The 133,497-nt window shown below is 45.5% G+C and overlaps 1 protein-coding gene across 5 annotated transcripts; it reads right to left on the bottom strand.

Moving 5' to 3' along the window:
- Positions 1 to 24,664: 24,664 nt before the first annotated feature.
- Positions 24,665 to 132,465, bottom strand: LOC129385417 (japanin-like). Of its 5 annotated transcripts, XM_072284032.1 has the most exons (10): positions 132,329 to 132,465; positions 127,094 to 127,242; positions 123,437 to 123,477; positions 110,113 to 110,256; positions 105,813 to 105,838; positions 100,280 to 100,347; positions 83,480 to 83,578; positions 48,780 to 48,850; positions 32,057 to 32,155; positions 24,665 to 24,838 (listed from the first exon to the last, which is right to left on the bottom strand). In XM_072284032.1, the coding sequence occupies exons 2-9, from the start codon at positions 127,149 to 127,151 to the stop codon at positions 32,138 to 32,140; spliced, it is 525 nt and encodes a 174-aa protein (XP_072140133.1). In that variant the 5' UTR covers positions 127,152 to 127,242; positions 132,329 to 132,465; the 3' UTR covers positions 24,665 to 24,838; positions 32,057 to 32,137. The 5 variants fall into 5 exon arrangements, with proteins under 5 accessions (XP_072140133.1, XP_072140134.1, XP_072140132.1 ...); XM_072284033.1 differs by lacking the exon at positions 48,780 to 48,850; XM_072284031.1 differs by lacking the exons at positions 24,665 to 24,838; positions 32,057 to 32,155; positions 48,780 to 48,850 and adding an exon at positions 61,211 to 61,393.
- Between the last annotated feature and the right edge of the window lie 1,032 nt (positions 132,466 to 133,497).

Raw genomic sequence — 133,497 nt, 5'->3', positions numbered from 1 at the left:
TCGCAAGCACACGTTCTATATTAAAATACACGTTCCACCGCAGGCATTATTGTATTTCAATAGAACTGCCACGATTACGGAACAATTGGAACAACCGTATAACGAGATTTACTGGGCACTTGAAAAGCGAACCCAAAAATCAGCCGGACAGATTTAGAAATTGGCTGTAGGCGGCTAGTTTCCATCGAGTTCGCTGTAGTGGCAACTTTGGGGAATACCCGCCGTGGTTGCTCAGAGGCTATGGTGTTGGGCTGCTGAGCACGAGGTCGCGGGATCGAATCCCGGCCATGGCGGCCGCATTTCGATGGAGGCGAAAATGCGAAAAACACCCGTGTACTTAGATATAGGGGCACGTTAAAGATCCCCAGGTGGTCGAAATTTCTGGAGTCCTCCACTACGGCGTGCCTCATAATCAGAAAGTGGTTTTGGCACGTAAAACCCCATAATTTTTTTAACTTTGGGGAATACAAAAAAAAAACGTGGCCCCAGCGCCAGCTTTCCCCGCACTGCACAGTTGCTCGGAAACCACGTGATGGCGTTCTGTCAATGTAGGCCCGAGCGGAGTTTTGAAATCAGATGCCCAACTCTTCTGCTTCGGTTGGATATACAGTAACACTTTTTCCCATGACTGACTTGCGCTGTGTTTTTCTACCGCAACACAGGCCTTTCTGACTCTGACCTGAGCTGTTATAACATGAACAAAAAAATCCTCAGGAATCCTTTTAAGCCGATGCTGGACCCTGAGTACATGGGGTAGCACTGGCATTTCATTCAGAGTATATGTCAGACCTTCGTGGATCCATGTCGCAATAAAACGAACTGCAACATTTTTTACAGTCTAATGGACACACGTGATGATTTGAAGTACGAGAAGCCTACATTTTTCAGTGAGGATCTTTGTGCGGGAAATCTGTGCCCAAATCCCTAATGCGTGGATATGATTGCATGGTGTAATATTCAGACATTGTTTTGCAGTATGCAGGTGCCACGGCACGTTGTATGTCACGTGCATGTTATGCATGTGCAAATATTCCTTCAGTGTAAGCTGTTGACTAGAATGAATTAACATAATATCGTTATTACTTAAGTAACTAAATATAACCAATGTTTTCCATTCGAATACATCCATAGCAGCAGCCCCTTTCGACACACCCTAAATACTGAGAAGCAGTTCATTTCGTGGTCGAAACAGATTCACATATACTGAGATGTGCTAGACGTATCACTTAGCATTATCGTGTCTGCTTCCCTTGCCAAGACATTATCGATAGCACTTCCCCATCTGCCGTTCGATGAATATCCTTTAGAGGTGGCATTAAAACATACGAACGCCATTTGTGAAGAATAAGCCTGCGCTAGTACGCAGGCGCCAATTTTTCAGGCTCTCTACACTAATAGCAAAGATGCTCTTCGTGGAAGCGCTTACTACGCAGTTTCTTCCATTTACACATTGCTCTTCCTAGAGCCAAGCACATTTGCCTCTCCCCGCGACTATAACGCAAGCCCGACATCTGTCTGATAGCCCCCCGCTGCGTCTACTCCACGAAATTTCAGCGCCGAGGTCGTGAAAAGGAGCCAAGAAAAGCTAGGTGTAGATGCTTTGCGTGACTGACACAAACGTGACTGTATTTTCCCGTTATACAGGTTAATGCCTCTAATTTTAGGGCTTCCATGACCGCCTCCCATAGGAAATAATATTGTTACATGTGGAAAAACACAGAACAAAGAGGCTATAAACAGGGTATTTACGCTGGAGCCAGATCATCAGGCCGACACTCGCCCGCTCCAAGGGCACAGACCCACTTCGTCGTCGTTCTCGCGGTGGCTCGTCCCTTGAGCATCACTCGATGATACCGTAATACTACCCCCCGGCGGCAAAAGCGCCGTCACGGTGCTGTTAAATATCCATGGCGCGTGGAAAGTTGTAGGGTTTGAGTCGGGCGACGTGGACAATGTCACTGGTTGTCACAGATGATGACGTAGTGGGCGTGGCTAGAGCGATTTTGTATGTGACATCGGTTACTTGGCGAAGCACACGATATGGGCCTGTGTAGCAGGAAAGCAGTTTTTCACAAAGGCCAACTTTACGCGATGGTGACCAAAGCAACACGAGGGTGCCGGGCACAAAATGGACATCATGGTGACGGAGGTCGTAGCGTTGCTTTTGTTGCCTTGAGAGACTTATAGACGAGTGCGCGCAAGTTGGCCAGTATGGTCAGCATGGGCGATAGCATCACGGGCATAAGCGCTAGTTAGCGCTGTGGTGGACGGAAGCACAGTGTCCAGTGGTAGCGTCGGTTCACGGCCATACAAGAGGTAAAAAGGCGAAAAGTCAGCAGTTTCGAGACGGGAAGAGTTATACGCAAATGTAATGTAAGGTAGAGCCTGGTCCCAGTCACGGTGGTCGTCTGAAAGAGGCGTAGAGTGCCATCAGCCGGTGTGTGTTCAAAACGGTCGATAAGTGCTCTGATGTAGGCGTCACGACGTTGCTCATCGGCGAAATGAAGCAGCTGCGACGCAGAGAACACACAAGCAGCACTGGTAATATTGGAAGAGTCAGCGTCGTCAACAGCGTAACGCGACAAGCTGTCAGCGTCTTGGTGCAGGCGGCCAGACTTGTAGACCACGGAATGCGAAAATTTTTGTAGTCTCAAAGCCCATCGATAAGCAGGCCTGTAGTATCTTTCAGGGATGAGAGCCAACAGAGAGCATGATGGTCATTGACTACGGAAAAAGGGCGACCGTAGAGGTAAGGACGGAATTTCGCAACCGCCCAGACTACAGCTACGCATTCTCGTTCCGTAATGGAATAGTTGCGCTCCGATGGTATGAGGAGGCGGCTCGCATAAGCAATAACGAGATCCTGGCCACGCTGACGCTGGGCTAAGACGGCACCTACGCCATGACCGCTGGCATCTGTGCACAATTCTGTAGGGGCCTCAGGGTCGAAGTGGGTGAGAATGGGTGGTGAGGAGAGAAGAGTGGCGAGACGAGAGAACGCGGCTGCTTCTGCAGTGCCCCACGAGAATTGTACGCGTTTCTTCAAAAGATTAGCGAGGGGTCTAGCAATTGCCGTAAGATCTTGAAAAAAAACGACGAAAGTACAAGCATAGCCCGACAAAACTTCGAACGTCTGCGGCTGTCTCCGGAACCGGAAAGTCTCGGACAGCGCGAGTTTTGTCGGCATCAGGCTGTACTCCGGAAGCGTCAACGAGGTGGCCCAGAACAGTAATTTGGCGGCGGACGAAATTACATTTCGACGGGTTAAGTTGCAGCTTCGCCTATCGAAATACATCAAGTATAGCTGTTGGACGCTCAAGGTGAGTGTCGAACGTGGGCGAGAAGACGATGACGTCGTCGAGGTAGCAGAGACATGTGGACCATTTGAAACCACGGAGCAAGAAGTCCATCATACGCTCAAAGATGGCAGGAGCGTTGCATAATCCAAACGGCATTACTTTAAATTGATATAGGCCATCAGGTGTGATTAACGCAGTTTTTTCTCTGTCCATATCGTCAACAGCAATCTGCCAGCACCCAGAACGAAGATCAATATAATAGAAATAGCTGGAAACGTGGAGACAGTCAAGGGCGTCGTCTATACGTGGTAGCGGGTAGACGTCCTTCTTAGTAATGTTGTTCAGATGTCTACACAGAAGCGCCACGTGCCATCCTTCTTCTTAACCAACACTACAGGTGATGCCCAGGGACTCGAAGAAGTCTCAATGATGTTATGGCCTAGCATTTTGTTGACTTCACTTTGAATTACTCGGCGTTCCGACGCAGAAACTCGATACGGTCGTCTGTGAATAGGAGTAGCATCGCCAGTAAGAATCCTATGCTTGACCGCGAGCGCCTGGCTCAAAGGGTGATCGTCCAAGTCGAAAATATCTCTGTAGGACGATAATACTTGGTAAAGGTCTTCAGCCTGCGCAGAAGACAGGTCCGTCGCAACCATTTTGTGTATCTTGGGATCGGCGGCTGAGGCTGGCACAATGGCCCTGCTAAGCTCGCAAGAAGCATCGGTCGATAAAGTTGCCACGTGATGGTCGCCGATACAATCAACGTTGGCCAGGCAAATACCTTGCGGTAGAATTTGCTTTGCCAATCCGAAGTTAAAGATAGGCATGGAAGTGCGGTTCGCAGTAATAGTAAGTATACTGTGAGGCACGGTAACATCATACTGTACTGGAATGTCGGGCAGAGGTGTGACGAGGTACTCGCCATCAGGGACATGTGGGGAGGACAAGAGTTCAATATAGGCTATTGATTTTGGCGGCCAGCGAATAAAGCCGGTGGGGCGTAGGCGGCACTGGGGTGTGTCAGAAGGTTCTGTGAGAATCGGCAACACAAGGCGAAGGGTACTTGAACAGCAGTCAGTGAGAGCAGAATGCGCGGAGAGAAAATCGAGGCCGAGAATGAGGTCGTGGGGGCAATGAGCAATCACGGGGAAGAGGACAGGAATGTGGCGGCCGGCGATGCTGACACGTGCCGTACACATGCCGATGGTAGGCACAGTACCGCCATGCGCAATGCGGACGACGCGTGCCGACGCTGGGGTGAGGAGCTTGTTCAGTCCGGAAGGTAGCACTCATAATAGAAAGATGCCCACCTTTATCGAGGAGTGCCGTTACAGGATGGCCATCAACGTCAACGTCAAGAAGATTTTTCGTTCGTGTGTAACGTGAGGAGAGGATTTGAGGGCAAGGTGGACAACGCAGCTTCACCTATAGAAGCTGCAGTGCCTAGTTTTCCGGCTGGATCCGGGAGGTGGTAGGAGGCGGAGAGAAGCGACGGGGTTGTGGGAACGAGACTGATGGCGTCGAGGTGAGGCAGAGCGGCTGTAGCGAAGGTTCGGGGCAGGAGCATCAGCGGCAATGGGTTCATGGTAGATGGCAAAGGGAACAGAAGGTCCAAAGGGGCGGGAATGAGCGGCGGTGTATATCTGAGGAGGTCGTGGCAATCGGTTGCGGCAGCGACGAGCGACGTGGCCGATGCGACAGCAGTGGAAGCAGATCGGCCTGTCATCAGGGGTACGCCATTCGGATGGGTTGCGGAGAGATGTGGCAGAAAAGGACTGCCGGGGACGAGGAGGGATGCTAGCGAACCGTGGGTGGATACGATGAACACACGGAGTTGAGACCCATGTTCTCAAATTCCTGTCGTACGACAGCCTGAATCAGCGCAATCGTGGTTGCTGGTGGATCGGGAGGCGTCGTGGAGAAAGCTGGCAAACAGTCGGCCTCGAGCTCGCAGCGAACAATACGGGTTACATCGTCACAGGGGGTGGCCTGACGCGGTTGACCCTCACATGTCGACGTAGCAGCAGTGTTGTGTAGCCATGTGGTGTTATGTGTGATACGGCGGCTCTTAGCTTCATCAAGGCGACGGCATTCTTTGATGATGGCGTCGATAGTCGAGACGTTACCGAAAACAAGCAAATTGAAAGCCTCGTCGGCGATGCCTTTTCATCATCATCATCATCATCAGCCTGATTACGCCCACTGCAGGGCAAAGGCCTCTCCCATACTTCTCCAACTACCCCGGTCATGTACTAATTGTGGCCATGTTGACCCTCCAAACTTCCTAATCTCATCTGCCCACCTAACTTTCTGTCGCCCCCTGCTACGCTTCCCTTCCCTCGGAATCCAGTCCGTAACCCTTAATGACCATCGGTTATCTTCCCTCCTCATTACATGTCCTGCCCATGCCCATTTCTTTTTCTTGATTTCAACTAAGATGTCATTCCCGCGCGTTTGTGTCCTCACCCAATCTGCTCTTTTCTTATCCCTTAACGTTACACCTATCATTCTTCTTTCCATAGCTCGTTGCGTCGTCCTCAATTTAAGTAGAACCCTTTTCGTAAGCCTCCAGGTTTCTGCCCCGTACGTGAGTACTGGTAAGACACAGCTGTTATACACTTTTCTCTTGAGGGATAATGGCAACCTGCTGTTCATGATCTGCGAATGCCTGCCAAACGCACCCCAGCCCATTCTTATTCTTCTGATTATTTCACTCTCATGATCTGGATCAGCAGTCACTACCTGTCCTAAGTAGATGTATTCTCTTACCACTTCCAGTGCCTCGCTACCTATCGTAAACTGCTGTTCCCTTCCGAGACTGTTAAACATTACTTTAGTTTTCTGCAGATTCATTTTTAGTCCCACCCTTCTGCTCTGACTCTCCAGATCAGTGAGCATGCATTGCAGTTGGTCCCCTGAGTTACTAAGCAAGGCAATATCATCAGCGAAGCGCAAGTTACTAAGGTATTCTCCATTTACTCTTATCCCCAATTCTTCCCAATCCAGATGCCTTTTAGCACATGCGATACTTCATCTGCTTCAGACATCGTATCGTGAGCTTTGCGACAGAGTCAAGACGTCGAGGATGTATGAAACGAACGGCTCTGTAGATGTCTGAACACGAGACGCAAGAGCCTTTCTCGTGGCAGCTTTGTGCCCAATGGGGTCGCCGAACAGTTCCCTGAGCTTTTCTTTGAAACTGTCCCAAATGTTTATCTCGTCGTCATGCGTTTGCTGCTACAAGCGTGGGGTGCCGCCGAGATAAAAGATGACGTTGGCGAGCATGATCATTAGATCCCACCTGTTATTAGCACTGGTGTGTTCATAGAGCTTAATCCATTCGTCAACGTCCTCTCATTCCAGGCCAGAGAACACACCAGGGTCGCGATGTTGGGCAACCGTGATGATTGCAGCAGTCGGACAAGCCGAAGCCATTGCAGAGGCTGTCTCGTCACCGGGAGGTATGGTGACAAGCTCGATGTACCGATCACTCCGGAGTTCCATGGTGAGGACAGGGATCGCTGACCTCCACCAGAATGTTACGTGTGGAAAAACACACATGAAAGAGGCTATATACAGGGTATTTACACTGGAACCAGACCACCAGGCCGACACTCGCCCGCGCCAAGGGCACAGACCCACTTCGTCGCCGTTCTCGCGTCGGCTCATCCCTTGAGCATCGCTCGATGATATCGTAATAATATTAAAACCGTCGCGGTAGCCCATATCGCGCATTGCTACTAGTATCAGCACGATTAGTGTCCCCTTCTTATTACAGTGTCTCCGTGATCTGTGAAGATTTATTTATTCGTTCGTCGGAATTGGCCCGATTTTTCCCAGTGAGATACTGTGAAGAACAACCGTGTGAAGGTGCAATGGGATGGATCCGTTTTAAATAATGGTACTCCTCGGCTGCGGGCTGAGGCCGCTGTAATGCTCTTCGGTTTAGATCCAGTGCGGTGCATTAGAAACTAAAACAGTTACTGAATCGGCTGGACACAATGCACTTCGTCTTCGGTATCACCTGTAACAAGACACGATGCAGATTTATATAAGCGACTAGACTATTTGCGCAAGTTTTTATGTTGATGAATCAGATACGAACTCGCTCATACACGGGTAACCAAACTTTAACATGTGCGTGGTTTGAGCTTGTAAATCTATATTTACGTAGCTATATTGAATGCATGCCATGCCTTTCAGCGAAGAGTGGTTTAATTTGTCGTAATCTCCGAATCTGAGAAAGAATGGTAGTCTTTCCTGGCTGAGGTCCGAAACAAAAGAGGAAAAATAATAGTAATTTGTAAATGAATAAGTGGTGATTGATTCGCGTCCGCTTGTCTCAAACAGAGTTTTGCTTGTGTTTTTTAAAAGTAATATTTGCTCGAAGACGAACATCGTCATCCAATTTGGGACGAGGACAACAGATTTTCAGCGGATTAATTGCCTACGACCGCGGCTGGTGGTGGGATCTTTAGTCGTTCCTCACCCAGTCTTCCAAACGTGTGACTTGATCATCAGGGGCATTGATTTAAGAATCGTAGCTATTTATTGCCAGATGGCACTAAATGGCACACTAGATGGCACTATGATGTTTCCGGCACTGCCAGATGGCTGAAACACTGGAGCACATACTGTGCGATAGCCCAGCATATATGCTGCAGCAAATCACGTCAGTAAGTTTTCTAGCCAGCGTTGGCAGGCAACCAGTGTCGGAGGAAGCTATCCTCCGCCAATGGCCTGGCACTGCAACTTCAATGCGTGCAACTAAAGTGTTGTTGAAGGTTATGCAGCACGCATAAGCACTCAATACTTATCTTATCATCATCATCCGTCCCAGTACTTTCACTCCCTTTTCTTCTTCCCCAGAATAGAGAAGCAGACTAGAGCGCACTAGCTCAGGTCCACCTCTCTGTCTTTCATGTCAATATATTCTATTTATCTCTGTGATGTCTTGTTCTAAAAGTGCGCATTATATTTTTACTAACTGATTGGCACAAGTCTTTTTGCAAACCAAAAACATTCAACACACGGTTGCAGGCATGAAAACAGACTAAGGATCAGATGACTATTGCTATCTTTTCTTCCAGTTCATTTCATTATGCGGACAAAAATGACAAGGCTCTTGTATTTGCAGCCAGTAACATTTTGCATAGGCTTGCGATAATAATAAAAAATTCGCACCTTATCACGATTCTATTACACAGTGCAAAGTCGGGTAAAAGAAAAAAATGACAAAACAATATATATAATATTTCGCCGCCATGCACGTGAGAAAAGAATAGAAAACAGGGTCATAAGACTGGCGTTTCCTCTCCCACAACACAGGCAAGCTGATCGTGGTGAAACACCGAGGAAGCTCGTTTTGAGCAATGACGTATGGAGCGCGTTAGCACAGCATGCAGACGCTGACGCTTCAGATTATGAAGACGCGCCAGCAAATAACGCGTCTTATCAACACTGTCATGTGAATACGCATAAGCAACGGAGCGTTTCCCGTGACAGCTGCAAGTCAGATGTAATGATGCGCACCAGTTTGTGAATACTTCAGAGAGGAGAACCTTGGAAGCATCGGAGAATTTTATTGAGAGTATAATTACAGAACTTAGGATGTTTGTTTCACATCAGTCGCAAAACTAGATGACACTGGCTGGAATACAATACTCACTATGTTGTGTGCCTATCAGTTTCTAAACAAGCTTGTGTAATATATACCTTGTGCAAACGAAGACAGGCTGTCGTTGACAGGGCAATGCCTTGCTTACTCTAAGTTGATCCGCTGTCTATGGCTTTTTTACGGCGTAAGCTGCGATGGGCTCATTACAGCAGCCGGTTTGGGTGGCAATGGTGTCCGCCGCCTCCACGGCCGTTGTCCGGGGTCCGTAGCAGCTATTGCCGGAAATAAAAAAAAAAGACCCAGTTCCCGCCGGGGTTGAACCCAGGCCCACAGCATGGGAGTCAGCTACTCTACCATCGAACGATACCAGCGCTTTCTTTTATTACATCGATACACAACTGAACATGAACTAGAAAGAAAACACAGCTACAGACTCAAGACTCAGGCAAACACACACATGCGTCCAAGAGGTACATCCCGTATGGTTGAAGTTCCTGCGCAGTATATACACTTCTCACATAAGCAGCTGTTTTGCGAAAGAAAGATTTTGTAGATCGGGGGCTTATGGCATGGCGATTACACAATCTACATCTCCATAGGCTGTATAAACCAAGTATTATGAACATGTCATCGGGAGGACGACCCGAAACCTTAAACGGGCAGTTGAAAAAATACCACATAAACGCATCATAGTGCACGAGAAGACATGCGATGTGACATGCGCGCTGCGTAGCTTCGATACGTGAATGTATTGCATTGCACTTGCATATTATTACACCCGGTAGAACGCCATCTAGCAGATGCACATGTAGCGGCCCCAGGCAGTTAAGGACGTTTTTGGGGAGAAAAAGAAGTTTAAGGAGGTGTATACAAGAATGCAAGAAAATTATACATTTTGTGCCTGTTTAGATCAAGCTGGCTAGGTGACTATGTAACCACCGCGTTCCAAAGGGCATGCCAAGAAATCATCATCATCATTAGCATCACATCGGGCCACTTTCCTTGCAATGTGAAATTCGCGCCACGTAGCACCTATAATTTCGCTCTTTGCATTGCAGTTGCGCATTATTACACCGGGGTGCACGCTATGCAGCAGCTGCATAAGTAGTTTTTAAGGTAGATAGAGAAGTCTTAAGAAAGGAAAAGATAATGAATAAGTATAAATATACATTTACTTACGAACTAGTATGATATATCTGATTATTTCAAGCAGGCTGGGCGACTGTTTTCACTGTCCCGTTTCAAAGGGAATGCCATTAAATCATCATAATCCTCAGTACCATCCTATTGTGCCATTTGACATGTGCACCACGTAGTATCGATACGTAGAAACTCTGCTTTGCAGTTCCATTATATTCCACAAGGTGTTCCGACATGTAGTAGTTGCATGCTGCGTATAGTTGACCCTGGATGTAGTAGTCTAGGTGACTATTTGTGACCATGCCATTGCAAATGAATGTCAGCATTATCATCCCCGTCATCAATGGCAACGTACCGTGGTGCGGGTCAAGGTAAGTGACATGTCCGCCACGCCGTCTGGATACCTGTGTTTATTCTTCGGTACGCATTATGGCGCCTTTGTAGATTCGTAGAGCTACGCGCGCGGCTGCAACCAGGACACATCGCGCACAGCAGACCGTTGTGCAGAGAGCAGGAGAAGCGCAGCTCCTTGTCGACGCCAGGCGGGCAGTTCAGACAGTTATCGGGCAAAGGACACGAAGATGCTTCGCCGCGAGGACCTGTAGTGCGTGATGCCGAAAGCAGAGCTCCTATGCAGCCGCTCCTCCAGCTTACGCTGTGACTGTGCTGCGCGTGCCGTGCAGGTCTGTTACTTTTTTTCTTGACCAAAAGGCGGCTCTTAATGTTTCGTGGAGCATTGTAGACATGGTGCTTGCAGCCGATGCTTTTGGTGTGTTCGGTAAAATTAAGTTGTGAATAATGTTACATATGCTTCATGCTGAAGACATGCAGTCTTAAATGCAAATTAGTCGTCAGGATTTTGTCAGCACCCGGCGTTCCTTGGTTGGGCATTTCCAGGGAATGGGACAGTGTTTTCTAACTAAACTGCAACTGCAATAATTGAGGAGTATTTATCGGAATCGGTAATGTCTAAGTGGTGGAAATGAGGAACTGTAAATGAGCGAGCCATTTCGCTCTGGGAAGGTTCATGACCAGCGAAGCGGTAGTACATCACAGAGGGTTAGAGAAGGATACATGTATTTATTTTCATCATTCGGTAAGTACTGACGATAGCTTTGTGATTACTGATATACACTGATTAATTTGGTTGCAAGCTTAGAAAAATGCTTGGCCAAAGGCAAATCTATACACGAATGTTTTGAGTAGTTGAGGAACTTCGATGGGTGTGATGCTTCAAACCACATTCTTTTAGCACAAACTGAGTCAGTGATTCTTGTATGGTTTATAAATGCGTACATTGAAGTTTCCAACGTTGATCACTGGGGTAGTACCATCACGGCTAACTTATGCAAAGTGCGAGGTCATGAACTTATCCATACCACGGTACGGTTTGTACGGTACAGACATACCCACATTCGGTGGCATTGTACTCTTTCCAGTCAAAGGCGTATGGTTGTACATACATTTTGTCCTTTGCCTATATGGCAACGCCTCGTGCTTATGCGCCCGTCTGCTAAACAAAAGCTATTCCACTACACTCATGGACTCAACACCACGCATCTTGATTTATTACATGTAATATTAATAACTAATTACTAGGGCTGGAGTGCGTCACCTCTAACGCGAGTCGGCCTGGCATTGGACTATCTCAGGGTTCCGCTAACGGCCACGTTTTTATTGTTAACCTACAACCCCTAAACAACCATGGGAATCTTGACTGATTTACTTCATTTATTATTATTCATTACTATAAATAATATGGCCGGATTGCTTGAAGCCTGCTTCACTTCTGCCGTGGGTCGGCAGAAATATCAGCCGGTATCCGGTATCAGCCTAGGTTCCCTTTTTTACGCAAATTCGTAAATGACTAGGCGCACCGTAGGCCGTCGGGTTGTAGTGTGAAGCGGCGAAGGAAGGGGCAGAAATAAGGCACGTGGAGGTGGAGAAGGGAATCACGTACCAGGAAAAACACGGACGAGGATGAATTGATGAATGGATGTTATGAGCGTCCCCTTTGGAACGGGGCGCTGTGTTGCGCCACCAAGCTCTTGCTATTATACTGCCTCATATCCTACCTCGGATAACAAGAACAAAAAGAAAAAGTAAAAACCACGATGGACTCCTACAACCATATTTTCGGACCACATATTGTGAACTTTGCTTTTGAACGTATCCGTTTTTTGTCGTTTCCCTACTTCCACCAATTTTCCAATCGTCTCTTGCTAATCTCAGTTGCGGACATGTTTACTTTTCCCCTGCTCTCGTTGAAACCAACGGCTTCGAGGATGCCTGTGGTGCCTAAATCGACCGCTGGGCAGAAGTCTTCACATTCCAATGAAACATGCTTTTCCATTGCTGCCACTCATGAGAATATTGCAGCCTTTCCGGCTTTCCTCTTGACGTTCTTTGTTGCTGTGTTGCCCACCCTACAGCCCGCATACTTTCTAGTAAGCTTGCAAGTTCTTTTCCTCCACTGTGAACCAATGTTCTTCCTGTCCAGATACCTCAACACTCTGCCAGCCCATTTGCCTTCTTCCATATTCCTCAGTCGTTCTTCATAATCGATTTTACTGCGAGCTTCTCTCACTTCAAAATTTGTGCTGGCCATATCACCCTGCACAGCTTCATTTGTAGTCTTCCCGAGCACCCAATGCTAGGCTTCCCACTGACTTTGGTTCCTATCGAGCCCTGATTGTACCCCCGATTGAAAGCAAACAACCCCATTTCCAAAAATAAGTCCGGCAACCACTACACCTTTTCACATACCCGGGGCACCTTGTACCTATTTTATTCTCATAGCACTATGTGCTTCATTATGGCTGCTTATCTCCGCAGCGATGGCCTAGAGGGAGAGCATCCGCCTCACGTACAAGGAGACCGGAGTTCGAATCCCCATGCCGCGCACTCTTCCACCGGATAAAATGAGAATAATAATCCGCGGTGCTGGCAAAATTGCATAAGCAGGTCTGCAGTGCGGCCTGATCCCGGTAACCAGAACTGGTAACGCGCACTCCCTCACCAGAGCAGGATTGGAGACCCTGGTGCAGTACTTGGCCACAACCTCCTATATGACTAAAACAATCAAACCCCGGCCCCCAGTCCCCAGTAGCTGCGAAGCAACTGACCACGGCGGTTGTCAGACCTGTGAGGCAGCAGAGGGTGCTAAAAATCTCTGGGTCCGGACAGGCCACCATTCGAATCTGATCCTGGCAACGTTTAACGCTAGAACGTCATCTGGTGAGGCGAGTCTAGCAGTGCTATTGAAGGAACTAGCAGGCAAGAAATGGGACATAATACGGCTCAGTGAGGTTAGACGCAAAAATGCGTCTAACCAGTGCGTAAGACAGTGCTAAAAAGCGGGCATGTGCTGTGTTACCGGGGCTTAGCGTAGAGACAAGAAGTAGGAGTCGGATTCCTGATTAATAAGGATATAGCTGGTAACATACAGGTACTCTATAGCATTAACGAGAGGGTGGAAGGTCTTGTTGTGAAACTTAATAAGAGGTAAAAATTAAAGGTTGTACAGGTCTACGCGCCAACATCCAGTCATGATGACCAGCAAGTCGAAAGCTTCTATGAAGGCGTGTAGTCGGCGATAGCTAAAGTCAAAACAAAATACACTATTGACACGTGTACTTATATTTAACGGGCGACCGCGTTTCGCCGCCTAACAAATGTTATCGCACAGCGCGGGACGCGTCTGCATGTATCCGAAGTTTCTGGATAGTTATCGATGCTTCTATCCGCTGTCTGTTGTCGCCGAACCTTGTGTTATCTGATTTCATCGCGTGACTCGAATGTTGTAGAACTTTGTGGAAGGCATGCGGGTCCAAACGATTAGTCTGGAACATTCGATGACTGCTGTATAAAAGCCGACGCACTTGACCCGCTGATCAGATTTTCGACGATCGCCGACTGTGTTCGCCGCTATCGTTGTGCTTTAAGTGTAGCCTGTTTTGTGGGTACAGGTTCGCCCAATAAAAGCTAGTTTTGTCTTTCACAGTACTGCGACTGTGCTCTTTAACGTCACTACCACGTGACATCTGGTGGGGGTGCTTGTGCGTTCATGTACCGAACGCCCCCGCAAAGCCGCGATCCAAGCCCGAAGCCCGAGGACAAAACCAACGTCACCCAAGACCAGCGTGCTAGCCGCCGACTGCAAGGACTGCCCCCAGAGCACGGACTTCTACCTGAGACGAGCAGAAAGATTGCCACCAAGTCCACCCCAATGGCAGCCCCAGCATCCCCCGTCGTGCTGCAGCAGCCCAGGGAGCCCCCCACGTTCCGCGGTTCAACATTCGAGGACCCGGACACCTGGCTCGAGACGTACGAGAGGGTCGCTGCATTTAACAGCTGGAACAGCGACGACAAACTGCGACATGTCTTCTTCGCATTGGAAGACGCTGCCAGGACGTGGTTCGAGAACAGAGAAGCCACCTTAACGACCTGGACCTTTTCCGAAGCGGCTTCCTGCAGACATTCACAAGCGTCGTACGCCGAGAACGAGCCCAAGCACTACTAGAAACCCGAGTGCAGCTGCCTAACGAGACCACCGCGATTTTTACAGAAGAAATGAACCGCCTATTCCGCCACGCCGACCCGGAAATGTCCGAGGAAAAGAAAGTCCGGCTGCTAATGCGTGGCGTAAAGGAGGAACTTTTCGCCGGTATGGTACGAAGCCCACCGAAGACCGTCGACGAGTTTCTTCGCGAGGCCACTAGCATCGAGAAGACTCGAGATGCGAAACCGGCAATCCGACCGCCGCACCAACTCTACAAACTCTGCCGGAGTTCAATCACTGGCCTCCGACGACCTGCGCGAGGCTATTAGGGCAGTCGTACGAGAGGAGCTTCAGAAGATCTTCCCGTCGTCGCAGCCTCAAGTGGCCTCGATCGCTGACATCGTCAAAGATGAGGTTCAGCGGTCGCTTGGAGTTCCGGACGTGCAACCTAAATTACCGCAACCCCAGCCCGAAGCGATGACCTACGCCGCCGTCGTACGCCGTCAAGGTCCTCCTCCGCGACCGCGCCAGGGCCCTGTAATGCCGCAATTCCGTCGACCACCGCCGCCAGCACGCCCACCCGTCGCCCAGCGCAGCTACCCGAGGAAGACCGACGTTTGGCGCGCTCCTGATCACCGCCCGCTCTGCTACCACTGCGGAGAAGCCGGCCATGTGTATCGCCGATGCCCATACCGGGAGATGGGACTGCGAGGTTTCGCCGTCAACGCACAGCGCCCGAGGGAAGGTGAACGCCCTCGTGACATCGCCGACTACCTCGCCGCTACTCAGTGGAGCCCTCGACGACCGTCCCGTTCGCCGTCACCAGGCCGCTACCTGTCGCCCCAGCGCCGACCATACACTGGCCCAGCCCGGGGCCGGTCCGTCAGCCCATATGCGGAAAACTAAAAGCAGCAACCGATGGAGGTGCGGTTGCTGTTCGTCGAACTGACGAAGATCCTCCGCCGCCGACGAAGACGACAAAGCAACCATCTCGACGACCTAATGACGACACGCCGCCATCCCGACGAAGTCAGGAAGCCAAGACTACACCGACGAAAGACGACTTGACGACGCGACGTTCCAGCTTCAGTTCAACACGACGCAGCCGTGATCTGACGCCAAGACCCAACTGCAACGCCAGACAAAGAACCACCGACCTCGACGTGCTTCTCGACGGCCACGCAGTCACTGCCTTAGTCGACACAGGGGCCGATCACTCCGTAATGAGTGGACACATCGCCGCCCAGTTGAAGAAGGTTAAGACTGCATGGGAGGGCCCCCAAATTCGTACCGCTGGAGGACACCTCATTACGCCGACTGGAATCTGCACGGCAAGAATTACCGTTCATGACCGGACTTACCCTGCCACCTTCGTTATCCTCCAACAGTGTTCGCGAGACGTCATCCTCGGCATGGACTTCCTGAACCATCACGGCGCAATCATAGACCTGAAGTCAAAATCGATAACGCTGTCGGAAGATCAAGCGATACCGCCGGAGAGCTTTCGCAGTCACCACGCCTTGAGTGTTCTAGAAGATCAAGTGAGCATCCCGCCTCGCTCGAGCATTGTTATTTCGGTCGGCACCGAAACACCCGCTGACGTAGAAGGCGTCATCGAAGGCGACCAAGGTCTACTGCTCGACCGTGAAATTTGCGTCGCAAGAGGGATCGCTCGACTCCACGGAGGGCAAGTGGAAGTTATGCTAACCAACTTCAGCCAAGAGTTCAAGCACATCAACAAGGGCACGACAATCGCATACATCGAGGAAATTGTGGAAACCAACAATGCCTTTGTCCTCTCGGATTCAGCCGCATCTACCCCGATGGGCATTGTCCCCGAACCAGACTTCGACGTGAATCCAAGTCTTCCTATGAGTAAGCAGCAACAGATCAGAAGTCTTCTCCGACGATACAAAGGCTGCTTTTCGACGTCATCGAGGATTCGACAAACACCGGTCGCCAAGCATCGCATAATCACCGAGGAGTGCGCTCGACCACTCCGCCAGAGCCCTTACCGAGTTTCACCGCGAGAACGTGCAGCTATAAGAGAACAAGTCGACGAAATGCTGCGCAACGACATCATCCAGCCGTCGAAAAGCCCGTGGGCATCCCCTGTTGTCCTGGTAAAGAAAAAGGACGGAACCCTACGTTTCTGCGTCGACTATCGTCGTCTGAACAAGATCACGAAGAAGGACGTATACCCCCTCCCACGAATAGACGACGCATTGGATCGACTCTGCAACGCTAAATACTTCTCGTCGATGGACCTCAAGTCTGGCTATTGGCAAATAGAAGTCGACGAAAGAGATCGCGAAAAGACGGCCTTCATCACCCCAGACGGCCTCTACGAGTTCAAGGTTATGCCATTCGGACTGTGTTCGGCGCCTGCAACGTTCCAGCGCGTCATGGACACGGTGTTAGCAGGATTGAAGTGGCAGACCTGTCTCATTTATTTGGATGACGTCGTCGTCTTCGCCGAAAATTTCGACGATCACCTCAGGCGGCTTGCGACAGTACTAGAGGCCATCAAGTCGTCAGGGCTTACTCTAAAGCCGGAAAAATGCCGCTTCGCTTACGATGAGCTTCTGTTCCTAGGCCACGTAATCAGCAAATCTGGTGTCCGTCCAGACCCGCAAAAGACAGCTGCCATCGCACAGTTCCCGCAGCCCATCAACAAGAAGGCAGTGCGTAGATTCCTTGGCATGTGTGCCTACTACAGGCGCTTTGTCAAGGACTTTTCACGCATCGCCGAGCCGTTGACACGTCTAACTAAATGTGATGTTGAGTTCAAGTGGGAAACGCCCCAGGCCGACGCATTTGATGAACTCAAACGACGCATGCAGTCGCCGCCGGTACTTGCGCACTTCGACGAGTACGCCGATACAGAAATTCATACTGACGCCAGTAGCCTAGGCCTTGGTGCCGTTCTAGTCCAGAGAAGAAACGGAGTCGAACAGGTGATAGCTTACGCTAGCCGGTCGCTGTCAAAAGCGGAAGGCAACTATTCTATGACTGAAAAGGAATGCCTCGCCATCGTTTGGGCTATAGCTAAATTTCGCCCTTATCTTTATGGCAGGCCATTCAAAGTCGTCAGTGACCATCACGCGTTGTGTTGGCTAGCGAATATAAAGGATCCTTCAGGACGACTGGCGCGCTGGAGCCTCAGACTACAAGAATACGACATCACTGTAACCTACAAGTCCGGGCGAAAACACTCCGATGCCGATTGCTTATCACGCGCCCCCATTGACCCGCCGCCGCAAGACGACGAGAATGACGACGCCTTCCTTGGAATGATACGCGCGGAAGACTTCGCTGAACAGCAACGGGCAGACCCGGAGCTAAAAGGCCTCGTAGAATACTTGGAAGGGCACACCGACGTTGTCCCCAGGGCATTTAAGCGCGGATTATCTTCCTTCACGCTTCAAAACAATCTACTCGTGAAGAAGAACTTCTCGCCAGTCCGCGCCAATTACCTTCTTGTTGTCCCGTCAGGACTTCGTCCAGAAGTATTGCACGCTCTACATGACGATCCGACCGCTGGACACCTCGGATTTTCCCGGACACTATCGAGGATACAAGAAAAGTATTATTGGCCGCGCCTGACCACCCACGTCTCCCACTATGTCAGAACATGCCGAGACTTTCAGCGACGCAAGACACCGCCGACAAGGCCAGCCGGATTACTACAGCCAATCGAGCCGCCTTACCGACCATTCCAGCAGATCGGGATGGACTTGCTGGGACCCTTTCCGACGTCAATAACCGGAAATAAGTGGATCGTCGTGGCGACGGACTACCTCACCCGCTTCGCTGAAACAAAAGCACTGCCGAAAGGTAGCGCAGCTGAAGTGGCGAAATTCTTTGTCGAAAACATCCTGCTGCAACATGGCGCCCCAGAAGTCCTCATCACCGACAGAGGGACGGCCTTTACAGCGGAGCTCACCCAAGCCATTCTGAAATGCAGTCAGACAAGGCACAGGAGGACAACGGCCTACCACCCGCAGACGAATGGTCTTACGGAGCGGCTGAATAAGACCCTCGCCGACATGCTAGCGATGTACGTCGACGTCGAACACAAGACCTGGGATGCCGTCCTGCCGTACGTAACATTCGCTTACAACACGGTGGTGCAAGAAACAACACAGATCACGCCGTTCAAGCTGGTCTACGGCAGGAACCCGACGACGACGCTCGACGCCATGCTGCCGCACGTCACTGACGAGGAGAATCTTGACGTCGCTAGCTATCTCCAGCGCGCCGAAGAAGCCCGACAGCTCGCCCGCCTGCGGATCAAGAACCAGCAGAGGACCGACAGCCGACACTACAATTCCGACGACGCTTCGTCGAGTACCAGCCCGGCGACCGTGTTTGGGTGTGGACCCCGATACGCCGACGAGGACTGAGTGAAAAACTACTGCGACAATATTTCGGTCCCTACAAGGTCATCCGACGTATTGGCGCACTGGACTATGAGATCGTGCCAGACGGCAATTCGCATTCACAGCGACGCCGCGCACGATCTGAAGTGGTCCACGTGGTGCGTCTTAAACCCTTTTATGGACGCTGACGAACTTCCTTATGTTGTTTTGTTTGATATAGGAGTGCTTTTCTTTTATTACTTTCGTTTGTTTGCAGCATCGGGTCGATGCTTTTTAAGAGGGGGTATTGACACGTGTACTTATATTTAACGGGCGACCGCGTTTCGCCGCCTAACAAATGTTATCGCACAGCGCGGGACGCGTCTGCATGTATCCGAAGTTTCTGGATAGTTATCGATGCTTCTATCCGCTGTCTGTTGTCGCCGAACCTTGTGTTATCTGATTTCATCGCGTGACTCGAATGTTGTAGAACTTTGTGGAAGGCATGCGGGTCCAAACGATTAGTCTGGAACATTCGATGACTGCTGTATAAAAGCCGACGCACTTGACCCGCTGATCAGATTTTCGACGATCGCCGACTGTGTTCGCCGCTATCGTTGTGCTTTAAGTGTAGCCTGTTTTGTTGGCACAGGTTCGCCCAATAAAAGCTAGTTTTTGTCTTTCACAGTACTGCGACTGTGTTCTTTAACGTCACTCCCACGTGACACTATACTGATGTGCGACTTCAACGTTAGGGTAGGCAAGAAGCAGGCTGGAGACAAGTCAGTGGGGGAATATGGCACAGATTATACGAATAGCAGGGGAGAGTTATTAGTAGACTCTGCAGAACGGTATAATTTGCGGATAATGAACACCTTCTTCCGCAAGCGGGATAACCGAATGTGGACGTGGAGGAGCCTGAATGGCGAGACTGGAAATGAAATAGACTTCATACTCTAGGCGCTAACCCTGGCCTCTTAGAAGATGTGGACGTGCTCAGCAAGGTGCGCCGCAGTGACGATAGCATGGTAAGATCTCGAATTAGCCTAGACTTGAGGGGGTAACGGAAGAAACTGGTACATAAGAAGCCGGTGAATGAGACAGCGGTAAAAGGGAAAATAGAGGAATTGCGGTTCAAGCTACAGAACAGGTCTTCAACTTTAACTTAGGAAGAGGCTACTCAACAATATACCACATTCACAGTATCAATAAGGTGGTAGAGAAATGTGCGGAATATAATGAAACCCTATATAAAGCTTTCATTGATTTCGAGAAAGCGTTTGATTCAGTCGAAACCTCAACCGTCATGCAGGAATTACGGAATCATGGTGTAGACGAGCCATACGTAAAAGCACTAAAATATATCTATAGCGACTCCACACGCGTAGTCCTCCGTAAAGAAAGCAACAAAATCCATTAAAGAAGAACGTCAGGCAGGGAAATACGACCGCTCCAATGCCATTCACAGCACGCTTACAGGAAGTATTCAGAGACCTCGATTGGGAAGAATTGGGGATAAGAGTTAATGGAGAATACCTTGGTAACTTGCGATTCGCTGATGATGTTACCTTGCTTAATAACTCAGCGGACCAATTGCAATGGATGCTCACTGGCCTGGACAGGCCAAGCAAAAGTTTGGGTTTGAAACTTAATCTGCAGAAAACTAAAGTAATGTTTAACAGACTCGGAAGACAACAGCACTTTACGGTAAGTAGCGAGGCACTGAAAGTGGTAAGGAAATACATCTACTGAGGGCACGTAGTGACCGCGGATCCGGATCATGAGACTTAAATAGTCCGTGGAATAAGAATGGGCTTGGATGCGTTTGGCAGGCATTCTCAAATCATGAACAGGAGGATGCCATTATTCCTCAAGAGAAAAGTTTATAACAGATATGTCTCACCAGTACTGACCTACAGGGTAGAAACCTGGAGGCTTACGAAAAGGGTTCTATTTAAATTGAGGACGAAGGAACCAGTTATGGAAAGAAGAATGATGGGTGTAACGTAAAGGCGGGGGGAGGGATCAGAAGAGAGAAGTTTGGGTGAGGGAACAAATGCGAGTTAATGACATCTTGGTTGATATGATGAAACAGAAATGGGGATGGGCAGGGCATGTAATGAGGAGGGAAGGTAACCGCTGGTCATTAAGGGTTACGGAATGGATTCCAAGAGAAGGCAAGCGTAGCAGGGGGCGGCATAAAGTTAGGCGGGCGGATGAAATTAAGGAGTTTGCAGGGACATGACCACAATTAGCACATGACCAGGGTAGTTGGAGAAGTATGGGAGAGGCCGTTGCTCTGCTTTGGGCATAGACAGAATGATGATGATGATGACGATGACCACGACGATGATGATGATGATCTCTTCTCATTTCGTGGTATTTTTTCCTGTGTTTCCCTATATCTATTGCCTTCATTTATCCATACAGCAAGGTATTTATAGTCTTTTGCCTGAGGTATTTCCTGACCCTGTATTGCCACTGCCTCTTCACTGTTTTACACAACACCTGATATTCTAACATTAATTCCGACCCTAAATGCTCGACTTCCTGTCGACAGATATTATTAGCCAGATGTTGCAAACCACTGTGCTTGTTAGCTAGCAACACAATGTTGTCCGCATAAATTAAACCTGTAAGCTGCGGCTCTACTAGTGTAACCGCCTGTTTGTATGAAATTAAACCCCATATTACGTCGTTCTAGCCCCCCCCCCCCCCGCCCCCCCACATCGTCCTCACCATGTACATCATAAACAGCAATCGGGATAAATGGCAGCCCTGCCTTAGTTCCTTTTTGACATCAACTTTCTCCTCGCTCCTCATCCTTTCCCATTCAGCGGAAACGGTATTTCCTAGCTAAATGCCTTTCCAAAGCTGTGAACTATCGTCGCGTAAGACTTCCACATCCTGAATATGCCAAAGAATGTTGCAGTCTATGCAGTCATATGCTCTTGTAATGTCTAAAAAGGCCACAGATAACGGTGTGATTTTTACTCTTGATAGTTCAATACACTGAGTAAGGACAAATAAGTTATTATTCATATGTCTACGTATTCTGAAGCCATTCTGAAGGTCTTCCAACATTCCAATATTCTCTATCCATGCTTGCAGTTTAGTTTGATTGCATGCATTGCTAGCCAGTATATTACCTATGTAATGGCCAACGGTCTGTACGAGTGAATTCTATGTTTCTCCACCTTACCTTTATAAATTAAATTCATTCTACTTTGTCGCTAACTGCCTGGTATTCGTCTTTCTTTCAAAGTTTTTTTTCACTGCTTTCAGCAGAGCTTCCTTCCTTTTTGGTCGTTGTTGATTAGTCAGCCTAGCGGGCACCTGGCCCGGCCCTGAGGCTGTGCGCTTAGGAATTATCTCTTCGGCTTTCTACCAGTTGAAATTTGTCAGCACCAGCTTCTTTTCCACCTGGTTCTCTTTCATGCTCTATTTTTTTCAAATACAACCTCGTCATTGCCTTGCGAAAGTTAGGCTGTTATTTAAGTATGTAATTTAATCCCGCTTCCCCTTCCAATTTATTTCCAACTTCGTCTAGCATTTTTGTATGTAACCTAATGCCGCTTTCCCTTCCAGTTTGTTTCCAACTTCGTCTAGCCTATGTGGTTGTATTGCTTTTGGCTTAATTTCTAATAATTTAATATGGTTCCGAAGTACTCTATGTGAAGCGTTATTTCTGACAGCCAATGTTCACTTTTAGCTTTGCTTGCACTGGTATTTGAACCATACACATTTTCTCCCGGTATATTTCCCAATTACTTTCCGTTTCATCCTACGGCAACTGCACCTTCTTTGCCTGCCTGTACTCTCGGGATGCTTTCTGTCGTTCGGTAGTTCGGCGATCGCTTCTCGTATCTCCCTGTTCCTCCAGCTTTTCGGCTTCTTTCTTTCTTTTCTAACGAACACGTTCTTTCTTTATCCGTACTTCTGTCGTTATTACACTTAGAAGCTCACTCTATTCCCACTCCTTACTTGGCCATTTGCCATGTTCTTCCTCAACTCTAATGACTATATATTTTTATTTGTTAAGCGTTCAAATTTGAACTGGCGATTTTGCACTTCTTGCTCGCTTTCCCAACTACATATGCCATTTTCAAAATCATGCGTTTATGGTGCCTCCCTATGCTGCTTACCCTTCCTCGTCAATGACCCTTTCGCTTAAATGATCATGAATTTCTTCTCTCATCAGACAGTAATCAATGGTTGATTGCCGGTTTCCTACTGCCCACATGATCGTTCCTTCACACTTAGACATTGCACTCACGATAACGAGGTTATGCTGCTTAGAAAAGTCTAGCATTGACTTCCCGTTGTTGTTGGTATAGCCATCTAAATCCTGTTGGCGGGCATTCATGTCACCTTGTAGGATAATTTCCGCATCATTGCCGAAACCCTTATTATCAGCACTTGTCCATTCCACTAACTCTTGATTCTCCTCTCTGCAATTCTTAGTGGTGCACAAATACGTTACAGCCAGTCAATTTTTTTTTTCACTCATTGTACTTTGACAATGCGCTTGACATTTTAAATTTACTCTTTTTCATCTGGCTCCCTGATGGATAAGCATTCCCACTCCCCCTGCCTTTTCTTCCGACTTAGTTCTGTTGCACGGGGCAAACCAACGCCATCTAGAGGAAAGTCTGGTAGGCTCTGAGCGAAGCGTGGAAGAAGAAAAGAGGCGAAGCTTCGCAAAGGAGCAAAGTAGGCGGAGCCACGGTGGGTTGACTTCCTCTGGCAATTGATGCGGCTGCTGTTCGCAGTATAAGCGTACTGGGCTTGTTTCGTGATCCCGCTGTATGCTGCATGTGAGATGAAAGCGGGCGACGGTGAGCCTACTATGGCTGCTCAATCTCTCGAACGCAAGGAAGGAAAGATGGGATGAAACACGCGGTCTTCCCACCGGCGGTAGAGGGGGGGGGGGCGGTTTCTTTTCCTTCAGTGGCTCATGGTGATGACGCGGTCACGCAAGTCCTATCTTGAAAGCTGTCTCTGATGCAGTCTAAAGTTGTCTTGGCGAAGCGAGGGACGGTAGCTTATTGTGTGCCATAGCACCAATAAGCTTTCGCGTAACCCGCATTCAGGAACTGAAACATCACTGTATTACAGCGAAGCTGTTTACCTCTAGTCCCGTAAAGGAGGAATGGAGAGGGGTAAAGAGAGCAGCTATAGCGCTACAGCAACGGAGACAGGTAGGGGAGAGGGGCAAATAGTGTGGCGATGGCGCCTGTGCCCGTGGCCGGTGCTTCTGTGGTTATAATGCATGCCGTGTCTGAGGTGCCGGCGCGGCTGCAGCAAATGTGGCAGCAGATGCATGGGAGGTACAATGTCCGCGGCGGTGCTTTGGTCAGCGGTCTGTCTTGTCGTATGAAACAAAATATAGGATTCCATATTATATGGAGCCCGTGAATGCACCCCACTTTGTGCAGCCTAGATAGCTTCTTGGGTAATCCATCCCCATATGAATGTTGCAGCTGCACAGTTTCTTTATTATTGACGCACGGACACAAAAAATACCCATGGCCACATACAGCTTTGATGTAAAAAAATTCTGAGAACGACGTTCTTTGCTCACACCTGGTAACTAGTAACGTACGCAATGCCAGAGCCACTGGTTAAGGAGTGCTGACAGAGCTATTTTGTCCATATCCAACATTGGTGCATGAATCACTGTATATATTTGCAGAGTAATTTATGCATCAAAACAGGACACAAGGGCAGCACTGAATATTTGAAACAATAGTTTTATTATTCTTTATCAACAGGCTTTACCAACATTCTTCAGGAAATGGAACGTATTTCGGATCTTTGCAGTTCGACTTGTAATATTCTTTTGTTACAACAGGAAAGTAGCTTTCATTTGTCCTATAAAATTTTTTGGTCGTCCAGAGTGAACATAATGCTCATTCTGCAAGTACAACCAATAAAATGATGGTAAGCACATAATCGTACAATGTTAATGCAGTGTACCTTAAATTACTCCGGTATTAATGCATTCATTCAAGGCTGTACTAAATGTATGGCAACGAATGGATTCTTGGCGAAGTTGGAACACAAATTCATTCTCGGGAGAATTAGAAATAGAGTTACGAATTTTACGAGGTAATATGGGCACGTCAACGCGATGAATTGAAAATGTTTGACTGCATTTCCGACTGCGTGGAATACTTGTGATTTCTTTAAGTTGTAGAAAAGCGCTCTTGAGGTACTGGTCAGAGTATTAATTAGTTCAGCGAATAATGATAGGTAGTAGTATTGTGTATGTTCTAGAGAACATGCGGCACCATACATAATATTGGCATTGTTTTTCCAGAAGCGCATTCAATATTTCCCAATTTCAGTAATTTTCTATGGTTTCGCTTCTTTAAAAGTAATTGCGATATAAGGATTCATAGCCACAAGGATATGAATATTGTTTAGATGTTAGAGTCGGTTGTTGCTGCGACGATATCACAGTTTATGCCAACTTTGTCAAACAGATATTCATACAGAGCTCAAGTACGTCGTGACCCCCTGTGAACTGTGTCAGCTATTTTAGTGTGTTGGTTTATTGGTCCTGTACCAGTTTTTAGAATTCACTCAAGTATATTTGTATACAATTTGTTGCATTTCCAGTTATTCCCAAATCAAGATATTTAACAAAATCGTTTGCTACCTGCGTTCTTTTCAGAGAAGCCATTTGTCTACCGTGAACACGCCTCAAACTCTGTGCTATACTTTACTTGCATCTATACACATTGCACCATAATAATTGAAACAGGATTCAGAAGTACTACGCTAGAGATATTTAGAAGTTTTGGATAGCTTTAGTGATATTGTTGACTGAAAGAACATTTCTTCGGGCCTTGCAGAATTCGGAACTAATATTTATTTTTTAGTTTTCAATAATTTCTTTATACAAGTATTTATTTATACGTGCGCTTATTTATTTTTGCGTATAATCTTAGGTGCTCATCGCCGTACAGAACAGAGTGGTATTTTATACAAAACACATTAGGGAAAGTAATAAGTCTAGGTAACTTCCACAAAAGGGCTCCTAAGTGCAAAACGTTAACTAAAACGTCATCAAGCTTGAAATGATCTATGATCGAGAACGTCAGCAAAAAAAAAAAAAAAAAAAAAAAGATCCGTTCGGCTGGTTTGATGTACGAGCTATAAATTACTGAACATAATAGTTTTAGAATACCGGAAACGTTATTTCTGAGGATGTTCAACTCGATTAGATTTGTAATATACCCGAAGGAGGAGTGGGTTGCTAGTAAAGAATGACGATACAATTTAGAGAATTGCGTTATACGATAATTCTGTCGGCAATAAGCTAGACGTACGTGGAATCACGAGGGAAGCCCTTATGCAATTGACTGTCGCAGTTCTGCTCTAACTTGAGAATATAAAAAGAACGGCGCTATTTAACACACGGTTAATAACTGTCACTGTCCTGTCCGGAGGGGTGACCCCTACGGCTGAGACAAGCAATGGTTTAGAACGCGTTGGTGTCTTTTAAAGTACGAATAAGTATCAGCAAGCAACGACGTAATAGTCATAATGAATATTTATGCAAGGTGGCGCACCTAACTTCAGCCAGAGTTTAAAGAAATATGCCAATGCCACGTAACTGGAAAGAACCAAGGTAATGGCGTCTGCCGTCGCTTAGACATACTCGAATGATGTTTTTCTTTTCGCCTGACTAGGTAATTAGTATTAATAAATAATCAAGTTCTCAAATAGTATAATTAGAATTAAAGTGTTAATGAGAAACTATTAGAGCGACATGAAAAGCTCCCGATACAGTTTTCAGTTCCTGAATGTGCGCTACAATATGCATTTTTGTTAGGGTGAAAGAAGCCCACCAACACACGTAAAGTGTCTCCAGCGGCCAGTCACGTGGCAAAATTTTGAAGCAATGCAATTTTTCGCTTATTAATCTCGACACCATCACAGCTGCCCCACAATCCCAACACTAAACCAGGCGTATACAGAATGTAAGACGACAAAAGGAGGTTAATTTATCGACAATGACAACAACGACCGTTCAGCAACGACCGTATTACCACGTCAATATGACTAAGACGAAATCACGTGACTACTTGTTAGTTTTAGAGCTCACATAGGTGCTTACGTACACCTGCGTCCATGAGCCACCCGTGTTTGCATTTTATCTGGTGCCGGCTTGTATTACGTCTGGTACTGGCTAATGGTGCACTATACCACCCTTCGAATATATATCTACAAATAAATCCGAAGAGATATCTACCAAACAAACTAGCTAGCCATAAGTAGGCTGGCAAAAGTAGGCTCGCCTAAACGATTCAGGATCCAAGCAGCTGTGGCAATAGGTTTAAGTGACTACATCACGGATGCTTGTGAAGAACGCTGTTTTGCTTAGGGATCACAGTAGAAAACAAATTTTTGTGTTGACAAACTACTTTGACAAACTACAGAACGTCTCGCAAAACAACCTACAGCCGTTTTTAAAACGGCTACAAGGTGTGTTGCGAAACGTCTTATATTCCTTATTTGGTGGTGCATTAGACGGTCTTCATGACGGTTACAAAACGTTTTACGACATCCGACAAAGTTTGGGTAAGACTTCTTCAAGGTGGATTAAGTATCTTGGCAAGACGTCTTGAACATGTCTTGTAAACGTTTATAACAATTTTCAAGACGACTTAGTGATTTTGTCAAGACGTCTTGTAGATGGTAAATAGACCAATGTGTGTTAAGTGATATAGATAGATGGTCCCTGTAACGTGCGGGATATACCTGAAGAATGATAGCGCATTGGAAGACTGTTACAAAAGAGAGTTTGCAAGAATGTGAGTGCATCGCTGTGCAATAATGACTACGTCAAACAGGTCAGTACAAGGGCCTGCGGGGTAATATGCACATGCGACGGTATCACGATGAAGCTAGGACCGAAATGCACCACGGCGACTGTATGACAAAGATGGCATCAAGACGCGTGATTGATGCTGACTGAACAATAACGATGACGTGATAATATTCGTATGACGACTTTGAAATAATGACGTTGCATTACTCACTATAGAATACATGATGATCACAGCAGGGCGAAATTATAGTTAATACGATCAAATCACAACGCAGAAACAACGACCAAATTAAGACGGCGGAACGATGCTGATGGCACGACTCTAAAGGAAGCACATTTGCCATGTAGTAAGGGGGATCACATGACGACAAGAAAATGATCACGACTACGCGTTTCAGTTACAGCTCTGGTTCTTGCTTACGTATTCCACCTGCTGCTTGTGATAAGTAATGTTCCGCAAACAAAGGGGCAGCGTTGTTGAAAACAATAGGTAAATGACAACGAAGAGTGCTCTGAGACGTGAATGAACTGGTGTGAAAAACTAAGGTGCCGTCGAAGTTAGCACAAGGGTACACTGCTCGAACTGCGCATAAAAGAGAAGAAAACGAACCGTGGCATTCTAAGCAGCTCTAAAAACAAGTCGTTAGAACTCATCTAGTCCGGCTGAATCTGCGGAAAACCACGGCCCTCGGAGAAGGAGAAAATAGCGAAGCACCTGGCACACCAACACTTAACGAGACTAGTTTCTGGAATCCTAAGCTCGTGGCCAGAAGACAGGGGGTCATGCTGCAGGTTCAAGCTGCTTGAAAGTGGCCTGGCGAGGACGTGACTTTCCCCTGCCGCTTCGACTTCACGATTTCGGTGCTGCACCGGCGCTGGTCAACCGGCTGTGCACAATCGCGTACCTCTCATCATACTCAACCGTTTTAACCCCTTCAATGTCTATGTGACATGGTTGTCGCACATTATAGCCTCGTATGCCGTCGTTATATGGTGAAGCATCGCGTCGACAGCAACATATGCTGCCGCTAGCTATGTTGCCATAGCGCTACTTTGCACTAGTCGCGTGAATGTGAGGCGTAAAATTGTCCTGCATTTAAGTGTTTCATTAGGTGTCTATTTAGTTTATTGAGGCGTTCTAAGACAATGCAAATTCAAATGAATTGGGCGTTATTACGATTGGTGACCTTAATATTGATAGAAGGGTTAGAGCGTCTGTTCAAGTGGCCTTAATTGAAATGATGCTTGTACGTGGCTCTGCTAATATCAATGAGGCGCCTACACGAGTAAACAAATCGTCTCCAACAACACTAGATCTCTGTTACACAAAGTTGCCTTGTGACGCGGTCCTTGCTGGAGCGTTTTCCTCGCGTCTATGTGACCCCTTACCGGTATTTTTATTTTTTCTTTCAGTCAAAAGCCGAACCACTCCCTTTTACTCACGTAGAACCAATTATCCTGATAATATCGCTATCGTCTGCGAATTTATCATAAAAAATTGAGCTGATGTTTACGGTTTAACTGACACAAGTGAAGCCTACGATAATTTCATAAAAAAGTTATTAACCATTATAATGTCGCTTTCCTGTGGTTGCGTGTAGAAAGCAAAGAAAGGCTCAAACATATTGGGTAACTAAGGCTGCTTTCGTAAGAATAAAACAAAAAACTTAATGTTGTCTGGTTTTCTCAACATAAGCAGTTCCGACATGTTATCTGAGTACAAAGAGTTTCGTTATACACTAAACACACATTCAAATAAAGCAATGTCATACTTTTACACAAATAAGTTCTCGCACGTGGGGAACAACCCTAACCAGATCTGGGAAGAAATTGAAACTATCTTACATAACAAAGCTAGCACAACACATCTTGAAATGCTGATAAAAGATTCTCTTTATGCTAGAGTTGCGTTAGCAAAGTAATTTAATGAATTTTTTTGGAAGCGGGCAAATATACAGCCTCAAATGTCATGCCAAATGATAGCTTCATTACGTCATACCTGCAGACATCTAATTCTGACTAGGTATTTCTGACACCAACAAGAGAAGCAGAAATGACAACGATTATTGGTTTTCTAAGAATCACCTGTGCTCCTGAGGATGATGACCTTTTACCATTGCCAATTCAACATTCTATTGAATGCTTCATAGGAGCGTTGACTCCGATGTAGGCTATTGGATTCTTTTCGCATAGACTAATGGTAGCCCGTGTTACAGAATTTGCCAATTACCGGCCAGTTTCAGTTTGCCAGTTTTTTCAAATGGTTGCTGATAAAATAATTTAGATGCGTCTTTTTAATTTCTTTTCCTCCAGGAATGTAATAAGTGAATTTCACTGAGACCGCATTAATTTTATAAAATTTGTCTTAATTCGTAACACTGAAATTTAACTCATTGCTATTGGTCTCTTTCATGACTTCAGCAAAGCGTTTGATTCAGTCCAACCTAATATTCAACTAACAAAATTAAAGATTTACGGAATTCATGGCATCGCTAAAACCTAAAGCGAAGCTGCCTGACTGGAACATTACGGTACACAAGGCTGTATAACACTTGCCCTGACCATGGAACATTAAAATATGGTGTACCTCAGGAATCCAAATTGCGACCTCTCCTATTCACTTCGCATATAAATGACATTGTAAACATTTCTTCAACTTTGAACGTTATCCTATACGCTGATGATACGAACATATATGCAGGCTTAGACCTAATAGAACTTGAGCAGCAAGCGAATATCTGGTTTGACATATTAGGTGCTTGGTTGATTGTAAATCAATTGACATTAACCTTTAAAAAAACTAATTTCACGCTATCGCGTGCAGAAAAAGAAAGCAATAAAGCACAACCCAAAGCTCTATTTCCACTATTCAGAAATAACACGTAATAATAGTTGCAAGTTTCTGGGTGTACACCTCCGCAACGATATGAGCGCGTCTGATCATGTCACTCTTGTCAAAATTAAAATGACCGTATAAATAGGTGTTATCAGCCGCATTAATTCTCTTGTTCCATGCTCTGTAAGAAAGCAGTTATACTGCTCACTTGTTCCATCGAACCTCATATACTGTAACTTAGTTTGGGGCACGTGTAATAAGACCAATGCAAAAAAATGATAATCATGAAACAAGACGCATTGAAACTATAAGGACAAAGCAGGGTAGCCAAAAAAGAAGGACTCAGTGCCCTTCCGCTCACTATGTAAAGAAGGATGACCAGGGAAGCTGTGTATGTGGGGCTCTTAATGGTGAATTGCACCTCTACCGCGGGTCGTGTCGGCATCGCAGTGTCTGCGGGACCGGCCTAGTATGGGGAATGCTCAACGCCGGCTTCACGTTCACCACGGGTCGGTCCTATTTCAGGATCAGCCCACGTACGGGGTTTTTTTGCTAAGCAGGCCAACAACGACACAATACTTTCCTTGGATGGTAGAGGTATACAGCTTCGCTGTTACAACTTATGCTCTGTTTTTCACGTAATAGGTTTTCATGAGTGCTATAAATTTAACCTAGTGGTCCCAATCCATCATATTATTCAAAAAGACTTTTTCATTCTGCAATACGTACCTCAGCCGCGCTTATCGCTATGACTTCCCAACAATCTCACTTGTTTCAATCAGACTCAGGACAACTCACTCGTTAGATCATCAAATAATAGAAGTGTGCAATCGTTTCCCTTCTTATTGTAAATTCAACAATTGAGCATATCTCTATGCAGTTTTAAGAAGAATGATTATTTTTTGACCCAGATTGCAGCGTTTTTTTTTTTGTTTATGCCTCAGGGGGTTTTCCTGCGTGTGCTCTTATCTGATCACCTCAGATTTCTACGTCTGTTTGCATAAGCGTACTTCATTACACTCCACATGTGACGTAACGCACATCGTTTATTATTACTTGAAATTTCGCTTGAAGTATTTTCCTTTTAATTTGCTTATTATATTGTTAACACAAGAAGGAATTGTTTATATGTGATTACATTTATTGCGAAGGTTTGCGTCTAATTCGTCAATGTTCTTGATGAATTTATAAATGCAATATATTTTAAATGAGCTGTTATTGAAGGTTTCTCTGATGACGTCACTGCTGACCCATATTTTTACAAACCGGGATGTAGGTGCAGTCAGGAAACATGCTGTGTCGGTTTCATTTTGTTTCATCTCGTTGGCATGATACATTTTTCATATGTACACACGTCAGATGTATTTATTATAACCTACTTACCGCTTCCGTGTCCGCTACTAAAGTTTCAAAACTATTTTATATAACAGCTAAATTAGGACATAAATTTCACTCACCCCACATGCCTGGGACTCTATCAGCCGGTATCATGGCGTCGTTATCCTAATGGATTACTCGGTACCCCGACTGTGCACCGGTCAGATTCGCCAATTCGCCTGCACATACATAATTCGATATCTTTTTTTATCACTGATGAAAATAGACGTTTTTTGATGATTTCTTTCAGTGAGAAATATTGAATGGTGTTTGTGGTTTTTGAACAAAAGAAAAAAGAATGCATAAGAAGCATCTAGCAGGATGAATATTTATTCTCTCTGAGCACTCAGCATAGTTTAACCTTCTCAGTTGTGTCATTCCTAATAGTATTTTCTGTGTTACCATTTCCCATCCTGTAAATAGCCTTGCCGCGTGATTACCAATAACATTGGATTGCACATGCACACATTGTACTGTTTCTGTGCTTATCAAGATTTTTTGTAATATCATAAAACCAGCATTGACCTTTCTTTTTTTCCCTCTTATATGCCATGTGTTTGACTTTCTTTGGTATATTTTCTGAGCGCACATTATCTATAGAGCATCATAGAGTGCCCCCATTCGAGCTACAACTTATGCAATGGTTAGAAGAGTATGTTTAAATAAGTGTAAATGACAGACAAGGTGTTGGTAAGAAATACAATAAGCATTTAACGCTTCGTATATAGGTAATTGGACGACTAGGCCCTGAATGCGATATACCTTTAAATTGTATAGGATTATTCATGTACTTATGAACTATGTTGTGGACGCTCTGACCGGTAGGTTTCTTTGACTTTGATGTGGAAGCATTATATGCCCCATTACACGAAAATGCGTCCGTCTAGTCGGCGTGACCAAAAGATGGTACCAGAAAAGGCGGATGGCGATGAAGTGTAAACACACGTAACAAAATGCTCGGATTGAGGTCAGATTTCTCACGGAGGTTCCTGTAAACAAAGTAAATTAATGTATTTCAATGGAAAACATGGTAAATCTTGGTCTGGGTGCTAATTCAACCAGGGCCTTCGGAGTTCGAGACGAGCATGCTTCCCACGCCACTGCAGCCCCACGGTTCTTTTTGACTAAAGGTCTGCCTAGGGCGCGCGTCATTGTACACGGGACAGTGCAGCAAATTTCAAAAAGGTGGTACCACGTCACGAGTGTATATAATGAGTGTATTTATTACAAATCAACAATATCCGCTTGAAAGGAGCTAAGCGGTCCACCAAGTTGAGAACTCTTCGTGGGCAAACGCCCGCGTTGAGACGTTTGGGGGTGTTTTGATTTGGCCTTACTGAGGCGCAGGTAGAACGCAAGCGAGAGCATGCGCAGACAAGGAGCGTGCGAAAGAAGACATTTCACTTATGGACTATAATGATTTCGCATTCTGACACGTAAGATGTGTCTGACGTCATAATTTTATTTGGAATCCGGCGATTGGGAGGCCCGGGCCTGGGGCCGCCTAGATGGCCACTGGGAGATGCTGCTCCCGTGCGCCCTCCATGGCTCGCTGGACGGCCCAAAGTTGGTCTTGGAGTTCTGAGCTGAGCAGAGCGGCCGGCCACCGCGCCCGTATATTTTAAGGGGAGACTGCCATTCTTGCTTGATATTTGACACCTCCACAACATGTGTTGAAGGGTGGCTCTAAGAGAATTGCATAGCTTGCACATATCGCTCTCGTATATATCGTGGTAGAAAGTCTTTAGTTGCACGGGACTCGCATAGGTTTCTGTTTGCAGTCAGCCCTGTTCACTTTATTGTGAGGTGCTGGTAATACACCCCTCCGATTGTGATAGAATTTGGTAATATCGCTAAATCTTGTTAATCTGTCTTTTTCTCTCCTGATCTCCGCGTTCTCCTGATCTATGGAAGTGACTATTTGCTCAGGTCAGCGAGTAAGACCTCGGGCTTCGCAGTGTGCTACCTCGTTGAGGTTGATTGAGGGAATGCCTGCAGTCGTATGCGCTGGAAACCAGAGCACCTGCTTACCGTTCTTCTCTGCGCTGGAGAATATTGCTTAATTGACTCTGACGATTTGGCATGCCTCAATGAGAGATCTTCCCTTTTGCATAATTTCTAATGGCCTCTTGAAAATTGCTAACGATGTACTGAGCATTCGTGAAGACCAATGCTAGTGCAATGGCTACCTCCTCTGCTGTATCGAAATGTTTGGTATTAACTGATACGATTGCAAGGGGCTTTTGCGTGTGATCTACGATTACTGCTACGTAGATATTTCTGTGTGGGTATTCAGCCGCGTCTACGAAGGTTGCTCTATAGTCTGACCCAAAGCTTTGGATCATTTTCTCTGCTCTACTCTGGCGTCTGCCGTCGTTGTAACCTGGATGCATGTGCTTGGGTATATTTGGTACTAGGAGTTTGTCACGAATTTCTCTCGTTATCATCCTCTTTTCCCCGTATAGATGGGGGTATTTCACGGCCACAAAAGGACACAATGCCGCAATGCCTCGTGACTTCAAGCGTACTGGAATCTTGGAAGAATGATAATATAATCCTAATCCATAAGGAAGGGGACGCCAAAGACTTGAAAAATTATAGACCGATCAGCTTACTGTCCGTTGCCTAGAAAGTATTTACTAAGGTAATCGCAAATAGAATCTGCAACACCTTAGACTTCTGTCAACCAAAGGACCAGGCAGGATTCCGTAAAGGCTACTCAACCGTAGACCATATTCACACTATCAATCAGGTGATAGAGAAATGTGCGAAATATAAGCTACCGTTATATATAGCTTTCATTCATTACGAGAAAGCGTTTGATTCAGTCGAAACCTCAGCCGTCATGGAGGCATTACGGAATCAGGGTGTAGACGAGCCGTATGTAAAAATACTGAAAGATATCTGTACCGGCTCCACAGCCACCATAGTCCTCCATAAAGAAAGAAACAAAATCTCAATAAAGAAAGGCGTCAGGCAGCGAGATATGATCTCTACAATGCTATTAACGGTGTGTTTACAGGAGGTATTCCGAGACCTGGATTGGGAAGAATTGGGCATAAGAGTCAATGGAGTACCGGTAAGACAAATCTGTTATGAACTTTTCTCTTGAGGGATAATGGCAACTTGTTGTTCATGATCTGAGAATGCCTGCCGAATGCACTCAAGCCCATTCTTATTCTTCTGATTATTTATGTCTCATGATCCGAATACGAAAAGGGCACCACGCCGCAATGCCTCATAACTTCGAGCGTACCGGAATATTGGAGGAACGCTAACATAATCCTAATCCATAAGAAAGGGGACGCCAAAGACTTGAAAAATTAGAGACAGATCAGCTTACTGTCCGTTGCCTACAAAGTATTTACTAAGGTAATGGCAAAGAGAATCAGAAACATCTTAGACATCTGTCAACCAAAAGACCAGGCAGGATGAATTTAAATTGACGACGACGGAACGAGCTATGGAAAGAAGACTGATGGGTGTAACGTTAAGGGGCGATCAGAAGAGGGCAGATTGAGTGAGGGAACAAACGCGACTTAATGACAGCTTAGTTGAAATCAAGAAAAATAAATGAGCATGGGCAGGACATGTAATGAGGAGGGAAGATAACCGATGGTGATTAAGGGTTACGGACTGGATTGCAAGAGAAGGGAAGCGTAGGAGGGACTGGCAGAAAGTTAGGTGGGCGGATGAGATTAAGAAGTTTGCAGGGACAACATGACCACAATTAGTACATGACCGGGGTAGTTGGAGAAGTATGGGAGATGCCTTTTCCCTGCAGTGGGCGTAACCAGGCTGATGATGATCGCATTTTTATGGGCAGTCTCCCCGCCAGCCCCCGGGCGCACGCCAACGACCACGTCTGCCCAGCTCACCGTGGTTGTCTGGCTGGCTGAAGAGGATGGCCTAGTTCTGGCCCTATATCTGGATCCGGGTCATGTCCCCGGTGTCCTGGAGCCCGACCTAGCGGCGCTGGTAGATGGAGACCTTGTCCTCGATCTGGAGCGTCGTTCCCTGGCGTTTGGGAGGCCAGGTGTTCCACGAGACACTGCCCTGTCTTCTCTTGAAGCAGCCTCTTCGTGTTCTTCTTGTCGTTCTCGTTGCAGTATATGCCAATGTCTTGTTTAACGATGAAGGACTTCATGAATTTGGGTTTTCACAGCTTGTCTGTGGTCGAATGGTCCTCGCGGCGTAAATGACATTCAGGATTTCGCCTATGATGCTTATCTGGGTTTGGTGTTCCACAACGCACACAAATCTTGTTGTGCGGTTGGGACATACATCTCCTCTGTTTCCAAATCTGTTGCATTTGTGACAGAAATCCACTTGTTTACTGTACGGGGAACAAGGGAGTAGCGCTGCCCTGTATCGGAGGTACGTGGGCACTTTGTATCCTCCGAAGAGCACAATCACTGTGGTAGTATAACTGAGTCTTTTTTCAGCTATGGCCGTTGAGTTTTTGCTCGTAACCACCGCTGCTGTGATGTATATTGGGCGCTCGTCGAATGGGATTCCTCTGATGACTCCTTTGGCCATCATATCAGGCGCTGTCTCATAAGCATTGGTCTCGTAAAACGTGTCTTGAATCTTGATGAGTGCTCCTTAGTGATATTTGTTTGCACGCTGTTGATCCGATGTCTAGGCAATCAGAATATTTTTATAATTGTTGGGGCAGACAATGTCCTCCTCCATTTTGTCTCTAGGGATGCCTGTCGCATCTTGTACCGACCCTGTGAGATGAACTATACCGTGCTCGGATATTTTGAGTCCTCCACGCGGTCTGATCACAATCTTGTAGTCCCCTCTTGGCAAATGTGGCAGTCTGCTTGTCTTGAGTAATTGCTCTAGCCTGCCTTTCCATGACTTATTGTTGCGGTTGTCGAGCCGCGTCGACGACAAAGTGCTCTCGAGATGTTGGAAGGTTTGCCGGTCTGATCTTCTGTGTCTCACCTCCTTCCATCACTTATATTCATTTCTTCCTGTGATATGCTGGGCCACTCTACGGTGACTTCCATTGTTGAGAAAATGATCGGCAATTGTTGAAGAAGCCGGCTCGGAGCGTGGCCTCGCGGCTCTCCTGCCACGAGGTCCGGCCAAAATATTGTCGTAGAGGCTTAAAAAATAGCAATTCCACATGGTTTGCTGTGTGCTCTTTTTCTTGGAAACGAGCTGAGTCCGTTCGTGTGCAATAGCGTGCATCTTTTTGGCGATTTGCGCTACAAAAGAATTCGGGGATTACGGAGCCGACGTGATCTTCATCCGCTCCCTCCGGCTTCTGCTTCCCCACATGTAAGTTGTCTTAAGTTTTAAAGTGAAAGCTTTAGTGAAAGCTTTAGCTCGTCCTTGTGTTGCCCCTATTCTTCGTCCCTGTTTGTTTGCGCACAAAAAGTTTTAAGATGGATCTGTTCCAACTAGGCCGACTTGCAGTTATGCTTCAGTTAAACTTTAGTGGTCGCGAACTTGCGATTTCGCCGTGGCGGTGCTCCGAGCAGGGACATGACGTTACAGCGCCCGCCTCACCGCGGATACTTCTCTCTCTCTCGCTTCGTAGTCACTACTGCGCATCCGCCACTAGTAGCACCGAGCCACAGGTGTACCGCTGCTGCGCAGCTCCGCGCAATTTCACCGCCGCCGTTTGGTATGACGTCAACCGCGTTCCTCGTCGTTGCGCTCGCCTCCACTCGCTTCGCCAGCTGCGTCGCATGTCTGATAACATGTTGGAGGATTGAAAAGGAGAGCTCGCGTGCGCCGCAACCACAGTTGAGGCGGCAGTATGGAGGACGAGAATTCTGATAAGCGGGAGGAGGTCTGGAATCGACATGGGAATTAGACGAATAGGAAATGAATCGCCAAGGAAACAGACGAACAGTGCGCCGAAAGACTGGCTAAACGCCGCAACATAGCTAGACAACCAGACTAACCTGGAGTTGCAATCAAGATTAACCAAGGCTAACCATGCTATGCATTAGCTTTCGCTACGTATATCCTGGCATAGCCGAGCTAAGCCACTGCCAATTTTTTTACCGAATCTCTGTTGTATAACTGAACCACATGGTCAGCTATACTATTTCACCTCCAAACTGAAACGCAAAACATTCAAGATGGCTGAAATATTATACACGCCGTTCCCATATTTACCTAGTTTGTGGATTGTGAACTTCAGTTACGTACGTCACCTTTATCACCCTCGCACGCTTTAACTCGCATATACAGCATAAGGCACCCTGCCACGATTTTATTGCCCATGGATTTGACAGGGAACATCACCGCAACGACGAGGGCAGAAATGCGCCTGGAGGGTCCATATAATTGCTATCGCAATCGAGCATACTTTCTTTTTTTTTGCTGTGTTCTTCATTTTGCTTTCATTTCAAGGACCCCTACATTCAGGCATCAGCTGCACCACGCGCGTGTAGTCGCCTGCTTCAGCGATGAGCGTATTCTGCGCCGGATATGTGCACTTGAGGCCAATACTGGCGCTTCCACAATTGATAATGACACAATTGTTTTATTTTTTCCCGTTAAAACTTATCCAACAAAGAAATTGGAAAAATGTATACGGCGTATTCTCATACCATCTAAGAGGGGGTATCCTTAAATGTTATTTCAAGTTATTGGTGTACGATTTAGTACGCGCATGTAATGACATTGATGTTTCGCACTCATGCTGGAGCTGTGGAGCTCAGAACAGCGTATCTGCCTAACGAAACAAGTATGTAAGGTCTAAAAAGCACTTTAGTCTAGGAAAGAAAAGTGTGGAATACGTCAAGGAACAACAAACGAAAAAAAGCATCCTATCACTGTTGGTTGTGCTCAAGGTTATTCCCAATGCTCAGTAAAGGATGGTAACTCTTTCGTTATTACGCCAATCAATATTGATCAATTTGATCAGCAGTTCTGGTACACTTTGGTAAACATTTGCGCAATAATATTTCTACTAGCGACATCATAAACCATTTCAAAAGATGAACGACTAAAATTTAAATATTTCTCAGATATAATTTTGTCAGAATGCAGAGTACAAAAGTGAAACTTCAACTGTCTGTACCGTCAAAACTACCGACCCCTGTTCCTTGAGTGTCTTCAATATAAAGAGGGCAAATAAGGTGCTTGGTAGACTCGGCAACCTAATTTTTGAATCTCAGCAGTAGTGATGAGACAAGATTGTCTAAGGCTGCGAATTTTCCGATCCGAAATATAAGCTGTGGTAGCGAAGTCTAAAACAACGATACATGCTCATCAGTGAGTGTTAATTTGATAATCGGGCTCAACAAATACCAAGTGAAACTTTATTTTAACGATGACGGCTTGCTTTATCTATCCGCGCATCGATAACGCTTGTACATATTAATACGACCAGTTCTTCTGTTGTATTGGGTTTTCGCTAGCACAAGATCACGGAGCCAATGACAAATAAACCATTGACCGAAGCTATGCTTGAACAGAACCACTATGCTTGCCCAGAAAATCGGATCGATCACAATACACAAGCATGAGGAAGCTTCGGTATGTTTCTTGACCTGAGTCTTTTGCGAGCCAAAAGAAATGGACTAAAAGAAAGCAAACCAGGCGCCTGCCGCAATGAGTAAAAGCACAGCTTAGATCTTTTCACATTCGCGACTCATGTGCTTACCCACATAGCATGGGCATCACTATGGCTAGCATTGACCCGAACAAACCTTCACATATATTTTGTGTCTTTTTACTAGCAAAAAGGTAGGGAACGGGGAAAAGGTGCGTATATTGTAAATTTCACATTTTTTACTATTAGTAGTTATACTAATATTATCAAATTATGATTTCATTCGTATTCCTTGATATAATTTAGTGAATTTTCACATATAAATTTCGGAAATGTATTCAGAAATTATTACTGGTATGCACCCATAGAAAACGCAGGGTCCTGGCCTCAATTTTATCTATCGGAGTAGTCGTTACGAGTCTACGTCTTGAAATGAAATGTTCAAACATAAAGGCGTCAAAAATGAGCACATTTCGAGCGATAAGCAGCGTTCAGAACATTGATGTTCCTGTTTTTTACGCTCCGGATAAGGTGACACTCATGTAGCCAGCTGTCAATCCTGCTGTTGGCAAAATTATGTAAAAAAACAATGACACGCGTTTTGTCAAGGTAAAAATTATGTCCTACTGTTTACCGCCTTCTCAAGTAATACTTTAGCATATCTACAGTGCTCGCCATATTACTAAGTAAAGAAAAAAATTACGGACGCTACGCACTGTGAGAATCCATGTGCGCAAAGCTTTCATGAGCCATCAAGACAAAGTTTCACATTAGTATAGAAGTCGCGCTGCAGATTTCACTGATGCCTTCGTCTCTAGGACACCATGGTGCCTCTCGGAGTGAACGCGGAAGTTTTATTCAGCATTAAAACTTCTCGAATAACCAGGTTTCACGTGGATAACTTTGAAATACGCCCCCGCGCCGCAGTATCCTAAAATAGGCGCAGCAAACTTTAGTGATAAACGCGTTCCTTAACTTCGTACTTCACTTTGAACTAGAAGATGCCCGCGCTTATGTTTTACGGGCAAATCGCTATGCAAGATACTTAAGACGACAAGCGCTTCAAAGCACTGCCTTTCACGAGGAAAATTCGCAAAGTTGTTTTACATAGCCTTTTTAGACGTGCAACTGTGGCTTAATGGCTAGAATATCGAGCCTATCCGCTGAGGGGACCTGCCTCAGAAGGAACCTTCGAAAACACACACACGCACACATACACACACACGCACACACACACACACACATATATATATATATATATATATATATTCAAAAGATCACAACTGCTCGGACATTTCGAACTGCTCAGCTCGCGCTCAAAAAAGAAATTCTTGAACTATTCGACCGCCGTCTCTGCTCCCGAATAGCATAGCAAAAATCATTTCCAGTGAGATGAGATGATACAGATAACGTGACCACTAAGACCCCAATGCGGTGCTCAGTATCTAACGCCACACCTGGAATGCCTAGCATCGAGGTAGAGACGCCTTCTACATTTGTAAATCAGTCGAGACACTACTCCACTAGTCCAACCAGGCGAAGATGAGCCGTCTTATTCAGACACCGTTATTGTCACAGATATGGAACTTGACATTCGAGCTCCCAAACGCATGAAATACCCAATTTCTACAATAATCAAACCAAAATCAATAAAGAGCCACTCATCTCTATGAATAAAGAAAATATCCTAAAGGCGCCAGTAGCCGCCGCTGTGCGATCAACACCATTTGATAGCTTAAACTACTGAAGTGCAACTGGAACCTTAAGAGATTTATCTTGCCTGTCTATTCAACCTTATCCAGATGGCATACTTCTTCAAGGAACTTGGATTTCACAGGAGAAATATTTTGCTTTGCAAGGTTTTCGGTCTTTGCGTTAATGCCGGCACTCGCGAGGTGGCGAATTACTGATACATGCTTCCTGTAAAATTTGTAACAAACCAAAAACTTCTTTCTAAAACATGGACTCCACTGCAAACTTTCGGCAATATATTCTCCCAGGGTGGCATCCATATTGAATTATAGGAGCTTATTTCCCCCCCCTGTGTGCTAAGTACGCATCAACTTGATAGGGCTGAGGCTGGCTGGCGAAAAGAAACTTTGTGTGCAGGGGGTTTGAATTCGCACCAGGTGTGGGACCTAAAAACAGATTTTTTTTGGTAAGCGACTACGGGAATGGAGTATTGATAGTCACCTTTCATGTTAGAATGCAGGACAATTAACGTCTACTAGAGGTCACTTTCGCTCGGTGTTAGATTAACATTTTGTAGCGCTGGCATAAAGGTTTCATGCTTAGTAGCGGTTGACTCAGCAACCAACAGTGATCATCTTCCTGTATAATTTGAAATTATTTATCCAATAACAGTTTAGAGCACCAGCAAGGCATATAAGGGAATCTGAATAAATTTAAGACTTTCTTGAGTTCAGCCATTTCGAAACTTGCCAATACCAAGGATAAGGAAATCGCTTCAGCCATTTGCTCAGTTCTAGAGCGTTCCCGAAACCAGCCTGAGTTTGTCATCTCTTCAGCTAAAGGCATCGCTTGTCGTTGGTGGAATGTTGAGTGTACGCGGGACCATAGAAAAAGAAAGGGCGCTTGGAAAATGCTTTTGCATAATCACTGCCCGACAAATCACAAAAATTATCAGTGTCGCACTAGTGTATTTAAGCGTACTGTTATACGACCCAAAGATATATATGATATTAGGTATTACGATTATCTGTCAAATTAAAAAGTCAACGTGCTTTTTCTTCTTCGTGTTAGGAAGGTGCTCCCAACGCCCTTAGCGTTAGACTCCATCGTTCTGACCGCGCAAAAATTATGTGCCTCCATTGAAGAAATTGCGAAAGGCTTAGAAAAACGCTTTACCGCCCGGTTTCTGGCTATTCATTCTGCATTAGATCCTTCGAATGGCTTCACTCCGATTTCCCTATCTGAGCTAAATGAGACTGCACTATGCTTTACAAATACAACTCCTTGCCCTGACGCTGTCACTGATGCAATGTTAAAAATATTCTTGCAGGAATCGCCGAAGGTTCTTTTACACCTGGTAAATTGTTCAAATAAATATGATTGGAATCTGTTGCAATGGAAGCTTGCCAAAATAATGATGATGCTTAAGAAACAAGAGGATAGTTAAGTATTGGAGAACAGTAAGCCCATTGCAGTTACATCAAACACAGTAAAATCAATTGAGAGGTTTCTTCACCTACCTATCATGAAATTTAATAACGATAATTGCATTATTAGGCCCCGTCAGATTAACTTAAGGGCTGGCTGCTCTATCTGGCATGCCCACGTCCACTTAGAAAGCCGGATACAACTCGCTCGACGTCATAAGCAATACGCTGCCTTAGTGACACTCGATATTGCTAAAGCATAAGACACCATGGAGCATATTGATAAATCGCTTAACATCCTGTGGTAATTCTGGGTGTATAGTAGCGTGGATTCTGTGATTTCTAAGTGAAAGAGAATTCTATGGCTACAAAACGGCTTTCTTCTTCTAGGTAAAAACAAACGAGAGGCGTACCGCCATGTTCAGTTCTTTCCTTGGTGCTTTTTATTATTCTCATGAGCACACTGCCCTTTCATAAAGAGCTAACTACTTATGTTTATGCAGACAAAATTGCGTTTTACACATCTGCGAACGTCATCCACACACTATACCAACGACTGCAAACTTACGTTTGTGTTCTGGAGAGGTGGGTAAGCGTTATTAACTTTGTACTTAGTGCCAGCAAACGCGGTATTCTCGTTTTTCCGATACATGACGCAGTGCACATTCTCATTGCCTTACAATTTTCAAGACAAACTACAGGTAGAGTACTTGAAATACTGCAGATTTAATTATAATGCCTCTCTCAACGGGCGCCCAGATAAATATCATGTGACTGGAAAGGGTACCCGTCCAATTGGCGTATTGCGTAGGCTGAGCAATCGTCTATGGCCTACGAGCCTGCAATTCCCGTCCTCTAATCCTCTTAGATAGAGAAGCATTAAGTTTGTGTTAGGTCCTCCTAAGTTTATTTCAAATTTTGTTCTTTCTCTTGAATCCCGTGTTCCTCCTCTTTCATGCAGGTTTTTGCTTTTGACAGTGCAGACGTTCTTGAGAATTTATGAATCACCGCTGCGACATCTCCAAAAAATGATGATCTCACAGCCTGCATTGTTTTTTGATATCAACTGACCATGATTACATACTCCGCAAATGGCATTGGTGCGAAAATTACTTGATTCTTTGGACTTGCGCATATGCGATGTATTTTCTATTCCTGACAAAGCTGTTACCATGGATAATAAATTCGATGCCATTTTTCCTAAGAATGTAAAATTACTTCCACATCCTATCCTAGACGGTATACTACAAGATCATCTGAAGAACCTTGAAACAAACATTGTAATTCCTACAGATGTTTCACAATGCGAAGAAAAGTTATGTGTAAGAATATTTTCCCTGTTCTTTAAGTGGACGTTTTCTCTTTGGCTGCCAGATTTCATACCGGTATTTTTAGCCGAATTCATGGAAGCGGTGCTGGCATTACGCCAATTAAGACCATCAATTACGTCAGCCATGATAATAACTGATTAATTATCATCGTGCTCATCCCTTAATGCTCCTCGTGATTCTCGCGTAATGAGGCCGTTTCATTCAATGGTACCGGGGTTATTGAATAGCTTGTGCTTGATTTGGATGCCTGGCCAAAAAGTACCGATTCATATTAAATTGCAGATCATCTAGCCAAAAGCATCAAAAAGTGGCCCGATTCGCCCTGATTGTCTTTTGACTACTTATGTTACTGCTACTAGATTTCACAGGAGTGTCATTAGGCAGGCAGTATCAGACTACGCAATTACCAACTCTGGGGATTAGCGAGATCTCCTATGCGCTTGGTACAGGTATTTCGCTAAACACAACAAACTGAATTGCCCATCACGAAGCTGCGCTGCCGTATACCTACGTTGAACTTCTAGTTACACAGGTCTGGTCTGCTCCCCTCACCATTATGCTCATTCTGTGCTGAAGCGGAGACAATAGACCATTTCCTCTTGTCTTGCAGGCGTTTTTCTGTTATAAGAAAACAACTGCTTTAAAGCCCGCTTCGCAATATTGACCAAAGTATTTCAGTACCTGTGATATTACCTATTGGTGCCTCCATTATTGTGTTCAGTCACAGAAATATTTGCTTGGCAATCGAAAATTACCTAATTGATACAAATCGTTTACCATGTTGAACTGATTGTTCCCAGTGCCACCAGATCTTTCTTTTACTTATTGTCTATTATTAGATTTTTGATACACATTTTTCTTCTGATTGTTTTTTCCCACACACAATAGCCTTACTCTTTAAGCTGCAACAATCAAATTGTTAACTCCCTTGTTTTTTATACACATCATTTAACCACCCGATTAATGGCCATTCCCGCACTGGGGTATGTGCAACAGCAACTCTGAACAACAGCAACAATAACTTTGGCTGGCGCTCAAGGCGGTCGGTTTCAGCGTGTTTCAATAAAGCGTCTCATCACAGAGAGTAACTCGCCACCGAGTGGTGGATGTGCTGAGTACACAACGTCGATGTACTGCGGAGCTGCGACCACTTGCACTTCGCCAGAGCCGCAGCCTTGCCATTCTCTCGCCGACAACATTTTTGATGCCCGAGAACGGAGGTTATGTCAGTTGCAGCCGCCAGTTGCAACCGCGCAAAGGACGACACCAGCTGCATCCACACACCATTACATGGTACCGCGCTCGTTCGCGGGAAGATGCGCAGAATACGTGGATGAGTGACTTACGCACTACAACTGGGTGAGCAGGTATAAGCATTGTAACTCGGTCCCGAAGCTTGACAGCGTCGTATTGTTTTTGAGAGAAGCCGCATTCACGTGGTTTGAGAATCACGAAGAGTCCTCATGAACGTGGGATCTCTTTTTTGAGGAAATATGACAACGTTTTGGTGACTCTGATGCCAAAAAGAAATGGGCGGAGAGAACACTTGCATAAAGAGCTCAAACTCCGGGAAAAACATGCACTACCTTTATAAAGGAAGTGTGGCGGTTTACCACGCCACGCGATACGTCGAAACTGCCGCCCTCCCGGCGGCTAGAGTGCACGAAGTTGCCTCTTTCCTGCGTCAGCGATTCATCCTGCGTCATGAACTACTTGAGGAACTGCTTAGTGATCGCGGACGTCTCATTATAACCGAAGTAGTTGAACCAATTCCTAATGAGTGCCCCGTTGTTCACCGCACAACTACGGCGAACCATCCTCAAACCAACGACCTTACAGAACTCTTCAAACGTACGCTCGCCAACATGCTTGCAATGTACTTCGCCTCCGACTACGCACATTGCGACGTCACTCTGCCCGTCGTAACCTATGCGTACAACACCGCTACTTAGAGAACCACCAGCTTTTCACCTTTTTTCTTACTGTACGGTAGGCACTCGTCGCACATAATCGACAGAATTCTAAAATTTCTGTCGAATGCATCTGAATGTGCGCCCGTTTATGCCATGGCAAGACATGCTGAGAAGACTACGGAATGCAAGCATTAATTTTTCAAATAACCAATGCTCTAAGCAGAAAGGATATGCAGGTAGACGTTAATAAACGTGTGCATATATTTTAAAAAATACTGTAGGAAGTTTTTTGTGAAGAGCGACGTTATGTTTTCATTATTGTAAATTACATCCAAAAGTACGCTTTGTTCTCCCTTGCCATGCTCTTCTCAGCTACTGCAATTTTGATGCACGGCTGTGAAATTGTGCTTGGTTTCTATGCCTTGGTTTTTGTGATGATTGCCATGGCTATGAATGAAGGTGTTGAACGTGCTGGCTGGTAATTGAATTGCTGTGTTCTGCATTTATCTTGGAGACATTATTTTGCGTATGTAAATACTGTGTACCAATTATTTGCTGCGATGACTTCATATTCAGCAGTGACTAGTCCCCTTTTAATGTTGCCCGCTGGCTCAAGCTATGACGTCTGTCTGAGCTTTGTTGTTGTAGTTTGCCTGAGTATATTGTGCAAGGGGGTGGGTGCCCCTGTCAGGTCTACTGTCGCCTTGAGCCTCGGCCCCCTCTTGAACTGTGTCTGAGGAAACAATGAAGAAAGAAAGAAAGAAGGAAAGAAAGAAAGAAAGAAAGAAAGAAAGAAAGAAAGAAAGAAAGAAGGAAAGAAAGAATAGTGCCACGATCTCGCACGCTCCTTTCCCTCCAATGACCAAGAGTGCCAGAAGAGCACTCGCGGTGACACAACCTCTGCACCCACCTTCCTTCCTGGAGCGCTTGTGTGTCTTTCCGTTATATCCGCTGCAGCTGGGCTCCCTAAAGTACTGCTGTCCAAGTACGAAGGGCCATATCATATCGTCGAGTGCGCATCCCCCGTTAACTACGGGATTGAACCCATTCAAGCGTGTGTGGAGATGCGCCGTCGATGACGAGAGATTGTCAACGTCGAACACCTCAAGATCTACAATGATTCACCCATAGTGAGGAGTTGTTAGGTTGCCGGACGGGTACCTTGCCGTTCACAGGGGTCAATGTAGCGAAGAGGGACGCTATAGTGGACCAATCTCTTCAGCGCATTTTCTCGGGGGACGCCGCTCGTGCTGGGAGTCCGTGTCCTGCTGTAACAGTCGGACCCAGCGCTGGTGACTAATGGATGCCTTTTCATTATATATATATATATATATATATATATATATATATATATATATACATGTGTGTGTGTGTGTGTGTGTGTGTGTGTGTGTGTGGTATATGTTGCCCATTGTGCTTTGCGGAGAGGGCGCAATGAATAGCTCATTTCTTTATGTATCTACACAATTTTTACAACAATACGCAGACGAATAGTGAACAAATTTTCACGAAACCGCCCATCATCGCTACACACCAATCGCTTATTGCGCGATGAGTCGTACAGGCCCACAGATCAACGTTTCGTCAAGTTAGGCCACATCATTTCCTCCGAGTGTATAGATGAAAAAGGCGCATGTTCTAAGTCGCCATTACTACGGAAAAGGCGCGGGAGTTCTGGAGAAGGCGTGTTTGCTGTGTCGTCGGCACAGTAGGTTTTCATATCATCCACTACTTACCGCCGTGAGAAGCCACACACTAAGGTAAATTCAATGTTTAGAGGTTTTTTTCTCGAGTCAATGATTTACCCGTACACCTGTAGAAAAGAGTGTTTAGGATAACAAATACACCCATTTCAAAGGGTAATTTTTTTGGTGTTGCGCATTTTCCGCCAATGTGCCTTTTTCGAATATGCAGATTACGTTTTGTCATTACAGCAATATCGTTTGTGCTCTCAGCACTTAAATCTTTCGCACGTCAGCTGACGTAATCCCAAAGTGTTTTCTTAGAAGTTCATAAAAAACAAAGCGAAAACCCGTCACGCAGCCTGCTTTCGAACTATGAAACTATACATATTTAGTCGCAAGTGTTACCTCTCTATCACGCGACGACGCAAAGGTTAGCAACAGTACAGCATCTTAAGACTGCAGTAGCACCTCTACCTTGTCTGATAGTCTGACGCCATGCTTTTCGGCGCTTCAGTTCTTCTATAAATCACCTAGGCAACAAGTGAAGCGAAGCTAGCAGTAAAATCTTAAAAAAGCAGGAAGGACAGAAGAGGGCCAATTTGTTCCTTCTTCACTTTTTACAGCCAAGGTGTGCGCTTCCACAATGATGGCCATGTTTTTATTGGTACAAGATTTATTGGTACAAGATTGCGCCAGGTGCAGCTGTTAATGCTTGTCCCAACCAAAGTTACATGAGACAGCGCGGAATTTGCAGTGCCTAATATTCCGCCAGCTTCGGTGCTGCACCAGAAAGGACATGCGCCTGAGCAACTGATTGACTGACGTGCTTTAATTAGCTGACGATTGGCAGATGCTCTATAAAACAAACCCAAGCAGAAACAACATAAACGAAGCACACTCTCATTTGTAACAGTTCATCTGATCTGCGTCTACTACACTTACGCTTCTGGAGTGATTGCCCTCGTGACACTCATCTAATAAGTCACTAGTGATCGTCTTACTTCTTCATAACGTATTGAAAATTCCTATTAAACCGTATTAAATATACTTTCTTGTTCCTCTTGTCTCACATCAAGTGTGAATTTTGCCAAAACAGTTATTATTTGCTGGCAAATGCATTTCCTTTAGTATAGCTAAATATTTTTGTTGAACAGTATTCTCATGCACGATGCTAGGTCGTCGCATTGTTTGAATAATGTTGCCCATTAAAACTATACCAAAAAATCTTACCAGTTCCCTCAGTAATGTCAATTCTGAATAGGATCGGTCTGTCTGAAATTTCCACGAATATGATAAAGGTCCTGAAAATAAAGAAAAGAAAGTATTTATTTTCTGTCAAAATTAGCCATACGTCTCAATGCTGGAGAATATCTATTATATAATCATGTTTCTAGTAACATTGTCGTTTGTGCACCACACTACTGATAACGGTAATTCATGTCTTTTAGTATGCATACGTATTTCTCTTTATTTATCGTAGTTCCACAATAGATGTAAACCTCTAATAATGACTTTGATATGACGCATCATGTCACCGCAGCCGACGCAGCTTTACACGCGCGGCGACGGAGGCTCGTTGGATGGAGGCTGGAAATCCCCGGCCATGAGTTCGAACACCTGCTTCAACTCAGCATTATTCGTCATTCTTCCAGCATTTCGCCTTCTCCTCTTCATCTGGTTTGAAGCTGAACTGTGGCGACGGGCGGCCTTGTGGTGATAACCGTGTTTTGAATGCAGTCACTACTCCGGATCAATATCTCTTTCCCACATACATGAATTCGGCTCTCGTCTCGCAGGAAGCAGAATATACAGGAAGGTCGATTTGATTAGTGCATACTACCAAATTCCTGTAGAGCCCAGCGACACTCCGAAGACATCAATCACTACTCCATTTGGCCTGTTTTAGTTCTGTATGTCTAACAGTTCGAAGAATGTAGTGCCAACTTTTCAAAGGCTCATAGATGAGGTTACGTACTGACTCTTGTTCATTTTCGTCTACCTTAATGAAACTTTCGTTCCAAGTCGCGCAAACGCAGAACAACAAAAACCTTTGCCTTCTAATTGAGTGACTGGATGAACACGGCCTGGTCCTAAAGCCCAAGAAATGCATTTTCAGAGTTGAAGCCCTTGATTTTCTAGGCCATCGCATTTAACCCCAAGGCAACAAGCCAATGGAATCATGGTTGCGCGCAATCGACGACTTCCCCTCTCAGAAATCATTCGGAAACTTCCTCGAGTATGTGGGGCTAATAAATTTTCACAGGCGGAGTTACCAACCTGCGCCCAAGTTATTCAGCCACTTACCGAGCTGCGGCATCGTGACGCCAAAAACCGATTACCTTCCGAAGACTGGCCCTCGGAGCACAAACACTCCTTCCAGGAAGCCAAAACGCGGTTGGCGACTGCAGTGTCGCTGTTTAATCGATTGTGGGAAGTGTCAACTCGCCTTATTGTAAACGGTTCGATCACGGCAGTTGGTGCAGTACTGCAGCAGCACGCTGATACAAACTGCATCGCCAAGGAGCAGCTCAAAAGACGGTGCTTAGATGAGGCGTTGAAAACATCTCCGTAGCTCTCGCTGCCATGACCATTTCAGTGGAGCAACTAGATTGACCCCAAGGGCAATGCGGAGCTTTGTGCCGGTATACGCTTAAAATACGTCGTCTGAGGACACGTCCTTCACCTTAGCAATGTAGGTACCACTGCACCTTAAGCATATCACAAAAGAATGGGTCAGATCCAGAAGGAAAGGGCGCAAGGCTCTATACAAACAAGCGCGCAACGCGCGTAATGTAAAATGCGCATGTGGAGGCACTAAGGTTTTTTTTTTATGAGGCTGAAGGAGGGCAAACTTCAAGCATAACAGGTGTAGGATCATAAATACAAGGACAGATGAAGGCAATGATAAAACATTAGATTGTGAGACATACTGAGTGAAATTGCTTGCACATAGGCACTATCTAACCTGCTACATGACGCGCCGGGTGCCCATGTCCACACAATAAACGATCCATGAAAGAATCTATATGCATCCAGCAACGACAAGTGCAGCGCTAAGCCAGGCAACTCGCGTGCGTTCCACTCAAATCGACCCCAGCCCTGAGTTGCACATCAGGTCACATCTCTAAAACCGAATATCACCAACAAGCACCATGTGACGACCATCTAGGAAATACACGTTCAGGTTACGAAAAAAGATAATTAGAATTAGAATTAGAAAACTATATGCATTGAATCCAATCGACCGTTTGCAAGCCACAAAGCCTATTGCAAAACATTCATCGCTACTACTTGTACTGCTTTCACCACTTGTAGCCTTTTTAATGAGGTTTATATTGATGCCTACAAAGTATTTACTAAGGTAATTGCAAATAGAATCAGGAATACCTTAGACTTCTGTCAACCAAAGGACCAGGCAGGATTCCGTAAAGGATACTCAACAATAGACCATATTCACACTATCAATCAGGTGATAGAGAAATGTGCGGAAGATAACCAACCCTTATATATAGCCTTCATTGATTACGAAAAAGCATTTGATTCAGTCGAAACCTCAGCAGTCATGGAGGCACTACGGAATCAGGGTGTAGGTGAGCCATATGTAAAGATACTGGAAGCTATCTATAGCGGTTCCACAGCCACCGTAATCCTCCACAAAGAAAGCAACAAAATCCCAATAAAGAAAGGCGTCAGACAGGGAGATACGATATCTCCAATGCTATTCGCAGCGTGTTTACAGGAGGTATTCAGAGACCTGGAGTGGGAAGAATTGGGGATAGAAGTTGATGGAGAATACCTTAGCAACTTGCGATTCGCTGATGATATTGCCTTGCTTAGTAACTCAGGAGACCAATTGCAATGCATGCTCACTGACCTGGAGAGGCAAAGCAGAAGGGTGGGTCTGAAAATTAATCTGCAGAAAACTAAAGTAATGTTTAACAGTCTCGGAAGGGAACAGCAGTTTACGATAGGTAGCGAGGCACTGGAAGTGGTAAGGGAATACATCTACTTAGGGCAGGTAGTGACCACGGATCCGGATCATGAGACTGAAATAACCAGAAGAATAAGAATGGGCTGGGGGGCGTTTGGCAGGCATTCTCAAGTCATGAACAGCAGGTTGCCACTATCCCTCAAGAGGAAAGTGTGTAACAGCTGTGTCTTACCAGTACTCACCTACGGGGCAGAAACCTGGAGGCTTACGAAAATGGTTCTGCTGAAATTGAGGACGACGCAACGAGCCATGGAAAGAAGAATGATAGGTGTAACGTTAAGGGATAAGAAAAGAGCAGATTGGGTGAGGGAACCAACGCGGTAAATGACATCTTAGTTGAAATCAAGAAAAAGAAATGGGCATGGGCCGGACATGTAATGAGGAGGGAAGATAAACGATGGTCATTAAGGGTTACGGACTGGATTCCAAGGGAAGGAAAGCGTAGTAGGGGCGGCAGAAAGTTAGGTGGGCGGATGACATTAAGACGTTTGCAGGGACAACATGGCCACAATTAGTACATGACCGGGGTAGTTGGAGAAGTATCGGAGAGGCCTTTGCCCTGCAGTGGGCGTAACTAGGCTGACGATGATGATGATGATGATGATGATGATGATGATGATGATGATATTGGTCGGAATGGTCAAGTGTTTTGTAGCAGCTTTTGTAGCAGGAAAAATAATGGTTTTGAATGGCCACCCGCAGGACATCGTTCCTGTGCGACAAAAGTTTTTAGGGTAGTTGTTTACATTATTGCAAATATCCTCAAGGAAAATAATCCGCGTACGCGATAACTCATGAACAAACTTCAACCATCATTTGATCACAGCGAGTCAATCACCGCGCTCGAATATTAAAGTATTGCGTGTACCACTTGGTAAACCACTGCACACAAAGGAACACAATACAACGTCTATACAGTCACATGTTGTAGAGGGTGACCATTTGACTTGTTTTGTTTAGAGCATCAAGGAAATTAAGCTAGCAAAATGGTAGAGCTGCAAATGCACTGCGTTATGAGCACACACAGATAACCGCAATGAATAATCAGATAATAACATTCAAGGGGGTAAGTGTCAGCCACCGGGCCGAACTTGCGAAGTGCTCATTGTCGGTTGAGGAACATCGGCCCCACGAAGAACACACAGCCAATACGAAGTAAAAATGCACGCATCTTCCTCTCTCTTATCACTGTTTGTCACTGACACACCAATAAGCCTAATGTGCTAAGCACACACTACTAAGCCCAACATGAGGTTTAAATGAGTTGCTAAATGGCTGACCTTAAACATGCACAAACGCAATGAATTGGATTAGCTCAATGACCCTTCAGTTCATTCCGTTTTCTTAATGTTAAGAGATGTGGCGGAGCTGTTCTTATAGGGTGGCGGTAACTGCTACCTGACTTTCCATACAACTTCTATTCGCAGTGGCCACCGATATTGCGCACCACAGCTCATTCTGGAGCAGCTTAGGAGCAGTTTATGTCATCTGTAGCACGAACTGAGCAGCTTTATTGAAATATAGTAGATATAGTAGTAGTAGTAGAGTCGTGGGAGTGGGAGCACCACTCCCACGACTGCGTTTATGCTCATTCTTTCAATATTACTCAGTGTATTGTATTGTACTAAGTTCTCTGGGTCTTCTGACATTAATGATTCATTCTTTTGTACAGCTGTTTTGACAAGGTGGACAACACCGTTTCAAAGGAGATGACGGAAAAGAGGCTGAAAGCAGTGCACTAGTGCCCCTTGCCGCAGTTTGGTAATCTGCTGTATTCGAGAACTTTTGCAATAAAGTTTATTTTCTGCTCATATTGATTCAATGTGTTAAATACAAGCGGCGGTATTTGCAAAAGTTCTTACCCTAAAAGCGTTCATCCCATGCAATAGAGATGTAGGACAGATTTTAGCGAAGGCGATCAGCCAATGAAAAACAGCACTTACGAAGGAAAAGCTTTGTGAATTCGGCCCCTGGTTCCCCAATCACAAATGTGCCATGACAGAAATTTTAAACGGAAAGGTGAGCTTACTTGTTATGCAGTGATCCATCATAAGTACTGAGTGGCTTACTAAGCTGCCTAAAGGCGCTGAATATGTAGTAATTAACACTGAATGACTGTAATCACAGTCAAAAGGAAGATACGTCAATTCAATAAACAATACACCTTTGAACCACGGTCTCGCTGGTAAAATGGCAGACAGACATACAGTAGAACAGCATGCAATTACATCACACTAGTAAGCTTTTAGGCCGACAGAGCGATAGGCTTGTAGGGCGATAGACTGGTAGACCGACAGGCGTGTGGACCGATAAGCTTGTAAGCCGACAGCCTTGTAGAACAACATCAAGGTTCCAAATTACAGTTAACTAACAGACATGTAGACCTATAGCCTGATGGAAGCTTTGACTGGGCATTTATGCAGCCCAAGTATGCAGCCTAAACAGTTTCGCTAGCGATCCGCACTCATATAAATATTGCGGGCCCACGAATGTATTTATGAACGCCATTTCCCTACTTAACTACATGAGGGGATTTGTAGGCCGTGTCTAGGCCAATCAGAGGGGACATTCTTCACATCACTTCGCCCATCAGAAGACCACCTTGTTGGACTCTCACTCTAATGCAGAACCTTCCAGTGAGCCGGCGTAACAACCATGTGGCAATTGGAAAAGTGGGGCCGAATTCGTGAAAGCTTGTTCTTTGTAAGTGGTCTTCGACATTGTCTAGCTACTTTTGATAATGATAGGTTCAGTATCAGGGTTGGTTGCGATTTGTTCTTACGAACAATTATAGCGTGAAAAGTTGTTCCCATGAAATTTCTCGGCACTGGTTCTTTGCATCATTGGTTTCCCTGCGACGGTCAGCCTGTAGCGAGTTCAGAAGCCTGGCCTTGATGGTCGTTACTCCATCCACAGGATGCGGTGGCTGCTGTCACCTCGAACGGAGTTTCCTTTAGAGCACGGCTCTTAGGCGCCGGTATTGCGTCGGTGTCTGTCAGCGTAACCGGGCGAACGAGCACAGCGAAGGATGAAACAGCCAACGCGGAGTGCAGCGGGGGATAAAAGACGCGGATGGCGAAGAGAGCGGTAGTAAAAAGGCGGAGGAGGACGGTGCAGTGAAACCATATGGCAGAAAGCCAAGAAGGAGGGTATGGCGAACGCCTGAGAGCAGCGAAGTGTTGAGCAAGAAGGGCTCTGCAGTGACGATGCCTACGAGATGGCGTTCTAATAGCGCCCGTCGTCTGTTCACCGATGGCGCCAACAATAAGGCGTGCGGCGAGCGCTTCCACGGACATCATATATGCAACAAAGTGCTGCATTAGCGAAGGTCTGTCTGTGGCGGCTGCTATGAATCGCATCGATCTCTTACCCACGCGCTTCCTCTCTTGATCTCCAGATCAGCAAGGCAGTCGCGCCATACTTCGCTTCATATGCAAAGTGCTGAATGAGATACATCGCCTGCGTCAAGAAATAAATTGCGAAATCAAAGCACGTATACTGCTCCGCTCAGATGTCACATTAGGGAGTATTGTAGTCGTCGGTGAATTTTTTCTCAAGGTAAACTGTAGGAGCTGGGCATCGTCGTTGTTTAGGCAGGCACTGGTCGAGTGGTCGCTTCGTGGGAACAATCCAAGAAATTTGTATTGGCATTGCCGGAAATGACATCGCTGGCTTATCATACAGCAGTATCCGCCTATAGACTGCCCTCTCAATGTATTGCACCAATAAAGTTAGGGGCAGATGTGGCAAAACATGCAATGAAGGCGGCGTATAAATTATGGTAGGAAAATTCGCACGCGACATGGCTTATCTTTATGATGTTTTGCCCACGTCAACCGACTGTTAACATTAAATTTGTTGCAAAACGTTCTTCCCCAGCTCAACCCAGTATATTTAACGGGGATCAGACCTCTTTTCTGAAGCAGCAACACACTCGGCATGGGTGGCTTACGTCAACTCCTATGATATCTAAACGATGACACGCTTGTTTTTAATAATATATTCGGGCACACCCATAACGTCTGTGGGCATGCTAAAATAATAGTCATTTCTGTATATGTAGTGTTTGTTTTAAGGTAAAGTGCAACTGATCTTCTGCTAATGCAAGGGTCCACTAGGTGAGCTTCTGCTTTGCGATGGATGTTATCAAAATACTCTGTCCTAGCCCCTTAGCGATTTCTAGAGAGGAACATATTAGGTGCTATGTGCAAGAGTGTTTAAACCTTTGCACGTGCCACGTAGCTGTACAGAGTCAAGTTAATATTGTTGATTCTGGGAACAACTGCGACATTTTTGTGTATTTCACACAATACATATAATAAGTTATCGCTATTCAATACCCTCAAAGTAATTACATAAATTCAGAGCAAAAGTCTCAAAGAGGAAATTGTAGAACACCTTGAAAACTTGCCCATCCAGCAGTCTGTTGCTCAATACGTGCTGCGTCGCTATAACGTAAACCTATCCCAAACTTTTCTACTCCATATTTTCAATCAGCCCTCCACGATTGGTCAAAATATTTTTGACCCATTTCCCCTGCGCCTGTCTGTCACGCGACGTCACGAAAACCGCGTAAACACCTTATCTTATATGTGAACACTGATTATGTATGACTAGACCGAACGCCTTTTTTGTCGATAGAGATAAAGACGTCGTCTGACCAATTGCTATTGCTCAAACGTTTTCCGGCTGTGCCCACTTCGCCTGTCTGTCATGCGAGGTTACAAAACCGCGAAAAGTCACCGCGTCAAAGTGACGTGCACGCGTTAAAGGCGCAGTAATATGCCGAACAAAGCTGAAATGTATTCTGAAAAGCCAGAGTCTGCCCAATCCCAGAGGAATAGTAGGTGGCTGTCCGGCAATCACGGTGGCACTAGCTACTTGGAGCTGCCGGGAAGCATCGATTTATTTGCGCGTAATTAAAAAAAAGTAACTTGGCAGTGTAGCGCTTTCGAGACCTTTCGGCGCTTATACGACATAACTCTGCCAATTTTTCCTTGCTGAGAATCCGTCTTAGCGGCATTTTAAACTTCCATTGCACGCCGCCACAGTTTTGGACCAGCCAGATCAAGATACGTAAGCGGAAGCGGATCAATCGCAGACGCCGGCACCACCCTCATCATCTGCTTAACTATTTTCACTGTACTGGCTCAGCCCCATCAAAACTTTCTTCACTTCAGAAGATGATCTGTTTTCCGCACTAAATTCATCTTCTTTGAAACGTTATTCGTTCACTGATCACCAAGCTGATTCCTCTTAACTCGCTTTTGTGTCTACATATTTCAAGGCTAGTTTATCAGTTTTATAATGAAAAATGCGCCTCGGTGGAAGTTTTCCCTTCCTTTTTGCTATGAATCTAGCAACGGTTTCTGTTTGTGTTCACCATGGATTATTTACAATCCTAATAGTATATTCATGCTTTCTGTCAAAATATACGCTGTGTCCTTTACCCCATTTTAACACGCTATGCACGAAGCACATGCATTTGAGCTTACATTCACAACGTTTGAGTCTAGAACCGTTCTTTGAAAAGTCAGCCGCTCCTAGTGATGGTGATACTATTAGCCAGCGCGACCAGCCAACGGCAAACAGAGTTTTGAAGGAAACACTTTTTGAATTCAGCCCCTGAAAATATTTGGAAAAAACTCGGTATCAAAAACAGCTCGCACTGGCTTTGAACATTGGGCACTCTCATTTGAAATTTAAATTCAAATAACACCTAAAATGTGAAAGACATTTAAAAAATTTAAAAGCATTCGATATGTGAAACACTTAAAATTTAAAAACATTTTAAAGGCAGTTTGACACGGTCAAGCTGACTTGCAATAATATTGAAGGCTCACTTGAAAGGTTAGTGACGAAACGGATCATGAAGGAGATGACGGTTTGTGTCTATTTCAAAATGCTTCGTTTTCCGATTCAGCCAACGTCTGTGTTAGTTTATACGAGACTATATAAAGACTGTACGAAAGCCGCTTCACAGCAATAAGCTGGCTCCATTGCGGAAGGGATTTTCCGTTGGGGAAAGAAATGAAGCTACACTTTTCTGATATCGTCGCCATGTACATCTCCGTCTTTGCCATGACGTGTAAGTGTTGAATGCATCTATAAAAGTGAAATAACAACGCGTACCATAAATGCATCGCGAAGCCGCATTGGCTACGGAATTTGGTGACAGACTCACCGGCTCCTTTGACATTCGAAGAGTGTGTCGCCGGAGGTTCATAGAAATAGCCAACAGAAGGAGATGTACATTATTAACGTTTTTATTTACGTTAACGTTATTTAAGGTATTTAACGTTATATAACGTTGTATTACGTTAACGTTGTACAGAAACATATGCTCTACTATAACAAAGAAAATATTGACGTTGTTAAACAGAGACATAAAATATTTTGCAAATCCTTCCTTCCACCGTTCTCTTCTCGCTCAGTCACGGATACCTGGCCTCTGTTCCAACAACAACTGAGTTGGCTCAGGCGGACATACCACGTGTCTCATTTAGAATGAACTTATATGAAACATCATTCCACCCATGACTACGCGCAATGAAAAATGAAAAGAAGCGGCTCTTTAAGGCGGCAAAGCTTAGTGGCATGCCGCACTCCTGGACGAAATACCATGCTGCGAAAAAAGGCTACTGTCGCACTCTTCTTGCCGCCAAACGCAAAGTTTTGTAATGTGACCTTCAATCGCTTATTAAAAATAGACGTACAATGATTCGCAAATCAATTTATGCCACCTAACCTGACGATGACACCATTTATTGGGTGGCTGACGACGGGACAAACGTTAAAACAAAGGATTGTTGAGGCTTATTCAATAAATCTTTCACGACCGTTTATACAATTGAATACCATTCCAGCATCCCCTCTACGGGTGAAATTGATTACAGGTATATGTATCCCAAAGTCATAACTATTGCTGAAATTACACCATTGATTATCCTCAAAGTACAACCTGCCGTGCCGTGAGTTTCATCGCCATAGACTACGACCGCCATTCTTGTATTATTATAATAAAATCTTCACTGTCCTTACCCTCCTAGAATCCCGCCGAAAAATTGCTCAAATCTGCTTATTTTAAAAAATAACAAACCGTCAGCATCAAACCACTTTCTTTAGTTCTCAACCATTACGAACGTCATGCCGTTTAGACAGGCACTCTTTCAAACGCATTTGTGGCCGCACAAACGCTTTCAACTCATCAGCATTGCCACTAGCAATTGAACTATGCAATGGTCTTACTGATGATGTTGTCGACATTCATGACTCTGTTAAGTTCCGTCATGAAGCAACCGCCATTTTTTCATGACCAGTTCCTTTCGTTGTTAATTTTCTCTTAATTATGCGCATGCCTGTCGCTAACATATCTATTTACTGGTATCACCCCCCGACATGTACCCTTCCATTACTTGTGCAAAATTTGACAGTGTTAAAAGATGAATCCTTGCATTGTGTATGTCACCATCTATTCCGATAATGTTTGTTGCGTTTCGCTAACTGTTATTTAACGTACCCTTATTTTATGCCCGTTTATATATGACTTATGTACTCGCTATCTCTTCCCATTCATGGTATTGCTTACACTTATAAAGTTATATATTGTATGATCTCCCTCGCTCTCACACAATACTCATACTGAAGTCTGGCAGGCCGGATTGATTGAATGAATGAATTTAACTGGATTGAATGAATGATGCAATTTTTCATAAAACTAACGCGTTTACACCATCGCTTTGTCAGTGCATGAATGCCTGCAGCACATAATGATCTCTCTTAACGTCGCATCAATGAATGAACAGTCACATTGACATGATCATTACCGCTCCACTGCTAGCCTTGGAGGAATTTTTCTTCAACCGTCCAGAGAAACGTTGGACACATGAAAGAGGTAACGACTCCGTGGGGGATGTGGCAGTACCTAGCAACGTCAATCCAGCAAGGTGCACATTGTACGTTCCGCTCCATGTCGGCGCAAATAGTCCTGGATAACGAGAACACCGCAAGTAATCGAGCTCAGTCGCTTCATTCTCAATTCATCGAGCATAGTTAGGGAACCTCACAGTAGTACTTGCTGCTGATGGTATCACCAATGGCGAGGACAGTGGTAGAAATGCTGTATCCTTCACTATCAAAAATTATTTCCTTCACCTTCCCAGCACAGTCATTTCAAGCTTCTTTGAGGTTACAATTGTTACAACAGATTACAATTGTTTTGACATTTTTTCTTCCCTTTGGATCGAAATGATGCACTCAGGTTTATTTGCATGTTATGATTCACTGAATAATATACTTGCCTTCCCTGTTGTGCCGCTTTGTGAGCTTGATTCAAGTCAGCAGTTTCCTGTTCTGGTTGAACGCGGATGGTTGTTTCGGGAAGTTGCATGCACTGACTTTGCCTAATATCAGGCTTTCACAAATGATGGTGTCCTGTGCCACTGAGAAAGATACGTCTCTTCCTGAAGTTGACTAAGCGTTTAGCTGCGCTTTTAAAAGACTGCACTACACGCTGCACATCACAGATCGTGCTGGTGTGGTATACGGGGTGATAAGTGTTAAAAAATATTTTTTAAAACTTGCTTCTGGCAGAAAGCGTGATTCTAGTCACTGAGAACGAATATTCGAAAGGGTGGACATTACTAGCATGAGAAATGAAAACATATATTCAACTTATTGCCAAAAAATTTACGGATTACTTTAGTTATTCAAAATTTCAAATTGTACCCGGTGAGCTCGCAAGACGTATTCACTCGAAAACATTGTCCAGGATGACAACAGTTCAATTTCTTATTGCGCTAAGTGTTGGATAACATAGATGAGCGTTCCAATTAGTTTTGTGCTTAAATGCTCAAAAGTGCGTCTTCTTAAAAGAGTAATTGGAACAATAGTCATGTTTTCCAGAGAGGTTTATGGTGCGTATTTTCATCCTAGTCTGGTTCTGGAAATTCATTCCAAGTGGATACGAGTTGCAAAATGACCAGTTACGATTACTATTTTGCAGTATGTGCTGTCATGAAATTTACTAGAGTAAATTAGTGATATTCTTTTGTTTGTTGAAGTTGTTTGATTGATTTGCAGTTTGATTTCTTGTGCAGGTAACGTCCGCTTCTAGGAATAATCCAGTTCAAGAAATAGGACTATGTAAGCTGCGACTGTAAACTTTTTGAAAATACTAGGAAACTCTAAATTTAACACCCAGTATACGTGCTCGTTTTTTTCTTCCCTTGTCTTTCTTTCTCACTCTCTAACTTAAAAGCGACATAATAAAGCAGACGTGCGCAAGCCGACCGTGCCAGGTGGAAGTGGCGCCGGGTTTGTTCGAAGTATACAGGTCTTTGCTGCTGTGCCTTTTCTAGTCAGCCTGGTCTGTTTTGTAATGCACAGCACGAAAAATCGTGGCCTTCTTGTGAGCTCCGTCGCACATTATAGTAACTCATCGCAATGGTGCTTGACAGCCAACAGTGGCGGAAACAAATAAATTGGAGTAGGCTTTGAACAACATTTTCAACAGACCAACGGTCCCCAATCTACTTAAGGAGGAAGTTGTCAAGAGCCGCTGTTGATGGCGACTGGTTGCACGTTTTCTTTGCAGGGCTGCATATCTGCATAATCATTGTTGTGCTTAGCAGAATCCCTTCCGCAGTAAATCAATTCACAGAACACCGTGTACCGTTTCTGTCAGAAAAATTTATTCGTGTTCCACGAGCGTCCTACTACTTGCTGCAGGTATGGAGATATCCATAGTATAGTGCATTTTTGCAGCTTGTATGAAAAGACAAGTTTGCCATGAAAGGGATTTGGTGTTCTAGAGTGAAGTTCTCCTTCACCCAGAGTGAACATATCGCTCGTTCTGTAGAGGCAAAAAGTAAAAATTGACGTAAACACAACGTGTAAAATGCGCTTGTACATTTTTAGAAATTTAGAATGATTTTGGAAGTTTTTAAGCCTGGATACATGTAACAGATGATTAGGTTCATTTATTTTCAGCTTACTGCTAGTATCTGATGAGAGCTTAAGCACGTTTAGGTAAGAAAACCCTAACATGTATAGGTTAACATAACCCTTAATAGTCATAAAAACTTGAACATGACATCGTAGAAATAGGAGAAACGTGGCTAACAAGGGACATTCATGATCACGAAATAGGTACGCCAAGTTGCGCAATCTTACGAAAAGACACGTTTACATGTGGTCCTGGCGTCGTAATTTAAAAGGGCGACCGAATATCCTTCAAAGCACTTCTAGATGTTAAAACGCGCAGAAGCAATTTTTTCGCAACTGTCTCTTGGGTCCACGTGTCATCATTGTTGACTGTGATAAGCGCAGCCCCTCACACACCAATGACGTCATTTCTTCACTTTGTAACTATAAGTAGCGCCATGTGTCGAGTACCAAATATTTCTTTTTGGTGTTTTTAATATGCCAGAAATTGATTGGAATTTTTTTTACTTTCAATTTCTTGGACACTTCAATTTTCTGTGACACCGTGTGGAGCAGTGCGAAGCGGAACAGGAGACACATAAAAAAATCGAAGACAAGCACCTGCTACCAACTGAAAGTTTATTGTCTGATACAAGGTGTTATTCAGGAAAAAGCAGCAGAACAACGACATAAAAATAATTCCGTTCTTTTTTTTCTATATAACACACCTTGTAGCAAAAAAAAATTCAGAAGTGCGTGTGCTCATTTTCTGTTGTGTTGCTTGTATCGCTTCCAATTGCACCACACCGTCTAATGGAAAACCAACTAGCCTTAACCCTCACCCTTCCAATTTTCTGTGATGTAATCCCCAATTTTAACTTACATCAGATAGGGACTATGGCCCAGTGTGTACATTGATTAATGTCCCACATCCTTGATTTTATTTTCCTTAGTGACCATTTCCCACATGAGACTACAAAAATGGAAATCATGCCAATCATACAAGTAATGTCGAACTACCAGCTTATCTTCTGCACAGTATCGATGGATGATGCGATATTTAATCGACAAACATCGCTATGGTATCACGATTTCAGCCATGCTGACGATACAAGCATAACGGACTGTCCTTCTTCTTAACACGGATTTTTCTTACCACTTTCGAAAAACTTATGGACTGATATTTGAATGGTGCGGAGTTGATTTACAGCCATTCCGACTTCATGCTCAAAAATGTGTACCCATAAAAAACGAGAACATCAACCCCGTTAATAATTTGTGACGTTATACATAAGAAGCAAAAACAAAACACTTAAAAAAAATGGCTAAACAGGAAGAAACCAAGTGGAACTAGAACCGGAGCCACGGTATATGTGGGGTGTAAATTAAAGGATGCTACATCTGATTACGTTGCAAAGTTTCTTCCCAAAGGTTAGCAAAGCAGCTCAAATAAATTGTGAAGGTACCTTAATCCCAAGAAATATGTGACTAATATACGCGTTCCTCACGTACGCTCTTGTGAACTATTTCAATGATAACCTCCTACTAGTCTTCACCGTAAATTACGGAATACATACCGTTCATGGAACAGTTCCCGCATACTCCAATAAAACTGCTAACACTCACAGAGCGAGGCGGGCTTGCTTACATGTAAAAATTTGTACAAAGACGGTCACTGGTCCTGACATCATGTCAATATCTTTCTTAAGAGGTATGCAGAGTAACTCTCTACTGTTGTATACGCTTTATTAAATCACGAAAGGCATGCATTGCTTTCACAGAGGGTAAAAAACGCAAAACGTAATACCGCTACCTAATATCCTTACCTAATTCTGTATGCTAATCCTCTGAACATTCAATATTAAAACGCCTTACTACATACCTGGATAAACAACGTGCCCTGCCTCCTACCCAGCATGGTTTCCACAAGGGCCTTTCAACATTTAGCGATCTTTTAGAATAATGACGCAATAAGGTGCACGCCATTGATCAGCAGAACCAACCTAATCTGACTTTTTAGATTTCTCTAAAGCATGAGACCACCTTTCACATCAGAAAATAATAAGAAAATTGCAGCTAATACAAAAGGATAGACAGTTGGGCGAGTTGGTACGGTAACATGATTTTGGCTTCCAGCGCGAAGTGAAACAGGGACACAGAAAGGAGCAGACAGGACGAGCGCTAGTACCACTGTGCACCAACAAGGAACAGATCTGCGCTTTCAGTTAGAAACTGCAATTCATGGTTTTAAGAAGGAAGTCATGGTACTTGTAAAGCGAGCAGCGAAGGGACCATTTCCAACTGTGTGGTCTCTTTCTTTACTAGATTAAAAGATTACTTTAGTAACGGCACACAAGTTGTGCGAATAGGTTACACTGCATTGACATTAATACCGGTCACGTCAGAGCCAACGGAAGGTAGTGTTCTAGCCGCTACATTAGTTACAAAATTTATTAATAAAACTCACTTTCGGGACCTCACTCAGTGATTTATCCAGACGTTATTACATTTGCAGACCAGCTAACTCTAAAAAAAAGCTTGGAATGCGAGTGCTGGTAGTATAAAGACTGATAAATTTCTCAATTTAGGTAAATGGGTTTACTTCGCGGTACCTCACAAAAGTTTCATGTCGCTCTTTTAATACGCTAATTACAACTGTCATTTCAGCCAAGTAAGAAATGAAAATATTGGGGTGTAACAATTTCAAACAATCATAGACGGGATACTCTCATGAAATATATTACTTGCACAGACCGGAAACGACTGTTTTCATTGAAAATGTAATTTTGGATTGCACCATCACATACCAAACAACACTCATGCATATATAGCCCTAATGCGATCCGTATTTGAATATGCTAGCGCCGTCTTTTGTTTTTCTTTGACCTTGAAACAGGTGAGCTAAATAGAATAACGATAATGAAAAACAATAAGGTTCATTTTCGGTAGGACTACACTTACAGACTCAACATCACATCTACCTGACCACGCCGGCATCATTAGGCTACAAAACGGAACCAAACATTCACGACTAAAATAGATGTTTCAGCTACTTCATAACGCATTAAAAATCGACACCTCCATAATAGTGTCTTAGTTGTATGCAAGACCAACACGCCATAAGCATTATCGTGCACTACTCAAATACTCTTATGACATTAGCTGCTTAAAATTTTAATTTTTTCTTCTCGCAGTTATTGACTGCAACTCACTGAGTCCCACCCACTCTTGCTGACGAATCATCACTGAGCATGTTTGCTACAATGATTGGAAATGAGGTGCTCCCTTTACATGTAATATGACTGCCTTCTTAGAACCATGACGTGTAGTTTCTAACTTAAAGCGCAAATCTTTCTGTTCATAGTGCACAGTTGTATTGCATCACCATTATTTTTCTCACTTATTTTTCTTGTCGCCTCTCTTTGTAAAAAAATAAGTGACACTTGTATCTTGTATGCTTAGTGTTTCATTTACAGTTTCTTTTACTGAGTTGTGCACGTTTTGTGTTGTTCGAGCTACAGAGTGTTGTTGTCTTTTTTTAAGTTTTCTCATATTCCACAGACAGTGATACTTGATTGGCATAATTTTAAAAAGGTGTTGTTATTTTTATTTGGTCTAATACGATTGAATGTTATCTTTTATTATGTTAAATCAACATGTATAAACACATTCTTTATGTTCCTTCTATCCTACAATCTTTGATGACATTGGCACTATTCGTAAGTAAAGAAATAATAAATAAATAAATAAATAAATACCTAAATAAATAAATATTCGTTAAACAAGTAAAGGTACTCACGAACGAGATACGTCGCATTGGTACTGAAATGTCATAAAAATAAACCAAACAGAAGGAAGCGTAACATGTATTGCTTCCTTGTGGTAGCACCCCCCCCCCCCCCCCAAGCCTACCAATACCGGGAAAATAATTATCGGGTTTTATGTGCGAAAACAACGACGTGATTAGGGAGCACGCCGTAGTTAAAGGCTCTGGAAAGTTGGACCACCTGCGGTTCTTTAACGCGCACCTAAATCTATATACACGGGTGATTTCGCAAGTAGCCCTCATGGAAATGCCGCTGCCATGGCCGGGATTCGATGCCGCTACCTCGTGCTTAGCAGCAGTCTTTCGGCGACTATTACATATAACTACCCGATAAATCAGATGATTTATCGGGTAGCTAATAAAACTCGATGCTGGATGACTGCAGAAACTCTGAGGGCAAACACTTTCGAACAGTAAATGTGTTCGCCATAAATATGCACGCGGAGGGCTAAAAGAAGCGCGAGACACCATGTACCATGTATTGATGAAAAATTATTCCCTTGCCTATGTGATGATTCTGATAGTGTGCAAAATTTACAGAAGTATTCTGATGGCTTGTGATAGCCAAGTTCTCCATCAGTGATTTATAGTTCCAGTCAGCGCACACTGGAAGCGGTTGTGAGCTGGTAGGCTCGGGCACCAAGCAGTTGTACGAGCTGGACTGTGGAAGCGTAGCACTGAGGACGCACAGTTTGGTAACACTTTCCGGCGGCATGCAAGCAATAACATGATAAAGTCTTTGTGTCTGCAACAACATTATGACAACAGCAAACTGGGGTACTCGCCTGGGCTAGTCGGATATGGCAATTGGTTGCCAGAAATTCGGCAGGTGCAGGGTTAGCAATGAAACATACCGTGGTATTTCATCCGTGTGCATTTGTGGGATGGGTGATCTTTTGCAGGTTAACCATCCGAAAGCCAACACATTTTATGGCATTAGCCGGAGAATAAACAAGGGATGCCAGAAATAAGTTGCAGTGATATCCACTAAGTATAGAGAGCATAGGAGAGCGAGGTTAGTGCCAGCTGATTCGAGCTCTTCTTTTTCCATACCTTGCTTGTCTTCGGAAGCAAAACTGCTTAGTCTTCGTTTTCGGAGGCTGGCACTTCGTCTGCTGCTCATTGAATGGCAACTGCGACCGGCTGCTACATATTGTATTGTATGAGTTTGTGCCGCTGGTGGACAAATGGGCATTGGGAGGTGAAGAGGAGGTTGAAGTGTGTCGGCGATCGGTAGATGGTGTTACCATGGCTACTGAGGTACAAACTTGTAACTATATATTTTAAGTACATATATTGTCTCTCCATAGCATTTTGGTGCACGTGCGGGGTACTCTCGCCACAAGCTGGCACTGGATCTTCGCAGTGGGCGTCACATCGGTTCTGCTCTTATGGTTACTGACGCTACCTCCGCCTCCCACACACCAGCGGAAATAGTGTTAACCCAGCTACGTCACCCCGGAATATTCATCGGCACTGGCAAGGTCGATGCTGAACGCTGGCCGACGTCGTATGAACGTGTCGGTAAGCACGGCAACAGGGATGCCGCATTTTTGCTGGCCAACGTGATGTTTTACTTGGGAGGAACCGCGAAGGTATGGTTCGAGACGCATGCAGCCGACATTAGAAGCTGGGACTCCTCTTAAGGAAAAGCTACGTGATCTTTTCGGAAGACCTGTGGGACGCTAAATGGAGGCCAAACAAGAGCTAGTGTCTCGTACCCAGGCATGAACCGAATCGTACGTCGCGTATATTCAAGAGGTTCTAGCTCTCTGCCGTAAGGCGGACATCACCATGCTGGAGGCCGATATGGTTGGACACATCTTGAAAGGCACCGCAGACGAAGAGTTCAACCTCCTGCTTTGCAGGAACTGCTCAACGGTTGAGTCCATCATTAAGAAATGCCGGAATATTGAGCAAGCGAAGAGCAAACGCACCTTACAACGCTTCGAGCGTCTTCCGAATACAGCTGCCACTTCCTCCTGCAACAACCCTCCGGCTTCACATCAGTCTTTAACGCCAAGCTTGACACAGGTCGTCCGTTACGAACTTCGGGCGATGGCTCCAAGTTTTCATGGCCCCCATACGCATGACAACATGACCATCTCGCCAATTCAAGCTGTTGTCTGCCAAGAAATTGCAAACATGGATATCCAGTCTGCCGTCCGGCCACGTCAATCCCTACCACTGCTGTCATTATACCATATCGAATCCATATCGGAACCACTCTGAGCGGCGAACATCGGATGACAAGCCAATTTGTTTTGCTTGCTCCCGAGTTGGTCACATCTCCGGCCGCTCTTGCAGTATCCACTGGTACTCCTCGCCTCGACAATATACTGATCGCCGCTTCGTCCAAGACCCTCCAGCTCTGTCGCCCCCTGTCTTAACCATACCATGCCGACCCTCCCTCTCGGGGACACACCACTAGCCGCTCGCCCTCGCCGCAACGCCGTCAGTCGCGTTCGCCTACACCTCGACGTCTCTCGTCCCCGTCCTACACGGGCCGCTTCTCGGGAAACTAAGCAATGCAGCCCCCGGAGGTGAGGCTGCATTGACGACTCGCACTGCAAAACCTCTGCTGACCCCCGCTTCTCAACCGAACCTCGTTGAAATTTTTGTTCATGATGTACCAGTTCGAGCCCTCATGAATACTGGCGCTCATGTGTCGGTTATGCGGTTAGATCTTCGTAGCCGTCTTTTTAAAATTCTGACACCTGCCGAGTCGCCAGCCGTCCCAGTAGCTAATGACAGTACAACAGCCGTGACGGGAATGTGCGCCACCCGTGTTACCGTCCCCGGCCGTCCAGTGTTAGTACTGTTCACTGTACTGGCCGAGTGTCCCCACGAAATAATTCTTGAAATCGACTTTCTGACTACCCTTTCAGTACTGATTGACTGTGCAACCGGCACGCTTCACCTTGAACTGCCCCGTTATTTTGCCGACCCGACTTCGTCCGACTTCGTTGTATGGAATTTGTTCGATTGCAACCTGGTGCTGTGACTTAAGTCCTCACGTCGTCTTCTCCACCACTTCTAGATGGTCCTTACGTGGTGACCCCAACTTCGTGACGTCCTCGTGGCCCGTCTAATAGCTCTACCAAGCTCAAATCAAGATTTGGTTCGTGTCGGCAAGTGCTTTCTGAGGCTGTATCTCTGGATGTGCTTTCCCCTTAGGAAGGCTGTGGACCAGCTGCTGATACGCCCGAACCAGGCTTCGACACTGCTGCAGTTTCTGCCCCTCCTACTTCACGCAACCACAAGTTTGCACCAACGATAGCCACTGATTTACGACCTGCTTATGCCGACGCCATTCGCCGCATTTTGATCTCCTAAGAAGACCTTTAATTTCGCAATTGCCCGCTAGGTCGAACTCTTGCCGTCACACGTCCAATCAACACTGGTGACGCTCCTCCTATATACCGGAGGCCCTACCGCGTGTCGGCGTCTGAACGCCAGGTGATCCAAACGGACTTGTACAAAATGGTCTCCAAAGATATCATGGAGTATTCCTGCGTTCCGTGGGCGTCACCTGTCGTTTTGGTTAAAAAGAAGGACAATACCTGCAGATTTTGTATCGGTTATCGTCCCCTCAATAAGATTGCCAAAAAGCACGTGTATCCGCTTCCGCGTACTGATGACGCGCTGGACTGCTTACATGGTGCCAGTTGTTTTTCGTCGATTGATGTGCGCTCTGGCTACTGGCAAATCGCCGTGGCAAATCGCAATCAACGAGATCGCAGAAAGACCGCCTTCATCACCCCAGATGGTCTCTACCGATTTAAAGTGATGCTTTTCGGACTATGTAATGCCCCTGCTACCTTGGAGAGCATGATTGACTCTCTTCTGCGCGGATTCAAATCAACCACATGCCTCTGCTACGTTGATGACGTCATTGTTTTTTCACTGACACTTGAGAGCCACGTCCACCGACTCTCCGCTATCTGCTGTTTTTCGACTAGCTGGCCTACAACTCAATTCAGCAAAATGCAATTTCGGCCACCACCCAATACGAGTACTTGGTCACTTAGTTGACGCTGCTGGCATGTAGCCTGATCTTGATGAATTCATGCCGTTGGTGAGTTTCCTCTTCCGCGTTCTCCTACCGATGTCTGAAGTTTCCTATGGCTGTGTTCCCATTTTCGGCGATTTATCCAGAACTCTCCGGAAATCGATCATCATCTCACACAACTCCTGAAAAAGGACACCGGTTTTCGTTGGGCACACGACCAGGCTGTAGCTTTTTTAACGCTCATCAGCCGCCGTATCAATCCACCCATGTTGGGTCATCTTGATCTGCATGCCTACACAGAAGTTCGCGCTGATGCCCGCGGCCACGGCATTGGCGCTATCTTGTCCCAACGAGAGCGGGATACCAATCGCGTGATCGCCTATGCTAGTCGTCTTTTTTCAGCACCACAGGGCAACTGCTCTATAACAGAATGTGAATGCTTGGTCCATGTTTGGTTCATTGCTAAGTTCGTCCCTTACCAGTTCAGTCGGGATTTCACCGTCGTGGCAGATCATCATGCCTTACGTTGGAAATCCTCACTCAGATACCCGACAGGCTGTCTTGGCCGCTGGGCTTTACGCCTGAAAGAGTACACCTTTTCCGTGTCCTACAAATCTGGGCGGCTATATAAGGACTCCGACTGCCTCTCCCGCTATACTGTCGACCCTCCCGATGGCACCGAAACCGATAAAGATACCTGTGTTTTGTCGATCTCCGACTTCTGACGCGTCGCCGACGAGCAGCGTCATGACCCATGTTCGCGATCTGTCATCAAACACCTTACCTCGGAACAACAGGACGTTTCGCTTCGTATGTTTGTTCTCCAGAAGGGGACCTTATATCGACGCAATATGAATCCACATGGCGCTGAGCTGCTTCTAGTCGTTCCCCGGCATCTGGTCTCGACAATTCTCTAGCAGCTACACGATGTGCCCACGGCTGGTCATTTGGGTGTTTCCCGTACGTAAGACCGTGCGCGCAAGCGATTTTTCTGATCTGGGCTATATCGCTCTGTTCGATGCTGCGTCGCTGTCTGCGAACTTCGCGAACGCCGGAAGAAGCCTCCATTGTCTCCCGTTGGACACTTTCAGCCTATAGGTATCCCCAGTGAGTCATTTCCCCGAATCGGCCTCGACCTCCTTGGCCCATTTCCAACTTCGTCCTCGGGCGACAAGTGGGTGACCGTTGCGACGGACTATACCATGCGTTATGCCATAACACGGGCCGTCACTACGAGCTGCGCCACTGATGGGACTGATTTTTTTCCTTCATGAAGTGATCTTACATCGAGGTACCCCACGTCAGCTACTGATTGATAGAGGCCGCTGTTTTCGTTCTAAGGTTGTCGACAACCTTCTTCGCTCTTGCTTCACGTCCCACAAGTTCACGATGGCTTACCACCCACAGACAAATGGGCTTACCGAGCGTCTCAGCCATACACTCACGGGCATGCTCTCCATGTAGATTTCTTATGATCAACAGGATTGGGACTGCACGTTACCCTTCGCTTACGTTTGGATACAATTCGTCGGGTCACGATATTGCTGGTTATTTTTCGTTCTATCTACTATATGGCCGTGTCCCATCTCCTGCCTCTTGACTGCCTGCTTCCTTCCGATGCCAACACTAGCATGTTATATGCTCACAAAGCCATTGTTCGCGCAGTTGCAACACGTCGCATTGCCCGTGACCATCTTCTGGTGCCTCAGACTATCCAAAAGCACAGTTACGGCAGTCGTCATCGGAGCATTCATTTCAGCCCTGGGTCACTTGTCCTGCTTTAGTTATCCTCCCTTCGCGTCGGCCTTTGCGAAAAACTGCTGCCACGATAGCTTTGGCCATACCGAGTTGTTCGGCAAGTCACCAACCTCACATTTTAGATATGACCTGTGACTTCGACGTTTTCTACCCCACCAAGAACAGATATCGTGCACGTTTCGCGACTAAAGCCCCATAATTCGCACACTGATTCGATACCCTAAGAAGCATCTATACGATGCTTCTGCCACCGTGGACTAATGTCACCTACGAGTTTGTGCCGCTGTCGACAAATGGACGTTGGGAGGTGAGGACGAGGTTGAAGTGTCTCGATGATCAATAGATGGTGTTACCCTGGCTACGGAGCTACAACCTTGTAAGTGTACGTATTGTAAATACATATATTTTCTCCCCGTAACAATCTTTTGGTAATTTTGGCATGTTATGAGCCATCTGGTTTGATGCTTGAGCACAATTTGCTGCGACCACCTTCACCGCATTTGAACATGTCATTTCCGTTCGTAGTAGGCGCAGGAAATCAGCTAGTGCATAGCTTGATTCGCAGTAGCAAAAGCACTCGGCGTGAAAACCAATAGCCTTTTCCGTGCCCTCTCCATATAGCGAGTTATTCCAAGAAAGAGGGGTTAAAAACAATAGCAGTTGTACACAGATACCATGCTCCTTACTGATAGTAAACGGATGTTGCGATGATGAGGGAATGCAAGAGGAATAGGTTTGACCGTGAACAGGTAGCCTTTAACTTTCCATCAATACACTCAGGTGAAAGTTCCTCAAATCTACTCACGCGTCCTTTAGTCACCACTGAAACCGCATTGGTAACTTGTCGCCCCGCCAAACGTCCATATGGTAGAGAAGCTGTGCGTTGCTGGGAAGCAGCAGTCCCCGGTTATTCTATCGGCAGTGGAAGCATAGCAGAGTAGCCAGACTTCTAATGAATGCCTCTATGAGTTCAGGAAATGATGGATCAGTCCCAGAGTGGGCAGCAGCTTGAAATCCGAGATCGCGGTTCAGGGAGTTAGGACATTCCGCTTTTTGTGAACGCTGTGAACTCCGCGTCTAAGTTTGGCATCCTTTTCCATATTAACGAGCATTTACCGGGGTCCCTGCACACACCCACGCGCTGTGACAAATCAAGTGACAATCCTGGCATGCTGACCATCATTTCTCGCGCGTTGCGCCTGTACAGTTTACTGAGCAACATAGATTCACATCTTCAGCTAATACAACACAAACATGATGGCCCGGTTTATGGCATTAGGTGCTTAAACCATGTCAACAATTATTGATTACAGATAGATGAATATGTCTTGTAATAACCTAGCTGATAAGCAATAAAAAAGTCGCAGGCCTGGAACGCATACCCAGCCCAATCGCAGCATAAGCTCGAGGAGCGACTGCATAGCAGCTTCTTCTTCGGCAGCACGCTCTAAAGAGTCTTCGCGGCGATGTCGCTTTCATCCGTTTTCACGAGAATGATCTGAGGTGTCCCGCTGGCGTCGACGGTGAGCTATAGCTTGTGCAGTTCTCTGCACAGCGGTATGCTTAGCCCCACGTCGCCTACAATTAGCTTCTTCAGCAGCACCTTATACCTTGGGAGAAGGTGCCATAAAGTGTACCGAAGAGTAAACACAGGTATTGAGGGTACGCAGCGCACATGTCACACCTCTTGACCCTCAGCACGATACTATGCTGTTGTTGTTGATGATGATCATTTTATCGGGATCGCTTTTCATACGAAGCGGTGAGATAAAGGCACTTAGCCTGCTCGAGATAACTCACATGCAATCATCATCATCATCATTAGCCTGGTTACGCCCACTGCAGGGCAAAGGCCTCTCCCATACTTCTCCAAATACCCTGCTCATGTGCTATTTGTGGCCATGTTGTCCCTGCAAACTTCTTAATCTCATCCGCCCACCTAACCCTCTGCCGCCCCCCGCTACGCTTCCCTTTCCTTGGAATCCAGTCCGTAACCCTTAATGACCATCGGTTATCTTCCCTCCTCATTACATGTCCTGCCCATGGCCGTTTATTTTTCTTGATTTCAACTCAGATGGGTGAGGGAACAAACGCGCGTTAACGACATCTTAGTTGAAATCAAGAAAAAGAAATGGGCATGGGCAGGACATGTAATGAGGAGGGAAGATAACCGATGGTCATTAAGGGTTACCGACTGGATTCCGAGGGAAGGGAAGCGTAGCAGGGGGCGACAGAAAGTTAGGTGGGCAGATGAGATTAGGAAGTTTGGAGGATCAACATGGCCACAATTAGCACATGACCGGGGTAGTTGGAGGAGTATGGGAGAGGCCTTTGCCCTGCAGTGGGCGTAATCAGGCTGATGATGATGATGATGATGATGGTCATTAACTCGCGTTTGTTCCCTCACCCAATCTGCTCTTTTCTTATCCCTTAACGTTACACCCATCATTCTTCTTTCCATAGCTCGTTGCGTCGTCCTCAATTTAAGTAGAACCGTTTTCGTAAGCCTCCAGATTTCTGCCCCGTAGGTGAGTACTGGTAAGACACAGCTATTATACACTTAGCTCTTGAGGGATAATGGCAAGCTGCTGATCATGATCTGAGAATGCCTTCCCAACGCACCCCAGCCCATTCTTATTCTTCTGATTATTTCTGCCTCATGATCCGGATCCGCCGTCACTACCTGCCCTAAGTAGATGTATTCCCTTACCACTTCCAGTGCCTCGCTACCTGTTGTAAATAGCTGTTCTCTTCCGAGACTGTTAAACATTACTTTAGTTTTCTGCAGATTAATTTTTAGACTCAGCCTTCGGCTTTGCCTCTCCAGGTCAGTGAGCATGCATTGCAGTTTGTCCCCTGAGTTACTAAGCAAGGCAATATCATCAGCGAATCGCAAGTTACTAAGGTATTCTCCATTAACTTTTATCCCCAATTCTTCCCAATACAGGTCTCTGAATACCTCCTGTAAACACGCTGTGAATAGCATTGGATAGATCGTATCTTCCTGCCTGACGCCTTTCTTTATTGGGATTTCGTTGCTTTCTTTATGGAGGACTACGGTGGCTGTTCAGCCGCAATAGATATCTTTCAGTATTTTTACATACGGCTCGTCTACACCCTGATTCCGTCATGCCTCCATGACTCCATGGTGCAGCGGTGGCGTAGAGGTAGAACACCCGCCTCGCGTGCAAGAGGTCCGTGGTTCGAATCCCGATGCCGCGCAATTTTTCAGCGGATGAAAAAAATATCCGTGTGTTGATAAAATTGCGTAAACAGGCCTGGAGTGTGGCCTGATCCCGGTGACCAGAACCGGTGACGCACTCCCTCACCAGAGCATGATTGGCCACCCTGGTGCAGTACTTGGCCACAACCTCCTATATGAACACAACAATCACATGCAATATGCAACGGCTACATGCCAATGCTACATATCAGGACACCTGGGAGAATACAACGCAACTGCAATGAAAACTTTGCACACGTCAACGCTACGCGGCTGGCATGTGGCATCACGTGATGAGCAGCACAATTTGATGGTGTTTATAATTATTTATTGGCATCGTCATTGAAAGGGAGCAGTCACCTAGCCCGCTTGATCTAATGAGGTATGGTATATATGTTTTTCATTCTGGAATGGCTGCACACGTCGCATTAACCTTTTTCTTCACAAGACAGTACGCCCATTTGCTGGACAATCTGCCATGGTGATTGGGGCCACATACTTGATAGGAAACACAAGCTACCTTGTAGTGCAACCTATGCAACTGCTACGAGTCGTGACAAACAGTAACCTAGCCTGCTCATTTAATCAGGTGCGCCATACGTGTTTCATAGCGCAGCTGATAAGTTGCTGCTCCTGCGGCGAGCGTCAGTGCCGGCGTTACTTAGCGAACGGCGTATGATCAAAGAGCGAACACGGAGCTCCGTGCTAGATAAAATACGCGAGCAAGAAAGGGGAGAAGAGGGTTCAGAGGAATGAATAGGCGAAAAGCAGAGGAGGGTATGACGATAGCGTAGGAAGAAAAGCTCAGAGCGACGACGATTGCGACAGTCGCGCACGTCGTGTCGGAGGTCTGCCGGCGATGGCAGCTGTGGATCGGGCCCATGTGTCATCCACGCTCTGGATCTCGGTATCTCTTGATTAGCGAAGCAGTCGCGCCATATTCCGCTCGTTTTCAACGTGCCCCACAAGACAGGTGGGCCCGCGTCCGCCAATATATCACGTAATGAAAACACGTATAGGGGTGCGCTGGAGTTTACAATGAGAGAGTATGGTATTCTTGGTCGATTTTTTTATTCTAGCATTTTTTATACGTCTCCTTCTAATCCGCTTCTATTTATAATCTTCTTTTCTTTCCTCAAGACAATACAACCATTTGTCGGGCAATCCCCGCATTCGGTAGGACCCTAACGATAGCTGCGACCGATACCGGCTCGGGCGGCGGCGGACAACATCTCTAGCCGAAATGGCTATTGGAAGTAGCCCATACCAGCTTACGCTGCAAAATGAAGTGCTAATATACGAACTGTATTTGCACATGATGCAGTTTAACGAAAGGGAATAAGGTAAGTGATAGGGTTATATCTTCTGGTTATGTGCTGTTGGCGTGATAAGCTACCGCTTGTGCCCGCAAAGCACACCCTCAAAAAAGAAATATATGCACGTTCGCCGAACGCACCCGCAGTTTTCCATTAACTGCAGCGATCTCAGGACGCCCTTCATACACCACTGATATGCTGTTCTTCCTTGGATACGGTGCAAGAATGAGGCGGAAAATGGAGCAGAAGGGTAAGGCGAACGCGTGAAGAGAACAGCATAATGCCACGCAAGAACGGCTGTGTGGCGACGATGGCTACGAGACGGGCCCAGAGTCGTGCGCATCGTCTGTATGGAAACAAAGCGCGGCAAGGGCGGAGTCCTGTCCACGGCGGCTGCATGTAAATCACGCCCACTCGACACCCACGCGCTGCCTCGCGCTATCTCCAGATTAGCGAGGCAGTCTCGCCAAATTTCGCTCGGTTCGGAGCTGGCCGCTAGAAACAGGTTGTCTGCGCCACTCAATACATCTCGAAATTAAAACACGTATAGAGCTGCGCTCAAATTTCACATTATTGAGCACCTCAATCGTCACTGAATTATTTCATTGCTAAATAACATGGTCCTCGTCCATAGCTGCCGCGAAGGGAAAATATAGGAAACCGACGTGTTCTGGCTTTTGGAAACAATTTCTTACTCCATGCCATGACGCAGGACTGCTATTGTTGAGAGACATTTTCCCGTTTCATTCGTGCGTCTACGCCCTAACAAAAATGAACTACTTGCGCGCCCTCGTGGGTGCTGCGGCTGCTCTGCAGAACCTGCTTGCAAAACAAGGAACATCCCCGCCGTTCCGTAGCTGTTATTTCAACACTTCTCAGCCAGCACGCACCGATCGAATGCTTTTATCGTCAATGTACGCTTTAGGTTAAGCAGAAAATAAAAGCTAGTTGTCCCTGTCGAAAGTGCCACCCTCTACTTATAATTACAGCCGTGATCTGCAAGAAAAGCTGAGACGTCAAGATTTCATCTCAAAACAAGCGACACAAAGACACATTTCGGCCAGGTATTCTTAGAGTAAGATATTATATCTTATGGAATATTATTTGGAAAACATCGTTCTGGCTCTTGCGCAAAATATTTTTGAAATTGTCGATTGGTTCACATGTACGCGCAGTCACTTCTTCTACGCGAAATGATGTACGCGCATACTGTCTAAGGGCTAGTTGAGTTTCGCACGAGAAAGAATGCGTGGTTTCTAGGCGTAATGGGTATACAATGTGGCTGTTGGGCAGGGCAACCGAGGCCCGATCTCAGCATGCGATCTACTCATTTAAATCGAAGCTTTCTCACGTAACTGTCTCGTACAAAATTATTGATCGTGGCTGTTCTTTGCTGCTGCTTTTATGCCGAACAGGGGTGGTGTAACGTAAAAGTATTCTCATCTTCTTGTATTCGAATCTTGCCGCGTGAAATTTACGTATCTGGAGAAGTTAGCATTGGACACTGACACGCAGCAGCGTTTCAGCAGTCCAATTAAACCCTATATTCGATTGTATGAGGTCGCTTTTGTTTACTTTCAAAGTAAATACCATTGCCGATCTTGACAGGTTCTTCTTATTTTATTGGCTGAGAAAAGCCGAGGAACACCCAGAACTGTAAATGATGTTGGTAGGGTGGAGCTAGCACAATGAAAGGAGATAGCTGGGTGAGCAGGGTGGTACCGGCGTCTACGATTGGCCAGCTTACTCTTGCTTATCTTGAGGTTCGCGGTTGAAAATCGCGGCTGCAAACAACGGACAGTTAAAAATGCAACAATAGGAATGTTGTTGAGGAAACGTTGTTGGGGCGGTGTCATATACGTGTTAAATACGTTTGAGAAAGTTATACTATCAATTTTGTTATAGTACACAAACCGGGTTGTATTCTGCATTCCGAACAAAATATTCAGTTGTATTAGACATAACAATTCATCTTTTATGCGTACACTTTCCTTGGACGTTGTGAGCTTTCGTGGTTTTGTGACACCGCCTGACAGCCAGGAGAGATGGACGTAGCCCGAAAACTTCGCAGCAATATCGGAGGGCTAACGACGAAAAACGCTTCGAACTGAAAATAATTAGGTTACGATGTTGGGCGCACTTTGAATTGGCACTATATTGTGCTGCCTATAACCTAAAACCCGCAAAGGCCGGACAAATCGACGGCATGTCGACGGATCTCTTAGGCATGTAGGGCCCTCTTGGCTGTACTTGTCGGCGATAAGGTAGCCTCGCTGCCTGCGGGATTATCTGACTAAGGTATGTCGAATGCTCTGTTGGGACAGGCTAAATTTTGAATCCTCCATTTCTTCTATTTTTTTTTTTTTACTTCTAACGATGGTGTGCCTGACTTCGACCTCCTCCAGTACACAAGATCTGGCGGCTTGGTGTGATGCCTGACACGGGCAAAAGATGCCGAGAGCGAGTGGGGCTGTGCTAATACAGGTACCACCAAGTTCGGAAGGCCGACTAAACTTCGAGACAGACACCTCTCACCAGAACAGGATTTGGCCTCCCTGGGGTAGTATTATGCCACCCCCTCCATCATGGTTCCTACAATTAACCCATGGCCCTCAGTTCGCAGCAGCTGCGGAGCATCTGACCAAGGCGGTGGTCAGACCTGCAACCCTACACCTGGACAGGACGCCAATGGGAACTGACCCTGGCAACTATTGACAGGCGAACTCTGTTGAGTGAGGTTACCTTAGCAGGACTCTTTGAGGAACTATCAAATATTGTTTGGGCCTTAGCCAGATTAGAGGAACTGGTGAGGTTATACAGTGCTGGCTAACGGCCATGTCCTCTGTTATAGAGGCTTCGCAGATGCGAAGCAATATGGGGTAAGATTCCTACTCCAGAATGACAAAGCGCGCAACATTCACGAATTCTACAGCATTAATGAGAGGGTAGCAACAGATGTAATCAAACTTAATAAGATGTATAGATTAAAGGTAGTATAAGCCTACGCTCCAACATCTAGTCGGGATGATGATAAAGTAGATCACATTTATGAAGATGTTGAGTTAGCGATGAGAAAAGTGCAAACTCATTATACTGTAGTAATGCGCCACTTCGATGAAAAGTGGGGAATAAGCAGGCTGGTGAACAGGCAATTTGCAACTACGGCGTCGATTCTAGTGACGCTAGAGGAGAAATTGTGGTAGAATTCGAAAAAGTAATAGGCTGAGAATAATGAACACCGTTTTCAACAAGAAGCATAGCAACAGAAAGTGAACCTGGAAAAGCCCTAATGGTGAAACCAAAGATGAAACTGATTTCATACTTTCTGCTGATCCCAGCATAGTCCAGGATGTAGAAGTGATAGACAGGGTAAAGTGCAGTGATCATAGGTTAGTGAGGGCTAGTATCCACCTCAATTTGAGGAGGAAAAGCGGAAACTTGGTCAAAGAGAAAGAGGCCAATCTAGAGGCAGTGAGGGTGAAACAGACACATTCATGCTGGTGGCTGGACACGAATATGCAGCCTTAGAATAGAGAGATGAAGATGAAATAGAGGGGATGAATGAAAGCCTAACTAGGCTGGCTTCAGAGGCAGCATATGAAGTGGGAGGCAAGACACCAAGGCAACCAGTAGGCACGCTCTCCCAAGTAACAAAGGACCTAATAAAGAAACTACAATAAATGAAAGTGTCCAACTCAAGAGATAACATACAATTTGCGGAGCTGTCAAAACTGATCAAGGTGAAATAAGTGATATTCGAAGTTATAACGTGACAAATACTCATGAAGCTGTAAGAAATGAACGCAGTCTAAAATCAGTGCGAAGTAAATTTGGCATATGACAAACCAAGATGTAGGCACTGAAACATAAGCAGGGTAATGTTATCAGCAATCACGAAGGTATAGTAACAGCCGCGGAAGAATTCTGTACTGACCTGTGCAGTACCCAGAGGACTCAGGGTGACTCCATTCGAAACAGTAATCAACAGGATACAGAAACACCTCCTATAATTAGCTATGAGGTCAGAACGGTCATGCAAGAGATGAAGCGAAGAAGAGCGGCAGGAGAAGAGGGAATAACAGTACACCTAATCGTAGATGGAGGAGACATAATGCTTGGAAAACTGGTGGCTCTCTATACGACGTGTCTATCGATTGCAAGGGTCCCAGCAAACTGGCAGAATGCAAATATTATACCAATCCACAAAAATGCAGACATTAAAGAACAGAAAAATTAAAGGCCCAATAGGTTATTCCGAGTATTGTATGAGATATTCACCAACATTATCTCTAATGGAGCAAGGGCGACGATGGACTTTAGCCAACCAAAGGAACAGGCAGGTTTCAGGAAGGGATACTTTACAATGGATCACATCCATGTCATCAATCAGGTTATGGAGAAATCCGTAGATTACAATCAGGCTCTCTATATGGCTTTCATATATTACGAAAGGACACTTGATTCCGTAGAGATGCCAGTAACCATAAAGGCATTACGTAATCATATAGTACAGACCGCCTACGTAAACATCCTGGAGAACATATATAGAGGTTCCACAGCTACCTTATGTCTCTACAAGAAAAGTAGGAAGGTACCTATAAAGAAAGGGCAAAAACAAGAAAGGGGCTGACAGATGGAATAGCACACTGTGGTATAAAGTTTGTAAACAGGGATGAAGTTCCTCAGACAGGCTGGCCAACGTTTCGATAGGAGGACCTATCTTCGTCAAAGGCCTTTGACAAAGATAGGTCCTCCTATCGAAACGTTGGCCAGCCTGTCTGAGGCACTTCATCCCTGTTTACAAACTTTATATAAAGAAAGGGGTAAGACAAGGAGACGCTATCTCTGCACTGCCTGTTTCGATGAAATATTCAAGCTAATAAACTGTGAAGGCTTAGCGGTAAGGATCGACGGCGAATACCTCAGCAACCTTCTGTTTGCCCATCACATACTTCTATTCAGCAACATTGCACACAAGTTAAAACAAATGATTGAAGACCTTGACAGAGACAGTGTAAGAGTGGGGCTAAAGATTTTTATGCAGAAGAGAAAGGTAATGATGAGTAACCGGGCAAGCAAATGGGAGTTCAGGATCGCCAGTCAGCCTCTAGAGGCTGTGGTGTACTGTTTTACCTGTTTCAATTAATCACAAGAAATCATGAGGATGAGAAGGAAATTCATAGAGGAATGAAAATCGTTTGGCTCATATACGGCAGACATTGTCAGCTCCTGACTGGAAGCTTACCATTATGATTGAAAAGGCAGATGTGCAATCAGGTATTTTACCGGTGATGACACATCGGACAGAGACTTCGAGACTGACAAAGATGTTTGAGAACAAGTTATTGACCGCACAAAGAGAGATGGAACGAAGAATGCTAGGCACAACCTTGAGAGGCAGAAGGAGAGCGGCTTGGATCAGAGAGTAAAGGGTACAGCCGATACTCTAATTGACATTAAGAGAAATAAATTGCGCTGGACAGGTTATGTAATTCGTAGGTTATATAACCATTGGACCTTTAGGGTTACAGAATACGTACCAAGAGAAGCGACGCGCAATAGGGGAAAGCAGAAGATTAGGCGGTGCAATGAAATGAGGAAATTCGTGGTTCTAGTTGGAATCGGTTCGCGCAGGACAGGGTAATTGCTGATGTCAGGGAGAGGCCTTCGTCCTGCAGTGAACATAAGATTGGCTGATAATGATGATGATTTTTCTTTTCATTGGTCTAGTCATGCAGAGTCAGCGTGTGCACTTTTTAGCAAATGGGCAGCTCTGGCGGATTTATGACGTCTCGTAATGGAGAAGCGATGTGGGGATGCCCAGAAATGTTCAGCGAATATTTGATGACGGATTGCAGAGATGGAATAGAGACATTTTAGAATAGCTTTAGTTTAGAGCCACCCGAATACGCACAGGTATAGAAAAACTATTACCTCTCCATTGGTAAGGTAGCGCCTCCATCTCTCAGAAGAACACCTTGATGAACTACCCATTTGGCCGCAATTACACGCATACTTATATTGTGCCAGAGCCGAGTAGCTATTTCACAGAAATTACACATTCTTCACCACACGTCATTCGGCACGCGCCGAAGAGGCAATAAAGTAAAGCCGATCGTATGAATAGCATTTAGTTCTACAGCGTTCAAGAACTACTTCACGAACGCAATGCTTCAAATATATTCCAAGATGTGCCGAGGGTTAGCATATAATTCTTTTACTTAAGAGGCTTGAAACGAAACGAGACAAGACATTACCTTCCTACCTACCTGCCTGCCACTAAGTGCATTCTATGACGGGGAAATATTTGGAGGAAAAACGCACACTTACTCTGAATAGTTTTGAGCGAAATCCGACAGGAAAAGAAAAAAAAAATATGGAGGATAATTTGCCTGGGACGGTGGGTTCTTTTATTTTGCAAATGACTTTGGGGTAGAGAGAAATCTTTGCGAACAAGATGTGTAGATTTTTCATCCCAATATTCTGATGTAAATTTTTTTTCTAGTACTATTTTCTGTGAGCATTATTATATACATACAATGCCCATTAGTATGTTAGATATTAAGCAGCCCTCCCCATTAACATGAAACACAAAAACGTATTTTGTAGATTGCGTCATCTAAGGCGAGAAACAATAAGGGTGTTCTTTCTGGGACCATGTAATGGCGTCCATATAGGCGCAATGTTTTTACCTCCTCTACACTTGGCCGATTATTGTATTTGTAGGCTACGAAGTGCATTTTACGCCTATACTACTAAATGAAAACTTGTAGTTCAGTTTATGGTATGTGGCGTACTGCTACTTTATCGTAATTTTTCTAGGAGCTTTCCCGCTATTTACGATCCAACATATGGAAATATGAATTACATTTTGGGATTTTAGAAGCCAGAATCACGATCTGACTGTGAGGCACGCCGCAGCGTGGGCCCTCGGATTAATTTAGAGAATGGGGAATTCATTAACGGGAAGCTAATGCTACGTATTTGATCGTCAGTGCGTGTACCTCATGCTCAGCAGCGCAACGCATAGCCTCTATGCTGCCTGGAAGGCCTGGTATTTCAACGAAGGAGTTTTGAATGCGTTGCTTGCGCACTTCTAAATTTACCTGGCTTAGCTGTTACACGTACCAAGTGTTACAATTTTACGCTGAAAGAACGAAATTTCCTAGGCGCAGTAGATAGTTACCACGGGAAGCTTGGCCTATGTGAAAACGCAAATGGCACTCAGTAACACGTGCCAATCATCGGACCACAAGAAACATGACAAACTGGAGATAATAAATCGGTGGTCAGTGCTAACCAATAGGATTTACTTGTTGAACCTATAGTTATTATTGTAATGTAGTTAAGAGAGAGCTCGCTGTATTAAATGTGTCTTCGTTTCTGGGAATGGAAAATTGCTCAAATATCAGTACGCGCATGTTTTCCCATTTCGGTCATTCAATTTTGTGGAGTAAACGAAGTTTCCAACGCCTAACATAGTGCTTTGAGCGATAAGCCTGCAGGCAATAGAGATGATCTGTAGGACGTAACAATTTTCGACGTTTGACAGTGGCCACAGTAAAACTCAGTACAACAATGATACTTATCTTAAAATAAGCAATGCCCACATGTGCATGTAACAAAATTATGCATTTATTTGTAAATGCTGCCTAATATATCACATAAAAGGAGATGCCTTATCCAAACAGTAGTTCAAGTTCAATCAAGTTATTAGGTTCACACCTGTGCTAGTTTTACAGAGAACGGGGCGCCATACGAGAAAAATTAGAGGTCTTCATGGAAGCTGTGGCAGAGATATTGCAAAAAGGACGCGAAAAATCTTACGATGAATGACCTACTTAATGACACTGTACAAAAAGCACGTAAAATTCACTCACCCGATACGGTTGGCATCTTGTCCCCGAGAACCATAGACTCATCATTGTAATAGATTATGCGGTACGTTGATTGTGCTCCAGTGTAGTTTACCAGGGAGTCTGCACACACCACGATGTAGCATTTTAGTGCTGATTTTCTTTGTTAAGTAACATATTCGAAGCCGGTTCCTTTCCGATATTTTTAAGTTAACGTTTTTACTTCGAAATTTAACTTGTTTATTTCGTTGCAAAAGGGCGACACTCTATTCAACATAATACAGACCTAAGCATGTGACAAATATGAACCCAACATATCAATTGCCACTTCTGCACGATATCCTTGAAGTGAAATTTACTTGATTGCGTCTTATCTTATCTAGGACTATTAGTTTTTTCGGATATCTTTAATATAATGCGAAAGCGAAGAAGAGTTATTTTGTAAAGTTTTCTTACTAGCCGTAAGCTAGTATATTTCGTAAAACTGCTACAATTTACTTGAAAAATTTGCGGTCAGCCTTTGCACTGTCACTGCGCAACATCATACTGACCAGGGCGTTACGAGGTTGCAAACATCACCATGAGACCAATTCACGCGTCACAAAACATGATACTAAATACGAATCTCGCTGTATTTGCCCAATGTGACCCATTTAAATATCCTGCTGAAGGACCGTTGCCCCCTATAAAGTACTTACTGTGTTTTGCTGGCTAGAGTTTGCATATATTCCGGAATTACGCCCTGTGCGTGTAATGTGCACTAATCCGTTTAGACTCGGAAAGTTAGACGAATACAAAATAAAATAAATGCCGGGAATAGTCTTATGCAGACTTACTGAAACAATGAATCCATGGAGACGCGGGTGTATAATCATCCAGTCCGGTTAAGGACGCTTGCTTTGTTGAGCGTTAACTAACGCCAGAGTGTGCGTATATCCACTAATTACCGCACCCGTTGCAGGCGATGAAAGGCATCCAATTAAAATTATTTGTTTCTGTCATATGTGTGTGTGGGTGAGTAGAAATGTGTATGTGGGTGAGTGGGGTTTGGGTTGGTAGCTCTCAACAAGTGGTGACGCACGACATTTATGTTTTTTTAACACTGACATTGACGACGCTGCCCCTACTCCTGCTGACAAAAAAAAGATGTCACGATTGTGTCTCCTGTCATCGCCACAGAGCTTCAGCAGCCCAGATTTTGGCACAATAATTTGCTACGTTTGCTTTATGCAAGTAGAGGCCCGTTTTCAACTCCGGCGGATCACTTCACAGACAACAAGGTGCCAGCACGTCGTCGCTGGGCTACCCTCCAATATTGCCAATGCCATAGACGACTTGCTATCGGGTGCACCTTCGGCCACAGCATACGACGACCTGAAACGCATGGTCCTGCATCACCAAGAGCCATCCCAACAGAGTAAGCTTGAAGAGGTCCGGTCCGAGCAACTCGGCGACCAATGACTGTCACATAGCCTGCACCAATTGCGTCAGTTGCTGTGTGGTCACTACGTAAATTAGAGCCAGCTTCCAATTTCGCGATAGCTGTTCTTGTGGCACCTCTCACAGTCTGCACGCATTGTGTTGGCGGTTCTGATGAGACGAGTCTCGATTCACTAGCTGCTCTCACTGACCGCATGTGCGACTATTCTTCTGCGGCACGGCTACCTGTCGCCGCAGCGCGAGTCTCAGAGCCAGGAGACCGACTCTCTAGGCTGGAGGAAGCAGTCAACCACCTTACAAGCGCACTGGAGAACCTGAAGATGGGTGGCAACTTTGCGGACGCACATCGGTATAACAGTATGCTTTGACAGCCTCGGAGCGCACCTAGATGCTCGCCGTGGTAGTTGTCGCTTTCGGATGTCGCTTTCGGGAACAACCAAGTCGCTGCATCCAGCCCTGTTCGTGGACGGGCAACGCGGCAGCCAGTCGCTAACAGTGGCAAGCGACAGTGGCCCTCACGCAAGCTACCTATCCTTCGTAGTCGACTGCATCACCAGCACACGCCTCCTCGTCGCCACCGGAGCCGAGCTGTCTATCGCTCCCGCCACGGCCGCAGATCACCAAAGCGGCAAGTCCAAACTTAAGTTCCATGCAGTGAACAAGACTAACATCACATCGTATGGGCTCCGCTGAATAACGCTAGACACTGGACATTAACGCTTGCACATATGGGTGTTTATGATCGCTGACGTCAGCTTTGTCATATACTGGAAGCGGGCTTCCTCAGTCATATGAATCTAGATGTGAGGGTTCACAATCGGCACGCGTCGTGACTCCAGAAAAACCGCCTACCTGCCACTGGTTCCGGGAGAAGGGACACTCCTTCCAGGAAGCCAAAACGCGGTTCGCTGCTGCAGTGTTGCTGATTCATCAGCTGCACGACACCTCAGCTCACCTTCCAATAGACGCGTCAACCACGGCAGTGGGTGCAGTATTTCAGCAGCGCGATGACATAAACTGTAGGCCACTGGGCTTCTTTTCAAAGCACCTCAAACCCCCAGAAACTCGCTACAGCACCTTCGGGAAGGAGACGTTGATCATCTGTTGCGCTGTCAAGCATTTCGGTTTTTATCTTGAAGGCTATAGCTTTTACATTTTGACCGACCACATCCCTTTAACCTTTGTTTTCAAGAACAAGAGTTGCTCGTACTCGAAACGCAATCTTCCGCAACTTTCCTTTATCTCCGAGTTGTGTACGGACATCGCTTATATCTGAGCGACCTAAAATCTGGCAGTTAAAGCACTGTCACGGGTCGGCGCTGTGCCTGCTTGCCCTGTGGATTGCCAGGCTCTAGCCTCCACCCAGCAAAGCGACCCTGAGCTGCGCGGATTGCGGCAAAAAGGCTCATTGCGCCAGCTTGCGGAGGTGCCATTTCCCTACACAGAAACATTGGTCAGCCATATAAGTAAGGGCGGAACTTCGCAATCGCCCAAACTAGGGCCAGACTCATGATCAGTGGTGAAATAGTTGCGGTCTGAGGGTGAGAGGAGCCTGCTGGCATAAGTGATAACACGGTCGTTGCCGCAATGGCGTTGTGCAAGTACTGCGCCAATTCTGTGACCGCTGGTACCGTGACTTTGGTAGGCGCAGAAGGATTGAAATGGGCCATAACGGGAGGCGTTGTGAGAAGGTCGATTAGATGCGAAAATACTGAGGCCTCGTTATCGCCCCACTGGAAAGGGGCGTCTTTTTTCAAAAGCTCGGTTAGTGGTCGTGCCATAGAGAAAGAAAAGACTAAGAGCGGACACTCCGAGAAATCTGGCCTCAGGAACTACGTCACGGCTACGTAACGAACTAGTGCTCTCACCAAACGCCAGAGGACGCAGGTGCAAAAAAAGAAAATGTAATGAATTCTGCTCAATCGTTTTACAATATAATAGTTATACGCCCAAATTTGGCGTGTTTCTTATACATAAAAACAGAATTCATCCGAGACACCTTCCGTGCTTCTTGTTCTTCATTTGTACTGCCATCAACACCAATCACCAATCACCATTCGTCCATCGAGAAGAAATGAACGATTCGTGTACCAGCGGCGTGCCAGCGGGAAGGTTTCCTGAACGTCGGCTGCGGCGGTGTTTTCGTGTCTGAGACCGGGCAGCCACGTTTTCAAGCGAAGCTTGGAGTAACTGACTTGTGAGGGTGACAACGTTCGCTCAAAAAACGATTTGTGGCTCTATATGTGGCGGCTAGACGCGAACAATGCGAAAAGCATGCCATCTCAAGAAACGCGTAGCGAGAGGGCTGTACCATGCGCTTTCTTGCTACCCCCGCCGAGAACGGAATAACCTTTGTTGGTTGCGTTCCGTGAAAAATATCAAACAACGCGAAGCTGCCATGAACTTCGACTGGTTCACGGATGTGCACTGCACTGCGACTCGCAGCTTGTCAGACGCCATCGAGACGCTGCGCCTCGGTTTGCGAGGGTAAATCGTTCTTGCCCAGCGCTGTTTGGGATAACCACGGTATCGTCGCTCCATTGAAATAGTTCGTGTTGGCGGACTAAAAACGATCTGCTGGACAGCGCTTATGGTCAATATCAAGAATTGCACATTTCAGGAAACTTCCGGTTTCGAGAAAATTGAATTCCTAACCCGCGTTTACATGATCGTGTGACGGTTGACGGTCCTTTCGTTGGCCCGTTCTAGAGGCTGACGAACGCTGGAAGGAACATAAATGACGCCACGCCAATTAGACCGAAAACGGCGTTGCGGGGATGGGAGCTACCTAAATAAAGAAAATCAGGACGTTAGGCACGATGTAGCCAAGCTTTGCTTACTCCTTTCCCATATAGAGTAAGGGCTCCTGAATATTTTAATAATTTTGCTTGCAAACAATGGCACGTGACATAAATAGCGACCGTAGCTTATTGCGTTTCGTACTGCAGTGAGGTGCGTATCTACGGCGCACGGAGGGACGGTGGTGTATACGTCCGTGCGGTTTGTTTATACAGGAAAGTAACGGTGGGGAAAAGTGCCCAATGATTATTGCATGTACATATTGCGGCGGCCGTGTTGGGAAGTACTGCGCATTCTAGTAACTTTCGGTTCCTTACCATTTTTTCTTGGCGGAATACATTGCACAACGTATTGTCGCGTAGGCGTGGTGTGGCGCGCAGTTGAACAAAGGTCTCGTATTTGGACGTTTCGAATTTATCTTTACCACGCTTATGTGAACTGCTATTTTGCCTACCAATGTGCTCCTTATACTGAGTACGTGCAGGGGTGTCCAAAAGTTCACAGGCCACGATGCCATGTGATTACAGAGGATGGCGGCCTGGGAACTTTTGAACACCCCTGTACGGGGTCTTAACATTTATCCTTGTAAGTCCGAGTTTTATGGGTCAGAGGTCAGAATGTGTCGGTGGTTTTATAATGTGCATCGGTTCGCTATTCATTCAAAGCGGTTTCCTGGTTCAGTTGTGACGTGTACATATGTTTTTGGCAATTAACGAAGCGTGCACTTATTGACATTTTCAGACCGTGCTGATGCCATACCGTCCGGCGGTCCAAGCTGCGGCAGCTACTGCTGTGTGTCGTGGTGCTTTAACAACGGCAGAACCCGGAAGAAGCCTATCTTGCCTTGGAATAAAAGCATTGCGAAACTCTGTCTCTTTGATGCATATGACCGCTTGTACTAAAACACAGAAGACAAGCGCGATGCATAAAGCAGTAGTGCATTATAATTACCTCTATCTCCATCTGTTATAACTTAATCGAAATAAAAATTGCCTCACGACCTCAATTCACACCAAATATTCAACTAGACAAAATAGGGAATCACTAAACCAAAACGACAAATAAAAGCGTTGCCATTTGGGTGACGGAAAGTGGTCTGAAATGACAAGCTTCCGCTACAGCCTAACGTAGGTTACGCGGGGTAATCTAAATTTCGCGCCAGCGAAACCGAAACAGGTAATGCAGGCCAGTTGCTCTCACCAACCGCCAGGCGCGCTAGGGTCGATTGGGCCGCTAGGGTGAATGGGAGTGTCCACTCTTAACTTTTTTTTCTTTCTCTGAGGTAGTGCTATGGGGGGGGGGGGGGCGCGAAATTTCTCACAAAACGGCGGAAGTACGAACAAAAACCGAAGAAGCTGCGCACCTCTTTGACACGCTTCGGAACAGGGAAGTGCGTAACAGCATGGATATTGCCTGGGTCTGGTTGCCCGCCGTTCGCGTCAACATGACCAAGGACGGTAATCTGGCGACGGCCGAATTGGCCCTTCGATGCGTTGAGTTGCAGACCGGCTCGGCGAAAAACGTCCAGGACTGCTGAGAGGCGCTCGAGGTGCGTAGCGAACATTGGCGAGAATACTATAACGTCATTCTAGTAGCACAGGCATGTGGACAATTTGAAACCATGAAGAAGGGAGTAAATCATGCTTTAAGAAGTGGCAGGAGCGTTACATAGACCGAACGGCATCACTTTGAATTGATAACAACTATCGGGTGTTTCAAGAGCAGTCTTCTCCTGGTCGAGATCGTCGACGGCAATCTGCCAGTAGCCGGAGCGAAGGTCAATAGAGGACAAATAGCGAGCACCGTGGAGGCAGTCAAGGGCGCCATCAATCCGAGGTAGGGGATACGCGTCCTTTTTGGTAATCCTGTTAAGGTGCCGATAATCCACGCAAAAGCGCCATGAGCCATCCTTCATTTTACCAGTACAACAGGTGGCGTCCAAGGACTACATGACGGTTCAATAATGTTCTTGGCAAGCATTTTGCGAACTTTTGCGTGAATAACTTGACGCTCAGCCGGTGACACTCGATACGGGCGGGGATGAATAGGAGGGGCATCGCCGATATTAGAGCCATGTTTAACAGCTGTAGTTTGCGCCAAAGGATGATCGTTATAGCAAAAGATATCGTGGTAGGAGAACAGAACGCGATAGAGCTCACGAGTGTGCTTGGACGGCATGTCGGGTGCAATCATTTTCTGTAAGTCGGCGATGGTACAAGTTCCCGACTGTGATGCTAGAGGAAGATCGGCTGAATTGTCGTCTACTGCAATAGAGGCTACTGAATGATACACGAATGAACACAGCTCGGCCATAGACATCCCGCGTGGCAGCACTTGTGTCGTCAAGCCAGAATTTACCAGTGGCAGGGAGAGGCAATTCGCCGTAATAGATAAAACTGTATGAGGTACTGTGATCCCGCGTGTAAGCAAGACGTCTTGCATACCAGCCGCGATGTGGTGACCGTCAGGCACTGGTGGGGATGACACTAAGTCAACGTAAGTCAGTGCCGAAGGTGGCAAACGAATGAAGTCGACGGAACTCAGGCGACAGGGGTGTGGTTCAGTGGGATCCAGAACATGCAAGTCAAGGCGGAGAGTACTGGCGGAACAATCGATGAGAGCAGAATCTGCGGAGAGGAAGTCTAAGCCGAGGATGATGTCGTGGGGCAGTGGGCGATGACCGTGAACAGCACGATAGTGGAGCGATCGGCGAAGGAGACGCGGGCGGCACACATACCAATTACGGGGGCTTCTCAGCCATCGGCGACACGGAGAACAGGCATCGTCGCGGGCATGATTATTTTCTTGAGGTTGTTACGAAGGTCAGCGCTCATTACCAACAAATGCACACCAGTGCCTACAAGGGCAGATACAGAAACGAAATCGACTTGCACGTCAAGAAGGTTCAGATGAGTGGGCTACGTAAATAGAGGATTTGGCGGTGTAGGGAGCAATGCAGCGTTACCTAGAGGCGCTGCATCGTCTAGTTTTGCGCCTGGGAGCGGCGTCCGAAGAGAATCGGCAAAACGAGTGACGGGGCTGGGGAGAGTGAGATTGTCGTCATTGGGTCGAAGGCGAAGAAGAATAGGGGCGGTTTGGCGCAGGAGACCGAGTGGTGGCATTATGGGAGCGTTTAACATAGGGACGAGAAGGGCCACCTGGGTGTGAGAGTAGCCAGTATAAGTAGACCGGGTTGGGCAACTTCAGCGACTGTGGCAGTGCCGAGAAATGTGCCTGATTCGAGGCCGTGAAAACAAATGGGCTTGTCGTCAGCAGTGCGCCGTTTAGATGGGTCGCGGAAACGTGGTGGGTAATAAAATGCGGGACGGGGCGGAATCGAAGAAGCCAGGTGGGTATCAGGGCGATTGTTCGAGCAGATGGTGTGAAGACCCATGTTTGCTAACTCCTGGCTGATCACGGCCTGGATCAGGGAAACCGTAATTGCAGGTGCGTTGGAGGAGCTCGAGTCAAAGGCAGCCGGATAGGCGGCCTCGATCTCGCGCCGGACGATCCTGGTAAGATCGCCAGTGTTGTAGGGATGAGGAGTGTCGGCACAGGAAGATGTCACTGGGGCGTTGGGCAGACGGGCAAACTGCTGGTCGATACGTCGGCTTTTAGCGAGTTCTAGGCGGCGGCACTCATCTATAACTGCATCCACCATTGCCACGTTGTTGAAAACGAGCAAGCTGAAGGCGCCATCGGCAATGCCTTTGAGGGTGTGGGAAACTTTGTCTGACTCAGTCATGTGTGCGTCAACTTTGTTGTACAGAGCCAAGACGTCCTGAATGTACGTGACCTAGGGCTCTGTTGCCGTCTGCACACGGCCGGATATCGCATTCTGCGCGGCAAGTTGGTGACCGTAGGGGTTGCCGAACAAGTCTCGGAGGTTTTGCTTAAGGGAATCCCAAATGATGAGCTCATCTTCGTGCGTCCGAAACCAAACTCGAGGTGTGCCACCGAGGTAAAAGACTACGTTGGCGAGCATGATAGTAGGGTTCCACCGGTTATTGCGGCTGACGTGTTCGCACAGTCTGATCCAGTCTTCGACGTCTTCCCCGTCTTTGCCCCAGAATACGCCAGGATCACGGGGAGCGGGGAAAGCGGTGTAGGTCGTCGAAGTGGCAGCAGGTGTCGGAGGCGGCTGAGTCGAGTTGTCGTTTCCAGGAGCCATGAAGGAAGGCTCGACGTACTGTCCACTGCGAAGTTCCGTAACGAGGTACAGGGAACGTCCACCACCACCAGATATGTTACGTTGGAAGACGCAGACGATAAGCTATATACAAGTATGTTTACAAAGAGATACACCGTACTTGGCCAAGAGGCAACAGCTCGCGCTAGCGTCTAATCGTCGTCGTCGTCTTCACAGTGCTCGCCTCTTCGTAGTCGCAAATACTGTTGCGTAGCAATATCACACGAAGCGTAAGACTCGTAGCTGTAGTGTCAGTATGAATCGAAGTAAAAGTTGGGTAAGTTAAAACGAGGCACTGTGCTTGGGATCCTCTGTTTGAATCCTGCCATAGTGTAGTTTAATTTGTGTTTAATAATTAAAGCTAACGTCCTTCGCAGCGACATTACCGCAACTTTCTTGTAGGGAGTTTGCTTCAAACATCTTTCTTGTGCCAATCGCCTAGGTAGTGAATAGTGGTGTCAAATAAATTACGCTATTTTGAGGTTCGAGCGCTGTTCATCTTTCGCACTTTTAATATTTAAGTGTAAGAAGATTTAATCGAACAGGCCGGGATTATTGCTGTTTTCTTTCCTGGCATATGTTTGTGGGCAGTCATTCTCTAAATTACGTGGAATAATTTTGCCACGAAAGTAAGACGTAGTATGAGCTACTTTAGACATAGAATGGTTTGGTAATATAACTTCCATATGCCGCATGTCACATACGATAGAACCGAATAAACCATACTTCTGCCCAAATATATAAGGAACCTCTAGGCGACACCGACGGCAACGACAACAATAAAAATTAACTTGAAGTGTCCATGTCACTGTTATCGCAAAAAGTGGCGGTCACTTAGGTATCCTTAGTTGAGTTGAATGAGAAGGCATAATGACTGCTCTAAGTTATCGCCTTAAATTAAAACTACACCTTAATTCACTCTTCTCGATTTCTACCGACATTATTCCAATTTTTTCCCCCTTAAGCTACCTTGGCGGGGGGGGGGGGGGGTGAGTCAAGTGATTTTTGGGAGTGGGCTAGGTCGGATATTTAACTTGGGGCAACTCAATCTTTGAATTTGGCAAAATGAATTTTTTTCTGTATGGCCCGCCCAAGATTTAGCGGTTGGCAAAGCCAATCTTGAGAATGGGCCATGTAGGTTTTCAATGTGGGTGAAGTTAATTTTCGAATGGGGCACATTTACTTATTTGGGTGGGTGGGCCACGGCGTCACCCCGACGCCGTGGCTGTTTACCGCGGGATTTCGGAGGGCGAGCCGCAGCAGGTGCAGTGCAGAGAATGTGACGTCATAACTTGTTCAGTTGGGTTTCCGTACTATCACATGATAATGGCGGACGCCATATGTCTGCCTCATAGTGCGCCTAATGCTTCTACATTAATAAAAAATCTTAGTATCCTTCCTTTCTGTGAAGAAGGATGACCAACGAAACTATCTATGTGGGCCCCTGAATGGCGAACAGCACTTCCGCAGCGGGTCAGCCTGGCATTGCACTATCATCAAATTCGGCCCATGTATGGGGAGTACTTACGGCCTGCTTCACCTCCGCCGAGGGTCGGGCCGTTATTGCACTATCTTCGCGATCAGCCCACGTATGGAGAGGGCTTAACGCTTGCTTCCCCTCCACCGCGGGTTTGGCCTGTATTACACTAGCTTTGCCCACCAATGGGGAGTACTTAACGCCTGCTTCACTTCTGCCGTGGGTCGACCCGGTATTGCACTGTCTAGGTGATCGGCCCATGTATGGGAAGTTTTTTGCTTACAACGACACGAAAATTTCCTTGGATGTATAGAGCTTCGCTGTAATAACACGCAGGGGCATATTCTCGTGATTTGGGGACGCGGTGTTAGGCTTCAGATACCCAGCACCAACAGGCACTAGCATGGCTACTACGTGTTGGAAAAAGCCGGCACATGCTGCCAGGGTTCAGACAGCTATGTCGTAAATTTCTCCAAGAAGCTTTGCTTGTTGGAGCAATTTGTGACAACTGAATATCTGATCGACAATACCTAATAAAATTTGCTACCTCCTACACCTGATATCTTAGAATACAGGTGCTTCTGTGCAGAAGCCTGTGCGACTGTGCCTGGAACACAGCTAGAGATATTTCGCACCGTGGCGTTTAAATTAGACACGAAGGAGAAGTACGCAAGTAATGTGAATATTGTTTTTCAGAAAGCGCCTTGAACCTAAACTCGTGAATTATTTATGTGTAATTATTGATGATGGCCAAAGGTCGGAAGGAGTGTTCTTATAATTGGTGCTTAAATAAAGCACGTCATAGGTCTCAACGCCCCTGCTTGCATGCGGGAAATGTTAAGCATGTTCTATTTGCCTGTGATGCTTGTGCCTCTGGTCTAATGATTTGAGCATTGACCTGCTGGGCTAGAGGCTTGGGTTATAATCCGGCCATTCATAAATTTTACGGTCTAATACTTGTTTATATAAGTATTCGGAATAACACGGGACACCAGTGGTTCGAGGGACATATAATGGCTAACATTTTAGGCTGCATTATCTCTGGAATAAGCGCACCGTAACAGGCTAGATAGACACATACGCAATACGGTAAAGTGGCGAATCGGCAGGAAAGCGTGTCATTAAAATAAGCATGCATTAAGACATGTGGTGTGTCACTACAAAGCTAGAATATCATTATTGTCTATTGATATCAACAGCCATCTCATGATAAGGTGCATCGTAGTTCTATCTATATATTTAGTTGTCTCTCTATGTCTCTATCCGTTTCCCCCATACTTGGGTCATTGAGTAGTTCATGGTCGAATGGGGGGAGCGTCGGGCTGCTGTGCGAAGCCAGTCGTCAGACCAAATTCTGTGACTCGTTATGTGACACACGGTATCTATGTGCCCTCTCCAACTATGCTCTTCGGCGCCGACATGGAACACTGGGGATGCAGACTACTCATGGGGCATGGTATGTATAGCTTTTCAATGAATTTCTCGCATCATGACATGGAGCACTGTGTATGTGTCAATCGGTTTGTACTGCGCTTCATTGAACTTTCCTCGTACCAACATGGGCTACCGGGCATGTGCAAGCAGGGTTGTACCGCTCTTCAATGATCATCTTTGACGCGAACTTCGGCAGGTACGTATTTAACACAAGTAATTTTCCAATGTGTAAATATGAATTAAGACTGTATAAGGATCTATGAATATATAGCCTTAATGACTTTGAGGCCCACAGGAATCAAACTTGCGCTGAATGGTCTTGGTGGCGGCAACAACCGACGGCAGAGCGTGTGCTGTGGAAAGCATTGTTAACTAGCCGCAGTGCAGCGGAAATGTAGGCCGCATACTTTCAACCATCTGACAGTACCATTGGGGAACATTTGCAAGTTCTCTCATGCTGGGCTGAATTGAACACACTTCACACATATCATTCAAACATAGCAGCTTTCATTAATAAGGTGTACAGGTTATGCACCGCCTTTCAATGAATGTCTTACACAAGGCTTTAGCCAACAATAACTTGATGTGGTCGGCCCTTCAATGAACCTCTCGCCGATTTGGAACACTATGTACAAATGGGTGTGTGGACAGATAGGGAACAAATTTCAGCGCTTGTAAGCAGCGGTGCGTCAAGCATCTCATCTCGGAAGCACCGCGCGAACTTATCGGCAGTACCACTAGATAGCACAGCGTGCCCACAAGAAAGCACGAGAGAGATCTCAGCCTCCCCGTGATGGGTTACTCTCCCATGCACTGGCGAATTGTGTGTTTCAGAGGGGACGCACAGGCGTCGACGTGGCGCCGCTGATTAGCAAATGGTGTCTTTAGGGAAGCCCGAGTGAGGAATTTATTGCTGCCCACTCAGTGATGGGGGACTTCGATATAATTTTGACCACCAGGTGATCTTCAACGGGACCCCAATGCAGGCGACGTGGAGGTTTTTGCATTTTGCCCCCCATCTAAATGCGGCCATCGTGGTCGAGATTTCATCCCGCGACGTCGGGCTTAGCAGCGCAGTACCATAGCCACTAAGCCACCGCGACGGCTAAGCCTCAGAGAGGAGTCTCGCTCCCCTACACGTCTCATATAAAGGGCGTTTTACGGTGACCGTATGTGGTGTCGCTATTAGCCCCGTGAACGAACTACAGGGACGCTGCGAGCGCCGCTCGCGTGACGTCAGGGCACGGGCTCGCGCCTGTTGTCTGCTACAGTTCGGGTAAAGTAACTATAGTTCTGGCGGTGGCCGGGTGCTTTCTGCGGTGTTTTCGTTTGTTCTCCCTCATTCTCACTGCTTGTGTAATTATGGCGGGCGTCTCAAATATATTTTACGACATCTTCATTCGCAAAAATGTACTCAAAAAGTTCATTTCTTAGACGACAATGCAGCACTCAAAGGCAGCTCTACCGTGCCAGCCGAAGGAACGCAGACCGGCCCATTGTGGGTTTTTCATGCGCGGGTAGACAACCGCAAGAACATAGCATATAAGAACCCAGTTATGATACCGCACCGGCCATGGTGCAACAAGTATGTCCCAAACGCTGCCTATATATGACGTCTACAAAAGTTACCTTGATTTTATTCCGCTAAAAAAGGTTTCCTCACGACGAGTGGTTCATGGTATAAGATCGAATTTTTGCATTTCTTCACAGAAATGCTCGGCAGTAACACGAGGACTTAACACTGCAGTTTAGATTCTACAAGCACCACTTGCTTCTTTATCTGCTTCTCAAAGTTATACGGTTCTTCACGTGTTTATTCTAAGTGGCGGTAATCTGAAATAAAGCTAATGAATGCTTACACTAATTGAAGAATACGAAAAGGAATGCATCAATATATATTCCCTTTTCTCTGCTACACGCTGAACTTAATTGATAAATTTACTGGTGCTTGTTGCTTGAGGAATATACATGACGAATCTGTTTGGCGAAGTGGCACACACTGCTCGGCCCAAACATTTTTGTGATATGTGCCTTTTGGACCGTATAACTGCAGCCAGAAAGAAGTCGAGGTGTCAATCAGTCGTAGTATTGGGACATATTGAAGATATCATAATTCGCCCGCGGAGGGTGAAAAATGAAGTGAAATATGTAAGACTTGTGGTGTTTTCTTTATGAAGGTTTGGGAGGTTCTCTTTTATGTACCGATGAAACGAATAGTTCTCCGTTTGTATAATTAAACAACGCTGTATCGAGTCATGGTGAGGCAGAAGGTGTTTGAATTTTCCTTTCCTAAGCATTATAAGCTGCACTGTAGTACCTCGAGAATACTTTCGGTGTTTAGCAAAGCATCATACACAACTTCGCGTGTTGAATTTGCAGACATTCTTCTTACGCGAATTTATGGACAGACACGGCGCATATATGCATTGCATAACCAGTAGACCCCTTCAACGCTACATAGCTTGCCATATCAAAGCCGTAAATTTTCTCAACTCACGCGCTTTTGAAGAAGAAACTGTGGGGCAGGCATGGCAGCAGAAAGCAGCCGACATACCCTTCAATAAGTACGGCTCGAGGCGCCCATACACCAGGCAACCACGAAGGGAACGAGCGCGCGCGGCAGCCGAGCGAACCGCAGCAAGCGGCGTCCTGGCTGTGACGTCATTCGCGAGAGGGTGCCACTCCAAATTCTGGCCGCTAATATTGCTTCAATGCTAAGTGCATTATCGTAAACATAAGACGTGTGATGGGGTCTACCATCTTTCCTTGATGTTTATTTTTTGTCTGGCCCTGTGTATGAAAATGTTCTTGTATACCCTGTTACTACTGGCGACGACATGTGAGTTTGACGAGTACGAGCGCTTGTACCACACAAATATATTGGTATACACGAGAGCAATGGTGTTACACCACATGCTTTTTTTGTGCGAAACAGTGGATCTTTCCGCTTTGAATTGCATGGATGATTATGCCACATTGATATAAATAGTTAACACACGTCTGCAAGGTGACTAAGTCCTTGATGTTAGAGACCACTGATATAATATCCTTTTGTATGCGAAATTTATTGAATTTTTAAATGGTATTTAAGGTTCTGCAACAAAGATATAAATATGTATTAACGCAATTGTCGTGTTTTGTCAACACCACCCCGTTTGCGGTATGTCTGCCTGTCCGTCTGTTTCACTGTCCATGTCAAATCTCTTGTACCCCGATTTGGGTCAGCAGTATTAGTAGTATAATAATTAGTAGTAGGATTATTTGAGTAGTAGTAGTAGGTCTCGTTTGTGCTACACTGGACTGCAGCACTGAGTGATCCAAGCTCATAACTAAGTGTCAGAGCCGCTTGGGTCACTGGGTGCGTGGATCCAAACACTGAACAGTATGTATTTGTATTGTATTCTGTGTATACGTTATGTATCTTAATGTTTTTGGTATTAAAGTTCAGTTGGAACTCAGCGTTTCCACGTGTATCCTTTTTTTTTGTTCCTGTTGTTACCGTTGCGCTGTAGACCTTCGGCAATGAACTTGTTTGACGTCAACATGAATCACGACAACTTTTGTTCTTACGAAACGTAGGTCTTACGGAAAGGGTGAATGCGTGATGTGAAAATGCATTACAAAGCGTTTGGCATAGATCGACCACAATATAAAGGACGATATCTTATTAGAAGCACTGGGTGTGCCCCATTCGGCTTGTGCTGCTTATCATTGAACCTATTTTATGTCAACTTGAGTCAATGGGTATGCGCCAGCAGGCGTGTTCCGATCTTCAATAAACGTCTATACCGCAAACTTCGCTAAGTAGGTATGCGCTAGTGGGAATGGCCGCCTTACAATGACACTGTGGTGACACCTTTGTGCAAAGGAAGACGAAGTCTCCCGAGCAACAGCTAAAATGAAGCAGACTAGTGTTTACCTTGAAAAAAGTGCGAGTTCTATAGCACCTCGTCTCTATAACTAAAAATCAGTAAATTTCCCCGATGCTGAGTGGAATTCAACACACATCAAAAAGGTTCCTAAGAACAACCATCCCACGCATTAGCAGGTCGCTCCCCAAATGCACTTGCGATGTGCCGCTTTTCAGTGAACTCATTTCATGCCAACGCTTCAGTGAGCGGAGCCATGAATGCACTGGGTACATTCCGCACTTCAATAAACCTCTGGCCAACTTAGATCACTGTTTATGTGCCACACAGGTTGCGGAAAGAGAGAGAGCAGTTCTAGGCATTTTATCATCTCAGACGTCACGCGCGGACTTCTCAGCAGTACCGCTAGCTGGCGCAAAGTGCCAAGAAAGAAGGGCGAGAAAGGAGTCCGGTAGTCGCAAGCCGCGTTTGTCACTTTGGCACTCACCGACGCGCCAAGAAATTCTGAGGCCACACGCAAGCTTCCCTGTTGTGGTATTAAATTGCGCCAAGTATTCTCAAGGAACCTCGAAAGAAGAGTACCGCTGCCGTGCACGCTTCATACGTGAACACACCTTTTCTTTTTTGCCATTAAACAGCGGGACGAAGCCAGTTGGAAATAATAGTGACCCAAGTTGTCATCAAAATGGTTCATTAAAGAGCGGCGCATACCTAGAGACACACGTTGGCGTATAATAGGTTCATTACTATGCAACACATACGCCTGTGGCTTCAGTTTGTGTCCGAGAGGTGTATGAAAGGGCGGCAGATAGCCAATGACAAAATTTGCATCAGGGAGGTAGGGGGTTGGTTGGTTAGTTGGTTGATGCAGCACTGGGTGAAATTGGGTAATTGAGGAGCGACACATAATAGGCGTTGCGTGCTCAGTTCGTACAGTGGCTCATTATAAACATGCTTTCCTCCCTACAGCAGCCAGAATCTCTCACATTAGACCATTTACTGCACAGGGACGCAAGTTGGCCGAAAGCCGATTAGACAGTCAGAATCTTCTGACAGGAAAGACAAAGAGGCCGACCTGAGCTAGCGCGCTCTAGTCTGCTACTCTGCACTGGGGAAGAGGGAAGGTGAGTGAAAGTACTGGGATGGGTGATGATGATAACAGAAGTGGTGGTGGCTTATGTATAGTGGACAGCGGCCCTTCTAGTGCCACTTGTCTAGCTTGGTGTCCTGCTGAAACTTCAGAAGCGCTTTAGTTGCCCGCATTGAAGTTTCAGTGTTCTCCGACAGTGCTTTCCTGCCAATGCTGTCTACAGAACTTTCCAACGTCCTGCGTTCTTAAAGTGAGCACATTATTATAATAATGCACATCGCGTAAAACACTCAAAACAATTTACTATTTACTGCCTAACAAGCGAAAATATAGTTGCAGCAGGAAACTCCAAACGATGTTTAGTGCCGCCTGTCGTTCTATCTGTTTTGCCTGTTTATGAAGTTCAGAGCGCCTAGTAAATATTTAGGGACAAACTATTCTCTTCGGTATAATTATGACAGATATAAATATAAAAGCGAATAACTGGACCTCAGCAGACAAAATAAATAAATTTGTGTAGCTTTACCTGTCACATTCAGTTCAAGGTCAAACATTATCGGAACGTCTGGTACTGTCACTTGAAATGGAAAGCTCCTGAAAATAAACAACATGGAATTGGTGCCCTTAAACAAAACCAAATCAACGTTTGGACATAATGCTGACATCTCTGCAAGAGCTACATCAGTAGGCAATATACCGATAGTGAATAGTTTTTAAGGAAACAATATTTGACACAGAAATCTGGTCCTAAACTTTCATCCCTGACGGATACAGCTTCGTGTGCGTTTATTTTAAACAAATCATCTATAAACACTCCAATTACGTCCGGTATCCTTCAAGGAAACCTCATCTGTGTCCAACATCTTTTTGAGTGATGTAGGTAACGTTGGGTCAGGCGATAAATTCGCAACGTGTGATGATAGCAAGGCTCTTAATGGCCTGAGATTAAATACCCAGAAGACCAAACCAATTCTGTGTCTTCAAAAAAGGAAAAAAAGGTGCCCGTCCCCAGTAACATTGTGCAAGGCTCTCCTACCATACAGGTTTTCTAACATGTAAAACAACAACTTGTAAATTATGCACTTAAATGTCCTCACTGCATCGGGAAAGTAAAGTCGTCGTCATACAACCATGCTTATGGGCACCCTGGTAAGCAAATTCCATTGCAAATTAGGACGACTGCCAGGTGTATGTTGCATATAGCTGCATCAACGACCACCTCAAAATGACCATTATGGATTCTTAATATACGTTACCTAAAAAGTATGGTGTACACCACATTGCTTCAATGATAATCGTTTATCGCCGACAGTCATCATGAGACGAGTTCTGCCCTTAATTATTCGGCTACCATACACTGTCCTGGCTTTCATGCTCGTAGCTGCAGCTTGGAAATTTTTTTCGCTCAACCACAGTGATTTGCTAAATACTGGCTGGTACTACAATCATAAGTAAGTAAGCGTTTCAGCAAAACTTTTTTACCTAGAAAGTATTTCTTTCAGGTGAGCTAGCATCTGCGTTGACACATCCTTGTTTATCGAGGGAGTTGCTCATTTGGCCGAAAATAACTTTGTCGGTAATGTAATGCGCATATTCTATGGTATTTTTTAGTAGAAAACCACTGCTTGCTACAACTATTTCACGAGGAGCCCGCTCACTACGCAGCTCTATGAAGTCGCGCTTCTACATCATTATAACAACGTTTGTTGCTAAAGCCGCCTGATTCTCTTATGTTTCCGCTTGGTCATGGTGCAATTTCTTATGGCGTCGCTCCCCATCCTGAAACATGGACCCTCGTCGAGTCCAACACATATTTCTTTGTACACTGCGATTGGCTTGGTGCCTTCGTGGCAACCAGGCATAAGTGCGCTCGTTTCGACAAAGCGGCTTTCTAGAGAGCGCTTTCTGCTGCCTTCTATCTTATAGTGTCCCTGCTTTTGGTGAAGGTCCTGTCGGTCTGTTCTTGCATCCTGTCTGGTGATTTTTCCACAGGCGGCGTGGCCATATTACTAAAGTGTTGTAGTACGATCAGTCTTGGCAGCAGAAACAAAGGAAGGGTATTTGCACCATGACCATTACAGAACTATTTGGCTGCAAAGAAGGAGATTTCGGAACACGATTCAGTGCTAAGCGTCATCTCTTGTTCCCTTTGAACGACTGCCATAATATAATCCTGTAAGGCAGCCTCTTTATTTAAAAGGTGCTCTTTCAGAGGGAGCTAATACAGGTTAGATTTTCTTTTTAATATACACATGCTGCGATGCCTATGAAGTCGAAATGCATACCATGCAGGATCGGATCTTTCTGCTACGTAGGCTGATGATATTATTCATTGTTGTGCTAGTGACAATATCTAAACATATGCAACCGCTGCACCAACGAACCTATCTGTGACAACAGGAGGATGCCAGCACAGCGGCTGCTGCCATTTTCCAAGCACAACATTTTTTGATATCGCCACAAACCCGTCCTTGTCTAACACAGCAGCGCCTGTTTTGGTATGCTGAATACGTGCGAACATTGCACTATTTCAAAGTTGAGTGGGATTGTTGATTGTGCCCAGAGTACCAAAAAAAAGAATAGCGCGTTGACGCGTTAATTATCATGTCCTTCTGGGAAGTGCACGTCACCGCAACGACGTGCCTTCAGAAATAAGTAACAGTTGAGGAAATGTTTTAGGCAGAGAAGCATTTTTCGGCTACCATTTGTAGTGATCTGTGAGGGTGCACTCCTTGTTGACCAAAAGAACAAAACGACGCATAGATAGAGCGGCGTTGCATATGTTGTAACTAAAATTCGTCAATGAAGCAGACGACGTGAATCTTAGCATCTGAATTTGAACTTAGCAGGAGAGTTCCTGCTAAGTTCAGCCAAACATCCGACTTCACGATGGAAAAGAGTAAGACGGAGACGGCAAGCGTGGAAGATGTGGTGGCAGGGTTAAAACGTTGTGCAGGCCACGTAAGTAGCAGGCTTCTCAGTTCCTGGCTCAAGGCCGCGGCACGCTCCCACCTGGGCACAGCAATCACATCAAGCTCCTCAGGCCGTCGTTGCAGAACGTCGCAAATGCGTACAACCCAGGTCTGCAATGCCTTCAAAGCCCTTTCCCGACTCGGGCTGCCTAATGCTGAAAGGGACGGGGCCGCTGCCCATCTGCATACAGCCCAACGCGCTGCACCTACGTCGACATTACTTATCTGGTTAGGGCTGTGCCAGCGGTAACATCACATGCGCCTCTCCACAAGTGCCAGAACGTCTCGGCTTTTATACTAGAGCATAATGACGGAATGCAGTAGCTGTTATACCGTCATGTGTACTTTGTCGCGAATGCTTGCGCGTTTGTTCGCTTTGCCTTGTTTTTATGGATGTTTTTTTCTATGTATACCTACTAAATGCCTCGGTGTTCTCGATGAGTAGTCACTTATGGCAAATCTGTAAACATGAAGCGCATAATTTCGTGGCATCATCCCCGTCTTTATCTCACTTTCATGCGCAACATGTAATCTCTCTAATTATAACACCGTGATACCCGGAGCTTAGACTCCATCTGCTGGGACTTAGTAAATTTATTTTAGTAAAATTGGAATAAATTGTATCCTTGAGGCGTCAAACACTAACGCTAGCAAGGCTAAAGAATTTTTACTGATACAAAAAAACGCCCGAAGTGCGAGACCTCAATTTGAAATCGGACATGACAGTGACGTGTGGGTTTTGTGGTGAAGGAGATAAATTGAAGACTCAAAATCTGCCCTTCATATTGTCTTCTACAATCAACTTATTTCTGCCACACTAGCATAACTTGGGCTCTTCAAATACTTTATCAAACTCAGCTGATGGAGCGTTTCTCTTTAATGTGTCTTATTCTTTAATTAGACTGCTACAACCATTGCACTAGTGAAAAAGGACTTCATGAAAGCCAGAGAACTGTTTTATAAGCTGCTTTCTGTTGTATTGGTCAGCTGCAGAAAAGGGCATGGCTTCTTGAGGCGAATAAATCAAATTAAGCATCATACAAATAAAGTAAAGCATGTCTATTAACATGTTGGAGCCATGGAATAATTATGACAGTGGGGACATTCCTGGCGGAATGCGCGCTTATAATTGTACCCCTGAATGCAGCATGAGTCAGATAAATGCGGAATACATAGGTGGTAGGTCGAATCAAATTAACAAGAAAAGGAATAATATGTTGAATTGGGGTGATCCCCAAAGTATGCACGGAAAAGGAATGGTGCAGTCTCAGATGAATCCCATCAAATTTCTGAGCTCTGGAGAAAAGCCCGCCAGTTTCTAAGCAGCAATTTTTGCAACGTATAGTGCCTGCAGCCATTATCGTAAACATTGAAGCAGCAGACGGAGGGTATCAGCTAAAGAAATAGGACACTCGCTGGCTTTTTTAAACATTTCCAAGGATGCCTTAAACGAGATAGCAGTTATTCAACATATCAGTTCAAACTTTGAGAATGCGTTTTGTACGTACCTTGTATTAGAGGCGAAAAACACTTAAATAGTTGAGCAAGAGACATGAGAGCCAATGTTGAATGCTCTAGCATTCGTTTCCTTAAGGCTAGACATCAAGAAGCTGAAACATATATAATAGGCTTGCCTAGTGATTCTTCAGGCCACGTTTCAAAACAGATGTGAAGACGTATGTCAAATAAGCCGATATGTGCCAGTGGAAGGTAACAAAAACTAAAGTGGGTAATCATGGCGTTGCATGGGTGTGAAGAAAGTGGAAACAATGGACACAGATATTATTGCAACATTATTACAATCGGACGTGAAACGTCATGGTCTATTGAGGTTCCCATAGTAGCAATTGTCGCCATCCTTTGCAGAACACCGAAAAAAGAATCATTTTCGAATGTAAACTCTCTGAGTAATGAGCGTTCTATACTTTTCTCAGGGTGCTCTTTTCCACAGGCCACAGGAAGAGTCGCGCTTAGTATGTGGAAGAAATGCTACAGCTTTGCGTAATTGAAGAACCTATTTTCTCTTCAGGTCGCCAGTGGTAATAATACAAAGCCTGACAGTGAATTATTGTTCTCCGCCATTTCTGCATGGCTGGAAAATTGAGTTGTTGCAGAGTTTAGAGCAGTACCGAAACTTTCACACGTTGATGTCTTTCGGGAAGGAAATTTTTCCACAAGCGTTATTCTACCTAAGCAAATCTGGCAGACACACAATCATATTTAGATTCCTACCTTAAGTTTGTGCCATAAGGATTGAAGACCATGATAGCCACGTTCGCGATGCTAATGAGGAGCGCACCGCCAGGACATTGGCTGGTGTGGTTAATCAGAATGATGAAGTGTTTGTCGCAACTAACGGTCAGGACGGCGTTATGCATAACCAAACCAACATAAACGTTAGAATAAATATTGCGCATGACTGAGAAGAAGGAACGGAGGAAGAGATCCATTGAGCAGAATCCAGAAAGTTTGAGAGAAGAATGTGGTCGAGTGCTAAATTGTGCGAGTGTTTTGCATTCTAGGAATATGTACGCTTGGTTAGTGCAACTGGCACACGATGTGCTCCCCCTTGACGAGTGAGGAGATGTGTCTCATTTTGCTGACGTGCCGACCACGCGCCTAGTGTAAAGAACTGCAAGATGTGCGTAGCAGTAATGCGGTGAAGGCCCACAGAGGCTTTCCTTCTGGCATGGCACATTTTGGCTATTATTTAGGCTATTCAGCAAATCACTGTATTGTCTGTACTTGTACCCCACACCTCAACAAAAACATGACAAATTTCAAACTTCAAATAAGATTGCAACGATCTGCTTCGATTGATTTAGACTGTAGTTGGCACAGTCATACCTTTTTTATGTGTACACGTCATTTCATTTTAGTTCATCAATGCATCGGCGCCAAAGCATTTTACTTTACTTTGCCTGAGCCCTTGTTCTGATAGCGTTAGCACTGAAACCTAGTCTGGTTTTTAATTAGGTACATTCATGTTACAGAACTGAAGTAAATAAACAGTCACACTTGTTCATTAAGTCCTAAGAACATGCCAGGCTGCCCACTGTTCTAATATTATAAATGAAGGATACGTACATTTCTACTTCCGGAGTTTCGTTGAACTGCAAACAAAAATTAATTAAGAAATACATAAATACAGTTAGGAACGCATGCACCTGATTTTCGCTGTTTTCAGACTTTCTTTTAACAAGAAAAAAATTACGTCCGCCGCTACACTGAGAGGCAGGAGTTTCGCTAAACTTGCGATCTCCCGAGCTCGACGAACACAGCTATAAACCCTTGCTTAGGCAATTACCAGTACGCTGTGCTTTTTATTTGATTCGTCAGAACGTGGGGCGTTTGGCTCGGTGGGCAGTACTTATTTTCGTAAGTGTCTCAGCAGTTTTCTCCGGGCACATCCGACATCGTTTGTTCCACGAGGCAGTTAAGTATTTCAGAACGATTTGCTTCCCGAATGTTTTTATCACAACGCAAACTTGAAATCTGCAACGTATGGGTGTGCTTAGCAGCTCTCAAGCAGTTCAACAAGGTTTGTTTTAGACAACTGTTCCGACAAATTTCTAGAAAATTTCCTACTAGCGGCGTCGCTGTTTAACAGTAGGCGACAAGTTACGAATATTCTCTCACATGTGTTAGAATCATTCTGAATTCCACAGACACTTATGCAGCCTGTGCATCAAAAACACTTCATTTATGATATGAATACACCCTTTTTAACGTACTTTGTCAAGACTACCGACGGCACTTTACCGACGAGGACAAACCCATAATCCTAAAGCAGCATCGGAAGAGTACTCTACTAAGAATCGAGACGCGCACCCAAACCGTGACACGTAACGTATTGTAAGAACCCATGTGACAAAATCAATGCTATGGTTAGAAAGCAACGTGATTGTAATGCATGCAAATATATGTACCATCCTAAACACATAAAAAAGTAAAGACCTGGTGTAATAAATCCGCCACAGGCGCAAAGCGTTTACATTATGCCATAGTACAACCCAATATTGGGCCCTGAGTTGCTATAGCCACAGCTTAAACGCACGCTCTTGTGCCTGAATTCACGTGTAAGTCACACGGAAGCACCATCTACTCGTAAATATTGAGCGAGTACTAACCTATTGGTCAAGAGCGTAGAGCTAAGGAGCAAAGGAACTTGGGCCAATATTAAACATGGATGCCGTGTCAGAAAAAGGCTTTTACCTTCGATAGCAGTGCCAGAACATTGACGCCGAGACCATATCCAGCGGCCATATCGCATTAGCCGCAAGATTTATCGGTGGGCAATTTTACAGTGACGCTGTCTGTAAGCAATATAGCTCAATAAATTCCGTCTCTTATAATGATATTTGCGATGCGCCGGTCACCACACGGCATCGTGCACTCATTTAGCAAATAAACAGAAAAATTACAGGAGTATAGGCCACTGAACAAACATCTTCGAACAAATGATGTAACCATTGCCCCACGGCCGGCACCACCGCCTATGCAAACTGCGCTTTCTTGTACAAATTGCAAAAAAAAAACGAACATTTCGATCCTTTGTGCCCAAAATTAGTTTCTTAGCAAACAGGCCCTGTGATTTAAATAAAAAAAGATGCATTCCAAGAAATACTTGAAATTAGGCACAGTGACATTTTAATACATCAGGACGAAGCCAAATGGCACACTCAAGTTGCGCCAGGTCTGCCTTCTTTGCCTTAGAAAATGCGAATTTCAATTCACCACATTCGTATAAAAGCCCGGTGCTCAGAGAACAATGGACGTACCGCAAAATCCACGAGAGGCAGTAGCTGGCGAGTCTACTAATTGGTAGTGGGACAACTAGGCTACCATGCAGGCGTTGCTGTGGGGCGACTTCGCGCTGGAAGGTGCTGTCCTCCCTGCTACCATTGAGAAATATGCGCACTTGAAGGGTACTCGGGCTTCCATGTGTAGCTTCTTTTAGGAACCTGATTACCCACGCCTTTCAGTGGTAATAACACTCACCAAACTCGCGGTTGCCCTAGTTAAGCATAAGGACCAGCCAAACTGTCTGTACATACAGTTTGCCTATGTATATTCAAGCATATTCTATCAATTTCAGCTACCTATTACAAATCATCGCCGCATGTTGATGATAGTTATTATGTGCAAATTATCGCACATATCATCAACAGAGGCTAGCAGAAGCGATGGTCGGTACATTTAACATACAAATGAACAAATTATGGAAAACGCGCCCATATAATATTTCAGACATTTTGCACCATGGGTATGCGAGAAAACATGCATGCGGCAGTTTTACTTACAACGAAGGCGCAGAAATGTAGTGGCATAATTTACAGCATGCCAATATTAACTTCACAAAAGCTTGGCTTCAGAGAGCGTCAGAGAGTGTAGTCATCGAAGCTAGTGAATGAGATACGACCTAAGGTATTTTGCCTCACTAGCGAACATAAATTTGTTTCAGTATAAAATAGTGTTGTTTTGCCGAATTTGGGGCTCCGAATAATGAATACAAGTGCAGACTCCTTTATGTAAGTTGCGTTTTGTATCTACCTGATGGTCGTTGGTTCTTGTATCATCTTGTGCACTCTCCCCTATGTCCGAGGGGAAGTAAAAAGTAAAGGGACATTTGAGAAAAGGCACGGTTATTCTAATGGCTGGAACTAAAACATAGGTTATTGTTTGCACAACCTGCCTGCACTTCAACGGACTTTGCCCAAGGTTTCACAAGGTTTTTTATTCCGTGTGTAAAAAAGTTTTTGTATTGCACCTCTAACCGATCTAGCACCGCATCAATGATTCCTGCATTGATTACAAATAGTCTTCCCCTGAGCACTACTTTCACTGGTCCAAACATATAAGAATCGCTTCGAGTCAGGTGTAAACTGTATGGCGGGTGTTCCAGCCACTCAAGTCTCTATTCCTTTTTGCTTCGGCCGTCTATCTGTCAGAATTTGGCAGAGCGTTATCTTGCTGCAGGATGATACCTTTTCGCAGTTCTCCACGACGTTTGAATCTGATTGCAGGTCTCAGTTTAGTTCGCAACACATCCCCATAGTTCTCACTGTTCACAGTTTCACCTCTTGGGTTGAAATGAACGGCTACCACACCTTCCATATCCGGGAATAGTGTTAGCAAAATCTTACCAGCTGATGGCTGACGTTTAAATTTCTGAACTTCTGATGATCGTAAGTGTTTCCAAATAATGCTGGCACCCTTACTTTCCCCTTCGTGATGATGTACCCATGTATCAGCAACAGTGAAGGTTTGCTGACAAAGTCTATCTTCCTCGCGAGGATAACCGGACAAATGTTTACGAGAGGTGCCCAACCTTTGCGAATTATGCTGTGCTGACAATTATTTTGGGAACCACCTAGCGCACACTTTCCGAAAATTTAGCCTGTCATGTAAGATGGAATACAATGAACCATGACTGATACGTAAAGTATTGGCGATTTCATCCACTGCGGTTTGTCTGTTTTCCACCACCATAGCCTCGACGGGTTTAAAATTGTCCTCAGTCGTTGATGTCGATTGCCTGCTGGATCTTTCCTCGTCACATGAAGAAGTTCTTCGCTGTTTTAAACGGTCCATTCCATACGTAGATCTTGCTTCTCGAGAAACAACTGTCACCGTACTGCGCTGGCACTCGACGAATTATTTCCGAAGGTTTAGCACCTTATGCAAACAAAAAGCGAACCACTGCCCTCATTTCGTCCTTAGTGCGGATCGACACTGGAACTGGCATGTTTAACGGTCTGCTACACTATCGCGGTAAAAGAACGGACTATCGCGGGTATAAGAATGACACGTTCCGTAGAAGTATTGCAGACGAGACCAATTCAGCGCTGGAAACTAGCAGTGTTACCACACTCGAGTGCGGAAAATTGTAAAAGTCTCTTTATTTTTGACTTCCCCTCATATATATTGCTGCTCGTAGCACAGTCCAGACTGTCGACTAGTTTCCTTAAAGTGTACGTGAGCCTCGAAGTAAACTCGTCAATGTATTCTTGGGCCCTTTAACGTAAAACGTTTCCAATCTGTATTATTCCAATCTCCAGACGTTGAACTTACGAAACCGCCGAGACAAGTAGGGGGCGGCGACTTCAGCCTTTTATGCAGAGCGTTTAATGAAGTGTATATTAGTGATGCTCATGAAAATACACTAATATATAACATACATCCCATGTAATCGAAAGTGCCTTTACAGTTGATTGCGGTGATGCAAGTGTCATTGAATGGTTTTCGAATATTAATTGAAACGGCGAGGGGAGGGGCACTACCGAGCACGATGTGCTGAAAGGAGCAACTGGGGAATGTCCGGGCTAACCATTCCTAAACTAATAGCAAAAGCAATGCTGTAATAGATGAAATGAATTTTGCTCACGTCTTTTGAATAGTTGAAAATCAGTGTCCGATTGACCACTTCACCTTGCCGACTGGTGTAGTTTGTTCTTACGCATGTTAGCCTCCATTTGAATAAATCGACAGAGTGCCCCACGAGGTAAAGGGTATCGGTGCTGTTGGCAGGCTGCAAACGAAATGTTTTTTTGTGATAACATTCTCAATACGAGCACAAAAAAAAATCGGGATACAAACTTACGTATACGCAGAGTTACCGAAGCATTCATTGCAGAACGAAGTTATAGGGAAATTGGCGGCTGCCATTGGGCAATGATCATTATGCGTAAGGTGTTAAAGAACACATCCACGTCTAAAACGCTTGCGTGAAATATCGGTGGAGAGCTTCATGCCACTTCATGATCCTGATATTTATGCAGCCGAGCACTCTTTAGAGGCCAGCACCACAAAACAAAGAAATTAATTCAGAATAAAAATGTCTGTTGTCGCGCAACTTGAATATCAGTACATGCACACCAACACGTTACCTGAAAATTTTGCAAACAATCAGCATATGCTGTCACTTATAACGGATTGAGGGTTTACAAGCCTGAGAAGCTGTGGACAGTGTAACGCGCGATCGATGGAATGAACTCATATGTATCTTGAAGACACAAGAAAAGAGTGGTATATATTTCACAGTAATAGGATTTAGCTAATATTTTTGTAGACAATAGAGTAACTAGTACTTTAGGGACCTAGAACAGCGGAGCCAGTGCCGTGGGAAGTGGTGTACAGACGAAGATAGCATGGTTAAGAATGGTGTCGTAAGTTCAGAAAACGTGTATAGCTCGGAAGATACAAGATACGCGTAATCAAGGTCTCTAATGTGGACATGATATAGACGGAAAATCAGGGCGCATTTCTCAGTGTACTGTACTGACAACTCCGAAAGACAGCTTTCTGAAGTGCAACTTCTAAGGGGAACATGTGTCAACGGACTGATACTTGTATGGCTACAAGCAGAGCTTTTATTACTTTTGTCCTCGATTAGCCAGGTCCGCAAGCATACTTTGTCTTCGTAGCTTAGTTGTATCGTTTCTATCGCTGTATAACAGGGTTCAATTTGTGTTATAGTTATACAATGAAGCTCATTATTTAGCTCGCCTTTCCTACTTATGCCACATGGAAAGATTTGCAGTTTAAATTGTGCATCTTATGAGTCTAGAAAGCAATTGCAGCTGTCCTTCTCTTCTGAAATTTATTATATAGCGTGGTCACACGAAACGACAAATACGCAGCTATAGTGAGGTGCCTTGCGATACCTGGAAAACGAGCACGAAAATTGGCTGAAGGTTTAGCTTGGTTAAGCCTGGAAGATTGCGAAAGCAATACCCTTGGCTGCGCCTTGGCTCGGCTGATGGTGTGGACATGGTTGCCCTTTGTTAAACTTATGGCTATACATCATCCGACATAGCCCAAGGCAGCGCGCCGACCACTGCGAGGAGCCGAGCTGTAGCCCCATTTATCCTCCTAGCGTGACGTCACACCAGCGAGCGCCCTCTCTCTGTAGCTCCGCAGCAGCGGCGCGCAAGGCTTCGCCTCCACCATTGATGCCGCGAGCTGCGGCCCTGTCTCTCGGTCTGGCTTGACGTCACACGGTCACGTGACGCGCAGCTGTGTAAGGAGGCGCCACGACCACCGATCGGCCGAAAGTGCGAGCAGTATTGCTTTCGCAATAAAATATGGAAGCACGTGCTCCGCGGCACGTGCATCGTTTACTACAGGACGACTCCTCGCTGCTCGTGTGTTCGTAGCATGGAAAAAATTTTGAATCAAAAAGAAAATTTCGAACAAGCAAACGTCAGAAAAATTTGGCCGAAGCTTCAGTTTGGTCTTCAAGAGTTGAACACCCCGATACCTTTGAAAGATCCCTTACTGCTTCTCGCGCTTTCCGGCAACTGTAGCTTCCGTAACCGTAATGTTTACCGGGAAACGCTGCTGGCTAACGCTATGCACGAAGGCGAGCTTCGTGGTAGAGACGGCGCCTCTTGCCCGCGCCGATCTCCTTTCATTCTTTCGCATTTGTTTAAATATTTCAGCCTGAGAACATCTAAAATAAAAGACGTGCAATCACTATTTTTCTCATGACATTTGTTTGTGGGCTGTGTTCTCAACATTGCAAAACAAAAACCTTGTAAAGAACCAAAGGCAAGATATGCGCAACTTTGGTGATAGTCAAGTGGTTGGGTATGCGTGGTTCGGAATTATATTTATGGGAAAAGACGATCGACTCTCGACGTGGGACGCCGGCACCGGATTTTATGCGACACGGGGCACTTAAAGGTATTGCGTTAAATAAGCGCGGAGCAAATCACCAAATAACACATGGCTCCAGCAGCCTACAGAACGGGTAGAGATCATGTCGGCTGAACAGGCGGAGCTAAGAAGCTGGGTAAGGAAGGGGCGTTGGTTTCGGTCGGGCTTTAGCTTTCGGAGGGCAACAGCTGTCGGAGGGACACGGTTAAATGCGAACGCACGAAGGGACCTCTTAACAACACGCGTTTCGCTCCTGTCAACCACCATACAAAGAAGAGTCTGCGAGAGATAGCCTGCTGTCTTCGCTTGTGCAATTCATTGAGTGATACACCACCCGCCAAACGGTGAGTGCGTTGTGGTTGTCGGGCTGACGCTGTGTAGGGACGCTTAATCTCGCTTTCCAAAATTCCCTGTCTCCGCGCACTTGCATTTGTATGTTTCAATACGTGTTTGTGTGGGGTGATTGTGGCATTCCTTTCTTTCCGACCTCGGAGGTGTTTCTGACTCTCACAATTAGGCCTGGTCTCCAAACCACATCGTAACAGCAGCCTAGTGTTCTTCTTAAAAAATTTGGAGGACGCCTAAACTTCGTCTTTAAGAGTGGAACGTAACACCATTCAAAGATACCTGACAGCTTCCCGGCAACTGCAGCTGATGTAACCGTAAGGTTTATGGCAAAACGCTGTCGACGAACACTATGCAGGAAAGCAAGCTTTCTGGCAGAAACGTGGCCTCATGCTTGGGCCGCGATGGATGGATGGATGGATGGATTGTTGCTGTGAGCGTTCCCATTGGAACGGAGTGGTGGGTTGCACCACCGAGCTATTGTTATTATATTGCCTCATGTTTTACATATGTTAAAAAGGAAAGAAGAAGAAAAGGAAAAAGAAACACTTTGACGGCACGGTAAGGACCGACCTTTGATGAGCCCGGGAGACCGCGGCGAAGGACCCTCGGCACAGTGCACTGTGATGATGCGCGTAAACGCACGATGAAGAAAGCCACAGACATGATGATGATAATATACACATTATGAAGGAGTGCACAATAAATACCCATAACACGATGACCTCACATAACCAAAATTTCTGAACCCCTATCGTGAACTTTGTTTTTGCATGCTTACGTTCATTGTCATTTGCCGATTTTTTTTTTACACCGATATTCCTATCACCGCTTACTAATCTATACTCCGGACATGCATACTTCTCCTTGCTCTCGCTGAACCCAAGGACTGAAGGAGCTGACAGATTCCTAAATCGTGCGCTGGGCAGATATCTTCGCATATTATTGCAACATGCTCTTTTGTTTTCCTGGCCTTACTGCAGCAAGCTAATGTTTCTTCGTTCTTATATCTCGACTTATAAGTACGTGTTCTAAGGCATCCTGATCTCGCTTGGAAAAGTAATAAGCGTCGCTTTGAGTTATCATAAATTGTTTATTTCCTGATTTTATTTTGCCTAAATAGTTACTCACAGCAGGTTTTTTTGCCATTACTTTCACCCGTGAGGTTACCTCAGCCTCTCAGACTTTCTGCTTGGGTTTATTCGCTGCCATGTTGATCACCATACTTGTAGCATTGCCAGATGGTGTCAAGAATGGGGATGGAAATTAACGTAGAAAGAACTTCAGCCATGTATATAACTCGAAAAAAGGTACCCTTAAGATTTGCGTATCATCTAATGGGTGAACATGTAACAGAAGCCGACACAGTTAAATATTTGGGTGTTACCGTGACAAACACATTAAAATGGGACGTTCACATTAAACAGACGTCCACAGAAGCATATAAACAGCTGGGACGTCTTCGCAGGAAACTTGCACTGGCACCTTCCAAATTTAGGCTAGCAAGTTATAAGGCCCTTGTAAGGCCAATCCTTGAACACGGCAGTATTATCTGGAATCCGCACTATATCTACCTGCTTAATCAACTGGAGGGAATTCAAAATAAAGCTGTCCGGTTTGTATATTCGCAGTATTCACGTGACGTCAGCATAACCGCACTACGCAACAGGGCAAACATTCAAACATTGGCCATTCGCCGACGCGTTGCTGCCTAAAAGTTTATCTACCTTCTTTATCATTCTTTATGATGACAACATTAATTTAAGCAAACACGAGTACCTAAAATAACCATACCAGCGCTCATCCAGAACAAACCACGACAAGAGTATCAGGCCATATCTCTCCCTCTGTAATACATTCAAGTATTCCTTTTTTCCGTCAGTCATAGAAATATGGAATAAACTGCCACATGACATTGTGTCCTCAGAATCTGTCATCACATTTTCTGTCAAACCTTTTTTGACCCGTAGGTTGCGCTGTCGTAGAAAAAAAAGCGCTGCGCACGGGTTTCATGTGTATGCTGATCGCAGTTATTTTGAGTTTATGCTTCTGCTGTGTATGTCGCTTGCAGTTCTTATTCCGAAATCAGTGTATAACGTGTACCCTTTCCTGTTAGTCTGTACTGTATTAGGATTTTCTTTTTCTTCATTTCTTATTCTCGGATCCTTTTCTTTTATTGTTAGCAATCTGTACTACGTTTTTTTTTTGTTGCCACTACTGTAAGAGCCTGTCAAGGCGTACGGTATTAATAAATAAATAAATAATACTTGCCGGTAAGCTTCCTAGTTCTTTTCCTCCACTGTGAATCAATGTTTTTTTCTTTACAAATACCTCAACACTCTCCCAGCCCATTTACTTTCTTTCATATTCCTCAGTCCTTCTTCATAATCGATTTTACTGTGAGCTTCCCTCACTTCGAAACATGTCCAGCTCGTATCATCCTGCACAGCTCCATTTGTATTGGAATGGAGACAACTGTATTTGTGCCTACAGTTGGGCGCTCGCGCGCCCCGACGAGGGCCTACGTCATCCTCGAAGTTGCCGTTACTCGGCGCGGGTCTCCGCTCGCCGTTGCCGGCTCGCTGGGTCCGTGCCTTTCGAGCGCCTCGAGGACCTGCTGGACGGCCCAGAGCTGATCGTCTCGGTCGTAGCTCTTCGCGGCTGCCTCGAGCCGCGGTGGGAGTGTTCTTGATTTAGCGTCTTCTGGATATTTGACGCAGTCCCACAAGATGTGTGTGTAGTCTGCGGTCTCCCTCCGGCAGACCTTTCACATATCTGTCGGATATGTCTCGGGGTACATGCGATTCATCAGTCTTCCCGTGGGCGCCCAATGCCATTGACCTTTGGTTACCATCGAGCCCTGATTGTAGCCCTGATTTCAAGCAAATAACCGCATTTCCAAAAGTAAGTCCTGAAACATTACACCTTTGCGCATACCCCGGTGCGCCTCGTACCTATTGCATCTCCCTAGTGCTCTGTGCTTCATTATGGCAGCATTTTTCTTCCCTTTTACTGATATTGTTTTTTTGTGTTTCCGTATGTATATTGCCTCCGTTTATCCACATACCAAAGTATTTATATTCTTTCACCCGAGGTATTTCCTGGTTCAGTATTGCCACTGTCTGTTCACTGTTTTCATTGAATACCGTAACACCTGGTTTTCCAACGCTAAATTTAAAACCTAAATTCTCGCCTTCATGCCCACAGCTATTAGCCAAACGCATGGATATCACTTTGCTTGTTAGCTAGCAACACAATGTCGTCCGCAAGAAACAAACCCAGAAGGTGGTGCTGTATTACTGTACTCGCCAGTTTGTATGAGAGCTTAAACTCGATATTACATTCCTCTAGTGCCCTTTCCATTCTCATGATGTGCACATAAACAGCAATGGGTATAAACGGCACTCCAGCCTCAGTCCCTTGTGACACCAACTTTCTCCTCGTTCCACATGCATTTCCATTCAACGCGAACGATGTTTGCTAGATTAAATTTATCTCAAAAGCTGTAAACAATCATTGCCCAAGCCTTCCCCTTCCAGAATATCCCACAAAATGTAGTGGTCTACTTGTGATACGTTCATGTAATGTATAAAAGGCCACGTATAACGATTTACTTTCTACTCTGAATATAATAATTTACTGAGTAAGGAAGAATAAGTTATCATCCAGACGCCTACCTATTATCAAGCCATTATGAAGTTCTCCCAAAGTGTCATTATCCGCTGCCCATGCTTGCAGCCTTATATGTCTGCATTGCTAACTTTTACATTGGCGATGTAATATTCAATGGTCTATACAAGTGAATTCCATCTTTCTCCCCTTCACTTCAATTCTCTTTTCTTGCCAACCCTTTGGCATTCGTTTAACATTTAAACTTCTTATCAACTACTTTCAAAAGAGCTTCCTTACTTTTTGGACCTAGTTCAATTATCAGCCTAATGAGAACCTCCCCTAGCACTGGGGGTGCGCGGTTAGGAATTTTCTCTTCGGCTTTCTTCCATTTGAAATTTGTGAGCACCAGCTCGTTGTCCTCTTTCATGCTCTTTTTTTCTTCAAGTACAACCTCGTCATTGCCTTGGAAAGATTCGGCTTTTATTTTCTGGATGTAATTAATTGCCGCCACCCCTTGCAGTTTACTTCCATCTTCATCTAGATAGGTTGTATTGTTGCAGTCTCCCTACCTAATCAGTTTTTGTGGTATGAAAGTGTTCAAAGGCCACCTTCTTTTTCTCGCCTATTTCTGACAACTAACGTTCACCTTCATTTTCATCTTTCCTTGAACTAGTATTGAAACCATGGATTTTTTTTCTCCCGGTATATTTCCAATTTTCTATCTACCTCAACCTTTGGCAACTGTGCTTTTTTGCCGGCCTGTTCTCTACGGAGCTTTTCTGTCGTTCGGCAATCACTTCTCGTATCTCCCTGTTGCACGAGCTTTTCAGTTTCGTTTTTTCCTTTCAACGAGCATGGTGCTTCCGTTTCCGTATTTCTGTCGGTATTACAGATAGTAGCTCAATGTATTCCCACTCTTTGCTTGACCATTTGCTAAGTTATTCCGTGGCTCTTGTGAATATATTTGTTGTATGCTCAGCGTTCACATTTGCAATAGCAATTTTTTCTCTTTGCTCCCTTCCCTAACTACATATATAATTTGCAAAATGATGCGTTTATGGTCCCACCATATGCTGCTATACCCTTCCTCGTCAATGACCATTTCTCTCAATTTATCAATAAATACTTCTCTCATCAATCAGACAGTTATAAATGGTCGATTGCCGGTTTCCTACTTCCCATGTGGTCGGCCCGTCACACTTATGCCCTGTATTCACAATAACGAGGTTATGTTGCTCACAAAGATCTAGCATTGACCTCCCGTTGTCGTCGGTATAGCCACGTAGATTCTGTATATGGGCATCCATGTCACCTTACAGGATAATTTCGGCATCATTCCCTAGATCCGTAATATCAGCACTTTGGCATTCTACAAACTGTAGATTTTTCTTTGTGCAATTATTTCTGGTCCACAAATACGTTACACGCAGCCAAGTTTTCTTTCCACTTGTAGAAACAGAAGGTCCACAAAGAATTGCCCTTTATAATACAGATGACTGGGCTGATGTCACGGCTACTATCGTCCAGCCTATATGCCTATTGGCGCTAGTCTAGTCTCTTCTTTTTATACCACGGGGCTCTATGAATACTGTCCACTACATTGCTCCCCCCCCCTCTAGTGATGTAGGCACTGCCGCTGAGTGGTTTAAGTTGTTTACATGACACTGCTAGAGTCTAGATCATCTGGTTTCACGCGGTTGATGTAAATTGACTTTTTGTGTTTGATGTTTGAAAAATTTGGCGTCACGCTTGAGGACTTAAAATGGACGGTCGTAAGGAGCTTCTAAGGGAGCGGGAGTAGTGCGGTGACGGATCAATACCTGACTGCTATGAAGTAAAGATGGGCTCATGTAAACATTTCTGCGGTCGTTAAGAAGCGATGGTGGTATAACATTGGTCCTTGTAATGTGAAGGCGGTGGGCGTAAGATTGTAGGTCAGCAGATTACAGTTCCGAGGCGAAGAACTCTGCGAATAAGTGAAGTGTCGTGCCGAAAGCGACTTCTGCTTAGGAACACTGTGGATCTGCTTTCAGAGCACTCCAAAGACCTAGTAGAATCAAAGACAGGCGCTCTGTCTATGAAATCATGGAGTTATGTTCCTGAAGTGCTGCTTTTATTTGAAGTTGGAAGCGTTCCACCATGCCAGTGACAAGCTGTCGTTCGTATGTGCGTTACACCTAGCAGACGGTAGAGAGATTGAAAGAGGGAAGAGTCAAATCGTCTTCCTCTGTCTGTAGTTATGAGGTATTGTACGACGTAAGCAGAAATCCAGGTATTTAGGATTGCCTTCTTTACCGGCTTTGCAGTAATTTGAGACAGTGGCATTGCTTCAGGCCAGAGTGTGAAGGGGTTGATACAAATGAGTCTGTATCGTTGGTTCGAAGACGGTGGTAGCGGACCAACTGTATCAATGTGAACGTGGCTGAAACGAACGTCTGGTGGTTGAAAATGATCAGGCGCGCTCATAGTGTGTCGCCTGACCTTGGTACCCTGGCAGAGCATGAATACCCGCGCCCAGCAACGGGCGTCAGTATTCATACGCGGCCAAAGATAGCGGTAAGTGACCAAACGTTGTGTGGCACGTAGTGGAATGTGTGATAATCAGTGTAGTGCGTCAAACACTTGCTGCCGAGATGGTTGTTGAACGTACCGTCTGGGATCACCCGTGGACATGTCGCATATCACTTCGATATTGCAGCCAGGCGGTAGGATATCTTCAAAGCGCAGATTATTGTTGGCAGTGCGGAGTCTTTGAAGTTCACGGTCTGTGCGTAGAGCGGTAACGAGGCGGACGAAGTGAATGACGGAGCGATTTCTTTTGCTTGCATTTATATGAATCAGTGACAGAGTCTCAGCGACGGGATTGCCGGCACGACTGATACGCCGAATATAAGCAGCGAATTTGGAGTTATATGCTAGCTGGCGAATTTCGTGGGCAGTGTGCGAAGAAGTGTTGGAGGTAATAGCATAAATGAGCTGTTTGTGGTCGGTGAGAATAAAGAACTGACGCCGTTCGAGATTGTCACGGAAGTGGCGGACTGCGAGGTAGAGCCCAAGCAATTCGCGACCGAAGGGGCTGTATCCAGATTCTTGCCGTATCAGCTTTTACGTGCTCAGTGGTTCCTCGAAAACAAAGATATAGGCTGCCATTTCTTGCCAACCAGTTGTGGAAACACGGCGCCAACATCTATGTTCGAGGCGTCTGCTGTAACGGACTACGGCGCGTCTGGTTGCGGGTGTGCCAGTAGAGTAGTGTTAGCAAAGGTGTTCTTAGCAGAGATAAAAACAGATTAAGCAACCTTAGTCCACGGTATAGGCGTGCTAGCTGGTGGTGTGCAGAAAGCAGAATGTGCAGAGGCTGCGAAATTGAAGCACAATGAGGAATGACACCGCGATATTAAGGACGAGGCCCAGAAATACCCGCAACTGCTTGGTGGAAGATGGACGTGGGAAATCTTTGATGGCTTGGACAGGGGATGGGACGGGTTGGATGCTGTGCTCGTGTATTCGAAGGCCCATGAAATCGAGAGAAGCAATGCCGCACTCACTATTCGATATGGTTACAACCGGAACATATTTACGGGGGTCTTAAAAAATCGCGTAGGTCAGATTCATGTTCCACAGCAGAGTGACTGAATAGACGAATGTCATCATAATACACAAAGCAACAAGTCAGGCCACGGAATACTTGGTCGGCGAATGGCTGAAATGTTTGAGCCCCATTATGGAGGCCGAATGGCATGCATACGTATTCAAACATTCCAGAAAGATAATTATAGCCATTTTAGGAATGTCCAAAGGCTTTACGGGAATCCTATAGTAGGCTTTTGCAGATTCACCTTGGTAAATAAGCAGCACCCGTGAAGCATTGCGGCGAACTCGTGGATGTGAGGTATAGGATACCTATTTGCAATCGTCACTTCGTTTAATGCGCGGTAATCCCCACGCGGTCGCCAGTTACCCGTCTTCTTGGGCACCATGTGTAAAGCAGATGACCAAGGGCTAGCGGTAGGACGAACGAAGTAGAACTCGAGCATGTGCTCGAATTCTCGCTTTGCAATTTTCAGACGGTCTTGTGCTAAGCGACGAGGTCGGGAGTTTACTGTGGTTCTTTAGTCGAAATGTGGTGCGTGACGTTGCGAAATATTGGACGATCGGGCAAGGTTGGTTTGGACAGCTCTGAGAATTCCAGCAGGATGGTGAGCCATGGTTTCGGTACCTGGGTGTGTACTATATACGAGACGGGAACCTTGTGCAGACCTAATGATACCTTGTAGGGACAGGTTTGTTGAGTTGTCAATAAGGCGGCACTTGCGAACGTCAACGAGAAGGCTAAACTTCCACAGAAAGTCAGCGCCGATGATCGACCAGCGGGCGTCACCGACGGCGAATAGCCAACGAAAAGGGCGTCGGTTACCAAGCTCAAGAATGACATATTTCTTACCGTATGTTCTAATGTTAGAGCCGTTGACGGCAGTGACAAAACGTGTCGTGGCGATGTCTTCTGCGGTCTTGAAAAGTAGGGGGAATGAGACTGGTTGCGAACGTTCGTGACACGGTCGGTGACGTAAATAAGACGGCTTGATGTAGAGCCAATAGCACTAGCAACATCCGGCGTGAAAGCAATACGCCACATCCGGCGTGATAGCAACAAATAAAGGGAGACGGAGGGCGTGACACGTTTTGATCATGCGAGCGATGCCGTTGCTAATGGTTATTCGCCCGAAAGTCCTAGGAAGCCAACTGGATAGTTAGCTCCTCTACTTGCGTGGCAATCTGCATGCTTGAACTGTCGGGTTCATCGAAGTGCTGCTGTACTGGTGTTGTGTCACGACGGGTGCATTACAACGGTGAACAGTGGATATTGCAGGATGGAAATAATCCATAATCTCGTCTGCCATCGTCGCTAAGGCTTCAAGAGACGTCGTAGTAGGTGAGAGATATAAAATAATGCGTACCTGGTTCGTAAGAAGCTGTAAGGAGAGCTCCCAAAAGATCTTCGAGTCTCTTGATGATGGACTGGTGCCCAGGAGTTGCATCATGCGGCGAAGCAACACAGTCAGTTTTCTGTCACCAAGTTCCTCCGATGAGAGGAGCTGTTGAATCCGCCTCGACTGAGAGTCGGTGGAGCGGCGTAGTAACTAGCGCCTAAGGGTATCGTACTGATCATCGGGTGGAAGAGCTAGGCCAATGTGGCGGACCAGAGCGGCATTGGTCGCGTTAAGCGTACTCATGACGTTGTTCTACTTGGCCACCTCAGATATGACTCAGTGACCACAAAACTGTGCCTTGATGTTGACGAACCAGAGTTCAATGTCCGAGGGACAGAAATCGGAGACCTTTCCCTCGGCTCATTGCCCATATAGGCCCATTAGCAGCCACTACGGCTCTTTGTGCGTTACTGCCAAGTACAGACACCTCCGGCACCGTGCACACCATGATCTGCACCTCAGGTGACACCTCGCGCAAGTCATCTACCACCTTCGCTTGGCGCCCGGCTAGTCCTGCCCATTTTTTGTTTAGGACGTCTTTTATCCCCCATGCTACTACGACAAGGTTGCTGCCGTAGGCATTAATTACGTGCTTTGCTTTTACTCGCTGCATGATAGAACCCAGTATCCGCCCAGGAAATGTCCGTGCCGCCAGTCTTCAATCGCTTTTCACCCTCTCAACAACTCCTCCTGAACCCCTAGCCAGCTTTGAGTTGCCGACGATAATCATCCTTACACTCTTTCCTATTTCACAGGCCTCTCCCTGCTTCCCTTTGTTATGATTTTCCGTGTGATCCGGACTTGACAAGGGGTATGTCCCCTGCGTTCCTGCTCTCCCTTTAGGGCGCCCTCAAGGTCGGTGCCGCTCTTGCTAGCTACCCCCTCCTCACGTTGCAGTCATTCCACGGGCTTTGCCGATACTCCCTGCCCGGTCACTTAGGGAGAATACGTTCTATTGTCACGACCATTCTTGTTCATGATGGCGGCCCTGTTCAGCTTTTCCTCGGCAGCTTGAAATCTTTTTTCCACTGTATTGCGTGCACCACGCTCCATATTCAACTCATTTTTGGGCTCTTCAACCTGTTTTACCAGCCCATCCTGGAAATACTCTATTTTATTTAGCCTAGCATGGACCTCACAATGCCTGCCTATTGACTAGATTTCTTCTCCATCCTCCAACTTCTCTACATTTAGGGGCCGCCCGAACATTTCATGCTTTGTCGCCTCTTGCCGTGTGTTGCACTTCGCTTATTCTAATGCAAACACCGAAGCTTTCAGAGCACGTTTTAGAAGCAATAAATGCCATACAGACTTAACATGTGAGACGTATAGTGTACAACTACGCGGCACGCTTTCAATGCATTACCAAAGCAATATTCCCAATACCAATGCACACACACTAAAATCACTAATAGCTATTAGTCATGCCACTTCCAAAGCACTACTTAAAGTGTATAACGATTCAACATGGCACATGGTTGCACGTGCTGAAGCACGTGGCGCGAAAGGAAGCTATCAACTACTATTTAAAGGCTAAATAAAAGTCAGCAAATCAAAAACAGAATCAAAATAGATGCATGCACAAAAACATGTTTTCGTCGCCGCCACGGAGCCCTGGAAGAACACGTCCGTGCGCCACAGACATCACGCCACAGCAAATGAATCGAGCGCCATCTGGAAGTGTTGGAAGAAACCGGGCGCGCTGCTTTATGGCATTTGATATTTACGCGTGGCGGCGCGCCAATTTATGGGAGGCCATGGCCGCTCTTTGAATCCTAGAAATGTTGAAAAGGGTTTCTATTTTCCGTATCCGTGTAACAGAATTATGTCTTCTCGTATATTCAAAATACAATCCGACGCTACATGTCTGTAGGCTGTGGTTAAGTCGTACTGTGCGATTTTTCTGACGTTTTTTGCCTTGAGAAATTCCATTTTTGCCATTACATTCTTGTGCTACAAGGATGGCCGGCGTGGTTTGGAATGCGTGCTTTAAAATAGTTTTGCAGAAACGATGGTCGACACATGATGCGGTACGCCACACCGCGTTTTCTATGATACGGAGTTTTTAAAGGTATCGCGTTAAATACTTCTTAGAATGCTTACCAGCTCATAAAATGGGGATGATTTGTTGGACGTTTCAACATCTGTGGAATAGAATGGTAACAAAAAATATAGCACAATGAAGCAAACGCGAGCATCACAGGGCTCGTCACGTACCTAAATGAAAATGGTGTTTATCAGGTATAACGTTCAAAATTATTCGGAAAAGATGCATTGAAGTATTTTGCTAAAACAGAAAGTCTTGATTATATTTTTGTAGTTTTTCGCCCATTATTGCAAAATTCGTGATTTACCTTACCCCACAACTGTTCGCCGGTGTCCTTTTTCGGTAAGCAGAGGTTATTGTCAAACATGATGGACAGCTATCAATGAGCGAATACACTGCGCTGATCATCCGAGAAATATGCTAAGGAAACTCACGGTGGGATGGCCAAATATTTGCTGAACGTGTGACATGTGGAGTGGTAGTGCAGCCATCGATGAGCGAAATCGCTAGTTGCATAATCTAGCCAGCCATCTTGAAAGGATGTTTACACACCAAAATTTTCCCATTGCCTTTTTAGGCCATCAATATGTAGGTATAAAAAACAGCGTGTCAATATTTGCAATTATTATTTTTGTGCGATTGTTTAAAAAGGATTCCAGCAACACCTACCTAAGTATATCTGTGGATAATAATGTCACTAGAACTCAAGCAATGTAGACACACACCAGATGGTCAGCGCAGAAATTTGTCATCGTTGAGGTGTGTGTGCTGCCGCGTTTCCTTCTAACTCATTCCTTAAGACATACTGCGCCAACTAGCGGCGTCACAGCGAAATCCGTACGTGGCCAACACGTGAATATATCTTGCTGGTGAAGCAGCGCAATGACACGGACACAGTGAAGACACACAAGAGAAGTGTCTTCACTGTGTCCGTGTCAGTGCGCTGTTTCACCAGCAAGGTATGATGATTACTCACCAACTAGCCCAACTTTCCACTTTACTGAACGTGAATATATATTAAGGCAATATCGTCTCAAGATACAGGACACAGCTTTCATTTCGCCTGTCACCAGAGACATAATAAAGGATGTTTAGACGGGAAGTTATTGGGATCATTATAGAATTGCACGCACTTTCTAGTTTTATCTTTTTATGCCTCGAACCGCTTTCCTGCAAACCTAGGCACAGAGATGGGTAGCACATGATTTATTGCGTAGCACCTCAATTTCCTGTGTTTATGGAACAGGGCATGTCAATCGCTTGAACAAACCTCGGTACTACGAACTTTGAGTACTGCGTGTATGCAGTAGATAGGTGCCCTTCCTCGGTGAACTTGATACCAACTTCGGTCACTGACTCGGCGTGACAAGGTTTTGTTGTGCTTCTAAATGTATCGCTGTGATGTAAACTGAAGTAAGTGAAAATTCAACATTGCAGTTTTCAGCGTTCTTCAGTGACGAAAAAAAATATCCCTGAAAATTTATCCGCTACTGTGGTATCGAATCCTTGGCCGTCGCTGACTTCGTGGCGGGGCAGCTATAGTGTGCAGCCTGGGCAGTGCGAGAGAGGATCGCAGTTGCGTACGCGTTTCGACGTCGGCAATATGGTGTGCCACTCTATTAATGCGATTCTAATCATATAATATCAGAATTCATTGTTAGATTGATTCCATTGCATTTTATCGTTCCGTTAAGAGCTGCACATGCCAAATATCACATACCCAGTCGCCATCGTTAGTGTGAAAGAGGTTTAATAAAGAGCGGAATTTAAGTATAGTCCCATACTCGTTGCTTGAAGTTGATGCATTGGTTTGTTTTCGCATGGTGGCCTCACATGGCAGCCTGACGATGTGCCCATTGGAGCGTGAACTACACGTTAACCCAAGTTGGCGGAAGAAAAGTGAGAAGATAGAAGCAACCCACTAAGAGCGTGAATAATTCTAACAGTGCTAATCGCAAGATAAATAGGCAAAAGAAAATAAAGTCACTCGTATCTTTCAATGGAAATTTAGAGCATGTTTAAATGGGGACTGATTAGCATCTATTAACTATGAAGAAAACGAGAAGAAGTTGAAGCGGCAGCCAACGTTTGGACAAGTGGGCTTGACATTTTGCAAGGCGACATATGACAAGTCCACTTGTCGTAATGTCAGATGCCGCTTTTACCTCGTACTCGTTTTGGTCATCGTCTTCAATTCCATCTCACCGCCTTCCCGTGTTTTACCTAGTATCTATAGAGTATTTCAAGAAATTTGAGGGGTTCTTTTATTACCTCTAACCGTTTTCCCGCAAACTTAGGCAATGGGATGGGTTGTGCATGGCTCATTGGATAGCACATCGAGTGGCTGTGTTTATGGAACAACGTTCAAAAGCAACCATCCTGCTGACCTTAGTTACTAGGTAAGTGAAACCGTTCAATGAAACTGCTTAGTGCCAACTTGGAGCACTGGGTATATTCGAGTAGGTTTGTGCCACTCTTCAATGAACATCACGTCAACTTCGGTCACTGAATAGGTCCCACTAGGTGCCTAGTGCTCTTCAATGTATTTCTGTGATGTAAAATTAGGCAGCTGAAAATGCGACGCTGCAATATTCCGCGCAGTTCGACGGCAAAAACAGGTACAAGAAAATTAATCCACTGCTGCGCCATCGAATGCATGACACTCGGCGATCTCCAGGTGGGGCAGCCTAAACGCGCAGCGTGTGCAGTGCGACAGAGGATCCTAGCGGCGCACACGTTTCCACAATGGCAATATCACGTGTTACTGTATTGATTCAATGCTAATTTAATATCATCCGAATTCATTGGGAGATGAATTATTTTTATTTTTTTGGTCCGTTAAGAGCGGCAAATACCCAGTGTCACATATCCAGTAACCGTAGTTGGTGCGAAAGAGGTTTACTGAAGGGCAGAATAAAACTACTGCCCCATACTCACTGGCTGTAGTTGATTTATTGGGTCATTGTGACACGGATGCCTCAACATGGAAGCCTGATGATGTGCTCATTAGATCATGAAATACACATTGACCCAAGTTGGTAGAAACGTTCAGAATACAGAAGCAAGCCGCAAAGAGCACAAAATATCCTAAGAATGCTAATCGAGAGATAAGAAGGGCAGAAGGAAACATAAACGAGAAGAAAGGGGGTTAACCGAGGGGCCCGATTTTTATTAGTCATATCATATGATATGACTTCTTATGATAGAAGAAAACATAGTCATTCGTGTATTTCAAGGGAACCTTGCATCAGGAAGGTATGATGATTAGTTTTGGTAGTTACAGCGCTATTCCTGTTTGTACGTGAACATATGTCTTCGTCATTTCGCGCTGTGTAAAACGCAATATTTTGCACAATTCTTGGTCCAATGATTAGTGTAGTACTCTTACGATATTACCTTGCTATATCTCTCGAACGCATGTTGATACACTCTTCATAAAGCACTCAAAGTAAATTGATGCCAAAAAATAAATAAGGTTGTTATAAAATATGCATATTTGGTTGTTTTCGTCCATATAGAAATATATGCCAGGAAATATTGTATTGAAATTTGATATAAATGGCCATTGTCTGGCCTTCCTGACTATGTAGGCATAACGCAGTGCTTCAAAACAAAGATGAGAGCCTACTCCATTTGACAATTCTGCACCATCCCTATCATCGTAATGAATCTTAAATGTTAATAGTCAATATTGCATTATGTGATATACTTACAGTGATTGGCGAATACAAATGCATATAGTGCAAATGGAGCCAAGAGCCGGATGTACATCTTTGCGAATGACTGACGTTTGGCGGCGAATAAAGGGTCCGTCTTTTACACCAGGAATCGGCAAAATTGTTTGTAGCTGCTCGTGCGTGTTCTGTGATGTAAAGACAGAATATTGATTTCCGAGAACAATAGACAACGTTCTGTTTAGAGCGTTTGCGTATGACTTATTTAAAATTGAAAAGTAAGCCTCCTAGCTCTACGTCTCATTCGATATCCCCTAGAATGTACGCTAAAAACAGTTGGGCGAATCTGTATACAATGCAGATGTTCTTTGCTCTGCTTCTAAGCATTGTCCTAAGATCGCGTCATAAACGCTCAACACCAACACTATGTCTTAAAAAGAGACAATTGTTACATTGTCGCAATTGAACGAAAAGTAAAGCAAGAAAGAAAGCTGGAGTTTCTCGAACGCATACTGCCTGAGGTTGCTGATGCTAGGCGAAGGCCCAGAACACGCCAGTCGAGAGAGAGCGAGGATCGCTGCGATGCATCGATGATTACTCCAAGACCCCACAGTGCGGGAGGAAAGTAGGAGCGACGCCGAGCTCGCTCTTCACCCAGGAGTTTCAACACTTCTGACGAGCGTGCGATTGACTGTGGTTTGACTCGAACCTATCGACGCTCAACACGGTTCGGTCTGTCGAGAAACGTGCACAGGGCATGTGTGTGCTGTGAGACATCTTCCTGGAGGCCAGCGACAACGACGAGATGTGGCTGTGTAGGACCCATTCAAGAAACGGTCTTACGCGGGAAGGTGCCGCAATTCAGCGTGACAAACGGCAACAAGTATTCACCCAAGCCAGCCTGACTACCGCATTTGAACGAGGTGTACGAACGTATGGTAACCCCTCGAATACTGTTCATGAAAATTCGACGACTAACGCATGGCTATGGTCAATACGGCTTACGGGAACAGGTGATAAACGTTCCCATAGACGCCCCAGAAACACTGGAGGTTAAATTAGCAGCAGCCAAGTTACAACCTTATAAGCAGCCAAGTTACACCCTAGCAGTAGCCGGAATAGCCCCTAATCGACCAGTTTCAGTTTCAGTTTCAGTTTTATTCGTCATTCCAAAAACAATAAGTAAACAACAAATAGTATGCAGACGAGGGTTTCAAACCTCGCGCGATGTAGTGCGTTCTTGCCAGTTCTCTTTCATTCTTTTTTCACTGCCGGGATGTGCATCCGAATAACACACCACACAAGGTCACGGTCTGCAGAGGTCTCTTCTGTAGCGAATCGAGAAAGCTATGCTAATCGAGAAAAAGCACCTGCCAGTGGTCAACCACAGACGCGACGTGTACTTACCGTGCATAGGTAACCATGTAGGAAGATATTAAAGAACGAGTTAGGCTGCTTAATCTGGGAACTAGCGATCGGAAGTAAGTATTAGGTTTTAAGTGCCTTGTACTATAGAGAATTGTAAATCTATTGGAGCTCTTCTTAGTGCCCTATGTATGGATATTGCCACGTGGTAGTGACGTATAAAGAACACAGTAGCAATACCGTGAAAGACGAAATGAACTTTTATCAGGCCAACCTGTGCCCACAAATACCGACTTCACTTAAAGAACGGCGACAGCGGCGAACACAGTCGGCGATCGTCAAAATTTGATCAGTGGGTCAAGCGCGTCGGCTTTTATACATCAGTCGTCAAATGTTGAAGGCTTATCCCTGGGACCCGCGTGCCTTCCATAAATCTCGATATTAATCGGCTCGCGCACACCATCGATCACATTCCAGAAACTTCCGATACATGCACGCGCGTCTTGCGCTGCGCGATAACATCTTTTAGGCGGCAGAATGTTGGTCACCCTCGATGACGTCTTCTAAGTCAGCGGGTGTTTCGGTCCCGACGGAAATAATAATGCTGGAGCGCGGCGGGACGCTAACTTTATATTCGAGCACAGTGAAGGCGTGGTGACTACGAGAACTCTACGACGGTATCGCTTAATTTTCTAACAATGTCATCAATTTCGACGTCAGCTCGATGATTGCGCCGCATTGGTTCAGAAAGTCCATGCGGAGAATGACGTCTCGTAAACACCGTTGGAGGATAATGAAGGTGGTAGGGTAATTCGGGTCATGAACGGTAATTCTTTTTTAGTCGGCGTAATGAACTGTCCTCTAGCGGTGCGAATTTGAGGGCCTTCCCATGCAGTTTTAACTTTCTTCAACTGGGTGGCGATTTGTTCACTGATTACGAATTAATCGGCCCCTGTTACCACTAAGGCGGTGACTGCGTCGTCGTCGAGAAGCAGGTCGAGATCGGTGGTTCTTTGTCTTGCGTTGCAATTAGGCCTTGGCGTCAGATCACGGCTGCGTCGCGTTGACCTATCGCTGGTTCGTGGCGTCGTCAGGCGGTCATTCGTCTGCGTATTTTTGCTTCCAGACTTCGTCGGGACGGCGTGTCCTTATTTCGTCGAGGTAGTCTCTTCGCAGGCTTCGTAGGCGGCGGAGGATCTTTGTCAGTTTGACGAGCAGCAACCGCACCTTCATCGGTTGCTGCTTTTAGTTTTCCAAATATGGCTCGCAGAGCGGCCTCGGGCTGTGCCAGTGTATGGAAGGCGCTGTGGCCACAGGTAGCGGCGTGGTGATGGCGAACGGAACGGTCCTCCAGAGCTCCACTGAGTAGCGGCGAGGCTGTAGGCGATATCGCGAGGGCGCTCACCTTGCTGCAAGCGCGGAGCGTTGGCGGTGAACCCTCGTATTCTCATTTCACGGTATCGGCCCGGCGGTAGACATGTCCGGCTTCCCCGTAGTTATAGCAGAGCGGGCGGTGGTTGGGGGCGCGCCAAATGTCCGTCTTCCTCGGGTGGCTGCGCTGGGCGACGCGCGGGTGTGCTTGAAGCGATTCGGCGGTGGACGATGGAATTGTGGCGTTATAGCGTCCTCGCGTTGTCGCGGAGTGGGACCTTGACGATGGGCGAAGGCGGCGTAAGTCATCGCTTCCGGCACGGGCAGAGGCGATCGGGGCTGCACTTCGATAACGCCCAGTGATCGTCGAAGTGGGCCCTTTACGAAGTCAATGACTAAGGACAAGGGGTGCGACGAAGGAAACATCTTGCGCAGATCTTCGCGCACAATGACCCTGATGGTCTCTTGGAGGTCACCGGAGCCCAGTGCTTGGATGGCGCACTGCGGCGTGAGCACTTGGCAGTTATATTGCCTAGTGCGGTTTTCTAGAGTTTTCTCAATCGTCGTTGCCTTTGTCAAGAACTCAGCTATAACTTCAGTGGGTTGCGGAACAGTCCGGCGAAAAGTTCTTGCTTTATGCCTCGCATCAAGAAGCGCACTTTTTTGCCTTCGGAAATTTCTGGGTCGGCTTACCGGAACAGGCTTGTCATATCCTCGGTGAAGATCGGTATTGTCTCCTTCGGTAGATGTAGTCGGGCTTCTAGCATAGCTTCAGCCCTTTCCTAGCGCACGACGCTTGTAAGTGTCCGCAGGAAGCCGCTATGAAACCGGTCCCATATTGTGAAGCTCGACTCCCAGTTCTCAAACCATGTTCTGCAGGCGCCTTCTAAGGCGAAGTTATACATGCCGCAGCTTCTCGCCGGAGTCCCGGTTGTTGAAAGACGCGATTCGTTCATAGATCTCCAACCAGGATTCTGGGTCTTCAGAGAATGATCCATGGAAAGTCGGTGGCTCGTTAGGCTGTTGCAGAACGATGGGTTGCGCTGCCTCTGCCATTTGGGTTGCCTTGGTCACAATCTTTTTGGTCTTCTCAGGTAGAAGTCCATGCAACGGGGACAGCTGTTTTAGCCGGCGGCTCGCTCGATGGTCGGAGGCTACGTTGGTGTTCTCTTTGTGGTCCGGGCTTGGAACACGGCTTGTCGGGGGCGTCCGGTACATGAACTAAAAGCACCTCTACGAGATGTCACGTGGTAGTGGCGTATAGAGAACACAATTGCAACACTTAGAAAGACGAAACTAACATGTATTGGGTGAACTTGTGCCCACAAAGCAGGCTACACTTAAACAACGGCGACAGTGGCGAACACAGTCGGCGACCGTGAAAATCTGATCAGCAGGTCAAGCGAGGCAGCTTTTATATATCAGTCGTCGAATGTTCCAGAGTAATTGCTAAGACCCACGTGTCTTCCACAAAGTTCTACATCATTCTCGTCGCGCACAAATGCAATCACACTACGCAAGGTTCGGTCACAGACAGCGCATGGAACCATCGATAACATTCGAGACACTTCCGATACATGGAGGCGCGTCTTGCGCTGTGCGATAACATTAGTTAGGCGTTGAAACGTGGTCGTCCGATAAATAAGTAGATGAGTCAATATATTGTTTGTGTCTGAAGCGACCGTAAGTCTCCCGTCTCTGGCCGCGCCGATCTCTACGAGAGAAGAGAGGATAAATAAATGCTAAAGAACTTTAGAGATGGTTTTGACTCTGTGGATGGTTCTGACTCAGTGCTCCATGCCATCGTAGCTAGAAAGTTTACCTAGTTCAGCATGTCAAACGGAGTTCAGAATTCCAAAGCTAAAGAAGCGGGAAAAGGGAAAAAGAAAACAAAATAGATTTCCGAGGTTACTCTAGAGCCACTGGCTGCTTACGCTAAGGGCCCAGCGTTATCTGCCTAGTGTCGCCTGTTGCTGCAGGTATGACGAAAGCCTTTGTTTCTATCTTTCTTTTTTAAGCTGAAGAACAGGTTAAGCTACTGAATTTGGCACTATCGATCGGAAGTAAGTATTAGGTTTTAAATACCCTTTGCTCTAAAAAAATGTAAACCTGTCGGAGTGCTTTTCACTTCCACATGTACAGATATATTGTTTATTTGTCTCGGAAGAGACCGCTGATCTCCCGTCTCTGGACACGCTGCGCTACGCGGGAGAAAAGAGCATAAATAAATGCTAAAGAACTTTACAGGTGGTTTTGACTGCGTAGTTTTGAAGCGCACGCAACCAGGCGACCATGAAGATGTTCAGAGACACTGGAAAATTTCGACAAGCTTTGTATCTTAAGCAAGAACAATACAGAACAGCGCTCAAACGCGAACGCCAGGATTTTTTGATTTTCAGTCTTAACGCTGATTGTACAGAGATTATTCTTCAATGCTCCATCATATCGTAGTTAGAAAGTGTAACTAGTTCAGAATTCTAAACGGAGACTACAAAGAGAAAGAAAGAGCAAAAGGGGAAAATGGAATTCCGAGCTTACCCTAGAGCATCTAGCCCCTCACGCTAAGGGCACACCAATGTCTGCCTAGTGTCACCTGTCGCTGCACGTATGAAGAAGGTCTTTTTATCTTACTTTAGTTTTTTTTTGCTGACGCTATGTGCATCCAAATAACACACCACACATGGTCACGATCTACAGAGGTCTTTTCTGGAGCGAATCGAGAAAGCTATGCTAGTCAAGACAAAACACCTGTCAGTGATCAATCACAGACGCGACGTGTACTGTCCGCGCGGAGACAACCGTGTCTGAAGATCTTAAGAACACGTTAAGCTGCTGAATCTGAGAGCTATCGATGTGAAGTAAGTATTAAGTTGTAAATACGTTTTGCTATCAAGAATTTTAAATCTATCAGAGTGCTTCTCACTGCCATATGTATGGATATATTGTTTGTCTCGGAATCGAGCGCTAATCTCCCACCTATGGCCGCGCCGAGCTCTGCGGGAGAAGAGAGCATAAATAAATGCTAAAGAACTCTACAGATATTTAAGACTACGTCGTTTTGAACCGCACGCGACCAAGCGACGGTGAAGATGTTGAGAGACACTGCACAATTTCGGCAAGCTCGGTATTGGATGCAGAAAACGACACTGAACACCGCTCAAACGCGAACTGCAGGATTTCATGATTTTCAGTCTTAAATAATAATTACGGGGTTTTATGTGCCGAAACCACTTTCTGATTATGAGTAACGTCGTTGTGCAGGACTGCGGAAATTTCGACCACCTGGGGTTCTTTAACGCGCACCTAAATCTAAGTACACAGGTGTTTGCGCATTTCGCCCCCATCTAAATGCGGCCAACGGGGCCGGGATTCGATCCCGCGACCTCGTGCTCAGCAGCCTAACACCATAGCCACTTAGGAACCACGGCGAGTAGTCTTAATGATTACTGCATAGAGATTATTCTTCAGCTCTTCACACCATTGGAGCTAGAAATTTTTAGTACAGAATTACAAACGAAGAAAACAAAACGAGCGAAACAGCAAAACGGGAAAAGAAAAAGCAATAGATTTCCGAGCTTACTGGTGACGGTGAAAGGATTGGTTGTCGACGGCTCCACTGAGTGGCGGCGAGGTAGTCGGCAATGTCACGTGAGCGTTCAACTTGCTGTGGGCGCGTTTGGTTGACGGCGAACCCTGGCAGTCCAATC

Source organism: Dermacentor andersoni, chromosome 8 (assembly GCF_023375885.2).
Source record: "Dermacentor andersoni chromosome 8, qqDerAnde1_hic_scaffold, whole genome shotgun sequence".
Lineage (NCBI taxonomy): Eukaryota > Metazoa > Arthropoda > Arachnida > Ixodida > Ixodidae > Dermacentor > Dermacentor andersoni.
This window is presented reverse-complemented; position numbering and strand designations above follow the sequence as displayed.

Excerpts from the sequence above, each read along its gene's own strand:
- LOC129385417 (XM_072284031.1), bottom strand. The coding sequence starts at position 127,151 with ATGTACATCCGGCTCTTGGCTCCATTTGCACTATATGCATTTGTATTC. Across the intron at positions 123,478-127,093 it reads ATTTGTATTCGCCAATCACT|ATGTTGAAACGTCCAACAAA; the intron begins GTAAGTATATCA and ends TCTATTCCACAG. Across the intron at positions 61,394-83,479 it reads CAAGATGCCAACCGTATCGG|AACGAGCGATATGTTCACTC; the intron begins GTGAGTGAATTT and ends TTGCCTCTACAG.